The 144179-nt window shown below is 40.7% G+C and overlaps 2 protein-coding genes across 2 annotated transcripts in view; both read right to left on the reverse strand.

Moving 5' to 3' along the window:
* Nucleotides 1–35803: 35803 nt before the first annotated feature.
* On the reverse strand, nucleotides 35804–95243 carry LOC137500507 (uncharacterized). Its single transcript, XM_068227428.1, has 5 exons — nucleotides 95117–95243; nucleotides 80684–80823; nucleotides 44284–44491; nucleotides 37624–37851; nucleotides 35804–35847 (listed from the first exon to the last, which is right to left on the reverse strand). The coding sequence occupies exons 1-5, from the start codon at nucleotides 95241–95243 to the stop codon at nucleotides 35804–35806; spliced, it is 747 nt and encodes a 248-aa protein (XP_068083529.1).
* A 37992-nt stretch (nucleotides 95244–133235) lies between these two features.
* LOC136872114 (uncharacterized) overlaps nucleotides 133236–144179 on the reverse strand; it is a 23081-nt gene continuing 12137 nt past the window's right edge. Inside the window, exons 4-6 of the mRNA XM_068227430.1 lie at nucleotides 143511–143738; nucleotides 141251–141364; nucleotides 133236–133357 (exon numbers count right to left, since the gene is read on the reverse strand). Of these exons, the coding sequence (XP_068083531.1) occupies nucleotides 133236–133357; nucleotides 141251–141364; nucleotides 143511–143738 (464 nt within the window). The remainder of the gene's footprint in view (nucleotides 133358–141250; nucleotides 141365–143510; nucleotides 143739–144179) is intronic.

Here is a 144179-nt window from a genome sequence, read left to right on the forward strand (position 1 = left end):
CAGCTCCGCAGTCTATCATGATGTGGTAGATCCAGTGGTCCACAGGGATGGCCGCTCCGCTATGTCCCCGATAAATAAGGTCAGAGCTTTCCAATTCTGTTTCAAGCATGTCATTTAAATTTAGATAGGAATATGGGGGCCGTCAGTCAACAGATTTGTGGTATTAGGAAAATTTTCCTTGTAATTTAGAGCTAGGCCTCAAACTCGAACCCCGTACTTTAAGGTAGATGTTATTTGTAGAGTCCTTGTTAGCGAGTTCATATTTCATTTTGATTGCGTTAGTTTAACGTACGTGTTTTTGTAAGGGTCTGATCGAACTCATTTGGTCATAGGAGGTTAGTCTAACAGATAGGTACTTTTATTAGATCGCATTTAGGCATTTGTTTCTGCAGACATAGATGTGTATAGTTGTGTCCAAGACGTGACCAGTAATTCACCCAGATTCACTGATAGAGCGAGCGAGTCCGAATATTTAAGAGATTTGAGCCCATGAGAGGCAGAAGTAAAATTTGCAGTTGACATGAGAGAGCCCAACCATTGAGAGTTTTTTTGAGTATATTTTGGAAATGCCTAGTATGGCCATGTGATGATCGCTTAATGATTAGTGTTTTGTAGCACCAGGATTTAGCCCATGAGAGGTATAAGTAAGATTAGCGAGATTGCTGGAGATATTTTTACGAGGGCAGATAGCCCAGGGATATTTAAATGAGGGCCTTAGCAGCTAACTACGTGAGGTGTTCTTTTGAAAGGCAAGAATTTAGCCTGTCGCCCATTTGAGCTCATAAATTAGGGGGCTGCCGCAGGGAAAGTGGTGAGGGTGGAGGTCGTTGAGCTTGACGTCACAGGCTTGTGAGTTGGTTATTGTCGTCTGCAGTTTGTCAAGGGTGCCTGGGGGGATGAAACGACCTTCATGTATTGAAAGCAGAGAGAGAATCTTTTTATGTCCTATTTGTTTTACGTAAGATTTTAACACTGGTCCGTTTGATACTTACACACGTGTATATGTTGATTGGGTCCGTTTTGTTTTGTTTGCATTGGTATCTTTGACGCCTTACTCGTAATGGGGCTCGGGTTCGTGACCGAGTCAGGTCATTGTACATTTTGTGGTGATTTTTGTTTGCACCGGGGTTCGACGGCGTGAGGCATTGTAAAATTTTATGGGAATTACTGTTTATGAGTAGTTAAGCGGATATCCATCTTTCTAAACTTCGTTACTTACACTATTGTAACATGCTTGTTGCAGCTCACTTGTTTTCGTCAAGGCAGTGAACTGGTTGTCATCGGCTCAGCGTTATTTACCCTGTCATAATGAAAAGCTCTATCCTTTGTAAATAATTCAATTTTGTGTAATAAATCCCTATTTGTTAAACTTTGAATGCAGCGAGTTTTCTGTTAGATATTTTTATTTTATTTTAATTTAGCCGAATCTTACCTGATTTGTCACATATCCTCTTGTTTATCTTTTGTTGCCCCGTTATACCCATGTTATCCCTGAGAAGATTGCTGATTCGACTGAGTGAAGAGGATTGTGTTCAGGTAAGACTATGTGCACTAGCTCACGTTTGTGAGAGTTCTTTCACTACCGGACTCTGGGTTCGAGACCGGCTTTCGCCTGGCCGGAACTTCAGAGTCCAGTAGGGCACATAGTATAAATGGCGCAGGCCAACGTGGGGCTCGAGATTTCTGTAAATAAGGGCTACCCAGATAGTGTAAAGAGAGCGATATAGTATAAATGGCGCCAAGCAACGATGGGGCTCGATAACTTTGAAAAAAGGGCTAACCATAGCGCCATGGTATTAATGACGACGAGTAACGAATGGCCCGATATTTCAGTAAAAGGGACCATAGCGCCTTTGTCTACATTGTGAACTTGGTGTGGCTAACTGAGGACCCGATATTGCAGTAAGGAGGGTCATACAGCTTATTTTATTATGCCGTCAGGTGATGCTTGATATTTGTGTAAACGAGCTCACACAACCAAGTGGTATTTTACTGATTTTCCCCATAAAATAGGGCTATAGGTCGTAGCTTGTGTCTATGAAAGCAGGACCTGATATTTCGGTAAATAAAGGTCGTGCAAGGCTTGATTTCAGGCATATGTTATGACAGCTGCATTCAATTATGTGTTGTGCAGGTATACCAAGTTTGATCTCTGATCTGTACTGTTAGCTTCGTGATATATCAGGAGTATGTTGTTAAAAACTTGTGAGGTTGAATGACTGCCAGTTCAGAGAGGTATTTTGTGATGTTATGTCTTTGGTCTTACCATTCGTATATGGATATTGCTGTTGATAGTGTTTAACGAGGATGTGCTGATTTTGTGGTTTCAATTGAGGGATGGATGATATTCGTGCGGGGATTTGACCTGCAGGGTGTGGTGTTTTACAGGTGGATAATCGTATAGCTTTGATTTTTGCATGTTGTAGTTTTTGCTGTTTTTATGACATTTTGTTGGAGAATTTGGTGTTTGTTGTATATATTTTGTATCATAGTGCTGTACTGACGGTTACCCTATGTTTGAATGACATGATGTTAGATTGAGGTAGCCAATTGAGGCTTTGAAAGTTCGAGAGTTTAGCAGTAGGAACATTTTGATCAATTAGAAAGTATAGGAAATTTATCGTATTTGAAATTTAATCGAGGACATACGGAGCGGTTTTTCCGACGGACCTTATGACAAGTGAGTTGAATGTCGGTAGACATGGGTGAGGTGCTGAGGCACCTGAGCGATCAGCCAAAGGAGCTATTCAATGTACAGTGTGCCAAAAGCGAGGTACAGTTGGTGGCGCTTGGTGAACGTTTGAACGACCAAGTCAGTACAAATTTTAAAGAACAGGAAATTAGGAACTCGGAGCAGATAAAAGAACAGTTTGTGGCGCTTAAAGAGGAACTTAGGGAGGATATCGGTGAACGATTGAACGAACAAGTGACTAGGAACCGTGAGCTATTGGTTCAGAACGGTGAGCGTTTGAACGACCAAGTTAGTGCACAATTTAAAGAACAGGAAATTAGGAACTCGGAACAAGTAAAAGAACTTAAGGAACACTTGACCGAACAATTAGTACTCACAGAAACACGGGTAGCGACCCAAATCACTGAGCTAAGGGAACACACTAGCATTCGTTTGAAGCAATTGGCCTCTGAAAATGAAGCGACTAGGGAAACCATAGCAGAATTAGATACCAAAATAGAAAATGTACGGCTGTGCTGTGTTACCACGACCGAGAAGTTGAGTCAACAGGTTGAAGAATCGCACAGAACGGTAGAGAAGCAAATTCAGGAAGTAAAGAATAGTATCGAGGGAATAGAACAGCGCATGGAAGAAAAAGATAAGGAGACTCAGTCCGAACTAGGAACATTTAGAGAAAACCTGGTGGCCGTAGTAGTCCGCATGGATCATACTCAGGAAGAACTAGTCAGAATAGAAGAAAAACTAGAGGCTAGGACTCAAGAAGTGGTAGACAAATATGAAAGGACGACCGAGAAAAATAAGGCTAAAATTGCTGGACTAGAACTGGATTTACGACAGACTAGGAAGGAAGTCAGCGCAGAGGTCCAGGGTTTGAAGAAGTGCCGTGAGCAGGAACAACGGACAACTGAGAGACGTATACAAGGGTTAGAACATGAAATGGAGAATATGCGTGATAAGTTGGACCAATTAAAAATTGAGGAAGACAACGGAGTAAAGAAGCGGAAGCTGAGTAGGACTCATAGCCCGATGGAACGCCAGTATGGAGATGACAGCCTGAATGAAAGTCAGGAAGAGGGACATGAGATACTAGGAGAATCATTTAGGGCGAAGCCAAGGATAGGAAATTCAACCCTATTCAGTCAGGACAGTGTTTTCCCGGGTTACCATTGGATTAGGGCACCCGAGGAGAAACCGAAGAAATTTGAGGGGAATGGAGAGGTCACACCCCGTTCATTCCTGAAAGAGTTAGAGACCTACATGGACGAAGGCCAGATACCACCTGAGCGCAGACTACGCACGGCAGAAAAGTATCTTGGAGGGATTGCTGGAGCCTGGTTTAAGGCGTTTGGGCAATCATTTAAGAATTATGATGAGTTTAAACGGGCATTCCTGAATAAATTCTGGAATCAGGGACATCAGCTGGCGCTTAGAATGGAGCTCTACGCTCGGAGATATGCGAATAGTACTCCCACAAGACTAAGCGAGTTCTTTATTTCCCAATATTTACGTTTGCAAGAGCTAGATCATCAGCCCGAAGAGATGGAAATCGTCACAACCATTATCAGACAGCTGCCTGTAGAGGTACAGAGGGCTCTTATAGCGGCTAATGTTACGACGGCGGTGGCCGCGGAAGAAATGCTTAGGCTCTGGGATCAGACGTCTGCACTGCATCAGCCACGTGTACGGGCCATAGAGACTGTCCATAATGTGAACGTACAGGCGGAAGAACATATGGGAGAAAGAAGCCACAAGGAGTGTCAAAACTCCGGCACTCAAGCGCCTACCCGGAGGGAGCGAGATGAAGAAAATCCTAAACCCAGAGGAGATACGAACTGGCGACCTCGAAGATGGAGCACATGGCAGGAGGAACCGGACCGATGGAGAGGGCAAGAACGCCGAAGGAATTCATTCGAACAGCGGAGGAATGACCGGCCGTACTGGAGACGAGACGGTGAGCGTTACAACCCCAGAAGTAACAGCCAGCGGTGGAATGGGAACCGAGCGAGATATGACAGGCCTAGGGAGAGTTCACTGCGCCCGAGAAATGGTGAGAGACAAGAAGGCGCCTACCACTCAAGAGTAAGAGAATCGGGGGATATGTCAACACACGACACATGGCAGGAAGCAATACGAAATCACAGTGCTGCCAACTCTCCTGGAGCTACGAGCTTGGCTTACCAAGAGTTTCACAATGGAGCCAGGCAGAAGAGCCTCAACCCAAATGCACCCAGCTTTGCTGAGATCGAGAGGGAGGATAAAAAAACGAGAAATTTAGTGCCAGGAGATAGAATATTTCGCGAGGATGCCGGTTGGATGACTATAGCTATTCATAATTGGGTTATCACTCCTGATGATCTACTAGAGGATCCCAATAAAAGTAACTTGCCCCGACCGAAAGAATTACCTGTAATTTATACGAGAATTCACGATTTAAACGTACGCTGTCTGGCGGACACTGGAGCCACGGTCAGTGTCGTATCACAGGCCTTAGTTTCGGAAATTCAAAGCAGAGTTCGTATCCCGTCCATACCAATTTCAAAGGTCAAAATTAAGGGTATTATACCTGACAAAGTAACGTCCTGTAAGGAGCAGGTATTACTTGACATCCAGATTGGAGATTTACTGGTGTCCCATCCATGTATTGTGCTTCCTAAAATGGAATACAATCTTATATTAGGAGTCGATTTCTTAAGAGAATACGAAGCTGTTATTGACATGGGTACGAACTCTATCCTGTTAAAATTAAATGGTAACCAGGAACGAGTAGAGTTAAACCAGAACCAGGATTACCAACCCGGGGAACGTATTTGGACAATGGACATGCAGACGGAAGAACTTGATTCAGAAAGGTGGCTACAGGATCACGAAGAAATTATTCCGGAGTTCGAAATTATGGTATCCGAATTGGAAGAACAGCGAGAGAAAGAAAATTTTTTGGAACTGTTGCCGAGTAAAATCGAAGAAGCAAAGATTAGTCCGGAAGACAAGGGACGGCTGCAGGAGTTATTGATGAGGCATGAGACGGTCTTTGGTTCGAGGCCTGGAAAGATCCCGAATTACCAATACAAATTATGTGTAAATAACTGGGAGCCTTTCAAACAGCGACCATATCCAATTCCAGAGAAGATGTTACCCCAGGTCCGGGAGGTAATCGAAGACATGGAGAGGAACGGGATAATCGCCAAGTCCCCGAGTCCGTTTTTAAATCCGTTATGTGCAGTGCCCAAGGCGAATGGAACGGTGCGCGTGTGCCTTGACGCACGATCTTTGAACCAACGCCTAGTCCCCGAGTATGAGAGACCTCCAAACCTTAAGGATATTCTTAAGAAGTTCGGAAATATGGAATTTTTCAGTACGGTAGACATGACCTCAAGCTTTCACCATATCGTTTTGGATCCAAGTACAAATATGCTAACTGGATTTTTATTTGATAATCAAACGTATATTTTCCTACGTCTGCCCTTTGGCCTGGTCTCAAGTTGCGCCGCTTTGATAAGGGCACTGGAATCGAACCTCAGTCCCGAGGTAAAAGAGTTTACGATTCGGTATATCGACGATATTTTAATCTGCACTAAAACCCTAGAAGAACACATGGAAAAATTGAATTTACTCTTTCAGGACCTCGAGAGATGCAATTTCAAGGTTAATTTTGAAAAATCACACTTCTGTCAGCGCAGGGTATTGTTCCTGGGACATGTTGTCGACGGTCAAGGCATTCGGCCCAACCCAGCTAAAATTGCAGCGATACAAAATTTTCCTAGGCCGATCAAGATTAAACACGTTAGGCAGTTCTTGGGCCTAACGAACTTTTTCTCCGATCATTGTCCTGGTTACACGGATACAGTGGCGCCTCTTCAAGATATGTTGAAGACCAACAATAGATGGAAATGGGGAGAAGAGCAAGAAAAAGCTTTTGTAAACACTAAGGTACTTTTAGAAAATTCTGTAAAATTGGGGTACCCTAGCTTCGATAGGAAGTTCATCATACAGACGGACGCTTCAGCAGTAGGAGTCGGAGCAGTGCTTTACCAGGAAACACCCGAGAGGTAGCATAAAATATCATATTTGGCTTTCATGAGTAGAAAATTACGAGGACACGAGTTGAAATACACGACCACCGAGTTGGAGATGTTAGCCATAGTTACTGCCTTAGCTCACTGGAGAAAGTATGTGTACGGATTCCCAGTAGTGATTAGAACAGATCACAAAGCACTTACCTTCATTCTTAAGACGGACATGGCTAATGCACGGGTCAGTAGATGGGCACTTTACGTCCAGCAGTTTGACCTCACGGTAGAACATTGCCCAGGGAAACTGAACATACTAGCTGACGCGTTGAGCAGAAATCCTAATCCGGAGGAACTTACAATACACTTAACTATGTTAGACCAAGAGGATCAGAATATACTGGAGAGACTTCGGAATATTCATGAGGAACAGGAGAATTACCCAGAGACCGGACGGCTGATCCAGTACTTTCGGAAAGAACTCCAACCCGGGACTCCACAGTACGCTGAAGTGGAGCGCAAAGCGGCAAATTATCACTATTTTAACAACATTTTGCATAAATTTGTGGATGAGAATCATACGAAATTTAGAACTGTGGTACCTCCTCGATTACAGATTGACTTGGTGTGGATAGCTCATCACTCGACAGGACATTCAGGAATTGATAAAGTGGTAGCAATACTGCAGGAAACGTTCGTGCGGCCTAAAATGAGGTCGATGGTACAGAAAATCCTGCATAACTGTGACATCTGTCAGAGGGTGAAACCAAATCCGTACCTTCTGAAGCAACCGCCACGACCACTGATACCTACGGGACCACGTAAATTATATGAAATAGACTTCTTCGGTCCGTTACCCTCTGCTACTAGGGGCTTAAAGTACATCCTTGTCTGTATGGACGTCTTCAGTAAATTTGTTACATTATGCCCTATTCAAAAGGCGAATACTCGTTCGACGCTATCGCAGATCAAACGGAAGATAATACCCATTATGGGTAAGCCTGAGAGCATCTTAAGTGATCATGGGAGCCAATTCACTGCTGCAGGGTTTAAGCGTGAACTAGAAAGACTAGGGATCAAGCATGTCTTATCCAGCATCAGACATCCGCAAGCTAACCCGAGTGAACGTATCATGAGGGAGATATCCAAGTATTGTAGGATATACTGCCCGAGAGAACATTATAAGTGGAACACTGTAGTGCCCATTATTACAGAGTGTATTAACACAACTAGACACGAATCGACTGGTGCGATTCCAGCATGGATTCACAATAATGAGCTGCCTAAACGTCCTTGGGAAAATGTAATTCCGTGTCCTAGGGATCCTCAACTAGCTCGAGAGATATGTGTTAATAACGTTGCAGAACACTTAAAAGCACAGGCTGAGAAGCGGCTGCGAAGAACTAGGAACAAACGATTCCATAGACCCCTACAAGTGGGCGAGTTGGTATTAGTTAAGACACCCACTGTCTCTAACCCTACGGAGAGATACTACCATAAGTTCGCTGAGCTATACACTGGACCGTATAGAATAATTCATAGTTATGAAAATAACTCATACAAGGTACAAAGCTTGGACGCTACAGTGACCAAGGTCTTTAACTCATCAAACCTTAAGCCCTTTTTCCAACCAGGCCAATATCAATTAGACAATCAGGAAGAAGAAGAAGAAGAAGGAGGCGAAGAAGAGGAAGAAGAACTTGAGGACGAAGACACCGAAAATATTGCTAGAGAGGAGGTTGTCATTCCGGAAGAAGATGAACATGACGACGAAGAACAACCAGAAGGACCCAATGGTGAAGAAGAAGAAGAAGAAGTAAATATGATATCTCCAAGGAACCAGAAACAGCTATCTGAGCAGCGCGAAGAAACGGAGTGTCAAGACTGCGAGAGTAACCACAGGAGATTTCTAGCTCTGCTGGACGCCTATTACCAAGTTAGGAAGGATAGGGAGGCTATCATGTCTGTAACTGAAGATAGTCCCGTGCCATGAAGTTTTGAATATTGACAGCATATATGATTGCAATGAGAAGGTGATCTCGGCATTTAGGAAAATAAAATTATTGACAAAATTTTATTTTGTCGTTCACGGGGGGCTATGAACCATTCGGTTCATTGGGACAATTGTATTAATTTGAGTATTGGATATTGGAATCACACAAGGCCACCCACGAAGCCAATGTCTTACAGTATATATCATAAAGGGGTCCAGAAGAAGAGTTCTTATGTGAAGTGAGCGCGAGCGTCATTATGAGAAATCTCCAGAACTCATTAAAAGGAGTTATGTCCCAAGCCAAGCCTCTTGATGAAGATTGGGGACGCTTCCCAGATACCGGCTAAACTTATTATTGGAGGGAAGAAAGAATTAAATTAATATCTTTGGTTACGGAAGAGTTGCATTGGATTTGAGACAAGAATTGCAACCTGTATAATTTCTGCTTTATTTTGATATGCATTAGGGCTGCATTCATTAATGCATTCGCTAATTAGAGCTCATGATATAATTAATGCGGGAAAACTTCCCGGGCGCGCTAAGATTGCACGCAGTCAAGCGGCTTGATGACGCTATCCGGAATTATAAATTAAGGCCGCCGGGCAGATCAGGGTCATTCTTGGACCAAAAGGCTGCGTGAACGAGTCGTCATACTGCGTGTTGGTACTGAGAACAACGCTTTGTCTTCGAGCTACACCTACTACCCGTACTGCTATTTCTGCAAGGAAGTAAGTAATCAACTTGAATATTCAGCTGAATTTAAGATTTTACCTGTGAGAATATGCTATGGGGAGAAGAGGTACTGCTTATAAGAGACTAATGAACTAGTAGCTTCATATTTCTATGAGGTCAAGGTAAAACGGACGAAAGGCTAGAATTAATATTGGCTCAGGTTAGGAATTATGAAACTATATGCTGTCCGTGTGATAGGGTGAAAGAACAGTGACTGAGAGGAGTGAAGAAACTATTGTGTACCAGGTTAAAACTCTGAACGAGACTTGGTCAATGTGACGTGTGAGACACGTTAGTAGTGGAGACAGGCATCGAGTTGGGACAGTCTGTAATATATGAATTTATTTTCAGTTACCCCAGCATCAAGTCAGAACGAGTGTTTGACATCACCATTGCAAGGAAGCCACAACCAGGAGCTGAAGCCAACACGACAACGGGCATGGATCCAGGAACGTTGGGAGCACCTGATCAGCACAACATCGAAGGGGACACCTTCCAACTACAGAGGGAGCTGTACGAAGACGCCACACAAGCAAGAATGTCTCCAAGTGGTCAACAGTATCTGATGCCAGCTCCGCAGTCTATCATGATGTGGTAGATCCAGTGGTCCACAGGGATGGCCGCTCCGCTATGTCCCCGATAAATAAGGTCAGAGCTTTCCAATTCTGTTTCAAGCATGTCATTTAAATTTAGATAGGAATATGGGGGACGTCAGTCAACAGATTTGTGGTATTAGGAAAATTTTCCTTGTAATTTAGAGCTAGGCCTCAAACTCGAACCCCATACTTTAAGGTAGATGTTATTTGTAGAGTCCTTGTTAGCGAGTTCATATTTCATTTTGATTGCGTTATTTTAACGTACGTGTTTTTGTAAGGGTCTGATCGAACTCATTTGGTCATAGGAGGTTAGTCTAACAGATAGGTACTTTTATTAGATCGCATTTAGGCATTTGTTTCTGCAGACATAGATGTGTATAGTTGTGACCAAGACGTGACCAGTAATTCACCCAGATTCACTGATAGAGCGAGCGAGTCCGAATATTTAAGAGATTTGAGCCCATGAGAGGCAGAAGTAAAATTTGCAGTTGACATGAGAGAGCCAAACCATTGAGAGTTTTTTTTAGCATATTTTGGAAATGCCTAGTATGGCCATGTGATGATCGCTTAATGATTAGTGTTTTGTAGCACCAGGATTTAGCCCATGAGAGGTATAAGTAAGATTAGCGAGATTGCTGGAGATATTTTTACGAGGGCAGATAGCCCAGGGATATTTAAATGAGGGCTTTAGCAGCTGACTACGTGAGGTGTTCTTTTGAAAGGCAAGAATTTAGCCTGTCGCCCATTTGAGCTCATAAATTAGGGGGCTGCAGCGAGTGAAGTGGTGAGAGTGGAGGTCATTGAGCTTGACGTCACAGGCTAGTGAGTTGGTTATTGTCGTCTGCAGTTTGTCAAGGGTGCCTGGGGGGATGAAACGACCTTCATGTTTTGAAAGCAGAGAGAGAATCTTTTTATGTCCTATTTGTTTTACGTAAGATTTTAACACTGGCCCGTTTGATACTTACACACGTGTATATGTTGATTGGGTCCGTTTTGTTTTGTTTGCATTGGTATCTTTGACGCCTTAATCGTCATGGGACTAGGGTTCGTGACCGAGTCAGGTCATTGTACATTTTGTGGTGATTTTTGTTTGCACCGGGGTTCGACGGCGCGAGGCATTGTAAATTTTGTGGGAATAACTGTTTATGGGTGTAAGCAGATATCCATCTTTCTAAACTTCGTTACTTACACGATTGTAACATGCTTGTTGCAGCACAACAGTTTTCGTGATGGCAGTGAACTGGTTATCATCGACTCAGCGTTATTTTACCCTGTCATAATGAAAAGCTCTATCCTTTGTAAATAATTCAATTTTGTGTAATAAATCCCTATTTGTTAAACTTTGAATGCAGCGAGTTTTCTGTTAGATATTTTTATTTTATTTTAATTTAGCCGAATCTTACCTGATTTGTCACATATCCTCTTGTTTATCTTTTGTTGCCCCGTTATACCCATGTTATCCCTGAGAAGATTGCTGATTCGACTGAGTGAAGAGGATTGTGTTCAGGTAAGACTATGTGCACTAGCTCACGTTTGTGAGAGTTCTTTCACTACCGGACTCTGGGTTCGAGACCGGCTTTCGCCTGGCCGGAACTTCAGAGTCCAGTAGGGCACAATATTATTACCATTTTACTTCAACGAGAAAGATAATTTGTCAACGGTACAGATATAATACACACTTACATGTTACACAGAGCACAGAGTTAAGAAGTTGCAGCACAAACGCCTTCTGGGTTAAACATGTAAGCAACGAGCAGGTTTTACAATTGGAACGCAGTAAAAGAAACGCAAAATCAGAAAGATATTCTTGGGTCATAAACTTTGAGGCGAGGCATACAAGGTTCTGCGATGGGGAAAGTGGTTAAGATGACTATCTCCCTTTAGCAGTATTAAAACTGGACTGGTATAAAGAGTACATTTACTATTTTAACAGCTCTGCTCAAGCTTATTCATATAATGTCATTCCACGTCATTTCTCCACTGAAAGCTCGAAAAATACCACATAGTCGAGCATGTCGTCTCCTTTCTCCCAATTCTTCCCAGACCAAAGTTCGCAACATTTCTGTAACACTACTCCTTTGTCGGAAACCACCCAGAACAAATCGCGCTGCTTTCCTTTGGAACTTTTCCAATTATCGTATTAAGTGGACCTGGTGTGGGTCTCATACACTGGAACCACACTCTAGTTTCGGTCTTACCGGAGACTTATACGCCCTCTTCTCTACATCCTTACTACAACCTTTAAATACTCTCATAACCATGTGAAGAGATCTATAAACTTTCGTAACTACCTCGTTAATATGATTACTGCAATGAAGATCATCATTACGCTATATTATCGTATAGGGGCTTACAGTATTCCCTATGAGGTACCATCACCCCATCAACAGTGTAGTTAAAACTGAGTGAACTTTCCTTCTTGATGAAATTTACAACTAGGCTTTTTAATCCCTGGTAAAACCAGGAAAGAACAAGGAGTAATTCCCAGTTTTACGGGAATGAAAGATAGAGGATCAGGAGTCAACAACAACATTTATTATAATCTTTCAGAAAAAAACAACAATAAATTATTTGAATAATTTGATCCATGATTAAATACGAAATTCAAGTGACGTACACCTAGCCTTGAGCCGAACTGACCACCGGCCGTGCACATGATAGTGATTATAAATTGAAACTGAGAAAATACAGAATTATCTGAATATTGCATTAAATGTGAAAGGCTGGCGCAAGCCAAACCAGTATTGAAACTTTACATAGTAGTAAATGAATATTCATAAACATCAAATGACGAAGCTAAATAGAAAAAAAACATGGGTTGCTTTAATAATAGATTGAAAAGGACACGAAATTTAATAACGAACTTGAGGCAGACTTGCAACATTAAATTCTCCACCGGGGAGATAAAATTAAAAATAATGAAAACATTGAGCTGTCGGATTAATAGTCCAACACTGCAGTGTAAAATACAAATCCTTTTAGGCAAACCAGCTCAGTAGAAAATGTCATCTTCTAGATCACACATGCCGACAAACGTAGATTAAAAGTGTCCATAAAAGTAAAGCAGAATGCTAACTCCAGGCTGGCATCAGTGAATTTTAATAAAATAGAATTGCTGAACAGTCCAGCTTATGCGAAGTAGAAGGTACTCGGTTTGACATGGTTTTGTTTATACAGGAGGGAAAGCCCGTGTCAATGACCCCAGCAGGGCGAAGTGATTACATGTCATGAGAAATACCGCTTCCAAACACGCGGCGAGGCTTGCAGGCAGTGTTCGCATGACCTGTAACATGAGTGCACGCCAAGGGGAACTTGTTATAAATCAACGAAAAATAACTAAACGTAACATAATTAAAGGTAAGCGCAACATCATACTTAAATTCAAACAAGTAGAAAAGTACCGAAAATAGTGAGAATCGCCAATAAATCATACGTTCATGGGCGCATGAACCAACCATCACAGCATTGTGTAAGTCCCCCTGCGGTCGTTCATGATCCTGCAACCCTTTCACTGCTCTATACAGTACTGGCATAACATCAGCACAAATACACCTAGCCTTATGTGTGACTAGCAAGATACCCGTGCTTCGCTACGGTATTATACTGAAATTTATAATTGAATGCTTATTGTTTTAGATATATATAATCCGCCGAAATTCGCGATCTGACTCATTCTCTGCGAGAATCCACCAAAATTTCCGATCTATTATTTTACGGCACGTTTCCTCCCATATTTAAATCTTCCTTTCCAGCAATCGATTTCGTACTTCCCGGGTTAGGCTCAGGTATTCCTCCAGGTCAGTTGGGTCCGTAAATCTTTGCCATCTTTTCCTATAATATTTTTAATACGGATATAATCCTTCAGGAGATCCGGCGTGCTGTCATACTGGGTGCCTTGGCGGCACTGAACCCGCGACCGGACTGCATTCTTAGTCATTACCCGTCCAGGAGCCGTTTCCATCGCGGTCCGCAATTTGACGACGGTCCGGAATATTATTATTATTATTATTATTATTATTATTATTATTATTATTACTATTATGTGTTGCTGGAATGGCTGATGACAGGGAAAACCGGAGTATCCGGAGAAAAACCTGTCCCGCCTCCGTTTTGTCCAGCACGAATGCCACATGGAATGACCGGGATTTGAACCACGGAACCCAGCTGTGAGAGACCGGCGCGCTGCCGCCTGAGCAACGGAGGATACTTATAAGTACATTAATAACAGTAAAATCAATTGGTCTCACCTCCTTCTACACCCCACCGCCGTTAAGTTTATTTACAGCCACCCCCCCCCCGAAAAAGAATTAAAAGGATGCTTGTTTCTTTATGTTTAAGGGAGATTCCAAACACCAATGTTCACGTCTATTACCTTCAGTTTTGAGATATAAGTATCCACATAAAAATAATTTACTTTCTTCACTTCATTTCACAATAATCTCTCCTCCCCCTAAATGAATTTTCCCGCAAAAAATACTTGTTTCTTTAATAGTAAAGGATCTTCTAAATACCAATTATCACGACTCTAACTTCTTCAGTTTTTGATTTATGTGTCCTCATGAAAGGAATTCAACTCCTTTACACTCCCGCCCTCCAAGATGGTTTCCCCACCAAAACGCCTTTTTCTTTGTTTTTAAAGGAGATCCAAATACGAATTTTCACGTCTGTAACAACTTTAGTATTAGATGTATGTATTTTCATACAATTAAGTCAACTAATGTTTCAATTCTTTCACCCCCCCCCCCCTTCATTGGATTTTCCGAGAATACGTGTTTCTTTACTTTTAAAGCAGATTGCAAATATCAAATTTCACGTCTGTAACATCTTCGTTTTTGAGATATCAGTAGCCTAATTAAAAGAATTCATCACCATTTTCAGTCACTTTTATCCCCCCCCCGCCCTCCACCCAAGTGGTATTTCCGAAAACTAAAAATACACTTTTCTTTATGTTTAATAGAGATAAAAAAAATAGCATTTTTCACTTCTGTAACATGTTAAGTTTTTTAAGATATACTGTAAAAATTCTCATTTTAAAATTTCAACCCTTTTGAGTTCCCCTTAAGTGGAGTTTCCAAAAACAAATCACCTATCTTTCTTTACATTTACAGGAGAATCCAAACACCCACTTTTTACGTCTGTAACATTTTACGTTTCCGAGATATTCTGTAGATATAGTCTTTCAAAAAAATCACCCCAATTTGTCACTCCTGTTTAACCGCCATTAATTGGATTTTCCAAAAACTAAAAAATACGTGTTTCTTCTGACCTCTACTGTAGGCCTCCGGTAGCGTAGATTGTCATTCTGTGTACGGGAGGGGATAAACACATGGTCCTGCAGAATCCAGTATTTTAGACATGGTTGGTGGAGAAGAATTTGATGCGACACGGAGATAGGCTGGTTTAGAAATGTTAAGAATATTACGTAAAAAAGAAAGATTATGAAATGTGCAGCGACCTTGCCAGCGAAGTCACCCGAGCCGCGTGTATGACGGTCTGACAATTTGGGGATTGTAGTTAGGATGTAAAGGAGAGGGCACATAAGTCCCTGGGAAGAAACCAACTAGAGTATGGTTCCAATGAGTGGAACCCTACGAGAACTGGAAAAATCCAAAGAAAGGCGCCTTGATCTTTTCCGTGATATTTCCGACAACAGAGTAGCGTTACGAAAACATTGATAAGTTTGGGCGCGGAAGACATGGGAGAAAGGAGACGATCTGGATGGATGGATGGATGGATGGATGGATGGATGGATGGATGGATGGATGGATGGATGGATGGATGGATGGATGGATGGATGGACGGTCGTGCTATTTTACCGGAATGTTTATTATGATTCAATACTGATTGTTAATGTGAAATTTGCAAAGTTAGCTGAATTATTGTAATGAATGAAAAGGATTCTAAAAATTTCAAAAACCATTCAATTAAATATTAAAAGAAGAACATGGACTATTGGCACACTACAGCACTGTCACGGAATATTTTCTAGCATGCTTATATCGAAGAATGTCGAATATTTTCTTTGTTATTTCACAGACTGAACAAAGGCTTGATGGACTGGTTTCTAAAAACTGCAAGGATCATTTGCAGAGGATATAAAGTGTCTTCTTTATTCACCGTAATAAGTGCGGAAAGACTAATATTGTATCTTGGTGGTAAAATATTTTTTTTTATTGAATACATATTCCTCAGTACACGTTTTCTGAAAATTCTTATATCATCAGATCATTGTGCAGTTACAGCATTTGTTCGCAGATTACATCCTTTCTTGCATCACATGCTTCGTTGGACGTACCTCTACGGAATGATGAATTCAGTATCACACAATTGTCTTGATCGTTTGGATACTCTGGTATCCAACCGAAGAAGTCCGTTGAGTTCATCTTCTGACCTGTAAGTGGAAGTATAAATTGTTACCGTACTGTAAAGTAGCGGTGAAATTTTTCATAATTACTGTGCATGAAAAGATGGTGAGTTCTGTATAGCTGTAGCGATAAAGTGATTAAAACATCACGGCATGGCGGTAGGAAAAGAAAAAAGAAACTACAGGAACTCATTCACTGTTTGATTTATAATATATGAATTCTGTTTCTAACACTAAGGCTGGAAAATGACATGGAAATTTTCACTATCTGTGGAAGCCATTTAGTTGTCTCATCGAATGACTGTGAAAGGAATTTACGAATGTGAATTTTTCATTCATTCTGATTCCGGAAGTCCACCAATGGAGACCATAAGGAGACGAGGGGACCCCGCTGAATCTGGAAAATATTCCACTTACATGAGCCACATTTTCTATTTTAGTTCCTTAATCTAACATGACTAAGGAACTGCTGCTCTCTACAGAATGAAATTGTGTAATCCTAGGTATGTTTTCTAATTCCAACATAGCATTCCTCTTTCTTCAGTCGATATATTCCTCATACTGCGAATAGAATTCAATGAATTATGGAGATGAGTAAAGTCGTGTTACCGAGGTAATACGCTAACTGTCAAAAAGAGATAATGTAGTAACAATAGTTGGAGGAAAGAAGACAGAATAAGCAACAAACATTTGATGAACATTCTTCTTGCTGACTGTTTAGAGCCAAGAGAGGTGAATTCTAAGGAAAGACTATGAAACACCATTGTGGAGGGTAAGACACATGCAGGACAAGGATGCTATAGAATTTAATGTCCTGGGACTCAGAGGTGCAGAAGAATAGAAATAAGTAGCCTTGGATTAAGAAAGGAAATTTACGGGAAGCGCTTGGGTAATCAGAGAGAGATCTTCGGATAAAACTAGCTTCTTTAAATGAAATACGTAGTAGAGACATTAAGTTCGTGGACTGGTGTGGAGAGTTTAAAAACCAGGATGTTGTCGTGACAGTCCTTCTCTAGTCCCTGAAAGGGGCAGTTGCATGCATAAAGTATAAATAGAACTACAGTCTCTGTTGTGAAGGGTAGTCGAAAGTCAGCGGCGGAACTTAAAAATGTAGTTTGAGCTACGGATACATTTTAAGTTCTGCTAAAATATTAGGCAAAACCGCTAGGAAAACGTTTGAGATGATCAAGTTGAAATCACCCAGATCACCACGATAGGAAAAAGACGGGAAAAGACTGGTTAAAGGAGTATGTGATTCTCGAACTGTTAGCGCCAGACCAAGGACTTATCGACTGCAGTAAGTACACACGTGTATACTGTGTTGCCTAACTGTATGTGTCAATCCAACAAGTTATTGAGTGTGAACCGTGCTGCCTACACAGTAGGAGCCAGTACACGAACTTATTGACTGTAGTATTATATTATCACACTGGGAATTCCTTCGATTATTTCTAGAGTTAGGGGATATTTAACAAAATTCACTATTTTGTCCGACTAAATTATGGTCACTGACAACGAAAATGTCTTAAGGTGTTGCTAACATTTGTAGAGAATGACTTGAAAATCCTTTCAAAGTAATGTTCTCGACTCTGAAGGATGCTATTCACAGTATAGCATTGTACTTTTCTCGTATTGATATTTTTTTGCTAGTGGCTTTACGTTGCACCGGCACAGATAGGTCTTACGGCGACAATGGGATAGGAAAAGCGTAGGAGTTGGAAGGAAACGGCCGTGGCCTTAATTAAGGTACAGCCCCAACATTTTCCTGGTGTGAAAATGGGAAACCACGGAAAACCATCTTCAGGGCTGGCGACAGTGGGATTCGAACCCACTATCTCCCGGTTGCAAGCTCACAGCCGCGCGCCCCTAACCGCACGGCCAACTCGCCCGGTCGTATTGCCTACAACCCATCCTCCCACTTGATACTATCTTCCTTCTCTTTCACCGAGAGTCGATATTTGAAAGTTAAGACTATGCTAAGCACAATTACTTATCTTCCTTCGCACCTCCCGGTAAAGGTCAGCTCTACAGTGTGGGGCATGGTGACCAGTGGTTCATTACAGTCTATGAATTTGTGATACAAACTCCAACACGCCGGAAAGGAAATCAGGGTCGTATATTAAATAATTGACTAACTAATAAATACATGAGTAAGTGAATAAATAAATAAATCTACAAATAAATAAATTGCTATTGTCAGAGAATATCGAATGCAAGTTCTCAATTTGGATGAGATAGCAGTGAAAACCGGCCTGCAGATATCGTTTGAAAAGACCAATTTCATGACCAACATTAATAATAGAATTTAATGCAGCCAATGGCGAAGAAATAAATACAATATCGTACATTAATAATAATAAATAATAATAATCGTATGGCCTCAGCAACCGTTTGCAGACATTTCGATTTGACGCCATCTGACTGTCTGCTCGTCAATTTCGACGTTCCGGTTTACTCTGTCTGCCATCTAGCGGACCTAGAGTAAACCGGATCTCTCTTGGGCGTCTATGGCTGAGATTTAATTAATTTTGTCGGGTAAATACCAAATGTATCACCAGAGATCTTTTACATGCCGACATCGTACGGCATGGAGTGTCGAATGGACTTTTTTCCGCCCTTCAAAAATCCGACTACCTCTGCCGGGTTTGAACCCGCTATCTTGGGATCCGGAGGCCGACACTCTACCACGGACCCACAGAGGCAGCTATATCGTACATTGCTCCTTCGCTACAAAATGAGGTCAACGACGTTGTTCTTTCCGTACACTCTCGAAGATGGTACCGATCGCAATGTTTCTTGCACAATTTGCAAGTGCAGTCATTAGTAGGGTCGTGATGTCTTGTCTTGTCGCATATTTTGTGATGGAATCCATGCACGGCGAATCGCGTCATGATATGTCGCAGGACGTAATTTCGACGTTGCCAATCTTGAGTCACCATAGCATCCGTGATGTAAAACGTGCTCCATATTTCTTTCTTCTTGTCCTGTTTTTCTTTTAAGGCACTCTGATACACAGGTGTAGAATTTAATAATATCCATTCTCGAAGATCCTCTATAAAGAACCTTTCTCTCACCAGCTCATATGGGCCGATGACCTCGATGTTAGGCCCCTTTAAACAACAAGCACCAGCTCATATACCAACCGTGAGGGGGTAAATTTAGATACGCTGAGTACTCTTTTTAGATACATTGCCTTGATCTTTTCCAATTCCAGAAGACTGCTCTTAGAAAGATGGTCCCATATTAGATGTAATCCGTAACTCACAATATGCGAGATCTTCACTCTGAATAGCTTTATCGTTGTATCCACTGAGAGGTTCCTTATGTCTGAAATGTCGTGCATTGCTATTATAGCAGTTGCGACCTTGTCCTTGATGTGAAGTGTGTATGTGGTTCCTGTAGTCTGTAGCGTCATTCCGAAGTATTTAAAGGATGCGACCGTCGTTAATCTTTCGTTCCTATAATAAATTGTGTCATGTGATGGAATTCTTCCCCTTCTTCTGAATGTCATAACATTCATAACTACTGTCTTATTCGGATTCAGCTGTAGGTCGTTTCTGCCGACCCATTCCACTAATCTATTGAAGGCTGCTTGCAGATCTGCATGAGATAATGACGCAATCGCCATGTCATCCGCGTAAACATATATTTTTACATTACTGGAATTTACTGTTGTTAATGCGTCCATGGTCGCTATGTTAAACAGGATCGGACTCAGTGGGTCCCCCTGAAGCACTCCAGTCGTTTGCTCTATTGGAATAGATTTTGTCAGATTGTCATCAATCTGTACGTAGTTTTCTGCGAGTATGTTTCGTATCAGAACTAAGAGAGATGTATCACTTTCCAAGACATGCTCCAGACTTTCCAACAGTAACATTCTATTGATTGAGTCAAAGTCCTTTGAAAAGTCTATGAAAGCTACATGTAATTTTCCTTTTGGGTTTCTCGTCGTTTCCTGTATGTCATCTTGTAGACACTTAACTGCTTGTAGAGTAGATCTTCCCTTGTGAAAACCAAATTGCTCCTCGGGTATTTTACAGTCCACGAGGTCAGTCAATCTATTTGTGATGAGCTTTGTCAGTATCTTGACCAGAATGCATTCTAAAGCGATACCCCGATAAGCATCGGGGTCTCCAGTATTTCCTTTCTCCTTGCAAAACATTTTTAGAGTGGCGTACCTCCATCTGTCAGGGATGGTTCCTCGTACGGGGCACTGATTCATGATGGCTGTCCAAACCGCGTTGAGCACTGTTAAGGTTTGTTTAAGATGTTCATTGAAAATGTTATCCGGACCACAAGCCTTTCCATCTTTATTCTGCAGAATGGCCGCTTCTACTTCGTCCTCTGTGAACAGCTGGATATTTAAATCTGTTTTATTAGTATTTCTCCTAATCGGTCGGGAGTCCCTTGCTTGCAGTACCTTGCCAAAATGTGATGTCCTTGTTTCCATTGCCATGTGCCTAGGAAATTTCGGTTGCAGAGCCTTATGTGGGTATTCTTCTGCCTTTTCTACCAATTGGATTTCCATTTGACGCTGATACGCTTCCTTAACTATCTTCTTGTAAAATCTCCTTAATGTCGAATAATTTTGTATGTTTGTGTCAGTTTTTGAACGAGTCACTGAATCAATGGCATTTCTTCTTGCCTCATAGCAAGTAGCATTAAACCATGGTTTAGCTCTGTGTTTATGTGATATTGCTAATTCCTTTGAATTTTCTAACAAGTTTTCCATTCTACGTATTACTTCGTTCAAATCTCCACGTTATATCATGTTTAGTAGATCCGGTGCTTTTGCTACTTCCTCTACTAGACGGTCACTATTAATCGTTCTGGGATTTTTCTCTCGTTTTGGGTGGAAGTCTACATTGTTTCTTACGTCCGTGATAAAAGTCGTCTCGACTGGTAAGTGTTTTCTGATAATTACATCTTGAAGTACTATATGTTTCATGAAGTGAAGTCCCTTCATGTTTAAAAAGACAAGATATATTGTACTGCTCCTATTATGTGAGAAGTATGTGTGTTTGTCTGGATCACTGAGAAGGGATAAACCCTCTGCTTCCAGAAAATCTAGTATGAGTTTTGTCTTTGTGGACTCACGATCTATCCTGCAGTTCATATCACCGGCTAGTATGAGAGACTCGTTCTTATTTATATTAAGGAAGGCGGTGCTTCACTCCTCTATAATAGTCCTGTCGTGGGTGTCTGGTGGAAAGTAGACCCCCATTATGGTGCACTGTGCAGTTTTTACAACCAATACATTGTCTGTTTTATAAGTCAGTTCAAACGGTGATATACTCGGGCACATGTGTTGGCGACGCAAGGATGTTTGGGGCGCCCAAAGGGAGGAATATCGTGCCTTATAAACCCAAGTATGACCAACATTAAAGAAGCTCCAAAATACTTAATGACAACAAAGGACAATAAGATAAATAAAGTTGTTAAATTCAAGTCCCTTGCTGAGATACTTCAGCCTAACGGGCTCGATAAAAAAGGAAACTGTAAGAGAGCCATAAAAGCCGAAAAGCACATACAACAAGAGAGCGATTTTTTATTTTTATTTTTATTTATTTATTTGGGAAACCAAAACAGCGAGAAGCCGAATTATAAAGTTCCGCAATGAAAAACATATTTACAATATAGTAGCACAAGGCAAACATTAAAAAATAAGTGGAAGAACAATGACGAAAAAACATCTAACAATAAAAATAGAGGAAAAAATTAAAAAGTAACAAAATAATTGTAGAGACACAACAAATAACAACAAAACATAAAGGCTAAAGAAACTATAAGAAAAATTGAAGATTGAATGTAAAACGAAGAGAAGAACTTATAGCTAGGCACAGTAAGATAAATACAGATATAACACTTTAGTAATGGTATAGTACAGTAAAAAATAAATATTATATTATGTACACAAGAGAGGACAGCAATGAGAAGAGAAAAAAGGAATATGAAGAAAATGAACTAGGTTAAGTTAAGGAAGAATCGATTAAAGGAGGCATACGAAGAGAAAACGTCCAAGTTCCTGTCAGAAGATAAAGAGTTAAGGAGGGTTGGTATGCGGATAAATAAACTTCTTTGAACGAGAGAGAGGCGGGAATACGGAATATGAAGGGGCGTATTAATCCTGGTTTTGCGAGTTGGAACATATATGGAAAAGAAGGATGCAGGTTCAGGAGAACGAAATAAACCGTTAACAGCTTTATATAGGTCGGCTACTTTCCTGCGACTAGATAACGGGTGAAGGTTTAACTTGTCAGTAGTATAATTGGACAGTTCGGCCGCCTCCTCCCGCGGGAAATTTGAATTCTGGCGGGAAATTTGAATTTTGGCGGGAGATTTGAATTTTGGCGCGAGATTTGAATTTGTAAACAAAGCCACGTGCTTTTTGACAGCTGTCATCGACAACAACGCATCGCTAACCTCACTGCTGCCATCTTGACGGGCCTAAACCTCAGTAGTGCCAACTTAACCAAACTAGCGTGAGGTAAACAAAGCCACGTGTTTTTTGACAGCCACGTGCTTTTTGACAGACAACAACGCATCGCTAACCTCAGTACTACCATCTTGACGGGCCTAAACCTTAGTGGTACCAACTTAACCTAACTAGCGCGTGGTAAACAAAGCCACGTGCTTTTTGACAGCCACGTGCTTTTTTGACAGCTGTCATCCGCCATCTTTAATCCAGAGAGAACAGTGCTGCCCTCTATGTGGTGGCGGCAAATTCCACGCGCTGCACGTGGATTTGTTTATCTCACGCTAGTGAGGTTAAGTTGGTAGCACTAAGGTTTAGGCCCGCCAAGATGGCAGCACTGCCGATGACAGGTGACGAATTTTACATCTACTACGATAAAGAGGGCAGCACAGTGCTCTGTGGTTTAAAGATGGCGGATGACAGCTGTCACTACTGAGGTTTAGGCCCGTCAAGATGGCAGCAGTGAGGTTAGCGATGCGTTGTTGTCGATGACAGCTGTCAAAAAGCACGTGGCTTTGTTTACAAATTCAAATCTCGCGCCAAAATTCAAATTTCCCGCCAAAAATTCAAATTTCCCGCCAGAATTCAAATTTCCCGCGGGAGGAGGCGGCCGAACTGTCTAATTATACTACTCTTGTCTAGTATCTGATTACTGCTCAAGTTTCGACAATCAGATACTCTGGCTCTAACAATGGCACAGAAGAATGACTGCTCGCGGTCAATATGATACAGATTAGTGGGTGAAGAGGTAAACCAAATGGGAGACGCGAATTCAATAATCGGTAGGATGCAAGATACATAGTAGGCTCGGAGGGCGTGGATATCGGTGATGTCAGAAAATCTATACAACAAACCGAGAAGTGACATTGCTCGTGCGGTTATCTTTTGTATATGGGCGACAAATAACAATTTACTGTCAAACATCACTCCTAAGTCATTTTGTTCTGTTAGAGTTGGGAACGGGTTACCGAGGAGGGAGTATTTACTGAGAATAGGGGATTTACGAAGCGTGATCGAAATAGAGGAACACTTGGCAGGATTAGGCTTAAGACGCCATGTGGAGCACCATTCAGAGAGTGAATTAAGCCCACTCGGTAAGGAGTTTACGTCTGATAAAGAATCGATTTTTTTGAATATTTTACAATCATCTGCAAATAGTAGAATTCCACAAGAAACGGAGGATACAGAATTAATGAGATCGTCAATAAATAAGACAAAAAGAAGCGGACCTAGGACACTGCCCTGCGGGACGCCAGAATGTACCATAACAAGAGTCGAACTGAACCCATCAAGAACCACACGCTGAGTTCTGGTATTGAGGAAGCTCTGCAGGAGAGTTAGCAAGCGACCATGGATATTAAAACGTTCTGAGAGTTTATAGGAAAGAAGTGCGTGGTCTACGGTATCAAAAGCCTTAGCAATATCAATGTAGCACACGTCCAGTTGAGAACCGGCGTTAAGAGCAGACGTTGCACGATGGAGAAGAACAGCCAGATTAGTTAGGCAGGAGCTACCAGGAAGAAAACCATGCTGCTGGAACGATATATAAGGCAGTGTGAAAGAAAGAAGGCGCTGGTGGATAATCTTTTCACAGATGAGTGACAGAGTGGGTAATATAGAAATCGGACGATAGTTTCTGACATCAGACCTCTTTCCACTTTTAAAAACCGGCGTGATGTTAGCGATTTTCCAGTCGTCAGGAAAGTAGCCGGCTAAGAAGCAACGGTTAAATATAACAGCAATAGGATGGGCAAGAGTCGTAGCGGTATTCTTAAGGAAGACAGGACTGAGACCATCCGGACCAGTAGGTTTATTTTCTGGGAGGGAGGAAAGTAACGAATAGACTTCTGACTCAGAGGTGGAAAGATTACTGAGACCATGAGAAGGAACAGAATCAATAGACGGAAAATCTGGGAACTGATCAGGTGCAACAAAATTAGACGTAAAATAATCGTTGAAAAATTCCGGTCTATTACTACCACTGGCTAAATTATCACCCCAAGTCTCTGTGTCTGGCACACGCTTTGTATTTTTCCTGCTGTTTATCAGAGACCAGAATCTTTTACTATTACTTCTCACTTCTAGGCAGGCAGGTTTTATGTAGTCCTGGTAATCCCGTTTTAGAAGCTGTTTATGGTGTTTGCGAAGGTCAGAAAAAGTTTTATAGCTGGCTTCAGAAGGTGACCTTTTCCAGTCTTTCCAGGTCTTCGTTTTATTAATTTCTGCAATTTTGGTGTCACTTTTCTTCCAAGTTCCGAGTTCTCGAAATATTCTAAGTTCTGATAAGTCAGTATCCAATGTCGAACACTCGTTCTTGCACACGTTTAAATTTTACTTAGTTCGGAGAAGTCACCGAAAACATTAGAGTTCGACTTAGGACACGCTGGAATTTTCGAAGTCCGTAGCACTGCAGAACTTGCAACTTGTCGAGGCTCTTATATACTCGAAGCGAAGCTGGCTCTCTGCTTCTCGGGAAAATATCTCGCATTGAAACTGAGAAATTAATTGGAAATATCTTCTCGGGAAAATATCTCGCATTGAAACTGAGAAATTAATTGGAAATATCTTCTGTCATGTTTATTCTTGAATTTATTTGCGAAATGAAGGTGCTAGCACATGAAGTCAGCGTGCAAAGCGAATGTTCTAGACTCAGCTGCAAGCTATGTGAGTGTGAGAGAGAGCGCTACGTCGCAGCAAGCCGGATGACGTAATCTCCACGTGCTGCCACTCACCAGTCTAGAAAGTGCTGGAACATTTTACATATCTACTAAACCCTTTTAGCTACGACATAGTGGAGCATACCATCGTGAAGCCCTATTTTAAAAGTAAACTGGCCAAAGTTTCAAGAAAATCGACCTACAGATTTCCAAGATATTAAGATGTAAAGGAAACATATTTTCTTCCCGAGAAGCAGAGAGCCAGCTTCGCTTCGAGTATATAAGAGCCTCGACAAGTTGCAATCTACAACTTGACTATGACGGGTTGTACGGTCACCGCGTGCAGGTGTCGAACCTGAAACTCTGTCGCGTTACACGAAGTTAGTCGTCGAACTTATAAAGTTTCTGCAGTACTGCGGACTTAGAAAATCCGGCGTGTATTAAGTTGTACTCTATTATTCTCGGTAACTTGTAAAATTTCGGCAGTGGTAGGGACTTGGAAAATATCCGGCATGTAATATTTACGATAATTTATAAAATTTCTGCAGTGCTACGGACTTCGAAAATTCCAGCGTGTCCTAAGTCGAACTCTAATGTTTTCGGTGACTTCTCCGAACTAAGTAAAATTTCAACGTGTGCAAGAACGAGTGTTCGACATTGGATAGTGACTTATCAGAACTTAGAATATTTCGAGAACTCGGAACTTAGTAATTGTCGTAGCCGAGTGGGGACAATTCTCCCAAATATTACTTATATTTGAACAGTGATACCAAATAACTTATTAAACCATAAGGACTTTTCATGGCATTTCCATAAAATATTAACCAAAGTGAAGTAAAATAACACTTAATATCCCCTTAATATTTGTGTTAGTAATAACTAAAACAGTTAAATACATCTTGCGTGTGTAGGGCTGGACTGAACTTACACTCGACATTCCGATAAGCTTTGAACTTATGCTTTCATTTCGAACCTAGTACAACATGTTTTGAATACCAGAAACATTATTCTCTTTTGTAAATAGTCTGAATTATATGACCAGTGTTTTCAAAAACTCGTATTACTTAAGAAGTGTGACTGCTTAAAAGCTGTGGAAACTTCGAAATGTGATGTGTGTTTCAAAATCATAGATGTTTCAGACTGTGCTTTAATTCATTCAAAAGCCATAATTATATCTAAGTGTGATTGTTGCTTTGAAGTTACGTAATAGACTGTGATTCAAAGTGCAATTCTGAGTACTGTTTACCAGTGACTTGCTAGTTTTCACTTAACCACATAGTGCTATTTTTTAACACTCACAATCAATCGTCAATTGAAATTTCTCGTGTGCATTCACTATTAAGTGTCACCAGAAATCTTGACCGAGTGTTTAATCCTCATATTAACTTAACACCTGACTCGACGTGGGATATGGTACGTGGTACAGCGAGGGAAATGAAACGTGGTACAACGTGGGATGTGGTACGTGGTACAACGTGGTGCTGACAACATCAATGGAGTTCCAGATGTTGTTCGTAGAACCGCATTCACCAGTTCCAGCGTCATAAACATTTAGGTGATATGAGTGCATTTAGCATTAGATTTTCAAACTATTAAAGGCAGTGATTATTTGAAACCATTCACAGCACTAGACATTTGTGAACTTCCTGAACAAGCACTTTATTATTTTCACGTCATTCTTTTCAAGTGCTACTGTAACTACAAGTGTTACAAGTGCCGATTTACTTTCAAGTGACAATTAATTTCAAGTTATAATTAATTTAATGTGATAAATTAAACAGACTTTAGGTGCTTTAAAGTAATTTCATCTTAAAGTCATTCAAATAATATTGTGAAGTGAATAACTTAGAAAAGACTGCAGACATTACCAGTGGACGATTTAAAAAGACTGTAGGCCTTACATGAGAATAATCTATAAAGACTACAAGTGTTTATTCCAGATGATTTTAGAGACACATGAAACGATATTTAGTTCACGAATTTCATGAAGAAAATTTCATTTTTCAAATTCAATTTCTTGCAAGAATTTTCAGAATTCAAATTTTGATTGAAGTATTCAAGAAAAAACATGACAGAAGATATTTCCAATTAATTTCTCAGTTTCAATGCGAGATTGTAAGTAAGTTAATGCGCCCACTCATTTTAATTAATTTTAATTTTGCAAAATAACATCTATTATTTCGCTCTGCGAACTACTTTCTCTGTACCGGCTCCTAAGAATCGATCACTACCTGAGACCTTTCTCATGCTCCTTATCCCAACAACTTTTCCTGGTACATTACTTAGAAAACTTTAACTCCACGGTAACATGAACCGGACTTATAAATTTTCAGTGTTGTCAATTCGCGAGTGATAAAACTTTTCAACGTGAACTTGAACAGTGTAATTTAACTTGGATTCATTTCCAAATGACTAATCATTTCTTTTAACCAAGTTATGTATTTCTGGGACTTGTATTATTTTCTACCCAATGTTTACGTTTCAAAGTGATTGAAATATTTCGCTAAACGACTTAGTGCTTACATTTCAAATTGATCATAATATTTCTTCGAATGATAGACTTCGAAGAGTGCATTAAAATCTAAGTTTTCATCGAGTGATTGAAATATTCTGACAAAGTATAACATTTTAGTTGAGATTAGGATTTCTCGAGTGATAGACGATTGAGATAGTACTTTGAATGCTTCACTGAACTTGTATTTTAGCGAAGTGGAGATTATTTCTCACATACTTCCAAGACATCCCGTAGGTTCCTAGCTACGAACAGTATATATGAACTTGCTGTAAACAGTATTTAATTTTCGTGCAGTCGAACCAAGGACAGCCTATAAACAGACTTAACTCCATTTGTGTTACGATATAATTTGTGATTAACTAAAGTGAACGAGACTAATTTCACTGGATGAATGTTTTCGTTTTTGAAGTGATCACCTTCAAAATTGTAAGAATTTCAGTAAACTTATCAACAGTCACCGAGTGACAAAACTTTATTTTACCAAGTATCGCGTTATTTGTGTTACTTCCTAAGTCGATTCCAGTGACATTCGACAGTGCAAAATTATACAACTATACAATTTTCTGAGTGGATATTCTGTGTTACGAATTCGATTTGATTTGACATTGGACTCAGTATACTAATATTTCCAGAAGCAATGTGTAGTTGCGTGTTCAATTGTAGTGATGCTCTACTGTATTCAACTTCTTTCAAGTGCTTAATTTCAGAACGCGAGTCAGATTTTATTAACATTACTGAAATGGTTCACGTTTGTGGGTTACTGTAGTTACGTCCTAGTTCGTGAACAATGGGCAACGGCTGAGTGGCCTAGTAAGTGGTCTTGAGAGTCGGGATACGAGTTGCTATGGAATGGGAGTGGGCATCTCGGACTTATTCTGAGTCATGGCCCTCCTTGTGCTCAGGCGGCTAGGACTATACAATTCACCAGTGGTCCATAACCCGTTAGAGGAGAAATCCTCACTTGGACTATGTGCAAGTAGGCCAGCATCCTGCTTCATGAATTTAACGAGCTCAGAACATTTTAAGCAAGCCTCGGACCTATGGGAGTAATGGAGTCCCACTCCCATTTGACAGGCGAGGAACTCCTTGGAAACAACTTGGCGAACAAAATGGAATTCGATGGGGAGCTATCAATATTAATGAGGCTTATGGAAGAAAGAAAGTAGAACTGGCTGAGTCAGCAAAGAGGATGCATCTCGATGTGCTGGGAGTAAGTGATATTCGGGTAAGGGGAGATAACGAGGAAGAGACAGGAGATTATAAAATGTACTTGACGGGCATTAGAAAGGGAAGGGCAGAGTCTGGGGTAGGGGTCTATATCAGGAATACCATTGCACGCAACATAGTTTCTGTTAGGCACGTAAATGAGCGAATGATGTGGGTAGATTTGTCAGTTGGATGAATTAAGACTAGAATTGTCTCCGTGTATTCACCATGTGAGGGTGCAGATTAGGATGAAGCTGACTAGTTTTATGACGCATTGAGTGACATCGTGGTCAGGGTCAACAGCAAGGATAGAATAGTGCTAATGGCCGATTTCAATGCGAGAGTTGGGAAGAGAACTGAAGGATACGAAAGGGTGATTGGTAAATGTGGGGAAGATATGAAAGCTAATGGGAATGGAAAGCGTTTGCTGGACTTCTGTGCTAGTATGGGTTTAGCTGTTACGAATACATTCTTCAAGCATAAGGCTATTCACCGCTACACATGGGAGGCTAGGCGTACCAGATCCATAATAGACTATATCTTAACAGACTTTGAATTCAAGAAAACTGTTAGGAATGTACGAGTTTTCCGCGGATTTTTCGATGATACAGACCACTATCTCATCTGTAGTGCACTAAGTATCTCTAGGCCTAGGGTAGAGAAAGTGAAATCTGTCTGAAAAGGAATAAGGATAGAAAATTTCCAGGACGAAGAAATTAGACAGAAGTACATGGAAATGATTAGTGAGAAGTTTCAAACAGTAGACAGTAAGCAGGTTCAAAATATAGAAAGTGAATGGGTGGCATACAGGGATGCTGTAGTAGAAACAGCAAGGGAATGCTTAGGAACAACAGTGTGTAAAGATAGGAAAAGGCGAACATCTTGGTGGAATGATGAAGTGAGAGCAGCTTGTAAACGTAAAAAGAAGGCTTATCAGAAACGGCTACAAACAAGGGCCGAGGCAGACAGGGATTTGTACATGGATGAAAGAAACAGAGCGAAACAAATAGTTGTTGAGTCCAAAAAGAAGTCATGGGAAGATTTTGCTAACAACCTGGAAAGGCTAGGTCAAGCAGCAGGGAAACCTTTCTGGACAGTAATAAAGAATCTTAGGAAGGGAGGGAAGATGGAAATGAACAGTGTTTTGAGTAATTCAGGTGAACTCATAATAGATCCCAGGGAATCACTGGAGAGGTGGATGGAATATTTTGAACATCCTCTCAATGTGAAAGGAAATCATCCTGCTGGTGTTGCGAACAGCCAAGCTCATGGGAAGGAGGAAAATGATGTTGTTGAAATTATGCTTGAGGAAGTGGAAAGGATAGTAAATAAACTCCATTTTCATAAGGCAGCAGGAGTAGATGAAATTAGACCTGAAATGATGAAGTATAGTGGGAAGGCAGGGATGAAATGGCTTCATAGAGTAGTAAAATTAGCTTGGAGTGTTGGTGAGGTACCTTCAGATTGGACAAAAGCAGTAATTGCACCTATCTATAAACAAGGGTACAGGAAGGATTGCAACAACTATCGAGGTATCTCATTGATTAGTCTACCTGGCAAAGTATTCACTGGCATCTTGGAAGGGAGGGTGCGATCAGTCGTTGAGAGGAAGTTGGATGAAAACCAGTGTGGTTTCAGACTACATAGAGGCTGTCAGGATCAGATTTTCAGTATGCGCCAGGTAATTGAAAAATGCTACGAGAGGAATAGGCAGTTGTGTTTATGTTTCGTAGATCTAGAGAAAGCATATGACAGGGTACCGGGGGAAAAGATGTTCGCCATACTGGGGGACTATGGAATTAAAGGTAGATTATTAAAATCAATCAAAGGCATTTATGTTGACAATCGGGCTTCAGTGAGAATTGATGGTAGAATGAGTTCTTGGTTCAGGGTACTTACAGGTGTTAGACAAGGCTGTAATCTTTCACCTTTGCTGTTCGTAGTCTACATGGATCATCTGCTGAAAGGTATAAAATGGCAGGGAGGGATTCAGTTAGGTGGAAATGTAGTAAGCAGTCTGGCCTATAATGACGACTTGGTCTTAATGGCAGACTGTGCCGAAAGCCTGCAGTCTAATATCTTCGAACTTGAAAATAGGTGCAATGAGTATGGTATGAAAATTAGCCTCTCGAAGTCTAAATTGATGTCAGTGGGTAAGAAATTCAACAGAATTGAATGTCCGATTGATGATACAAAGCTAGAACAGGTTGATAATTTCAAGTATTTAGGTTGTGTGTTCTCCCAGGATGGTAATCTAGTAAGTGAGATTGAATCAATGTGTCGTAAGGCTAACGCAGTGAGCTCGCAGTTGTCATCAACAGTATTCTGTAAGAAGCTCCCAGACGAAACTACCTTTACATCGGTCTGTTTTCAGACCAACTTACCTTTACGGGAGCGAAAGCTGGGTGGACTCAGGGTATCTTATTCATACGTTAGAATTAACAGACATGAAAGTAGCAAGAATGATTGCTGGTACAAACAGGTGGGAACAATGGCAGGATGGTACTCGGAATGAGGAGATAAAGGCTAATTTAGGAATGAAGTCGCTGGATGAAGCTGTACGCATAAACCGGCTTCGGTGGTGGGGTCATATGCAGATTGTAAGGTAGGGACACAAGATATTTAATGGAATATATGTAAACCGACTTATATTTATGTTAGGAATGTGCGGATTTTTCGCAGATTTTTTAGGATAAAGACCACCCTGTGATCTGTAGTGAACTAAGTATCTCTAGGCCTAGGATGTAGGAAAATTCATCTGTCTGCGGATGAATAAGTATAGAAGATTTCCAAGATGAGGAATTAGACAGAAGTACATGGATGGGATTAGTGAACACCTTCAAGCGTTAGACAGGCATCATGTTCAGGATATAGAAGGAGAATCGGTGGCATACAATGATGCTGTAGTAGAAATATCAAGGGAATGCCTGGGAACAGCTGTGTATAAAGGTGCAACAGAGGTAAGAATTAGGTGGAATGATGAATGATGAGGGAAGCTTGTCAAGGTAGAAGTAAGGGTTATCAGAAATGGCTACAAACACCTATTAAGTTAATAGCATAAACTACAAATTTTTCCTCGTAATTACCCCTTACCCAATTCCTAGCACATCCGTATGCTAGGCTCAGCCAGTTCTACCTTCTTACTTCGATAAACCGCATTGATATTGATAGATCTCCATTAAATTCAATTTTCCTTGCTAATCTGTTTTCTAGGATTCCAATGTCTATCAAATGGAAGTGGTACTCCATCACACTCTTTAGTCAGAGGCTTGCTTAAAACGTTCCAAACGTGCTCAGCAAAACTTCTGTGAAATTGGATGCTACCCTCCTTACACATAGATCCAGAGGGGATCCCTTCTCTAAGTGATAAGGACCGGTAGTACGTTTTGCAGTCCATTCCACCTGAGCGCAATGTCTGTCTGTCCTGCCACGACTGAGAGTATGTCCGCTTATTCCATAGCAACTGGTATCCCGTCTCTTGGACCACCTACTAGGCCATTCAGACGTCGTTCCTGGTTAATGGCCAGCACGTGATTAGAATAATCCATGAACTGTATAAATTAAAAAATACACCATACAATCTCTATGCAAAAGCATATGATACTGTCAACCATCAAATATATGTACACAAGGTCTAAAATCCGACGAAAGATAATGGTTTAACTAGAATCACTGTTACGCTTCTACGGATCCGAAAATTTTTCCTCGACTTTCAGGGATAGCTTAGCCGTTCGAGGTTATAGAAAATGGTCTACCCCAAGGAAGTGTATTGGATCCGTTATTTTAATATTTACACGAATGATAATCCAGTATTTTTAAACACCAGAAGCTTCCTGTATGCTGATAACCTCCTAGCGGCCACGCAGAGTGTGAAACTGTTGAAACAAATCTGTTTAATGCCCTTGAATTCCTGTCAAGCTATTGCAAAGAAAACCAGTTAAAACCTAACCCTACAAAAACGCAGATGTGTGCTCTCCACCTGAAGCACAAGGAAGCTCATCGTGCACTCGAAATAATATGGTCTGGTATCAAATTACAGAACTGAAACTCTCCAAATATCTGGGCGTAACCCTTGAAAGAACTCTCACATTCAAGAAGGACTGCATGAATTGCAAACTCAAAGTGTCGGCAAGGAATAACCTACTTCGTGAATTGGCTGGTTCACAGTGAGGTATTCAACCGCAAACCCTCCGTATATCAGCAATGGCACTTTGTTATTCCGTCGGAGAAAACGCATCTCCTGTTTGGTATTCATTATCCCTGCCAGATAGGTGGATGTGACCCTCAATTAGACATGTAGCCTAGTGACTGGCTGCTTAAAGTCTACACCAGATGGCAAACTCTATTGTCTTGCAGGGATTGCTCCACCTTGGATTCGAGGGAAAGTAGCTGCAGGGACTATAGTGGATCAACAAATTACTCATCCCCTGCATGGCCATACACCTCCAGTCAAGAGAGTGAAGTCAAGAACGTCTAAAGAACTAACGGGATCATCTGTCACTGCAAGATTACAGCTTTGGAAAGCCAAGGACCCCGTCATGCCAGGACAGATGATAGTTGCAGAACGTTTGCCACATGCATGTCATGAGGACTGGTCTGTCTGGCAGTTCTTGAAGAGACTGAGGACGGGAGTGGGAATATCCGAAGTCAACCTAGCACTTCATGTTGCTAGGTTCTGATCGAGATTGGTGTGAAGTGCTTTGATATTTATCTGCGTTATAGTTTGTTATGTACAGTAGTTGAGTATGCATAAGTGAACTGTGTAAATGATATTTCTGACACAATAATAATAATAATAATAATAATAATAATAATAATAATAATAATAATAATAATAATAATAATAATAATATTTTAATTATATTGTATTATATTATATTGTATTATTATTATTATTATTATTATTATTATTATTATTATTATTATTATTATTATTACTATTGAAACCAGAATGCCTTTATGCCAACGAATGTCTAGCGCTGAGCTACAAGCCTGATAAATTTGAAATATTAGAAAGGAGAATTATAAGGATAATATTAGGTCCTCTAATAATTGCAGAGTTTGGAAATTAAGAAGTAACAATGAAATTTACCAGAACCTAAAAAAACATATCAGAAACAATAAGAAAAAGGAGATTGCTATTTCTTGGACACATTTACAGAATGGATGGCAATAGACTAACTACACGAATCTTCCAGTACCATTGGCAAAAGAAATCAACCACTACCTGGATTCAAAAAGTCAAGAAAGACCTGGAAAGGAACAACATACGAGGAGAAGAATTATTGAGAAGAATTTTTTTAGGAAGAAAGTCTTACAAATGAAAGAATTCCAAGGGAGGAAGGAAAAGAAAACAGGCATAAAGTGGACTGATGACAGGAAAAAGAAGCACAGTGAAACAATCAAAGAATACTGGAAGAAAAGGAAAGAACAACTAAGGAGGAAGAATTGAAATTGCAACGTGGTCCTTAGAAGGCCGGAACGCAATAATAATAATAATAATAATAATAATAATAATTGCCATTGATGCTTTCACGGCCCGTACTTATAGACATGATATAGGGTTTTGCGCTTATGCCGTGTCAAGAAAATAAGGTGAAATTCTAGTCACTAGTCTGTTTAAAAGGTCAGTGCTGAAGTCACCAAAGATTATAATGTCATCGTATGTTGAGATAATATTTGCTAATGCCTCTTCAATATCATCAATCTGTCTTATTTAAGGCGGCTTGTATACAATCCCCATTAATATCTTTTTATGGCAGTCTAATTCTACAAACATAAATTGAAGGGGTCGGGGCAAAAGAGTGCCAAGCAACATTTTTGGCAAAACTGAGCTGTCGGTGCCATCCGCTGACGATTATGATAAGCTATCAGTAAATACTGAAAACTTGCACAGAAACACATTCAGGTGGCACTGCATGTGACTTTCATCTTGTTGCCCCCAACAGTTCTTAGAAACACTCGGAGCAAAACAGTGTCAAGCAACCAGGAGACCCAGATTACCATGGATTGTAGGAGGAAGCTTGTGTTATCCAGTGATTCTGAAGAATATCTCAGTGATCCTGATATAAACCCTGACTATCTTCCTCACATAGCATGTGAAATTTCCTCTGAAAGTGGAAGTGAGGTAAGTGTTGCTTGGCATTATTTTGACCATAACAAAAGTTTCCGCCATTGTTGCTGGGGTTATGTAACTTATTAAGTCATTGGGTTATGTTTTAGGAACCGTTATAACACACTCTTGGATCTATAGCAAGTGGCTTTTCAGTTCAAAGTTTACTCTGGTTAGTTTAAGGCCTTTGTTGACCAACATTCGCAAATATCCATTGTGTGCCTTGGCATTATATTGTTCAAATTTTAAATCTGTTGTTGTTAGTCATCACTTTTCTCAAGAAAGGTTACATTGTACTTGCGACCAGAGGTTTATACGAGTTAACAGAAAAACTAGTGCATAATTTTGCTGCACTCTTGTTAAAGTAATTGTTATTAGTTACATAACAGAGGATACAACATGGGTATTTCTCGTACTAAGACTTGGTGTTTTGCACAGTTTAGGTTATCCTGGATCATTCAAGGTCACCGTTACATTCGCCTGAGAAATATCTGAATTCTAGGAAGAGAAGTAGACGTATTAAGAAGATGCAGATGAATAAGGAGAGGCGAAACGAAGGAAGAGAATATGTAGCGCGTAAGACCGGAAAAGTTGTTCCAGGAGCAAAAGTTGGAGAGCTGTGTCGCTGTCCCCTGGGATGTTTGAACTTAAAGAACAACAGATATTGTCAATATTTAATGGGTTTTGGGATCTCGCTGATTTTGATAAGAAAAATGCTTATTTATTTGGATGCATTGAAGCTATTCCTGTAAAATGGAGATACAGGTCACCTGAAGGAGAGCCAAGGTACGAAAATTGTGGACATACAATGTAGGAATTCATGACTGTGGTAAAGACTTAGGGTGCATGTTTTTGTGTGATGAGAGTATTGGAGGAAGAGGCAGCGACGAAATACGTAGTGCAATTTTGAAGTATCTGAAAACAAACGCCGTCGATGCTAAAAAGCTTGTGATTTTTTTCTGATAACTGCGGAGACCGGAATAAAAACTGGAATATAATGGCACTCTGGTCTTATTTAATTCATACTAAACGATTTAATGAGATCGAACACTGGTTTTTAACATCCAGCCACACATTCTTGCCATCCGATAGAGGCTTTGCCAAAATTGAGAAGTAGAAACGAAATCAACTGCATGTGTACGACCCATTCAAATGGAAACGTATCATTCAAGAATGTGGGAGAAAGAAGAAGTTCAGTGCAACAGGCATGAAACAAGACGACTTTTATGACCTGGCGACACAAAAATTTGGACTCCTGAACACCAGTAAAAAAAACATGTGTAAGTGGCATGGAATTTAAATTCACAGACGTAATTGGTTTCAAATTTGAAGCAAGTAATCCATGGTTTAACGAACTAAAAACAAGAGTGGATATGGATTATGAAGACTGTAACGTGCGAAAAAGAGGTAACACCACAACGTTGAGCTTGAAACAAAAGTAAACTACTGTGTGAAAAAAAAAACTGCATGATGTGTTGAAACTCCTGGACTATGTCCCACCTGTCCATCGCCAGTTTTATCTCAGCTTGATTCCTGATTCTGAAGGCACTAATGAAGTTGAAGAAGTGTAGGAAAGGAGCAGCTGATCATTTAGTTTTAATGTTATGCATGTGCAGTTATAAGTTCCTAAATTCCATATTTTGGAAAGGACATCATAGTGAAAAGATACAAATAGACCTTTTTCCGTGATGGATTTATGTTGATTTATTTAAATGTCTTTTCAGTTGCCAGTTCCACCCCGATTTCCACTGCTACCAATTTAAATATTATTGATGGAAATGTTATTTTAACTGAAGATTGGTAATAGTTTTCATTTCTGATTAAAATAGTTGAAATATCAGACATTGTTTCATTATCATAAAATAATATTCTAAGATAAGTGTCACTCCCATTGGGGCAATAAAGTGCCAAGCCACAGTATTCTGTGACATAGCATTAAAAGTATTGACTTTTGACCCTACAAATAGCAGCCCAAAAGAAATTATGCCTGCAAATCACATACAATGAATATTACTAAACCTTTCAAAGCTATACATTATTCCCGCAAATGGTACGATTTCACGATTTGAACAAACTTTCTAACTGCTCTCCCTTAAAATTAAGAAAATGTTGCTTGGCACTCTTTTTCCCCGACCCTTTCAATTCCTTGACACGGCATAAGCGCAAAAGCTTATATCATGTCAATAATAATAGTAGTAATAATATTAATCTCTTTGCAATGGCCCATTGACCAGATACTATCTTCTATACCCAATCGAGCGGTATCTGACTTACCTAAGACATTAATCCAAGGACCAGAGGAACTATCACGATGTACTCCAACCCATGGACAACACCAAGACCACCCGTAGACAGTGTCGATCTCTTCCTGAGACTCAACGAGCAACATACGCGTACCTTCCCTCCGGCAAGCCTCTACTCCATCTTTCCAGGTCATTTGGTATGGAAGTTTTTTGTAATATCCAAAGCCAGGAAAATGACGGTAGCCAGGTAGAGGAAGAACTGTTGATGAAAGGAGAGAATCAATGCGAGGTCATAAGGCAAATGAGTGATTTATAATTAAATACAACAGTGAGCCAACATATTTGTCTCTAATGTTCCCAGTTTCAAAGTAGCTGAGCTGCTTCTTCATAGAAAGTCGTACTATTCAATTATGTCGTAATCACTATGTATTCTTTTTAGATCTTCTTCCATCGCCTTACTGATCATATAAATAAATAATTTTCCTTCCTGTAGAATTTAGTGCCAAGTACAATTCCTGTAAGGTTTTTCTCATCCCTGCTGCAGACCTGTCCTTTCGTTGAGCGATACAAAAGTAGGGAAGCAAGAAGAAGGTCGTAGCGTATAAAACGTGTGCAATACTGTCATGTCGCGTACAGAATGTTCAGAAACAACGTAAACAGGGTATATGAGCCTTAGAGGGTTGGTCATACTGATTAGTAATTTTCAAAAATTACGTCGTTATCTCGAGCCGTTGCCACTTTGTCAGCTTCTGAAGTTAGCCAATCAGATCGCTTCACGGGCGACTTCAGATGGGCTTTGCGAGGCAGTGTTGCTAAATCTGTAAGTGGCTTATGACCGGCTTGAGAGCACCGATACATGAAATAAACTTCTCCAGGGGAGCAACTTGAACGAGGACCTCCCTGCTGACAGGCTCGGCGGCATTGGCTGAAACCCCCTGGTGTGTTAGTGTTTAATGCTCATTTCTCGGCATGACTAACAAGACCGACCAAGCCACGTGCAGATTTACGAACACTGCCGCGTGCATCCCATTTGAATTCGCCCGCTAAGCGATGTGATTGGTTAACTTCAATAGCTGATAAATTGAAAACGGTGCGAGATATCGACGTATTTTTTTCATATTAATGATCAGTATGACCAACGTTGTAACGCTCGCGTTATTTCCGACCATCATGTATTCACATACGTAAGGCAAGAGTGTGCGCGTCCGCAAATAAGAAAGGCTCCCTAAAACACTCAAGTAGACGGCAAGGTATTTACGTAATTCTGAAGATGGTCTACTTTGAGATGCGCAGTGAACACATGCGTGAAACGATTCACAAATAACAAAAGTAACTTTGTGTAGAAAATGGTGAACTACGTAAAACGTGGCAGAAAACCCTTTCGTGGCTAAATTAATTCCATTAATATTTTTAGCGAAATTTGACGCTAAACATCAATGAATTTAACCATATAATGGATCAGGACATTGTCTATACTTTTTCCATGAGTCATTTCTGAAAAAACTATTTGCGGGAAGAATACGTCCCGGTTGTCTCCCCTGTGCTATAATGCTGTGATCACATTAGCATTTCAAATTAATAATCATGATAAGGAGATGCTCAGAAATAAACAATAATAACACAGTAATATATATGCATGTATTCTTAAACATAAATCAATAGATTGTTTAAAAGGAAAGTGTAGGGAAACAACTTTACACACTGATAGTAACCAATTTTCTACCACAACCGTAATGTTTACAGTGCTGCATAATGATAATCTGAATGTTTTGGTTTATTAGGTAGTTTACTGCCCATGAAATTTAGTAAAACAAGGAACTGCACAAAGTGCTAATCGACATGCCGAACAGATAATCTTGGAGCGTTTCTCCTCATTTTTTATAATGCACTGCCTACATCTACACCAGCCTTTGCCTTGTGGTGGCATATGAATATCTACTTGTGGCAGACGAATGTCACCAGGTACTCCAATAACACCCCACTTTGGTGCCTTGAATGCCACTCCATCTCCCCGCTTTATTGAACTGTAGCCGTCAATTAGCTGTCGAGCTAATCCTTTCCTAAATGTCAGCTGATCAGTGACTCCACGTTAGTTGAGTCACCACAGTAGAAATGCATTGATTATAGCCATAGGAATCAAGAAATAAAATATTCGATGCCATCATTTGATAGATCGTCTCCCAATTGCATATCTTTCTCTAAACTGATCAATCGATGTACTCCGCCCTGTAACGGTTTGAATCCCATTACAAGCATTCATCTGTATTATTATTATTTTATTAGTATTATTGTTATTTTTATTATTATTGTTTCTGTATTATTATTATTTAATTATTATTTTATCTGTATTATAATTATTGTATCTGTATCATTATCATTGTAACTATTATTATTGTTTGATTCAATTCTGTAATCAGATTTCGCTATGTATTAATTAATTATCGTTTGTTTCATTGTAGTTAATTTATTGTGTATATATATGTGTGTTTGTATATTAGCATTAAAACCATGTAGGTAAGAGTTGCTGCCTAATACATGATATGGATATATTTTGTGAAACCTTTTGACATTGCAACATGTGGTGTAATACTGTTACAGTAACTGTCGAATCATCTCTCTTCCATTGTATGTTTTTAGCGATGAGATAATATTTAGGGAGTTCCTAATTTTGCCTGAGGCTATTTCATCACAGTCTCTAAAATTGGTAGCTGGATGGGAGTTACACCAAATATTCTTTTAGAAATGGCGTGTGTGTGACAACTTATGGCTATTTATAGAACGCTGTATCCTATAGCTACAGTACAGTTGAAGAGTTCAGTTGGTTGGGGGTGAATGGAGAGGCTAGCCATGAAGTCAATTGGAGTCAATTGGAAGGAGACGGATGGTGTACAGTGAGATAGTCAGTCGTATGGAGAGTGAGGCCACAGTTGGTCTGAAAAAGGTATAACAGTCACATGGATACTTAGTCGTCAGTGACCAAATGGATTAAATGTTCGGAGTGTGTTTTCGTGCATCTTTTCGGTCGAGTTCTTGTGTCACTTCGGAGACAGCCGAATACTGAGTCGTCGTAATGCAGACTAACAGTTGTCAGTGAATTACTTGTAAAGTTGATTGTGAAGTGTGAATATAATTTCAAGTCATGCTATATCTCGTTTGTGAAACTAAGATATAAACCGTGTGCAGTCGTGTTTCGTAGAGGATGTTCGGAAACAACGTGAACCGGCTATGTGAGCGTTAGTGGGTCCTGGGAGTCTGTCCACATTGTGAATTACTACCCAACTCACGCCATACGGTAGGCAGATCAATAATAGCTAACGCTTTGAGAGGAGAAGGTTGTAATTTCTATGATGAAGTATACGGTCTCCCCAACAGAGGAAGCTACCGACGCATTGACATTATTGCTTTTAAGCCATCCTGTTCTGAAGGTTTCATCATTGACCCAACACTTAGATTTGAGACCAACAAAACCAGCCAGAAGAGGTCGATGTGGAGAAAAAGAAGAATTTATGAAGAAACGGTGGACTTCCATAAGCAAAATATACTGTAAGCTCTCATCCATCTCTGTAATGGGCTTGATGTTAGGTGCTCGAGGAATCATACCTAAATGTTTTGTCAACTTCTGCAATACCTTTAGGCTGAATAGAGATTTTACCAACAACGTCGCCATTACTAATCTCTTCAAGAACCACGCTTGCGGACCTCAAATAAATGTTTGTTGTGCCTCACTCTTTTGCCTACACATAAGCTCATACGATCTCATTATCTACTGTACCTATATCCATTGTTGTTGTTAACGTACTCTTTGTCCTTGGGCATCCTGCACCTGTTGTGGGAAGATTGTATAATAAAATGAAATTTTTAAAAATTACGTCTATATCCAGAGCCGTTACCATTTTATCAGCCGCTGAATTTAGCCAATCAGATCGCTTCGCGGGGAACTTCTGATGGACTTTGAGAGGCAGTGATGCTAAATCTGTACGTTGCTCATGATTGGCTTGAGAGCGCCATGGAAGAAAAAACTTCTCCAGGGGAGGAACTTGAACAAGGACATCCCTGCTGACAGGTTCGGCCCACAGCAAGCAGACTACGGGGACATTCTCTGAAACCCACGGTGTGTTAGTGTTTGATGCTCATTTCTCGGCATGGCTCACATGCCGACCAAGCCACGTGCTGCGTCGTATAGCCCATTAGAATTAGCCCGCGAAGCGATTTGATTGGTTAATTCAGCAGCTAATAAATTGCAATCGGCGCGAGATATCGACGTATTTTTTTAATATTGCTGATCAGTTTGACCAACGCTGTAACGCTCACGTTTTTTTCGGCCATCCTGTATTCAGATACGTAAGGCAAGAGTGTACACGCCCGCAAATCAGAACGGCTCCCGGCGAGAAATTTGCGCAATTCTGGAGACATCCTACTTTTATATGCGCAGTGAACACATTCGTGAAACGTTTTTCCAAGAATAAATGTAATTTTGTGTAACAAATAGTGGATTATGTAAAAAAAAATAAAGAGTTATAACACAGTTACAACTGTAAGACAAAACTGCAAAGTTATTGCAAGATTCGAAAATGCACGTGCATTTGAGGACAACCATCACCGTCGCAGTGAAATCGCGTGAAGTACAAGGTGTTTATTTCAGGGGTCGCCTTCGTGGGCAAAAGAACTTTGCCATTGAACTCTCAAAGCCTGACTGAAGATCACTTCGCCGGATGAGTTGAAGTACCAACTGGTACAAGCCGTTATCAGGGTACAAGTGCATCTCCAAGAACATGAGGCAATGGTCCTGTCTAACTGGGATGGTGTAGTTCAGTCTGCCGATGGTAGCATCCTCGTGTGGAAACTGTTCATGTGGGATGAAATGTTGCCACTGGAACATATGTCCACATCCCTCATCGGTGAAAGATACACGAACAAGCTCTCAGAACATATCCAGCCATTAGTTCACCTTTTTATTTTTGCTATTAGCTTTACGCCGCACCGACACAGATAGGTCTTATGGTGACGATAGGACAGGAAAGGCCTAGGAATGGGAAGGAAGCGTCCGTGGCCTTAATTAAGGTACAGCCCCAGCATTTTCCTGGTGGGAAAATGGGAAACCACGGAAAACCATCTTCAGGACTGCCGACAGTGCGGTTCGAACCTACTATCTCCCGCATACTGGATACTGACCGCACTTACGCGACTGCAGCTATCGAGCTCGGTAGTTCACCTTCACCACACTGCAAGAGACCCCTCTGCCAACATTATTCACTCATTTATTGGACCAGAAATGTGGCTGTTTACTTCAATTGAAACGGCTTGGGAGTGATGCTGTTTGCGTTGAACCCAAATTCATCTAACCCCAGCCCTATTGAGCACACCTGAAATGCTGTTAAGAGGGATTTGCTTGCCCTGGAGAATGTTCCGATAAATCTCCATGCATTATGGGAAGCTGTGCAGCGGTCGTGTATCGGGACGGATTCCCAACCCTTCCATTGTCTTGTCATTCCCATGCCACCTCGTTCCTCCGCCATCGTCAGGTCCTACACGCTACCGTGCAGCTTTCTATAATTCAATTTCTCGTGAATGTATTCTACAATTTAAACATTAGCTTGCTCTACCTGACACAAAGTCAGTAGATGACTTGTACATAACTTCGAAAAAAATCAAGCGTACGATATCACAGAAATGCAAATCACTTCCTCAAAGGTCTGTTATGATATTTCATTGCACAAAATCGTAGTGTGATGTAATAAGAAGGAACATCCTTGGAAGAAGCAACTGCAATTGTCTATGGCGGGCTGTGAAAAAATATTATAGAGATACAAAATGTACGGCTGAATAATTTACGCATTTGCGATTTCGAATGTTAATATGTGAACAAATCAGTCACTGGCAGTTACGCGGAAAGATATAGTCTACGTGCTTCTGTGTTAAAACAACTCTGAATGGCGCAACAACAGCAGTTGACTTCGAATCGTTGATGCGTGCATCGCAGGAATAGGAGTTCGATAGAGCAGCGGCAAGCAATAACAGCCTCCGTAAAACAGTACTAGTGAGTACAAGGTTACGGTCGAGAAAGTAGCATTATAAGAGTTACCTACATAGGTACTCTGTAGCTTAAATCACCAGAAGAACAAAAGCCGTCTAGAACGCTAGTAAGAGTCATTACTATAAACGATGAAAAACTCATTTATGAGACACATTTAGAAATTGATTTATGATTTACAGGATGAAGCCTCCTCTAAATTTGTAGAGTTATATTATATTTCAGAAATATAACTATACGTATTATAGCTATACTTACCGCAGGCAGCAGCTGAATGAGACATCTGGACCAATGGTACCGCCTATTACCTACAGATATTTGGAAAAATGACACCACGTAACGACCTTAGAGATTTCTGGTCAAATGTCATCATATAACTCCTAGAGAGTTGTCTGGACCAATGACACTACCTAACTACCTTAGAGATTTCTGGTCAAATGTTATCATATAACTCCTATAGAGCTGTTTGTGCTAATAACACCACCTAACACTTAAAAATGTGTCCAGCCTAATGTAATGATATCACCCAATTCTTATAGAGATATCTGGACCAATGATATCTCCTAACCGCCATAGATTTCTATGGACCAATAACGCCAGCTGGCTACTGTAAACAATATTTGGGCCAATAATCGCATCCTACTGCTTTGGAGATACAACCTGTTGGTGCTACAGTAGAGCTGACAGACGTTTGCTCCTCAGGCTGCGTTGGTGGTACATTAGAGCTAACTGACGCTTGCTCCTCATGCTGTCCAGCACTACTCAGTGTCTTGAGGACGACAGCCCTGCTGTCACCGCACTTCTCGGACAGCAGTTCCACGGTCATGTAAACACCATCCTTGTCTGATACATCAGACAGCACATCAGCCTAGAACATGATAAAGTGAAACACGCCGTTATTTTTGCCACGTAGCATCACAATTAGTAATATCTACATATTAAAAGAGTTTACTAAATACAGCTTTCGCAAATCCATCTGTCCGTTCTACTGGACAGATTTGCACTATTCTTCTTTCATTCTCTCCGGAATCACCTGCCGGTGAATCATGAAATATTGTTAGGTTTCTGAGTTCAACCAACTTTGGGTAATCATAAAATCAAATAATTGATGATGATGATGATGATGCCTGTTGTTTAACGGGGCCTAATACCTCGGTCATCGGCCCCTAATGGTACGAAATAAGACGAAATATAATGACAAATTAAAAGTCCAATATCCTCCACTGACCAGAATTCAAAACGTGAGGACTAAGAATGAATGGATGGATATGAATTTAAAACAATCAGTGGATCCGACCCGCAGTTACTCACTTTCACAGAAATTTGCGTAAAACAATAGTATTACTGACCAAGGAACTGTTCCTAAAGCACAATACTGAATCGATGATGCTTGCAGTCTAAAGGGATCCAAAATCCAAGTCATCGGCCCCTCATAATGGTACTTGTCGCTAGGAAAGTAGAACCATGGTATTTGTCATGGTGCGGTACTAATCAAAAGTAGCGGAGGCTCGCGGTATTCCACACATTACGGTATTACTCACAGGTAGTGTAATTCGCACATGTAATACAGATATTGCGGCGCCATTTACAGGCAACGCAAACCTATGGTATTCATCACATAAGTCTACTAACCACAGGGACTCGTACTTTCCCGTGGTTCCACGGTCATGTAAACACCATCCTTGTGGGTGCTAATCATAGGCAAGCCAGAACCATGGTGTAGCTCACCCATGGTGTCGCTCATATAGTGGTACCAATCATAGGTACTGTAAAAGCCGACAGTGCACTCTAAGTGGAGGCTGATCGCACGGTACTCCTGCGTGCTACTAATCACAAACCTATTTGGTACCTAACAAAGTGGTACTATACGCAAGTAAAAGCGACCCATGGTGTTCCACGCGTGGTGGTACAAGTCAGATGTAGTTCTAATACAATCATCCCTTGGTCGCCCTTTTAGTCGCTTCTTACGGCAGGCATGGAACACCGTGGGTGTATTCTGCGTCTGCGTCCACCACCCACAGGGGGTAAAATCAAATCATTAAATGATCACTCCAATAACTGCTGGCCAAGGCTCCTAACCCACAATACATTCTGTACTTAGCAGGTTGCTAAGCGACTAACACTTTCATTATTATACTGATATACATATGTGATTTTCATCCTAAGTAATGTGACTGCATGCAGCCATGTTTGATTACTACCTGTCAAGCCAGACAATATACTCTTCCTCTGATCACAGAAGAATAATATTCGCTGCTACGTAGGGCGTACTATATTTTTACACTTTATCTTTTCTACTCAAATGAAGTACATTACACATCAGTTGTTAGGTTCACTTTCTCAACATAATCTCCTTGTAATTGTATGCACACCGGGCGAGTTGGCCGTGCGGTTAGGGGCGCGCGGATGTGAGCTTGCATCTGTGAGATAGTGGGTTTGAATCCCATTGTCGGCAGCCCTGAGGATGGTTTTCCGTGGTTTCCCATTTTCACACCAGGCAAATGCTGGGGCTGTACCTTAATTAAGGCCACGGCCGCTTCCTTCCAAATCCTAAGCCTTTCCTATCCCATCGTCGCCATAAGACCTATATGTGTCGGTATGACGTAAAGCCACTAGCAAAAAAACTGTATGCACTTTTGCCATCGAAGTGTCGGCCTCTCCAGACCTTCCTGAAACAATTCTTTCGGAGTGATGCGTACCCATGCCTTGAGAGATGTGTCCAGTTCTGCAAAATCCGCAAAACGGCGACCACGCAGAGGTTTCTTCATGTTCCCGAACAGGTGATAATCACTTGGTGCCACGTCGGGAGAGTACGGTGGGTGTGGCAGCACCGTGAATCCCATTTGATCAATTGCAGCGGTGATCTATCGGTTAATATGGGACGGGCATTGCCATGCTGCAGAAGCCATGTCTCATCACCAGTCACAAGCCTAGCTATGAAGTCAGCTGGATTTTGGTCATATCGTTGCACACGTCCACACGCCTCTGCTTCTTCGTCTAGCCTAGGAACCCACCCACGTGGATGACACCTTCTCCAACTGTAAGTGGCTGCAGAGTGTTTCGACTAATTCCCGTGGCTGCCTCCATTTCATCGGATGGCCTGTTCGATCCGTGCAATTTGGCTGGTGTTGACACTGACACATTCCTTCCAGCTGGTTCCCTTGTCCACCGATGTGCGCCCTTTTTCCCAGTTTTTCACCCAGTTGTAAACTGTTTTCCGTGACGGCGGATATTCTCCACAGACCGCCACCAAGCGCTGATGAATTTCTGCAGTGGCCACACTTTCTTTCCATAGGAACCAAGTCGTATAGCGCTATCCCTGACGGTTGCTTTCCATGTTGCCTGCTCCTGCGCTGACAGTGTTGTTATATAATGGCTATGACGAGTGCATTCGTTGGCCTCTCTGCGCGTGGTGCTACCAAGCGGTGGAACAAGACACCAGTTATACGTTACCACCTTCAAAAGTGAAATGTGAACCATACGCCGACGTACAAAAAATAAAGTGTAAATCTACATAGTTCGCCCCTCGTAGCTACTCTCTGATTCTCTAAACTTTCCCAGCTTGCAATATATTCAAAAGATGGCAGAGCGTTCTTAATAACTTACATGCTGATACGAGAAATAAACAGACCCCATCATGACCTCATGACATATTATCTGGGAACACATATTGAAGGATAACCTAGCCACACTACAAAGAGTGAAGGACGTGTATCTTAAAAAAGGAAACGTTCCTTCAAACTAACCTATGAGCTCACAAGACAACCCTTTTATATAGAAGAACTGCGATTAAAATATACCATTGCCTTCTACGACACAACAGCAAGCTTTACATCAAGAACTGCAGGATAAAAAAAAGCGAAGACATGGATAGATTTTTACCAAACAGACGACATGACGACGCCAGACTGGATTAATTCTAACTACGAACTGCCGCACACCACAACGCGCTTCTTGTTAAATGGTCATAAAAGCATTAAAAATGGCAGGGAAAGCAATGTGACTACGACAGGCAAATCAAAATCAATCCTGGGGAGCAGTACGGGTCTTCTAGTGCTAGGAAATGTTGTAACAAACTGTTCGGGGGGAAAGAGATTCCTCGTTCGTTTCGAAATTAATAAATCTGGTGACTGTAAAGGTGATTGCTTGCCTATCGGATAATGGAGGGTGATCTTTTGATAATTTTCATTTACATGTGTATCATCATATTCGGTTTCACTACCACTCATAACAAACATCTACCCAGTTCAATAATGAGAGTGATTTATTTCGTCCGCCTCTGTGGTGTAGTGGTTAGCGTGATTAGCTGCCACCCCCGGAGGCCCGGGTTCGATTCCCGGCTCTGCCACGAAATTTGAAAAGTGATACGAGGGCTGGAACGGGGTCTACTCAGCCTCGGGAGGTCAACTGAGTAGAGGTGGGTTCGATTCCCACCTCAGCCATCCTGGAAGTGGTTTTCCGTGGTTTCCCACTTCTCCTCCAGGCGAATGCCGGGATGGTACCTAACTTAAGGCCACGGCCGCTTCCTTCCCTCTTCCTTGCCTATCCCTTCCCATCTTCCCATCCCTCCACAAGGCCCCTGTTCCGCATAGCAGGTGAGGTCGCCTGGGCGAGGTACTGGTCATACTCCCCAGTTGTATCCCCCGACCAAGAGTCTGAAGCTCCAGGACACTGCCCTTGAGGCGGTAGAGGTGGGATCCCTCGCTAAGTCCGAGGGAAAAACCGAACCTGGAGGGTAAACAGATGATGATGATGATGATGATGATGATTTATTTCTGTATCTATTCCGTCATGGTCCCACAGTCCATATCTTTCAATTGACATCTGTCATTTCTGTATGAAACCTAGGCCTTTATTAATTCATAGCAATCTATGTAAATAAAGTTGTAGGGGGTTCGATGTCTGTAATTTCGCTTCTTTTGCAAATTTTTTAGATATTTATCCCTTTAGGTCAACTCAAGACCGAATAAGTGGTTTATATTTTTCGTGTCTGTTTGTTCCACCATCACGGCAAAACGGCTGAATAGATCTCGATCAAACGTCATATATAGAGCATACTGTTCCAGGAGAAGGTTTTGGTATGCAATAATTTATAAATATTTCAATAGAAGTGGGATTTATTGGAAAACCATTTTCTCTTATCCTATTGATATTCTGTGCAATCCGTGGATTGTATATGAAACACATCTTCATTATACGCAACTTTTGTTATGTTCATAATTTAGCTTACACTTCAAATGACGGAGAAAATTACTCTGCATTGAGTGACCGACAGACCGACAACGAACCTACAAGTTACCATGGCAACGTGTCTGACTGCTTGCCAGCAGGAAAGTTACGTATTGCCATTTTCGTCATCATTCCTGTAAACTTGTGGTTATTATTATTATTATTATTATTATTATTATTATTATTATTATTATTATTATTATTATTATTATTATTATTCCTTTTTGGCCTGGTTTCGTATATACAACAGTTTTTGAAATTTGATTCATAATTTATGTAGTTGGCTGAATAAAACTTTAGAAATATTGAAGTAATTGTCATTAAACGGAAATACTTTGTTCTCAAAGGAATAGTATCATAACAGGAAAACACTATTGTAGAAATAAATATCTGACTGTTGATACAGCTGGGCGCATGGATACAGAATAATTTACATGTTATTTCAAAAGTATTAAGCTACAAAGAATAATTCTTAATGAAACTTTAAAATGCATCCTTTAGATATTAAAATATGAATTACAATTCGGAGAAGCTGGAGATCCTAGAAAGGAGAATACTACGGAAAATCTTGGGCCCAATCCAGACTGAAACCAACTGGAGACTACGGACCAAAAATAAAGTCTACAAAAATATAGGGAAAACTTCAGAGGAGGTTATCACTTCTCAGACATTTGTACAGAATGGACAAATACAAACTAAGCAAAAATTATTCGACTACCTGTGGAACAAGAAGATAACGACGGCATGGATTAAGGAAGTTCGTAAAGATTTAGAGAATTCCAACATCCAGGAAGTTCAGATGTTATACAGGAAAACATTTCGGACCATGATTCAAAATTTGGAATGGTTTCGAGTCGAAAGAACTGCAAAGAGGGGAAGAGCCTAGACTGATAGAATAGAAGAAACAGCATAGCGCCTAGTACTGGAAGAAGAGGAAACTTCAGACAAAGAAGTGGTCATTCGCAAATAATAGTACATTATGCAACAAGCCTATAACGCCAATAACTCTTGAACAAACTATAAAACTCGTGTCTTAATTAACATGATAAGCGAGTTCTATGCGACTGTATATGCTCGACCATTATTATAACTCTATCTTTTAACTATTCATAAATTTCTGTCGAGATGTCGCTTGACACTTGAGTTCAGAGTGGATCAGAGACCTTGACAATGTCTCCTATCTGTGTCGGTGCGCCGTAAAGCAAATAGAAAAAAATTAAATGTAGGCTAACTTTACAGTCATCATCATCATCATCATCTGTTTACCCTCCTGGTTCGGTTTTTCCCTCGGACTTAGCGAGGGATCCCACCTCTACCGCCTCAAGGGCAGTGTCCTGGAGCTTCAGACTCTTGGTCGGGGGATACAACTGGGGAGTATGACCAGTACCTCGCCCAGGCGGCCTCACCTGCTATGCTGAACAGGGGCCTTATGGAGGGATGGGAAGATTGGAAGGGATAGGCAAGGAAGAGGGAAGGAAGCGGCCGTGGCCTTAAGTTAGGTACCATCCCGGCATTCGCCTGGAGGAGAAGTGGGAAACCACGGAAAACCACTTCGAGGATGGCTGAGGAGGGAATCGAACCCACCTCTACTCAGTTGACCTCCCGAGGCTGAGTGGACCCCGTTCCAGCCCTCGTACCACTTTTCAAATTTTGTGGCAGAGCCGGGAATCGAACCCGGGCCTCCGGGGGTGGCAGCTAATCACGCTAACCACTACACCACAGAGGCGGACTTAACTTTACAGTCACTACATATATTATTCAAGACAATGACTATACTATTTTATGCCACATGTATTATAATATAAATGTTATGATAGGCCTAGCTACCAACAAAGAATTTCTAACCTCTTCAATAATTGTGACTTGTAGGCCTAAACTACGTATAACTCTAAATTTTGAAGTCTTACATCAGGTAGTCAGACTCTGAATATAACAAATACTGATAGGCCTATATACATACAGCATAAGCAAAATAAATAACATCTTAAAATATTGACCTAGTCTATTCTTTATTGAAATAATAATAATATCACTCTCCTTCATCTATCAGCTGACTGAGTACTTGGCTAAAACATGGTGGCTGGACTGGCCTTGGCCACACTGTACATATAGAGTCACTGTAATTCCATTCCTGACCCGGTCGAGTGACTGGAAACAGGCTGTAAATATTCAAGGGTGATGTAAAATGGTGTGAGAATCCTTCATCAAGGTCAGGAATGTATCCTGTAGAAAGCCCATTGAGAAACCCAGCTCTACCCGAATACGAGCCATGCCGCCTCTAGCTCCGAGATGTAGATCGTACACCCTCCACTTTATTAAGGGATGTGATATTTCTCACTGTGTTATGGAAGACATGGCTCGTAGATTTTATCTCTGCATCAATCTCCTTTGCTTGCTGTAAGCTGGTCTCAAGCAGAACCCCTGGATCCTGGACGTACTGTAGGTACCTCACAGCTTCTAGTAGCTGCCGCTGTGGATCAGCGGTAGAGTGTCGGCCTCCGGATCCCAAGATAGCGGGTTCAAACCCGGCAGAGGCAGTCGGATTTTTGAAGGGCGGAAAAAAGTCCATTCGACACTCCATGTCGTACGATGTCGGCATGTAAAAGATCTCTGGTGACTCATTTGGTGTTTACCCGACAAAATTCATTAAATCTCAGCCATAGACGCCCAAGAGAGTTTCGGTCTGCCATCTAGTGGTGGCCTAGAGTAAAACGGAACGTCGAAATTGACGAGCAGACAGCCAGATGGCGTCAAATTGAAATGTCTGCACACGGTAGCTGAGGCCATACGATTACTATTATTATTATTTTACAGCTTCTAGTTTATCACTCCCCTGTTGGTGCCACATGGTGACACGCAGTGGACTTCCTAGATCGTAGCGAGGAGACCAAAGCTGCTCGAATACGATGATAGAGTTCACTACAGGTGCTGCATCCCAGTACACGAACATGCGGCTTTCATAGTGGCAGCGGTTGCTACCTAGAACTGTTATACTTCAACACGTCTTTGGAATGTTCGACCCACCGTTCGACCATTCTAGAGACGAAGGACATGTCCGTGTGCTCACGCAGTTATTAAGTTCTGGACGTTCAGCAAATACCACAAATGACTTTACATTTTATCTCGCGAATTTTGATGTCATTTAATAATTTGCTAGCAATTAAGGTGTGCTTGTTTATGTGTGTAGTGTGTCCAGGATCATGGGTTGCTTGTTGACACAGTGAATTAGTGTGCACGACGTGGTAGTGCTATATGGTGCTCCATCCAGATACTATCCAGGCCCAGTGTTGCTTTGTGGTTACAACGGCCACGCTACTTATTTATTGCTAAGGCTAAATAAGTAATTGCTGATATTATTTAATTACAGCATTGTTGGCAGCTGGTGGTACTTCACCTCGGCTGATGTGGTGCGACTAGCTTAACGGGGAATCAGAAGTTGTAAAAACGACTCCTATCTGTTTGTTTGTTTCTTTCTTTCTTTCCTTCTTAAACAGTTTACCCTCCAGGGTTGGTTTATCCCTCGGACTCAGCGCGGGATTCCACCTCTGACTTGGCGTTGGGAATACAACTGGGAGGAGGACCAGTACTTCGCCCAGCCTACCCCACTTGCTATGCTGAACAGGGGCCTTGCGGAGAGATGGGACGATTGCAAGGGATAGACAAAAGTGGGAAGGATGCGGCCGTGGCCTTAAGTTAGGTACCATCCCGGCATTTGCCTGCAGGAGAAGTGGGAAACCACTGAAAACCACTTCGAGGTGAGAATCGAACCCCTATACTCAGTTGACCTCCCGAGACTGAGCGGTCCCCGTTCCAGCCCTCGTAACACTTTTGAAATTTCGTGGCAAAGCCGGGAATCGAACCCGGCCCTCCGGTGTATCAGCTAATCACGTGAACATGTACACCGCAGAGGTTGACTTTATCTGTGTTGTGAGAGTAATAGTTTGGTGTGTGTTAATTAATTACAGGTTACTTGTGGCTATAAAAATTAAACCGAAAATATGTTTGAAGGAGAAGTAGGGGTGAAATGGGATTTTATCTGAATTTATATTAAGACCTAAAGGGTTATTTGATCCTGTTTGATGTGGTTGAAGTGTTAGGTCTTCATTATGATGGCTGTAGATTGTTTCATCAGGGTTGATGAGAATGTCCTTAATTAGGAATATGTATTTAGGGCGTCTGTTAATTTTATCTCGTTGGTCTGGTTCGTATTGTCCTACATTTTTAATGAGTGGGTTACAGTTACCGTATGTTGGGTATTGTTGTAGAAGTTTGTGGTGAGTGTTAGTGCGTAATCTAGAATGTAGGGTACTTGTGTGATGTCGTATAGTTCTACTGTGGGGATGGTGTAGTGTTTAACTGCTAGGTGAAGTGCGCAGTTTTGAATGACTTATACTGTATTTTGTATAATTATAGTGGAGTGGGTAATAAAGCCCATGAGTGTAGTGTAGGTTTATTATTTTACATTTTACATTTCGCTGAGATAGAGTGCTACGCTTATGTATGAGTGGGTATAGCATTAGAATATGCTGTCTAGATCGCTGTATTGTATAATCTGAGTGTTGCGTCTGGTGTAATTCCAGGATATTTGTGACTTGTGACCCGCTGGATAGGTTGGTTGTGTGGTGTTAGGTGTTGTTGAGGTTGTAGGTGTCTCCGAGTGAAGAGTACAGACTTCGTTTTGCGGGGTTTGACCTGGATTTTCCATTTGGTGAGCCAGGGTTCGAGCCTCTTTAAGTGTTACTGTACGTGTTGTGTTGCTAAGTCTGGGTTGCGGCTTTTGGCCATATTGGCCGTGTTGTCGGCGTAGATGGCCGTGAAGGTTTTGGTAGTGCAGGGAATGTCATTAATACATTGTAGAAACAGGATTGCGCCCACAATCTCCACCTAGACGGCTTTCTTCCCTCAAAACCACTCAGTTAAATATAAATCAACAACAACTGCATGCAGAGAAAATCCGTTTTAATTTTAGCCAGAGATTCTCATGAGCTTCATAATGAGCTGAATTCTTTACGGCTATGATCACCCAGTAATGAGAAAATGTTGTTTCACAAACTTTACAACGACTTTCTTCACAAATATCAGATTAAATAAAAGCTTGGTATACAAATCAACAATAAGTTGCTGTAAGCCTTATTAAATTTAGTAAAGATCATATCAATACTTTTAAAGTAGTGAATTTTCAAAGTGAGCGCTCCGTTGGAAATGGAAGAAAAGACCGGCAATTTTTTTTTTTCAACCTGCGTTAAAATTTTAATTGGATACGATAACAATTTCTACTTCACATAATTAAACGTAGAATGAAATAAGCTAAATGTTGGTATAGCTTGTTTCTATGAAGGACAAAGGATAAAGGATATCTATACTTTTTCCACGATAGTAAGCCACTAGCGGGATGACGTCACTGCTCCGTATGCTCGCTATCAGGAACACGCAGCGCTTCTGGAAGGTTCGCAGAGTAGCGCGCTGTGGGGCACGACAACATGACGACCAGTTCGGTTGTCCCCATCGTCAAAGGAAATATTCAAAGCCGATAATGTAATATGCCTCTCGTACTTGATTCAAGTGTACGTCTTTTGTGACTTGTCCAGCCCACTTGACCATTCTTAGCACGTGTAAAAGGTTCAGTGATACAAGAAATTCGTTACAGACACGTGAACAATTCATTTTGATCTGCTTGTATATACGGCGTGGACATCTACAAGTTTGGTGGTGTATGGTATGCAAATGAACTCCTCATGAAAGTACGTATATCTTCCTGTGTGTGTAGAACATGGCTCTATAAAGCACACTTAATTCAGCCTCCTTATTTCTTTGAAGAATAAACCACGTTGAGGCTGAACATACCTTCAAATTCCACTGCAGCAATTATTTCATAGCAGTCAACTTCCAAAATTACCTTCGATACTTTACGTAACATTCGATAGCAGGAAATCTGGCTGATTTCATGGCAGTCATCATCGGAAATTATGCTCAATACATAATTACTCATTTCTTGACTTGGTGATACATCATTTAATGATCTGAATAATAATAACACTTAATTTGGGGATATTAGGTCGCGAAATGTTAATAATCTGCTGACGCGTTTCGATCCTCCGACCAGGATCGTCTTCAGAGCAAAAACAAATAATGTACTATAAACTGTCACTCCATAGTAACCAGACTCACGATAGAGAGACCCTGTTAGAAATATAGTTCATTCCAAGGTCTCCAGAGTCAAGGAGAAAGATACTGGCGAATTAACTATGGAGGGCAGCCATAATCTACTCAGTATATAGCCGTCACCTCTGTTAAAATTATTCGGATGTTTAGCAATTTATATCGCCTCACTAGGTATAAAATGTTTCTCTTTATAAATGATAGAAGTTGCATCAAAAATGTTTTGATGGCCATTGTGTATGGCGTGTTCTGCCACAGCAGACTTCTCTGCCTGGCAAAGACGTAAGTGCCTACGGTGTTTTTTAACACTCGTTGCTACCTTCCTACACGTTTCTCCAACCCTTGTCCCGTTTCTCTACGGGCTCGGGTATGAGCTGAGATGAATCTTTCGTGGCGGGTTCTTATGGCCGGATGCCCTTCCTGACGTCAAGATCATCAGAGGACTTAATGAGATGAAATGAAGGACGTGATGGATGGTAGTTGGAAGGGAGAAGTGAAACCCGATGCCGGCACATAGCCTGCTCCTATCGAATAGCACCAAGGGGCCTGCTCAAGGTCTTACGTCCCCATCCGCCAGACAAATCACCAACAGGGTCATATGCCCTCGCTCCATATGAGCACTGCGGAGAGGTTTGGAATTTAATCTAGGATTTTGCCACACAATCTAGTGTTTAGAAATTATCTATCACCACCTCTCATACCCTGCGGCCTACATTATGATGGTGAAAATGTTTTCGAGCAACGGGACTCGAACCGGCTAACTTCGGTGTCAACGCCTTAAGGATCATGGCCACCTGGCGGGCTTTGCTACATGTTTGGCCAAAATAAACCGATCCTCAGGAGCAAGGAATCATATATATTCTAGCACACTTTAAACCAATAGGTTCTTTTCACAGCTCGCAAGCAATTGCTTGTGATGATATTAGGCTTTGGAATGTTCTTGATATTGTGCCTTCTGAGAATATTGCCAATCCTCTCCGTGACAGATTGTTCGTACGGCAAGAAGGCCAGACTCAAAGGACGAGAATCATGTGAAAATCTGTCTTTTGGCTTAGGATGTAGCAATTCGTCAATCTGCTTCCTTGAGTAGCAATTGCTCAGGTATAATATGGTTAGGAACTCAAGTTCACCGTTTACCTTATCCTTCTCACGTACTTCCCTTGCTCGGCTGATAAGAGTGTTGAGCACAGCACGCTTTTGGCAAGGATGGTGATGAGAGGACCCATGAAGATATCTATTGCTATGGGTGGATTTGCGGTAAACCGAATAACCTAAAGTTCCATCTGATTTCCTAGAAACCAAAACATCCAAGAACGGCAAGTATCCATTTAATGTTTAGATGTATGCAGTTCAAGTGATCCAAAAATATGGATAATTCGTGTTCACCGTGGGGCCAGATAACAAAAACATGTCATCGACATATTTCAACCAAATGGAAGGCTACCTTCCATAGTTAACTCGTCAATATATTCCTCCTTGACTCTGGAGTTCCTGGAATCTTATAAATAAAGTTGTAGGGGGTCCGCTGTCTGTAATTTCTTTTGTTTTGCCAAATTTTCAAATACCTATCCGTTTTAGGTCAACTCAAGACCGAATCGGTGGTTTTTACTTTTCGTGTCTGTTTGTTTGTTTGTCTGTTTGTCTGTTCCACCATCACGTCGAAACGGCTGGATAGATCTCAACCAAACTTCATATTTAGAGTATACTCATCCCGGGGAAGGTTTTGATATGCATATCATTTTAACATCTTTGAAAAGACGGGGGTTTTATATGAAAACCACAACGGTTTTCCTCCATTTTCTCTTATACTATTGATTTTCTGTAAACTCTGTGGACCGTATGTGAAAGGTCTCTTCATTATAAACAACTTTTGCTATGTTCATAATTTACCTTACTCTTCAAATGACGGAGAAATGTACTATTTTCTGCCGATACCATGCTCTGCATTGAGTGACCGACAGACCGACAACGAATACATGGGTTACCATGGCAACGTCTCTGCTTGCCAGCAGGAAAGTAACGTATTGCCATTTTCCTCATCATTCCTTTAAATTCGTGGTTGTTCCTTGAATAGAAAGCAAGAGAGTCGTCAATCGGCCATTCTGCGGGATATTGGCGGAATATCATTGGAGGTTATAACCCCTCGAATAGCTTAAGTAATAACACAAATATTCATCTTCTTATCTGATTACCTAAGAATCCCTACGCCTAAATTTCTCTCCGATTACCGCTTTCTTATATCCACAACTCACACCGGCATAATTTATTGAGGAGCATTTGATTTTCCAATACATTCACTTGGTATTTACATATTTGTCGTCATCCGGATGTCCTCAGTTATAATCCATTTTCTATTAATTTCAACTTACTAAACTGTATTATTTTCTTCCTTAATTAACACGTATGTATGCGAGTGCTAATCCCGAATGCTGGACACTCTTTACTTTGAGGAAAATATTCTAAGCTATGCAAATGTATAAATTTTGGCCCAGAAAAATTCCGAAATATGGATGCAATTTTAACGACGGTTCAGACTTTCGTTTCGGGGTAATTGGTGGCTAATCAGTAAGTCGTATCACAAGTCAGAAAGCAAACGGCGTTTCATTTTGGAGAGATCTACAACTTTTATCCTATGACTTTTCGTCGTATTTCTATCCCTAATACGTTAAATACAGATGTATTTCTCGATTTCAAGTTGATTTTGTACTTTTACACATATATGTTATCATTTGGCACACTTGTAGGAAAGGTAGAATCATGACATTCGGCACGCACATTGACATGACCATTGGCCGTGTTATAGCCAAGTTTTATGATTCTAGCTGTCACATGAGTATCAAAAATATAAAGTAGTATGTGAAAACTGTACAAAATTTCACCCCATTCAATGACCCCAACTCAATCTAACCCATAAATATAGGAGATGCGAGAAGATGTCATAGGACCAACCATGTAGAGCACTGAAAGGGGCGTCTGATGGTGAAGTCCGTTTTTAGATATGTCGTACAGTTTCAAAGCAGTAACTATCGAAATAAAGGTGTGCACTTCTAGAGTGTGTCTGTACATTGACGATTTCGGCGAAATTTCCGTACAGTTATCCGTTTCAGGTGTAATAATGACCATCTCCATATATTCAGTTTTGGTATCTGTTTGTATGTTTGTCTGTTTGTCTATAACTTGGAAACTACTGGATATATTTCCACCATACTTGATATTTAGAATCTACCTGTCCTTTGGTAGGTTTTAGGGCAAATATTGTTTCTAAATCCCTGAATTGACTGGGGGATTATACGAAACCGAAACCGTGATTTTGCATTCCCACAAAATATACACAACCAAACTTAATGTAAATTTACCTGCCTTAATGGAAATTAACTTCTAAGCCTTTTTTCCTCATGTGCATCATTTCAATACGAGGATTAATAAGGGAGATATCATTAACGGACCGTTTTCCGGTACAAGTCCCATCGGACTTAACTCAAGAGCGGGTGCGTGTAAAGCGTATTTTTTACAACTTGAAAACTACTGAAGGTATTTGAGTCAAACTTTGCATTAACATCCGCCTGTCCAACGGTAGGTGTTAATCGTCAATAACATTTCATGTTCCCGGAATGGACTGGCGGTTTATAGGGAACCGAAATTGTGATTTTACTCTTACACAATATATACAGTACAAGACCAACCTGACTGGAAATTGACCAGACGTGATGGAATTCCATCTCTAAAACTTTTTTTTCATGTGCATTTTTTCGATAGGAGGATTAATAAGGGAGATGTTATAAACGGTCCGTTTTTCAGGTTAAGTCCAGCGGATATAGCCCAAAAGGTGTTGTACGTGGAGCAGGTTCCTTATCTATGTAAATAAAATCGTAACGACTGTGTGCCTGTACATTGACTATTTTGGCGAAATTTTCGTACAACTACACGTTTAAGGGGTAATAATGTCCATCTGCATATGTTTTGGTTTAGTTTCTTGAAAGTCCTCATTTTTACACTCCTCAGATTGCGGCATAATCTGTCGAAGAAGGATATTGAAATTTGGCAAAATTATACGTTTTAGCCTGTAACGGACGGAAAAGTTCCAAGATCTTAAACTGTTTCCCTTTTTATCCCGAAGAATATCGAAATATGGAGGCAATATTAATGATGGTGCAGACCTTCGGGAAGTATTATCACATAACGGATGGCACAATCCCCGTTCAATTTGGAGTGATCTACAACCTTGGTCTTACGACATTTTGTCGTATTTCTATCCCTTTTACGTTTGATTTTTCTCTATTTCTCGATGTTAAGTAAATTTGGACTTTTCACATACATAATTCATACCCTCCATCACTTATAGGAAAGATAGAATCATCAAACTCTACACGAAAATTGGTCCACCCAATAGCCATAAATGAGCCAAATGCTATGTATGTAGCTGTCACTTAATTATCCGAAAAGCAATGCAATGTGAGATAATCTTACACAAATTTTACCCTATTCCACGTTTCTAACTCAATCTGACCCATGAATAGATGAGATATCATAAGACCAGCAATCTAAGCCGCTAAATCCGGCGTCTTATGGTACAATCCTTTCTCGATATGATGTACCGTTTAGCAGCAGTTAATCTGTAAATGAAGGTCTGCAATATTGTAAACAAGCACATACTTTCGTATGTCGAACTATATATATTCAATGATGTCGATTTTGTAGCGATCGAGAAAGGGTGTGTCTGCTATTGTAATCAGTACTCCCCACACCGACTTTGACTGGCAGTAGGAATGGGGTCCTTCTCAATTTCTGTGTAACTGGCATTAATAAGGCAGGCCTACCATTGTAATGAATAATTCACTTCTCGATTTGACTTGCAGAAGGCAAGGGAGCATGCAGTTTTGTTCAAAACTCCCCTTACCCAGTACGTTCGCAACCTTGGTGGAGTGCAGTCGCTTTCGTGCTCGCTACGTGTGACTCATCCATAGCCTGGTATTCCCGTCGTACAGCTTTCAGTGTTCGTGTAGGATATTTATCGCTCTTGAACTGCAGCTAACATTATCAACTGGACTATGAATGATCCGCCCGATACGGGGCAGATCATTAATTCTGCCCTACAGACTTGTTATGCAGATCCAGCTACAACACCTTTACGAATAAATCCTCTTGATTTCCAATCAAGTCTTCAAGATCAACAGCAACCAGCCCTCCCAGTGGAGCAACATCACACTTTACGTACTCGACATCGTTAAGAGCAACGTCAGCACGGGCACCTTATCAACAGAACGAGGATCAAGTACAGGTACATATAGTCATAATAGTTCTAATATGAAGTGCAATTTAGACCCTAAAACTAAGCGTTTTCGTGCCGATCCCAACTTACATACGGAACAGTTAATAGACATGAATACTGAGAATGAAAATGCCTCTTCCGACACAACTAATGACACAAATGCATCAAACCACCTTTCTGTTAATACCCCATTAGTTGCCCCATCATCTTCTACTAGGGGTACACCGTCGTCATCCCGTCTCAGTCAAAATAATAGGTACAATAATACTGATAACGGACCGTTCCTTGTTGTTGTTGAAGGGACTAAGGATAATATAGGGAACTTACATCCGATGTCAATAGGACGATTGATCTTTAGTGAAAATATAATTCCCCGTCAACAAGTTCTGGACATTAAACCTTCTGGTAAGAATAGACTTCGTATCGAGACCTTATCCGGAATAGCAGCAAACAAGCTAGTTGAATCAAACTTTTTGAAGGAAAAACACCTTGATGTCTATATTCCCAGCAGTGTTGTGTACAGGCTCGGGATTATCAGAAATGTAGACACGACATTTAGTGAAGATGAAATTCTAAAGGAAATTCAGAGTGCTATTCCCATTTCCCAAGTGAAACGATTTACAAAGAAGCTTCCCAATGGAGACACGCGACCTATTCCAGTCTGCCTCATAACATTTCGTGCCCAACACCTACCTCAACATATTTATATCCTAGGAACACGGTGCAAAGTTCAACCTTACATCTTTCCAGTGATGCAATGTCACCGATGTTTAAGATATAACCATTCATTATCTCAATGTAGAGGACAGCAACGCTGCAGTAGGTGTGCGGGACCCCATGACGTAAGAACTTGTACTGACACTGCACAACCATCATGCATGTATTGCCACGGTCCACACTTAGCCACGGATAGGGAGTGTATCTCAAGAAGTAGCAATCAAAATGTACCATAACAGAAATTATTCTACTGCTGTACTGGCCCCGTCTTTCAATTGGCAAAGCAGGGAAGAATTCCCTCCTCTCTCACAATCAGCGGTCCCGTCTCCAACGGACTTTCAGCCACAGCTACCACGCACGGATATCCCGCCGGCTAACATGCAGCCTCGGTATCCAGAACAGGTTTCTCTGCAAGTAAACAACTTGACCAACACGTCGTTAACCTCACAGCACCATCAACAACAAATAATGCCTCCTCAAAGACAACAAACGCCGATGAGAGTGCATCCTCGCATACCACAGCAATTGCAACGGCCCCAGAGACTTCCTCCCCCATCTACACCGCAACCAAATTATCCATCGATACAACAACGTCAGTATATTCCCCCACATTTGCCTGTAACACCAATTTCCCACAACCCCTATCCCCCCCCAACCACATAACATCATGACAACCACCTCCAAAAATTATGAGCATTTGATCGGAAAGATATTTAACCTTATCATGCTCCTCCTTACTCAAGCTCAATCTACAACGCCCGATGCCTTTAACCCGGCTATAATACATAACATGATCGCAAGTATATTTACTTCAGGTAATGAATAAAATACTCCAATGGAACGCACGTTCCGTACTTGCGAATAAAGAGACCTTACGAAGAGTTTTATACACTGAAGATATTGATTTCGCCACCTTGAGTGTAACCTGGCTTAAGAACGATTCTAATCTAACCATTCCTGGCTATCTTGTCATCCGACAGGACCGAGAAGACGGATATGGAGGGGTAGCAATATTAATAAAGAATACAATTCCATACGTAGAAGCAGTTATCGATCACTCGCAGATTGCAAGTTTTCAGGCCGTTGCCGCAAGAGTTCACGTTAACAACCAAGATATTTCATTGGTCTCATTATACAGCCCACCACGAACAAAAATTCAACTTCAAGAATGGTATCGGCTTACGCAACAGATAGAGCCACCTTTTCTCTTTTGTGGTGATTATAACGCACATAGCACAGCATGGGGTTGCGAGATAAATGACACATATGGTGATGCTGTCTTACAAATAGTGGATGAGTTCAATTTATTTGTGTTAAACGATGGATCGGCTACCCTGTTACCAGTACCGGGACAACGTCTCTCCGCTGTCGACCTAACCATTTGTTCTTCTAATATCTCATATGATTTTCATTGGAAAATCTTGCCGTATCCAATGGGTTCTAATCATTATGCTATCATCATTTCGCCTGTTTTACCATTTCGTCCTACACCGATCAAACCTACTATTAAATGGAATGTTCAAAACGCTGACTGGGTCAAATACAGAAGGGTGATAGACGCAAATATACACTCTGTGTTACATCAAAAAACCACGCTTGATAAATACAACGCCTTCGTACACACCATTAATTTCGCTGCCGCCATATCCATTCCTGAACGAAAACAAACCAACATCTCCAAAAGATTCCCTGCTCCATGGTGGAATTCCGAATGCAGTCGACAGATAGCTAAGAGAAATCAGGCCCTCAGCAAGTTAAAGCGAGCAACTACAATGGAAAATTTTCTCAATTACAAGAATATAGATGCAGCAGTCAAACGCTTTCTGAAAAGGGTAAAGAAGAATAGCTGGCGATCTTATTGTGAAAAACTGACCTAGGATACACCCTTATCGCAAATATGGTCGATGGTTAACAAAATGAAGAACAAAACGCCAACCCCTAAAGCACTTAAATGTTGGGCAGAAGAGTTTTCAGATATTATTGCTCCACCTACGACCTCATTTCCTCCAAAACAACGTCCACCGTTCGAACTTTTCCGTACTACGCAAGATATTCTAACATCACCTTTCACGCTACATGAATTAGAACAAGTTTTAAAAACTACTGCTAACTCTGCATCTGGATATGACCATATACATTACTGCATGCTTTCTAACTTATCTCGCAATGCCAAGGAAATATTGCTCTTACTTTTCACATATATTTGGAATGAAACCAATTTTCCTGACGACTGGACGACGCAGATTATTGTCCCAATTTTAAAACAAGGTAAAGATCCTAACGAAGCTGCTTCTTACAGACCCATCGCTCTATCTTCATGCATAGCTAAAACTTTTGAACGGCTGTTGAAACTAAGACTGGAGTGGTGGTTAGAGTTTCATAATTTATTGCCTCGTTCTCAATATGGGTTCCGGAAAAGTCGTTCTACTTACGACCATCTTAGCATTCTGACTACGGACATTGAACATACATTTCTAAACCATGGTTACCTTACCGCCATATTTCTCGATATATCTGGGGCATATGACAGCGTTAGTATACAAGTACTTTCTGAAAAGCTACATGACCTTGGTCTTCCCGAAATATACGTGCGAGGTATATATAACTTATTTTTCCGGCGGACAATCTATAATCGAACCCAAGATAACACCCTGTATGGGCCCAGACTAGTAACAAAAGGACTCCCTCAGGGTGCTATACTGAGTCCTTTACTGTATGCCATCTACACTGCAGATCTCGATCACATGTTTAAACAAACAGTCAAAGTTCTTCAGTATGCAGACGACGTATGTATCTACGCATCATCGCAGTCTCTTTGGTTAACATGCTTATGGCTAGACGACGCTGCAAGGAAACTCCACGCCTGGACATTTCAAACAGGTCTTAATTTATCCCCAACAAAATCCTCTATTATTGTCTTCACTCGAAAGCAATTCTACTCAACATCACCATCTGTACATCTTGGGCCATACTCCTTCCCTTTACGAACTTCAGCCAAGCTACTAGGCTTATACCTCGATAGTAAACTTACATGGAGAACCCACGTCGAGTACCTGGCAACTAAAGTGGGCCGAACGTTAAACATAATCAGAGCATTATGTCGAGTATGGTGGGGAGCTGACCCATCTGTCCTATTACTATTATATAGATCGTTAATCCGATCTGTACTAGATTATGGCTGCATCTTTTTCGGTAACGCACCGCAGTATGTCCTTCGAAAACTAGATGTCCTGCAGTTCCGCGCACTCAGAATATGTCTCGGAGCCATGAACTCAAGTCCTACTAACGCACTACTGGTAGAGGCTAAAGAAATGCCCCTTCAGATAAGACGAGATCTGCTTGCCAACAACTTTCTTCTGCAACGCTCGTCCATAACTAGCCACCCTATAACATCTAAACTGCGCCGCCTCCTTCCACTGTGTGACAGAAGAACAAACAGAAGACTACGGATACCTCTATTGGTCAAAAGTATCAAGAAATTGCAGCACATCATACCCCTTACTCTTCAAGATACATCGCTTCCAGTATTTCGGCAGAGGTATGAACTTTCAGTATTTCAACCATCCACATTTCATCTTCCAGATTTTATAATCTGCAATACCAATATCAACGAAAAAGTAACAAATTTTATCAATGCATATTGGGGCAGTTATACTCAAATATACACAGATGGGTCTAAGACCAATGAAGGAGTCGGATATGCGTACTACTGCCCTGCACTCAACACTAGCAAAATGTTCTCCCTTCCCCACGAAGCTTCAATATTCACAGCTGAAATACTTGCCATTAAATCAGCCATCACGTACGGCGTCCAGCACTTCAGCAGTATATTAATTCTCACGGACTCCAAGAGTGCACTTCTAAAACTAGAACAACCATGCAGGAACACGCGTTCGAATAAATACATCATGGACATCCTAAGTTGCATATACCAAGCTAAGGAAAACGGAAAAGAAGTTCATCTTATGTGGATCAAAGGTCACACTGGAATTATACACAATGAAACCGTAGACCAACTGGCAAAGCAGAGCATTACAGAAGGCCAGTTCCAAGCACTACGCCTACCATACACGGACTTCCAAAGCCACATCAAGGAATAGGCTTACAAAGAATGGTCAAATTACTGGGCAACAACTCAACGCATCAAAGGCAAGCATTACGCCGCTATCCAGAGACACATCCCACAGAGACCATGGTTCAGTCTACTATCTCTAACTCGCCGCCATATGACATCAATTATCAGAATGCGACTTGGACATGCATCTTACCCCAGTCATCTGTTCAGACTCAAAGTCATAGACTCCCCAAATTGTCCCTCTGACCCCAATCAAGAAGCAGACCTCAACCATACAATTTTAGGATGCACTAGATACAAACCACAAGTGACCAATTTATATCAAACGCTTATACAACTGAAAGTTCCACTTCCCACTTCCGTTTCGTCGTTGTTCAGCAGCTATGACATCCGTATATATCAAGCAATAGCCAAATTTTTAAGTGAAGCCAATTTAACATTGTGATAAGTTTGTTCTGTAGTCTGTAGTTAAACTGTTCTCATCCAACCAAAGTTCCTGTACCGTGGCTTTCCATCACCAATTAGTCACAATGCCATTAACGGTCCCATGTTGTAAAGATGTTGCTCTTTGACTTTCCTGTTTTCTAAATGTACAGAGCTGGCAACATGGTCTTACGGACCAAATGCCAAAAACCAAATTTTAAAAAAACTCCCCTTACCCGATTGTGTTTAGATGTAGGCAAGCGTTCCCGCAGTTATAAACAGATGTACCCATCTAAAATGTGACTGGCATTAGGCATACTGGCCTGCTGTTTTGATGGAAACTCACCAAGTTGGTGTGACTGGCAGTAAGCTGGCTGGCAGTTGGAAAAGGGGCCTGTCATTATAATGATAACTGCACAACTCAATTTTCACTGGTTGTAGGGAAGTTTCCTGCCATTATAATAAAAACTCCTCAATTTGTAATATGCCTGGAAGTAGGAAAGGGGGGCTGCCATTGTAACGGAAACTCCCCAAATCGATTGTGACCGCGCAGTAGGCAATGGGGCCTGCAATAATAATGTAAACTTTCCAACTCGATTGTGAATGGCAATAGGCAAGTGAGCCTGTCGTTATCATCACAAATCCGTAACAAGCACTACATTGGAAACAACGTATGGGGACCTCTCCATGCTGTTTCTCGAATAACGCTAAGAGACATGCTATTTTTAAACAATCTTATTTACTGCATGCACAGTATTTACTTCAATATTCGTATACAATGCAGAGTACCGTAGCGAAGCACGGGTACATTTGCTAGTGAACTATATTTCTAATAGGGTCTCTCCATCTGGAGTCTCGTTACTATGGAGTAACAGTTGCCAGTACATAACTTGTTACTGCTCTGAAGACTATCCTGGTCGGAGGTTCGAAACGCGTCAGCAGATTATTAACATTACGTAACCTAATATCCCCAAATTAATTATTGTCATGACATTTAGCTGTCGTGGAAGTCTACATATTAATAATAATAATAATCTTATGGTCTCATCTACCATGTGCAAACAAATTACGTTAATGTCATCTAGCTGCTTGCTCGTCAATATCGACGATCCGTTTTAAGATCGATTCACACATCTCCATTTCCTTATACGTTCTTTCCGAAATGAATTTATGACGTCTGTTCCCACGGTTCAGTTCAGTGCAGTTACGTGAGTAGTCTAGTGTTCCATGATGAGTTTTACTGATGATCATCTGTCAATGATAGCTGTAATCTCGGATGCAGAGGAAGAAAGGAAGAAAGAGTGGGTTCATCCTATATGGAAACACAGAGATTTAGAATGAGAGTTTTCTACTCTCAGTAAGTTTTCATGGAGGACGGAATGAAATTTCACGGAAATTTTAGGATGAACAAAAATACATTCAGTGTGCTGTTGAGGGAGGTCGAACTTTCAGTAACAAGAGAGGGCACGTTTTGGAGACCTACAATTACACCGAAGGAAATGCTAAAATGTCAAATTCTCAGAAAGGCAATTTTTTACAACATTGTTAATTGCTATGATATTATTATACTATACAGGCCTACATGATTGTCTGTAATCTTACTAACTTCATTAAATTTGTATTAAATATCACATACAGTTTTTTTTTAATCTGATAAGTAATCAAATGAATTAGGCTATCAACCAATTGATGTGTTTACAGGCAATCGCCTTTAGGTATATAATTTGTTATTATGATGATTGTTATCAGAGTCTCCTTCATTTGATTTTCAACAAGAACTGATGATGACTCCAAGGGAGTCGGAACCGGTCTTTTATAAATTAATATATTTTACAATATGTTGAACGGTGGAACATCCCTCAAACTCTATCTTATGTTATAATTACTTACGTTCATCTTCCATTTTCTCTCCTATTCAGTCCCATGCACGCTTCTTCACGCCTCTCCATGTATTTCGTATCAGCTAAATGAAACAGAGTGTGCCTTCACTAATTCAGTCAGCAGTCCTTCCTTCATTTCGGGAAGTTCAGACTTGCGCAGACAACCACAGCATTCCAGGATATCTGAGAAGCGGGAAGGTGTGAAGGTAGAATCACGTCCGTGAAAACAAGAAAATATCGTTGTGACCAAATACGTTTTGCCGGCACGGATCACGGAGAAGCACTGAAGGTCACGGAAGTGTTGGAACTCATCGCTTCCTTTTACAAGGCGACGATGATTTATTTTCACGTCACGTCACGGAGATGTGTGAATCGACCTTTACTCTAGGCCTACTGGATGGAAGAATAAACCGAATATCTATTGAGCGTCCATGGCTGAGTTCCAATTAATTTTGTAGGATGAACACCAAATGTGTCACCAGAGAAAGACCTTTTAACATGCCGCCATCGTACGTCAAGGAGTGCCGAATGGACTGTTTCTGCCCTTCAAAAATCAGGCTACCTCTGCCAGGTACTAACCTGCTATCTAGCGATTGCCCTCGTGAAAGACCTACATAAAGTTGGAGATGAATAAAGCCTAGCTTTTACAAATAAAGACAAATCTCGTCAAAAATTTGATTCTGAGAATTACAGATCGTCATTGAGATTGTTGCCTGCATTGTTGCCAACCTCCGAAAATTAAAAGACCGTACACTAATTAAGTAATCGTAAAACCATACAGTACTAATATTCACTCAAATACGCTAGAATCCAATAGAATGAATGCAATAATAGCAAGTAGCAATAATATCTAATAGAAATACTTCACTCAAACGCATTACTAGAAGTAAGAAAATGCAACATAAACACTTTGGCCTTCCTTCACAAGTTGGATCAGGACGCAGCCACTTGCTACATTGTCTATACTCTCCCATTTACATTTTTGCGTGTCAAAGGACCTGTTTCATTTTTAGAATCAGAAGTTAACCGCATCTTTACTTAAGTAACATTCGAAAAAAAACCCAAAGGAAACAATATGTACTTAATTAATACATAGCAAGGCAACCAATAAGAAATTGAAACACTTCACTGTCACGCAAATGAATTTGTAAGTGCATCACAATATTATACATAAGTTTGACGAAATCACGTTATCTATCAAATATACAACTAGAGGCCACATGTTTGATGTTACGCCACACTTCACGCTGGTTAAGAAACAGTTGACGGAGTTCGGTGTGGGCTCATTTACGTGTGTCCTTGTGAACAAATACAGGACTACGACATTCACAGCCGATAAAGTTTGAAGTAGGGTAATCCCGGCCAGAAAAAATCCCACGTTTCAGACTATTCAGATCACCTCAAAGGTGAATCACAACATTCAAAGGTTGGGAATCCCGTGGAAAAATGGAGGCTACGTCATGTATGTCTAGGAAATGAGATGTGTTCAAACAAAAAAAGATATGTATACAAAATCTGATTATTTCTAATTTAAAAATGTTGCTGAACCGTAATAGTGCGTATGGTTTAACATTCGAGACAGTACACCGTACATAAAGGGTTAAAAACCGTTAGTGAACGGTTCAAACTGTAGGGTTGACAACGCTGGTTGCCTGGCTCCATGGCTGTATGATTAGATTTCTGTCCAAAATCTTTGACAGTTGCTTCTACAATGTTATGCTGTAATTCTGCAAGTAAAATTCTTATTTCATTTCACTTTCTCAGTATCGTAATTACAACACATTCCTGCTGAAGTTTGTGGAGGGCATTTCGGTTTGCGTTAGGCTGATAAACAATTCTTCAGCGTAATTAAAATTTCATTTTCTCAGTAACGTAATTAGAGCGTCTTCCAGCTGATGTTTGTTGAGGGCATTTCGGTTTGCGTTAGGCTTTTAAACAATTCCTCGGGGTAATTAAATTGAGGATATACATGGTTGTTTACAATACCGTCCACCGAACCTCGTAGTAAAACTTAAGGGGAAATGGAATCACCTGTCTTCACAAAGTTATGCCTAATACAGGGAACATTTTCTTATAAACCACTGCGGCCACAAATCTAAATGTTTGACATTGCATACAATTGCATGCAAACATCTGTACAGCAACAATAATTTTTTGTGAGTGCTATTCCTGAGTGGGATATTAATTTTCTGTGGGTATGAATTTTTCAACATATTTTATGAATATTTTCCACTCTAAAACTCTCATTGTGGTAGATTTTGGAATAAACCCGTTTCAGTACATCTGTAGTACCGTAATGAACAGGTTCTGAAATGTTGAGAAGAACAGAGTCAGTATAATTTGAGATGTAATTCCTTGAATATGAAAATTTTAACTTACGGAAAACTGAGCTCAGAGTTAAAACATCCCTGTTGCACAACCTCCACTTCCTTCGTCATCTTCAAAGGCATCTCTTGGCACTTATCCTATCTTGGCTTGCTCTTCTGGATAAAATCTTCACTGTACTGTCGGCATTTCTGAGTCGGAGCTTATCTGAATCCAGCATAGCATCAACTGTCTGAGAACCAGGATGCAACCCTAATTCTTCAGGACCTGACACTTGGTAATATTCCCTTCGTTGTATGCTGCCACTGTCCTGAAAATTGATTTCCTTTAACTTCTGCCAATTCATACGCCTTTTAAAAACGTCACCACTAAATCGACAGAGTACTAAACTACTGATACTGCCATAACATAAAATTCGAAACAGCCACAAGGGATAATCCAACAAAATCCAAGGAAAAAGATATATATATATATATAAACAGAATAACATCACATGCACGGTACCAACTATTGAAATCAACAATCATTTACCACATATTAACATCCCATTGACAAGGTGCAGCTTTGAAGTCACGAATGAAGTGAGACAGCTATGGAGTCAGCATTGACGCCACGCTCCCGTGTCAGATAAATGGAAAAATAAAATAGTTACCATTACTGTACAGTCATGTTCAAGGTGTCATTTTAAAGAGTCCGGTGTAAAGAAAAATTTAAGACAGAAAACAAAATTTGAACTTTTTCACCCAAAATCCGATTTCATTTCCCCTTAAAGTGTCGTATATACATTGTTGATTTTAGTTAGTTCAGAAAGAGAGAGAAAATCCACTTAGGATAGCTGCCCTAATTCTAGGGAAACCACAACGGTTCAGTCTACTGATTAATCCGCAAGGACAATAAGAATACACTTTTAATTAATTTTCATTGGAATTTTTAAAAATGTGGCAATATTTATTAATTTTCGGAAAGCTACTCCCTTCCCCTCACCCCACGGAGGAATTATATTTATTCAAATAACTTTTAAGTTATACACATAATTTTGTACTATTTGGAATGAATCTCTCAAAATCGTAGTTGATATTTCATGCAGAGCAAGTAAAAACCTTTTGAAATATTCACAGAGTTGTGATTGTTCCGCGCACATAAAACAACATACCAATAACTTCCCAGTTATGAATTCTTTACTTGTGTCCCAAGTCACGAAATCAGGGCTCAGAGTGCCTTAACTTTTCAATAACTTTGAGCATACAAACCGCCCAAGCGTGGCACCAACATCAAGCTCTGAGCGATCGGCTGATGTATGCCAAAACAAGGCGGTCTTCTTTGAGCACAGCATCACGGAGTGTTTTTAAATCCCCATTTAAGTGTGCTCCTTATGATTAACCGATTTAAAACTGATGTACTTCACTTATCACATTTACGAAAATATAGAAGATGGTGATAAATGCAAAAAAAATGAAATGGCGTATGACTTTTAGTGCCGGGAGTGTCCAAGGACAAGTTCGGCTCGCCAGATGCAAGTCTTTTGATTTGACACCCGTAGGTGACCTGCGCGTCGTAATGAGGATGAAATGATGTTGAAGACGACACATACACCCAGCCCCCGGACGAGCGGAATTAACCAATTATGGTTAAAATTCCCGACCCTGCCGGGAATCGAACCCGGGACCCCTGTGGCCAAAGGCCAGCTCGCTAACCATTTAGCCAGGGAGCCGGACGGTGATAAATGCAATTCCCTTGGAATATATCATTTCCTTCTTGTACGAAAAGTGTTAAATATCATTATATGTGTGATATTTCGATGTGTTTACATATCAGTTAAACGACGCGGGGGAGTGAATAGACAACGTAGTTAACCTATTTTAATTACTTGTCTTCCAGTTTCATAAGTTGAAATTCCTCCATAATATTTGTGTAAAGTAGTTCTTTTTAATAATGCAGATATTTATCTGATTAAGTCTTATAAATCGAGAAACGTGGCCAATAATTACGCAGCCGTTCCCATTAAAACCTAGAATAATTATCGTCAAAGAAAATTTGAAGGTACTAATATACTACTTAATGCAGCTGATAACCTCGATGTTCTGTCCTTAAGAACTGCTATCACCACCACTATCACACGTACTCACAGACCTTCACATCTAGCTTGTAGATATACCGTACAGGTATACAGGTTGATAATTATTGTTTTACAGGGCCTAACCTGTAGGTTATCAGCCACTATCAGATGTGAATAAGCACACACACACACCACAAGCTGTTTAACATTTCTAAATGCTCAGGCTACTGTATATCAAACTACCGGTACAAGTGAGTTAAGGAAGCCTAATGAGATGCACCATTCACAGAACTATCATTAAAACTGTAACAATTTACAATATGATGAAAGACAGGAAGTATTATCGGCACACTTTATCTTGGTGAATTTGTGTACGGGGGTGAGGAGTAAGGAGGGAACTGTCCCGGTTACGGTAGTGCAGCCAGCTGAATGAAAATGAAACCTGAATCGAATCGAGAATATGATCGATCGATATGAAGTTTCTAAACCGTTATTATCTTAAGCCAATAACTGTGTCACATACACATTATATAACATTTCTCGATGCGAATCTTGTTCCTAGCATGAATTCTATAGTTTGGCTTTGCTGTGTAAACAACAGTACTAGTACGTTAAGTGTACGCCAGATGTCGCTCAACGATGCTTAAGCGATTCATAGTTTGTGTTTCAAAGGTTGCCAGTACGAATCTCGAAGATTGCCGAGGTCGACCGATTCAGCACTAGGGTATAAATGCACCAAGATAAAGTGTGCCGATAAAATAATGTAGGCTACAACCCACCAAAACAGCCAGTCAATAAATGTACCATACAATACGGAAACAAATATTTACATGTAAGTCATACACCATTCTTCTCCAGGAGCGTTGTTAAACCGTGAGAACTGTACTTCTTGAAAATATTGTCCAGGAGTTCTTTAACATGCCAGTAAATCTACCGACACGAGACTGACGTATTCGAGCACCTTCAAATACTACCGAACAAAGCCAGGATCGAACCTGCCAAGTTGGGGTCAGAAGGCCAGCACTCTACCGTTGAAGCTACTCAGCCCGGTCCTTTACATTAAATAAATGATGTTGTTGTTAATTGATTTGAGGGGCTTGGGACATATTGGCCATCATCCAGGTATACTTATGTGTTTCTTGAGTTTGTCTGATAACCTAGCGTGTATAACTAGCTTTCAGGTTCTAGGATTTGGGTCGGTGCCCCAGGAATTCCAATTGGGTACCATCTCGGCAATTTCCTCTAAAGGGTGTGGGAAAACCCGGGAAAACCACTCTCAGGATGGCCACTGTCAGGATCAGGATTCCAACCCTCTATTTCCAAGCATCCGGTTCAGCCGCACAGTCATGGTGCGCGACTTTACGGCTATGCTGTGGAGTCCAGATATATTTCGAAAATGTTCAAAGTAAGATAAGTCCACTATGTGAGTCCTGGAAGGGATTTCTGTCTTTGGTCTAAGTAGTATAAGTCAGAACTAAATTATATGTACAATATTTCATTTCGCCCTAATGGTACGCCGGCACCGTGGTGTAGGAATAGCGTGCCTGCCTCTTACACGGTGGCCCCGGGTTCGATTCCAGGCCAGGTCAGGGATTTTTACCTGGATATGAGGGCTGGTTCAAGGTCCATTCTGACTACGTGGTTAGAATTGAGGAGCTATCTGATGGTGAGATAGCGGCCCCGGTCTAGAAAGCCAAGAATAACGACCGAGAGGATTCGTTGTGCTGACCACCCAGCACCTAGTAATCTGCAAGCCTGCGGGCTGGGCAGCGGTCGCTTGGTAGGCCCTTCAGGGCTGTAGTGCCATGAGGTTAGTTAGTTAGTTCCCTAAAGGTACAAGTAAACGTGTTAATATCCATATAGGGGACAAGAGTACAAGACTTATATGCTTACTCGCTTTCTCTGGCTGCCCAGATACGGTATGCAATAATGTCACTGTCTTTTCAGTTACAGATTTTATTCCTTACCTGTGAAAAGGTATTTTACTCCCCTTTTTAAATCTCTGACTGCAATAAGCAGTGCAAGATATGACCATTTTTGCTATATTCCGGCAAACTAATGTCCTTCCCTTATCACATTTACGAAAATACCTGCTTTTTTATGTTTGCAATACATTACAAATATACAGAAAAAGTCTCGTATATCGACAATGATTACTTGAAATTTCGCGCTTACGCCGACAGCCGGAGCATATCAAGACCGACTCCAATCCTCAGACCATAATATCACAAAAACATGGCGGCCGAAGTAGCCGGATTGCCGGATTGCTCGGATTGGCTAACGCAGAGGTATCACGTAAAATGGAGGTAATTTAACATGATAAATGTAACATCATAGGAAAAATAACTTTTTTACGTATGAAAACGCTTCGCCAACAAGCACGCACCATATATAATCGACTAGAATCACATAGGCTATATTCTACTAGAAAAGAGAACAACAAGTTGATAATTTAGAAATTTCATTTAGTCAAATAACGTTTTCTCTTAAATTTCACTTCGCTCGATGGAGGAAAATGCATAATAAAACTGTTAAAATTACGGTATATTTATAACATCATTCTGAATGTTTCAAAATAAATTAATGTGTGAATTTCCTCAATTTATTCGTTCTCGTAAGAATTATGAAACATAATTTGTTACCTTACTTTTGAAGTGGTGGACAATTTCTTATGTCTAGCACCCAATGAAAGGGAAGTACACCCTAAATAATAATGTTATTGGCTTTACGTCCCACTAACTACATTTTTACGGTTTTGGAGACGCGGAAGTGCCGGAATTTATTCCTGCAGTAGTTCTTTTACGCTGCAGTAAATCTACCGACACGAGGCTGACGTATTTGAGCACCTTCAAATACCACCAGACTGAGCCAGGAACGAACCTGCCAACTTGGGATCAGAAGGCTAGCGCCTTAACCGTCTGAGCCACTCAGCCCAAGTACACCCGAAATGAGTATGTTAACCTAGTAAACGGCCCTGGTAATGCTAACAAAATATTGACATATGGCATAGCAGCATTTCACACAATGATAGTAACCTTAGTAATGAAATATTCAGACACTTAAAGATATAATAGGTTTCTATCCATTAAGGAACATGAGTGCAAAATCTCTATTCACTCTAAACATTGATATTTAACCATATGGACGAGTTTCAGTTCGGTGTAATCTGCTTGATAATGGGTAAATCGCAAGGTGTTGGTAGTATTAAACCCTGCGTTACAAACCCAGCTAATCCCTCCAAGTCACTATTTCTTCTGTGTAACAGTATGCAGATTGCTCCACCTGTCACACTTAAAAGTGTTGTTATATTCTTATATTCCAAGATCTAATCAAACATTTCAGCAGGCAAGCACAAATTATTGTGAAATACACTTGCATCTAAATCACTCGACACTTTAAAGCGCATAGATACTGACGGAATATCATTACACCAATTACATTCTATCTACATCATACTTTTTGAGGAACATGAAGAGGTTCACCGTTTGGAATTAGAGAAGTCTACCCTAACCTCAGACATATTCTCAAAATTATGTATGCACACTACAGTTTTGTCATCGACTTCAAAATAATCACCATGTAACTTATATTCCAAACCCATGTCTCCCTTAATGTTTTATTCCGTAGAGAAATTAATAATAGTTGTATGAGAGGCATTGTCATAGTTAGACTTAAACCGGGTTCACAAATTGATCAAAACAAACGCATTTTCACATACTGTGTATTATTACAGATCCTAAGTGTCCATTTACACATATAAATATACTCGCACATTTATATTTTACAAATAAACTAACATCTATCGTCAAATTTAATGAAATTACACCGACTACATACGATAACAACAAACTAAAACAAACCCTCATTTCCAACATGTCCGGCTACTCGATTCGCCATCTTTGAACGATCGAGAATAGCATTAAGGTCTGAAGATTGGAGTCGGTCTTCAGCATATTCAGCATAAATACCCAAAGTAAACTGATATTTGTCCTGGCGCCGTGTTCTGCCGGCAGCGCCCTGTCTGTTTGTATAATCGAAGTTCTGTAACAACCTCCTTGGACTGCATTTCATCTCACTCATGATGCCTTTGTTAGATTTCCTATCAATGACTACAGTGTCCGCTAGTTTATTCAGTTGACCTACAAGTTACTTCATAAACTTCAAACTGGTTTGTATTTCCGAAACAGTCAGCTATGGTATCCTTCTTAGTCTGTGGCAGGAAACTTCCTTCCTTTGAAGCGCTGCGTGCTGACAGTAGTAACGTCAGTGTCACCGTACAATATTGTTCAAATATGTGTGGTACTTCTGAATAGAATTTCGAAGGCGTCATAATTGTCATTCCAGCGTTGTCCTCTCCTACTTTTAAATTGACGATGATTTTTTTCTCTAAGAATTCATAGTGCATTTCCTAGGTAATTTTCACCACTCTGAATTTGTTTATGCCAACTCCTACAACAGTCAGACACCATGAACCGCTAGTTATTATCGAGAGAATGTAAATCCGCACCTAGTACGATTAATTTGCAACAGAATTTATCGATATGTTGCTCAGACCATTCAGACGTCAGACCTTCACTAAACAATGCATTCACATGCATTACTGGAGTCTCATCCTTCATAACTTATATTGTATTCAAGAGGGTGGTTTCTTCAGATATGTTTGGCTTTACGCTGCAGGTATGAGTGACAATAACAATCAATGCAGGATAAATATTTCTTTCTACAAGTAAAAGTGTGCAAGCTATTCCGGCAGACGATTGGTGTAGCTAGAAAACCTGTTTCCTCTGATAATACGTAGCAGTGTCTAGTGAAATGTTTTACCTGTCCCTGGTGGTAAATATGTAAAAAAGTAACCACTACTAAGTTAATGCACGTTCCTAGTTTCCATTTAGCACATCAAGAACTACATCAGCAGCTAGTTTTTCTTCAACATCTTGCGATTTCACTATGTCAAGGAATGCTTTTCTCGATAGCACACCTACAGATTTCCATCTGGTAACATAAGTTTCTTCATATCTGACCCTGAGACTTAAGGAGTTAACTGCTTCTACAGTACAACTACACATTGTGTATAACATTCTTCAGAATATAAGCGCAAAACTCCAAATATTGCAGCTCTTATTCTGTTGGTTCCAAGATTAGGGACAGTTATCAGGTTTTCCGAAACACATATGATTGCAAAGAAAATTTACAAGTAACTTGCCATTTACGTAGAATTTGCTTCGAATAAAATACTAGATTAAATTTAACCTCCTCGAACAAGTCCACGTTTCACTAAGGACTTGCACAAAACTTAACTCAAGGTCTTTCTTCTCAGAATTTCGAGCCCGTTCTCCGTCGCTTAAACCAATTATATTTCCCCATAGAGCATAATAAATTGTAGCATTCTCAAGATTAGTTTTCCTCCACGTTGAAACTCAGATTAAGTTCAAAATGAGCAGTTAGTGACATGCCATTGCCTACTGTTCCTGACATTTTTTAGGAAAATGCACAGGTGGTATGAATACTGTATCCGATTTTTCTGACATGGTGAATTCACTGAAACTTCTCATTGCTTTCAGGGCAATTTATTCTCCATCTTCAAACTTCCTTAATGCTATGTGAACGCTGATTACACAATACAGACAATCACTCACACATTTTGTTATAATCTCAAACAACCTTGGGTTGATATCCTTATCACGTAATGCTATATGTAAATGCTCGTTGATAACATATATTGGGCATATTTTTGAACCTGTATCCAATGGAAGTATAAAACGAGCATGCGGATTTCAGTTATGTAAGTTATATACAACCATCACTCTACGGAAAGTGGATAACAGGATTAGAAAGGTAAGCATATTTTAAATGAATTCGGACACTGGAGATGACGTAGAAAGTTGTAAATGCAGCCGATTACTTGTGTGACTGGTTCGATATACAATAAATCCTTCATTGTGGCTGGGTCAAGACTTTGAAATTCACACCCAGCTCTAAGTCAATAAAAAGAATTCAAGACTGCGTGTAGAGATTACCTGATTGTTCCGTGTGATTTGTGACGAATGATAGTTTGTGTGATTGTAGTAGGTAGGCTGGTAACATTGGCATTTCCTGTAGTGTAAACGTACGTAATATTTAGCTTTTAACTCATGTACATAGATCAGTATTTATGGCCACACTTGTATTTCCATTACTTTATTATGTATTGGGTTTTGTTTATGCATTGCTTATATTTTATTTCTATGTTACTTTTTATCATTATGGCTTTTCTCTTTCTTTTTTTTTACCTTTATGCTCCGGATTTCTATTTATCGTACTTGTTGAGCTTTCCCTCTTTATTATGTGTTCTCCAAATTTGTTATTCTGCTTAGTTGTTTTATAACAGAGTGTTATTTCTTTCATATATGTATTATCTTGTACTTTACGTGGTTAAGTGAAAGGAGGAATAGAGTTCCATTAAACGAGCGGACATTGTAGTCATTGATATTAAATCTAACAAAGGCATCATTTTCGATCCAGCATTCAGATTTGAGCGGGATGAAATGCAGTCCAAGGACGTTGTTACAGGACTTCGTTTTTACGGGACAACAGTTCATAATAGGCCTACGGGACGCAAAATTTTCACCTCAAATACGGGATGTCTTGTAAAATATGGGACAGGTGGCAACCCTAGTATACACTTCAAGACCTCGTTCAAGCGACCGAAGAAGGATTTGCTGTCGTTGCTGGTTGGATGGACATAGTGTGACCGCACGAAATATACTGTACATCTGTTAAATGCCGTGTATTTTGGGTGATTGTAATGTGTATGTTTATGTATATTTATATTGTATCAACGCTCTGACACGCAACAATAATAATAAAAATGACAATAGGGACTATAGGATTAAGGGTAGATTATTAAAATCAATCAAATGAATTTATGTTGATAATAGGGCTGCAATGAGAATTGACAGCATAATTTCTCAGTTTTTTTTTTCTTTTGCTATTTGCTTTACGCCGCACCGGCACAGATAGGTTTTATGGCGACTATGCGAGAGGAAAGGCCTAGGAATGGGAAGGAAGTGGCCGTGGCCTTAATTAAGGCACAGCCTCAGCATTTGCCTGGTGTGAAAATGGGAAACCACGGAAAACAATCTTCAGGGCTGCCGACAGTGGGATTCGAACCCACTACCTCCCGGATGCGAGCTCACAGCTGCGCGCTCCTAACCGCACGGCCAAGGTACTTACAGGGGTTAGATAAGGCTGTACCTTTTCACCTTCACTGTTCATATTTTACATGGATCATCTGCTGAAAGGTATAAAGTGGCACGGAGGGATTCGGTTAGGTGAAAATATAGTAAGCAGTCTGGCCTACGCTGACGACATGGTCTTAATGGCAGATTGTGCCGAAAGCAGGCAGCCTAGTGTTTGATGCTACGAGTATGGTATGAAAATTAGCCTTTCTAAGACGCAGTAGGTTAAAAAAAACCAAGATAATTGAATGTCAGATCGGGAATACAAAACTGGAACTGGTAAATAATGTCAATTATTTAGGAAGTATGTTCTCTCAGGCTGGTAGTATGGTAAGTGAGATTGAATCAAGATGCAGTAAAGCTAATGGAGTGAGCTCGCAGTTGTGAACAACAGTATTCTGTAAAAAGGAAGTCAGCTCCCGGACCAAACTATCATTACCTTGATCTGTTTACAGGCCAGCTTTGTTTTATGGGAGTGAAAGCTGGGTGGACTCAGGATATCTTATTCATAAGCTAGAAGCAGAAGTAGCAGACACAAAAGTAGCGGGAATGATTGCTGGTACTAACAGGTGGGAACAAAGGCAGGAGGGTACCCGGAATCAGGAAATAAAGGCTAAGTTAGAAATGAACTGGATGCATGAAGCTGTACGCATAAACCGGCTTCATTGGTGTGGACATGTGAGTCGAAATGAGGACGATAGTTTACCTAGGAAAATAATGGACTCTGTTATGGAGGGTAAGAGGGTTAGAGGGAGACCAAGACGACGTTGGTTAGACTCGTTTTCCAATTATTTAAAGATAAGAGATATAAAACTGAACGAGGACAAAGAGAGGATTTTGGCGGCGATCAGTAAATTCACAGAGGCTTGCAGACTGAATGCTGAATGGCATAGCAGTCTATAATGAATATGTATGTATGTATGTATGTATGTAGGTATGCATGTATGTGCGTGTAATAATAATAATGAACAAATAGCCTTTATCTGAGGATGTGATTCTTTTATAGCATGTGAATGTGATGAAATGGGCTTTGATTGACTCACGCACGTGCATTAGGTACCCCAAATCCCGTCCTGGCGCCTAATTTCGTCCCCCTAGGGATTTCCAGTTTGCACGCTAGTACCTAATGTTTAGCCACGCCCACACGTGTAACCTCATCCCGGTGTTTTATTGTGAGAGTGAGTTGTGTGCACCGCGTTCAGTTTCCATATACAAGGAGGATTCATTTTTCATGCTAAGCTGAGTTAGTGCAGCATTCGAATTAAGAGCCTGTTATTCCAAGAGTGAGCTCTGATATGTGTACGATATACAGTACTGGACTGCATTTCAGTCGTGTTGTGTAGTTCCTGGCGTGTAATCGCTACAGTGAGGTGGCTGGCGTGAGTTACTGTAGCAGCCTTCAAGTAATTCATTATAGGGAACGTATTTGGTAAGACAGAAAGGAAAAATATATTAAAATTAATTGTAATTTTCATAAATTTGGTGAGGGACGAAATTACGAACACATTTTTGGTAGTTTGGTTTTTATAGTGTTTATGTTTTTCTCAAATATTGACTACTTTACGTTGTAACGTTTAATTGTAATTTTCCCCTAAGTGGAGAATATATTCGATACTATACATACCAATTTCTAGCCTTATCCATAATATTCCTGAATTTCTACAAGTCCCAACCTGCTAAGGGGACGAAATATGGGTCCCGTATACTCACCGCTACAAGCCGATGACCCGACTCATTCCTCCAACTGGACACCGAGAATTTCAAAATTGTGGACCGGTCACACTGCGCGGAGACGGTCCATGACTCTATAATCATCGCCAGTAAAACTAGAGAGAGCAGCATGGTGTTGCCTGAAAAAAAAATCAATATTGTTTTAATTAATATTGGTCAGGATGGAACTGAAATCCCTTCAATACGGCGGAAAAGAAGTCAGTGATACAGGTAACAATGATAAATCTCTGAAAAATCGTTCAGAACTTCTACATCAATTCCCACGATCGTCCTCGTTCAGCTGCATATCGTGAGGTACTTGACATGTGACCACGATGTTGCCAATAGTTAACGCAAACCACCTGACTAAGCTGCCTCAGTGGTAGTGTCCAATTGATGATCCCCTATAAGGCAGTCAATATTCGAAGGACGGTCAAATATCTTAACACCATATGTTATTGTTATGGGTATATTAAAGATATCTGGAGAAGAACGAAGTGTCACGTGACATAAGTAAATTAGCTTCATTCCACTATAAATCCACTTTCGTTGCTAGATAGCATCACAATCAGAATGTCGAAATCGATAGCAATGCCAGCCAGATGGCACCACTTGAAAAGGTATGCGTCTCGGTAGCTGAGTCTATACGATTGTTTCTTTGTACCACCTTGCAGAATAATCAACAAATTTTTAAACTGAATCCGTCAATGTGTTTGAAGTTCCACTGAATTGTTAATAACGAGGAAATTCTGAGCACTGGGAAGGACCTAACACAATCTTTCATCTCTACAATGTAACTTAATCTGCGCTTACCTGGTCAGTAGCTACTGCCTCAGTCCAGGTATTAGAGAACTGTACGTAACGCCGATACTTGTGGTAATTTTGTGTACGAAATAGAGTATAACTGACTATCAAGATGCCCGTTCTTGCTACAGGTTTTATTTTATTTTTCACAACTTGCTTTACGTCGCACTGACACAGATAGTTCTTATAGCGACGATGGGACAGGAAAGGCCTTGGGGTAGGAAGGAAGCGGCCGTGGCCTTAATTAAGGTACAGTCCCAGCATACTGTATGCCTGGTGTGAAAATGGGAAAGAATGGTGTTACTTTCCAGACTGTCTGACTAAATTTACAAACATATATATTATATACAAAACTGCCTTTATATTGCAAAATCTGAATATCTGCATTTAAAATGGAAATTATGAAAATTAATATTCATTAAATAAAATACACACTCGTCGAACCTTGTACTCACACTTACTTGTTACCTGCTTACTTACACATACGTTATTTGAAGGGCGCCAGCTGTCACTCAGTACCGCAATAATAGAATGAGACTCTTGACTATCTCTAGGGTGTGGGGTAATAAGCTTACTTTTGACAACATACCATATAAGTTCTGGGAAAAGGAGATTGGCGTTCGGTTTCCCCATTAATTTTGAGGTTAAGATATTTTACTTTCAATGAAATGAAACTATGAATTCGTTTGATAGAACAATATATATTCTTTAAATAATATATCAAAAAATAGTGAGTCTTGTTGCGATAAAACAGATGAAAATATGAAATTATGACATTGCAACTGAAAGAAACTAGGCATGAATTTGAATTCTTCTTGACCGGACATTTAACAATTTATACGAAATATTTCCCTCACTGATTCACTTGACTGTACCTTCAACACTTTTTGTGTAATTACGACGTATTCCTTTGATCTGGTGTTTACGGTAGATGTGTCATGCCTAACTTGGTGATTCATCCTTGTGACTGCTTCTTCTCCATATCATCTGACTTCTTTGTAAGTCAATATGGTATTACCTCTTGGCAGGTCCAGGGTTGCCCTCTCTGACTCCATGGTAAGCCCTTGCGTCCGTGTCTTCAACTGAGTGAGTGACCAACCTTGTCCTCACTCTCTCAATGACCAATAATTAATGGCTCACTGAGTCTTCTCCATCTCTCGTTCACACTTGTTGACTGACCGACTGAGGCCTCTTGATCTAGTAGACTTCTTCACTGTACTGCATCCGTATAACTAATGACTGACGCTACAATATGCACCCACCTTATATAGACGTTGGTTGACACAGCTACGTAATCTCCAGAAATAACAATGACATACTCCCACAACGCGGCAAATATTACATACAGTGGTGAAATAGCCCGCAGGCGGCTAACTCCGTGAGCGCATATCTAAATAAATACAATGCCGTAGCCATGGCGCGGCGATGACTTGGCAGAATCGCCACTAATATTGCACAATGCCCCAACGTCACATCCAATCTCTGATATATACAACAATTCTCACTGTACAGGTATTGAGGGTTATTCTACACATACGTATATATGCATACATCTAAGTACAATCTTGCAAGCAACAGGCAATTGCAAAATCGAATTGAATAAAACGGATAATTACAATAATAGTAACAATATCACAGATAACATCATAATAATAATACTGACATAATAATAGTAATAATGATAATAATAATAATAATAATAATAATAATAATAATAATAATAATAATAATAATAATAATAATAATAATAAAATACAGATAAAATAATAAAAATACAGATATCATCTTGTAACGGGATTTGAACCGTTACAATGGAAAACCACTTTCAGGGCTGCCGTCAGTGGGGTTCGAACACACTATCTCCCGGATGCAAAAGCTACGGTTTTGAAATTAAAGTTATCTTTAAAAGTCTCCAGTTTTGGAGAGTTCAACGTTGGGTGAACCTGTAAAACTCACCCTCAGTTTGTATGTTAAACGATTTCAGAAACATGAATATATTTGTCATCAGGCCCCACCCCCGATCAAATCCCCTTAGGGGTGTATTAAGACTACTCCTTATTCAAAATATAAGACATAGATGATCAACAATCAGGTAAAATATCAACCCCTTCAAAGGGTTTCAGAGAAATTATTCTCGTCACGGAGCTTCACCAACGACTTGCCCCTCCAGTCAAAATCAATTAGGGATGTACTACTTCAAGACCTCTTCTTACTTAAAATCTAAGAGTGAGGAGCACCACTCATATGAAATGCAGGCGCGGTTCTGCCTTTAGGTCACATGGTCACGTGCCCCTCGACCGATTAAAACTATTATAAAATCAGAACAACATTGTGCACGATTAGTGTCACGACCATCTTCAGTGAGTTCAAGAGGCTATGATTCACCATGGTTGTTCTTGTTCTAGCAGCCCTGGACTAAACTAGGTAACATAGTAAAGGTCTAATCCTGGATTGGACCGACTCGTTCTTATACCTGAACATCATCCCCTCATTCTGCGAGTTGTGAGGGGTGAAGGAGGTTATGGCAAATTCCATTGACCCGGTCACAGTATTTCTTCGACGAGACACTTCAGCGCTAGTTCGTATTTTGAACTTACTTCTCCTACAGCCTACTAGATAGCACCCAGCTACTTTCTTGTCGACACATGTATTATTAACGCGCGCAAAAGTAGTGTTTATAGCAAACCTGTGCTTACCTTGTACGTCCGTTAGATTAATCGTGTCCATCGGTGTCGATGTTCATTGCAAAATGTGTGAAGATTAGTGTGATGTATCTGAGTGTATTCCTGTGCGAGCATAAGTGTTTTTAAAATGAATCAAGTGAGCTACTTAACTATACGTAAGGAAGTTACCTGAAGAACAAGATATGGCACTCCACAGACTTGATATATAAAAGGAAAGTCTCCCCCCGAAGATTGACGGAAGGAAACTACGTGAAATTATGAGAAATCGATCCTTTCAGTCGTGGTGTCAGCTACCACATAAAGGAAAAGGAGTAGTGTTATATTCAGACTGCCCGAAAGCAAACTCCTGGATGACTCATAAATCACCTCTGTCCTCCTCTGAATACATGAATGCAGTGAAGATGACATGCAACCTCACCGCAGTCAGGTAGGTCATTCAACACAACCCGTTGCCGCCAAAATGGCTGCAACGAGACAGAAACCCTTGGACATGTGTTGGGATTCTGCCGGAGCACTGAACTAATGCGCAACCACCGCCACCACCGTGTAAGATCGTCGATTGCTCAAGGCTTGAGTCAGCGTGGATGGGAGGTGCACGAGGAGGTTCACCGCATCTCTACCGATGACTCTAATCGGAGGGCGGACATCGTAGCCATCAACAGAGAGGTGGTCTTAGATACCACCATTCGCTTTGAAAGGGACCTGGATCAGGCTCGGGATGTGGACCTAGAAAAGCAAGCTATTTATATTCCATGCTTGCCTTACCTGTCATCTAAGTATAAAATACCTATCGATCGGTGGATTGTCAGAGGCCTGCTATTCGGAGCAAGAGGCGCGCTCCCTAGTCAGACATCGAACTTCCTACAAAACTTGAAAGTTCCATTCTGTGAGTTAGAAAAAATAGTAATACAGATACTGAGGGACTCCGCAAATCATTCATTTCCATCTGTACCTGAGAACGTGATTGACATTTCTCCCCCACTAACCCCGGGAAAAAAGAAGATAACAGCTTCAACGATTAAATCTTCATTTCTGGATATTTTTAAACTCCATTCGAATTGAAACTGTATTACGGATCCAAATGGTCAATTTTTTCTTTTAAAGATTAAAGAAAAAATTAAGTGATAAAGGTAAATAAGCCTTTCATGCTAAATATATTAATTTATCATATCGAAATCGTGGAAGTGTTCCTCGGACTCAAATAAATATAAAGGCTAAAAAAGTCAACTTAAAAAAAAGTAAATTGATAAAACATCTCCTCCCAAAAAAATTATACAAAACAACATTCTTATAAATAAAATACTAGTATATTCAGCTAAAAAAAATAATGCAAATCCACCACTTCTATATTCAACATTAAATCCCGAAACCAACTCCGATTCCCCTTCTGCAAAATCAAAAGGAGTTCGATTAGTTTCCGCCAAACATGATGAAAATCACGCTAACATAAGAGGAAAGGTTAAAAATATAAACCACACATAGCCTTGAAGACTCATAAATCTTATTAAACAATAATTATCTACTAAAAAAATAAATCTTAACAGAATCAATGCCAATCTCACCTCATAAGAAATTGTTTGAGCAACAGCCCGCAACCCTCCTAATAATGCATAATTAGAGTTAGAGGATCACCCCGCAATCATCACAGTGTATACCCCTAAACTCGTACATACTAAAAAAAATCCCCAAATTAAAAGTAAATAAAGTTGTTAAAAAAGGATAAATTATTAAAGTCATTAAAGCCAAAAACAATCTAAAAACAGGAGAAAAATAATATATTAAATAATTTGATGCTACAGGGTATGTCCCCTCTTTAGAAAATAACTTAATTGCATCAGCAAAAGGCTGTGGCAACCCAATAAATCCTACCTTATTAGGTCCCTTACGAATTTGAATATAACCTAAAACCTTTCGCTCCAATAAAGTAAGGAAAGCCACCCCAATCAATACACAAATGATCAACATAATGACCCCTAACATTCTTATTAAAATCTCTATTAACAATACTACCGGTAATACTCTTACATTTTTGAATTCTAAATTCAATACACTTCTCTGCCAAAGTAGTATTTAATATTTATCACCTGTACTAAAAATTATTTTGAATATTTGGTCCTTTCGTACTAAAATATTCACTTATTATAAAGATAGAAACCGACCTGGCTTACGCCGGTCTGAACTCAGATCATGTAAGGATTTAAAAGTCGAACAGACTTATTAATTAAACTTCTACACCTAATCATATTCCTTAATCCAACATCGAGGTCGCAATCTTTCTTGTCGATATGAACTCTCAAAAAAATTTACGCTGTTATCCCTAAGGTAACTTTATCTTATAATCGCTATTAACGGATCAAATATTCATAAATCAATGTTTATAAAACAAAGAGTTACATATATCTTTGTGTCACCCCAACAAAATACGGTAAAATGTATATTAACAATACCGCCAAACAAAATATACACAATTCCATATAAAGATCTATAGGGTCTTCTCGTCTTTTATATTCATTTAAGCCTTTTGACTCAAAAGTTAAATTCTATTCATTACACGGAGACAGTTAATGTTTCGTCAAACCATTCATTCCAGCCTTCAATTAAAAGACTAATGATTATGCTACCTTTGCACGGTCAAAATACCGCGGCCCTTTAATTCCACTATCAGGGGGCAGGCCCGACCTTAAATTCATCTCAAAAGGACATGTTTTTGATAAACAGGCGAACATTAAATTTTGCCTAGTTCCTTCATATAAATTTACATATACCAAATATCTTACACTTTTATATACTAATTTTATCATTATTACATTTACATTTATATTACATAAATCACTTCAATATTCAACCTAATATTATTATAAAATCATATTACATCAAAATAACTTATAACATTATTCAACTGATGGCTAATTTAAAGCCTACACTTCTTTACATCTTCTACAATAATTATAGGATCTATTCTAAAGCTTATCCCTTAAAATATTATATTCAATTAACAGTTAATATATTAATATAAAAACTACTATTAAATACTGAATTAAATTCATTTCTTGAAGAACCAGTTATTCCTGATAATAATATTACACTAACCAACATAACAAATTAGCTCTTTTTAATTCGGGAAAAATAAATCTCTATTCCAATTTTAATAAACCCTGATACACAAGGTACAATACCAATTTACTTTTCCAAAAATTTATTTTCAACTTTTTCAATTTCCCTTCACAGTACTACTCCACTATAAATTCATAAATTTGTTCTATTCCTATACTAAAACCTATATAATTAATGTTATTTCAATTAAATTAAATTTTCCTATTCATCTAATTTTAAATTGATACTTTCAAAATAATTCGAATCGCACGAACATCCTCTCAGTGTAAATGAAATGCTTCACTTTAAGCTTTATTTTGCATTCTAGATACACTTTCCAGTACATCTACTATGTTACGACTTATCTCACCTTATAATGAGAGCGACGGGCGATGTGTACATGTTTTAGAGCTAAAATCATATTATCATAATATAACAATATTACTTTCAAATCCACCTTCAAATGCACTACTTTTCAATGCAAGATCCATTTAAATTTTTCTATTGTAATCCATCTCTTACTTGATCATAAGCTGCACCTTGACCTGACATTCACTCTAATAAGAGTTATAGAAAATTACCACTCTTAAAAAATAATCTTACGACGGCGGTATACAAACTGATAACAAAATCAAGTCGATTATAACGTGTATTATCGATTACAGGACAGATTCCTCTGAAAAGACTAAAACACCGCCAAATTCTTTGAGTTTCAAGAACATAACTATTACTACTCAAGTAATGACATTTACAATTGGAATAATAGGGTATCTAATCCTAGTTTATAATCCAATTTTCAAAGCTTCGTATACTAATTCTAAACCCTAAATAAATTCAAAATTCTACCTTAAAAATTTACATTCAAGTCTATCAAAACATTACTAACTCCTACACTAATAATGTTCACTTTAACCCTACGTATAACCGCGGCGGCTGGCACGACTTTAGCCGGCTACATATTATATTGCTAATTCCAAGTCACCTTGATAAATAATATTAAATACTGCAAATCACTTTACTATTTAAGTTCATAATCCATAATCACAAAAATTCACATGTAAAACATATAAAAAGTAAACAATTAAGCAAGAATAAAACTTTATAAATCCATTATTAAACAATGGATCAAATAATCATAATACTAATTATATCATAACATTACATTAATATTAATATACAATATAATGAACCCGTTTTGAGTATTTCCTGGCGTTGAATTTTCATCGCATTTTTCGCCCCTATACAATGAAAATATTCACTTATCCATAAAATAACACATGGGGCACATTCACCTAATACTAACTATTTTACTTTATAAAAATTTTATAAACATCATGAGGCCAGACGTCGACACGTAATAAATATTTAATTAGAATAATAATCATGGTATATATTTTTTGTGTATATTTCTTGAAATATATACTTAAATAGGTATATTAATATAAATGTATATCTGAAATAAATACTTTAATTTATTACCAAAAACTAAATAGATAATGAATATAGGCTTTTATTTATACCAATATCAATATCTATATTATATAAACATTTATTAATATATAAATAAATATAGAATATATATGTAGATATATACCCCCTACAATGCTAGAAATATCTATAAGATCCTCTTTTTTCTCTCTCAAGTATATTTGTTATTAACATTATCGGGGGGTTGTATATCAATAAGTTATTATTAATTAATGTACCTTTTCTATATGTAATTAATATTATATAAATTTATATATATATATATATAACTATTGTAACTGACCAAATTTTCTTACTAAAAATTATTAACTATTCTAAAAACAATCTTAAATAAGGCCTTTATTTAAAAAATTTTAAATTTCAGATAATTTCAAAATTGTTACTAATATTTATCAACTAAATCTATTTTAATTACTTTTTCACTAACCTCAAAATTTCCAAAAATTCTTGATTACCAAAAATACAAAAAATGCGCACTTTTCAAAAAAATATTTTCAAAATAGGATTGTCCTCCTTTTTAATTAATTATTTTAATACTAACAATCCACCTTGCACCAACTCTTATTATCCATACGTTAAAGTTTTAGTAATGAAGTGCCTGATAAAAAGGATTACTGTGATAGAGTAAATCATGTAATTATTTACCTTCATTATATCTAAGAGATTTAAACTATTACCTAAAGTATCAAAAATCTTCGTGCTTCATACACCTAGATATACTTATAAACATTAACAAAAAGGTAAGCTAAATATAAGCTAATGGGTTCATACCCCGTAAATAGGATTGTCCTCCATTTTAATCTTCACTACTCCTGCTAAAACTTTATTTACTACAACTTTAATTTTAGGTACATTCATTGCCACTACATCAACTTCGTGATTAGGGGTTTGAATAGGATTAGAAATTAACCTCCTATCTTTTATTCCCTTGATAACTGATACAAAAATCCTTATATCAACAGAAGCTTCCCTAAAATACTTCTTAGTGCAAGCCTTAGCATCCGCTGCTCTACTTTTCTCCATTATCTTAATATTTGTATTCTCTAATAACCCCTTTTACATAAATACCGAGGTCTTTTCAACATATGTTCAGCATTGCTACTAAAAATGGGAGCCGCCCCCTTCCATTTTTGGTTTCCAGCAACAATAGAAGGTTTAAGATGAAAAAAATGTTTTATTCTAATAACCTGACAAAAAATTGCCCCTCTAATATTATTAGCATATATTATTGAAATAAACATTTTCATTAGAATAATCATTCTTACCTCAGTATTAATTGGGTCTTTAGGAGGCTTAAATCAAAGTTCTCTACGAAAGCTAATAGCTTATTCTTCTATTAATCATATTGGTTGAATAATTGCCGCTATAGTAGTCGGAGAAAACCTATGGGAATTATATTTTATTATCTATACATTCCTCACCCTATCTATTATCTTAATGTTTAATGTACATCGTATTTACCATATCAATCAAAACTTCTTAACAATAACTAATAACCAAATTACAAAATCTTGTCTATTCCTCCTTCTACTTTCTCTTGGTGGTCTACCACCTTTCTTAGGATTTATACCTAAATGATTGGTTATTCAAACCTTGGTTGATCTAAATTATCAATTCATCGTCATCATTATAGTAATTATAACCTTAGTAACACTATTTTATTATCTTCGATTAACATTTCTTGCATTCCTATTTTCCTACACTGAGTTAAAATTGACCATTTTTTCTTTAATAAATCTCTCTCTCAAACAAATTCGCTTAATTACGAAAACAGATTATTAACTAAAGAAATGGGCCGACCAATACCAGAGCTTAGCATAAATCAAGTGTTCAAAGATAAAAATAGAACCTACAATCACAGTTTTATATGCAAGAAATAAAAAGGTAAGATTAATTTAATTGATTTGATTCCTAGTGTTCCTAATATGTTGAACGTGCCCCACCTATTTTTATCATCACGAGCCGCCACTGGTGAAATGTTTAACTTTGTAAGTTTAACTCTTTCATAGAAATGAATATATTTGACATGAGGTCTCACACTGCGCTCTCCCCCTCCCCACCACCCCCACTAACAACCAATATTCAAAATCCCTTTGGGACGTATTGTTTTAAAACCACTTGTTATTTTAAATGTAAGAATGAAGAGCGCCAATGACGTGAGATATTAACTTCGTAAGTCAAACGGTTTCAGAAAATGTAATATTTTGTTATCAGGACTCACCCAGGTCAGAACAATTCACGAGCGCATCGTTTTAAGACCAATTCTTACACACAATTGAAGACAGCGAGGAGGAAACATCATGTAAAATTTCAACTTTGTACATCATGCGGATTCAGAGAAATTATTATTTTTCTCATCAGGCCCAACATCCCGGTCAAAACCCGTTACTGTGCATTGTATTAAGAACGCATCTTACTTGAAATGCAAGACAAAAAGGAGGAATCATCATGTGAAATTTCAACCTCGTATATCAAACGATTTCAGAGATATAAATACTTTCGTTTTCGGCTCTTAACTCCCATTTAAATCTTAAGGGCTGAAAATGTTTCTAAAATTATCTTATTTCATTTCTAGTACATAAAGGAGGAATCGTTCAGTAAAATTTCAACTTTGTCCCGTGAACGGTTTCGGAGTAATGAATATTTGGGTTTTCAGGGTTTTATCCCCGTTTCACCCCCCTTAGATGTGGAATTTTTTGAAACCTTCCCTTAGTAGGTGCCCACATTGTAGTGGAAATGTATCCCCATATGATTTCAGATTACAGTACCCTGCAGGGTACAGACCTGCCAGATTTGTTCAAGGATATCAGATTCAATCACACTTGCCTTATTAAGGAAGATACCGTATTATTGTAGGGGAACAGAAATGCGACTAGCCCACACTGGAAGTTCCTATGCTTTATAAATTGCGATCGAGGAGATTCTTTCTAGCTAATGAAGACACAGTGGAAGCTCCCTACTTGTACAGTAAGTGTGGTCGCTTTACGGAGGAGTGTTCTGATAAAGGTGATCAGTAGGTGAAATGAAGAGGGCAATTTTATATATAACCAGCATTTGTATCTGTTCTTCGCACGTGAATTTGCAACGGATTACATGTTTCCTTCAGGAATGTATGAGAAGTAACATGGCTCTATTCACAGGTTTAATGCGATATGTTAAAATATTTCCCCACGAAAGCGCGTGGCAGTAACGCGAAATATGATTAAGCTCAACAAAGTCGAGGGAGAGAGAATGAGGACGATTTCTGAATTTATTGTACGGAACAGTCCTGGTTCGTAGTTGTGCGAAATTCTCCGTGGTTCTCAGGTTGCATATAGTATCTCTGACCACTGGCTTGGCGGTCTAACGTTGATGATACCTCCCTTGATATCTGCCCTACCGAAAAGAATAAAATGGCTCTAGAGTTTTTTTTTTCTCGTTGCCCACCTTGCACGAGATGTACCACGGGACTTGGACTAAAAATACCATTTTTCGTATTCATCTGCGTTTTTATCCGTCGTACGATAAATACGTGCATGACATAAAGGAACGTAAATGACCTCTCCTTAAACGTTTGTAATATACAGCCTTTCGATAAACCTAACGTTCACGAAAATATTCGAGAGTAATCTTCCTATAAATACCAAATCCATGTGATTACCACGACATCATATGCACCTGATAACACAATCCTGAGTGTGTATATTCCAAATATGTAGTTTGGTTGATATAAGTCCAGCAGTTTTCCACTTATAAGAATATACAAACAGATAGATAACCAGACGGGCAGACACCAAAGGGAAAAGTTCTACCTCATTTTCCTCGGTGTTCAGTTACATTAGGTGGGGCGAATTTTCAAGCCGAGCGAAGCATAATGCGTCGTTTGATTTTCTCCTGTTATGGATCATTCTGCGAGAGTGTCCGTCACTGGCAGTAGAGTATGAAGCCCGTGGAAAATAATAATGTTCTCCGTCGTTTAAAGAGTAAGCGAAATTTTTCTCATAACAACAATATTATTTTAAATTAAGGCGTTTCGCATATACTGTAGCCTATAGATTTACAACAGTGAAAGAGGAAATCGAAAACAAACTCTTCTGTTCTTCCTATAAACGCTCAGACTATTGAGTGGTTTTAAAATGATATGCATATTGAAACCTGCTCCTGGATGAATAGACACCAAATACCAAATTTGGTTGAGATATAATAAGTAGTGTAAGATAAAATTGAAAATAAATCTCTTGTCTTTCTATAAATCCTTAGTGTATTGAGTGGATTTTAAATTATATTCATATTTGATCCTGCTCCTGGATGAGTAGATCATAAATATGAAGTTTGATTGAGATACAATCAATAGTGTAAGAGAAAATTGAAAAAACCCTTGTGTTCTTCCTGTAAACCCAGTCTATTCAAGGATTTTTAAATGATACGTATATCGAAACCTGCCCCTGGATAATTAGACTCTATATATGAAGTTTTGTCGAGATCAGACAATTAGACAAACAGACACGAAAGCTAAACACTACTGATACGATCTTGAGTTGACCGAAAACGGATAAATATATAAAAATATGGCGAAATAAATGTCATTACAGACAGCGGACTCCCCACAACTGTATTCATAAGATTATAAATACAATAGCCTATATCAATGATTAGCGTAGAAGTACTAAGACACACGTTATAACCGCTAACACAAAAATCACTGGCAATAATTGCACAAACACAATTAATTAATGACATTTATTTTATAATAATTCCCTAAACATCTGTTGCTTGGAAAAAACAGTCCAGCCGAGTGAGCTGGCCGTGCTGTTAATGTTATGCATTTCAGCGTTTAGTCTGCAACCCTCTGTGATTTTACTAAGAATTTGGCCGCTTACAGTTCTATAACTTTTATCTTTAAATCATTACAAACTAAGTCTAACCATCGTCGTCTTGGTCTCCCTCTATTTCGCTTACCCCCCATTCTGCTAGGAAACCTATCCTCCTCCATTCGCCTCACATGAACCCACCACCGTAGTCGCTCCATGCGTACAGTCTCATCCATTGAGTTCCCTCCATACATTGTTCTCACCTGTTTGTACCAACGATTACACTTGCTACTCTCATGTCTCTCACTTCGAACTTATGCATACGATAATCTGAGTCCACCCAGTCTTCACTACCGTAATGCAAAGTTGGTCTGAAAGCAGACCGGTTTAAAGATAATTTCGTCGTGGAGCTGACTTCCTTCTAACAGAATACTCTTGATTGCAACTGCGAACTCATTGCATTAGATTCGCTGCACACTTCCTGGGAAGACACACACATCCTAAACTCTTAAAATTATCTACCTGTTCCAAGTACGTATTCCCAAACTTACATTCCGTTCTCTTAGGTTTCTTACCTACTGATATCACCTTAGTATTGGAAAAGTTAATTTTTATTTCCTACTTATTGCCATTAAAGCCAAGGAATTCAGTTATATCGAAATGTAGTAAGCATTTTCAGGAATGGACACCCAGGATAGGATGCGGCGTGGTTGCCCTTGCAGTTTTGGCTTACTACATTTCGATATAACTGAATTCCTCCTGGTCACTTTATATCTTTCAGTAGATAATCCATATAAACTATGAACAACAAAGGTGAACCAAGAAAACATTCTAGCATCAATTCTCGCCGTTGCCCATTTGTCAAGATAAATGGCTTTGGCTGGTTTTAATAACCTACCCTCAATCCCGCAGTCCGCTGTAAGGCGAACAACTTTTCTCTGGTACTTTGGCGTGTTTTCTAGATATACGGAACATAAAAATGGCAGCTTATTCCTCTAGTATCGTTCTTAAAATCACCTGTCACATATTGGCAATCTGATCTTGACAGCTCCTCTGTGGTCTGAAACCACACTGGTTTTCATTCAACATACTCTCAACTACTGATCGAATCCTCCCTTCCAAACTGCCAGCGAACAACTTATCAATGAAATACCTCCACAGTTGTTGCAGCCCTTTCTGTCCCCTTGCTTGCAGATATTGCGTTCGTCCTATCTGAAGGTACCTTACTAAAATTCCATGATAACCTTAATTTTCTATTAAGCTATTTCATCCCCGCCTCCCCAATACACTTCACCATTTTAGGTCTAATTTAATCTATTCCAGTTGCTTTACGACAATGGTGATTATTTACCATCGTCTCCAATTCTTCAAGCCTAATTTCACAGACTTTTTGTCCTCCTCCTGATGAGCTCGGGTTTTCGCGACATCGACAGAAACATTCACATTTACGTTGAGAAGATTTTCAAAATATTGCATTCCCCTGCCCAGTGATTTTCTGGGATCTATTATGAGTTCAACCGATTTACCAAAATGAAACCAGAAAAATATGCAGTCCAATCCAACACCTTACTCACCAGTAAATTCACGGAAGTTGAGAATGGAACATAACAAATATCTACTGTGCCTTATTTTATATAACGATGACGGGAAGTCTTTAGGATTCCCTGTGAGAAGCGAGAGAGCATTGGATGAGCGGGACATTTTATCGTGGCCATATGATAACGAGGTCAGAGTGTGTCCACATTGTGTCATCCTTGACACTGTAAGCGTCATCACCATGTAAATTGATATAAAATAAAATTGCAGCAAGGAGAGCGAAACATCCCCCGCACAGAACGTGTAATTAAAGTATTCCAATATCCGTAACACGGGCGCTAATTGAGGACACAATTAAGTGGAAAAAATGCCAGCACTCAGGTAAGGGCCCCGTGGTCGCCAATCCGCTTTTGCATGTCACCTCTTTGGACAGGCAGGAGATATCGTGGGTGTTGTTGTACCACCCCACCCACAGGGGGTAAAGATTATGAAAGCAAACTGGTTCGAAGTGGTTTACCACAATTGTTATACCACTTTTGTATAACAAGTTTTGCCCAATATTCACAAAATGCCTAAGTATTCTTCTTCTACTTTTATAATCTGCTTTACGTCGCACCTTCACACATAGGTCTTATGGAGACGATGGGATAGGAAAAGGATAGGAGTGGGAAGGAAGCGGCCATGGTCTTAATTAAGGAACAGCCCCAGCATTTGCCTGATGTGAAAATGGGAAACCACGGTAAACCATATTCAGAGCTGTGGACAGTGGGGTTCGAAGCAACTACCTCTGGAAATCAAGTTCATAGCTACGTGACTCAAGCTACTTTTCTTCTTCTTCTTCTTCTTTCGGTATTCTTCTTCTTCTTCTTATTATTATTATTATTCATCTTCTTCTTCTGCTTCTTTGATGACGAGGTTGATGAGGAATGTGATGAGTATTATTTTGAATTATTTTCTTGCCAAAAGCCAAATGAAGACTAGCCCTACAAATTGCGATCGTCAGTTTTCAAACAATGTTGACATAAACATTATGTAGATGTAGGTTTGTACCATTCTGTGGGGGCAATGTGCTGCATCCGCGCTATCCCCTGCCTCACCTAAGAGGGGATAAAAGGGACTCTCGATTTCGGAGCGTTGGTTGACGACCACGAGGCGCTTAGCTGTGTCTTGTCATTGCTTTCACTTACTTGTACTGGGCTTCTATGCCAACCAACGTCCCTTGGTCAACTCTTGTTCTTTTCTGCCCCCGACAGTTTTAGAGATTCGTGGCTTAGGGAGTCTTTCATTTCTACGAACTTCGTGGCCTTTGTATTTCTTTGACCGATACCTTCATTTTTCTAAGTGTTGGATTCCTTCCATTTTTTTAGTTCTGATTAGTGATAATAGCGGAAGGTTGTCCAGTTGTACTTCCTCTTAAAACAATGATCAGCAACACAACAACCACTGCCACCACTCTGTACTATTTAGCTGCATGGGTTATCCATAAACTAGTTAGAGTAGCTAAGAACATCACTCGAGTTGTATATGTGAAGAAATTATTGCGTGAATAGATAACAACAGTTGGCAAATATAATTTAATGCACTCAACTAACGAGGCATTCAATGTTTGTCAACATGCTGGGGTATTCTTTCAGAAACGTAGTGAACCATTCTGTTTATTGGGACAAATGTATTAATTTGAGTATTGGATATTGGAATCACACTAGGCCACCCACGAAGCCAATGTCTTACAGTATATGTCATAAAGGGGTCCAGAAGAGGCGTTCTTGTGTGAAGTGTGTGCGAGTGTCATTATGAGAAATCTCCAGAAACCCATTAAAAGGAGTTATGTCCCAAGCCAAGCCTCTTGATGAAGATTGGGGACGCTTCCCAGATCCCGGCTAAACTAATTATAGGAGGGAAGAAAGAATTAAATTAATATCTTTGGTTACGGAAGAGTTGCATTGGATTTGAGACAAGAATTGCAACCTGGATAATTTCTGCTTTATTTTGATATGCATTAGGGCTGCATTCATTAATGCATTCGCTAATTAGAGCTCATGATATATTTGATGTGGGAAGACTTCGCGGGCGCGCGAAGATTGCACGCAGTCAATCGGCTTGATGACGCGATCCGGGATTATAAAATAAGGCCACCGGGCATATCAGAGTCATTCTTGGACCAAAAGGCTGCTTGAACGAATCGTCATACTGCGTGTTGGTACTGAGAACAACGCTTTGTCTTCGAGCTACACCTACTACCCGTACTGCTATTTCTCCAAGGAAGTAAGTAATCAACTTGAATATTCAGATGAATTTAAGATTTTACCTGTGAGAATATGCTATGGGGAGATGAGGTACTGCTTATAAGAGACTAATGAACTAGTAGCTTCATATTTCTATGAGGTCAAGTTATTACGGACGAAAGGCTAGAATTAATATTGGCTCAGGTTAGGAATTCTGAAACTATTTGTTGTCCGTGTGATAGGGTGAAAGAACAGTGACTGAGAGGAGTGAAGAAACTATTGTGTACCAGGTTAAAACTCTGAACGAGACTTGGTCAATGTGACGTGTGAGACACGATAGTAGTGGAGACAGGCATCGAGTTTGGACAGTCTGTAATATATGAATTTATTTTCAGTTACCCCAGCATCAAGTCAGAACGAGTGTTTGACAGCATCATTGCAAAGAAGCCACAACCAGGAGCTGAAGCCAACACGACAACGGGCATCGATCCAGGAACATTGGGAGCACCTGATCAGCACGACATCGAAGGGGACACCTTCCAACTACAGAGGGAGCTGTACGAAGACGCCACACAAGCAAGAATGTCTCCAAGTGGTCAACAGTATCTGATGCCAGCTCCGCAGTCTATCATGATGTGGTAGATCCAGTGGTCCACAGGGATGGCTGCTCCGCTATGTCCCCGATAAATAAGGTCAGAGCTTTCCAATTCTGTTTCAAGCATGTCATTTAAATTTAGATAGGAATATGGGGGCCGTCAGTCAACAGATTTGTGGTATTAGGAAAATTTTCCTTGTAATTTAGAGCTAGGCCTCAAACTCGAACCCCGTACTTTAAGGTAGATGTTATTTGTAGAGTCCTTGTTAGCGAGTTCATATTTCATTTTGATTGCGTTATTTTAACGTACGTGTTTTTGTAAGGGTCTGATCGAACTCATTTGGTCATACGAGGTTAGTTTAACAGATAGGTACTTTTATTAGATCGCATTTAGGCATTTGTTTCTGCAGACGTAGATGTGTATAGTTGTGACCTAGACGTGATCAGTAATTCACCCAGATTCACTGATAGAGCGAGCGAGTCCGAATATTTAAGAGATTTGAGCCCATGAGAGGCAGAAGTAAAATTTGCAGTTGACATGAGAGAGCCCAACCATTGAGAGTTTATTGAATAGATTTTGGAAATGCCTAGTATGGCCATGTGACGATCGCTTAATGATTAGTGTTTTGTAGCACCAGGATTTAGCCCATGAGAGGCATAAGTAAGATTAGCGAGATTGCTGGAGATATCGAGACGAGGGCAGATAGCCCAGGTATATTTAAATGAGGGCTTTAGCAGCTGACTACGTGAGGTGTTCTTTTGAAAGGCAAGAATTTAGCCTGTCGCCCATTTGAGCTCATAAATTAGGGGGCTGCCGCAAGTGAAGTGGTGAGGGTGGAGGTCGTTGAGCTTGACGTCACAGGCTTGTGAGTTGGTTATTGACGTCTGCAGTTTGTCAAGGGTGCCTGGGGGGAAGAAACGACCTTCATGTTTTGAAAGCAGGGTGTGATCTTTTTTTATGTCCTATTTGTTTTACGTAAAATTTTAACACTGACCCGTTTTATACTGACACCCATGTATATGTTGATTGGGTCCTTTTATATGGTTTGCATAGGTATCTTGGACGCCTTACTCGTCATGGGACTAGGGTTCGTGACCGAGTCAGGTCATTGTAAAATTTGTGGTGATTTTTGTTTGCACCGGGGTTCGACGGCGCGAGGCATTGTATATTTTTATGGGAATCACTGTGTATGAGTAGGTAAGCAGATATCCATCTTTCTAAACTTCGTTACTTACACGATTGTAACATGCTTGTTGCAGTACCGCTGTTCGTGAAGGCAGTGAACTGGTTGTCATTGGCTCAGCGTCATTTTACCCTATCATATTGAAAAGCTCTTTCATTTGTAAATAATTCAATTTTGTGTAATAAATCCCTATTTGTTAAACTTTGAATGCAGCGATGTTTTCTGTTTGATATTTTATGTTATTTGATTTAGCGAATTCTTACCTGAGTAGGCACATGTCCTAGTGTTTTATCTTTATGTTGCCCCGTTATACCCATGTTATCCCTGAGAAGAGCGCTTTCCCGGCTGTATGAAGAGGACTGTGTTCAGGTAAGACTATGTGCACCAGCTCACGTCTGTGAGAGTTCGTTCACTACTGTACTCTGGGTTCGAGACCGGCCTTCGCCTGGACGGAACTTTAAAGTGCAGTAGGGCACATAGTATAAATGGCGCCCAAAGTGGGCCCTCGATATTGCTGTAATGAGGGCTACCCAGACAGTGTAAATAAAGCGCCATAGTATAAATGGCGCAGGCCAACGTGTGGCTCGTGATTTCTGTAAATAAGGGCTACCCGGACAGAGTAAACATAGCGGCATAGTATTAATGGCACTAGCCATCATGTTGGCCGAATTTTCGTAAAGGGCTAACCATAGCGCCACGGTATTAATGACGACGAGTAACGAATGGCCCGATATTTCAGTAAAAGGGACCATAGCGCCATTGTCTACATTGTGAACTTGGTGTGGCTAACTGAGGACCCGATATTGTAGTAAGGAGGGTCATACAGCTTGTTTTATTATGCCGGCAGGTGATGCTTGATATTTGTGTAAACGAGCTCACACAACCAAGTGGTATTTTACTGATTTTCCCCATAGAATAGGGCTATAGGTCATAGCTTGTGTCTATGAAAGCAGAACCTGATATTTCGGTAAAGAAAGGTCGTGCAAGGCTTGATTTCAGGCATATGTTATGACCGCTGCATTCAATTATGTGTTGTGCAGATATACCAAGTTTGGTCTTTGATCTGTACTGTTAGCTGTGTGATATATTTGGAGTATGTTGTTAAACTTGTGAGGTTGAATGACTGCCAGTTCAGAGAGGTATTTTGTGATGTTATGTCTTTGGTCTTACCATTAGTAGATGGATATTGCTGTTGATGGTGTTTAGCGAGGATGTGCTGATTTTGTGGTTTCCTTGAAGTGATGGATGATATTCGCGCGGGGATTTGACCTGCAAGGTGTTGTGTTTTACAGGTGTATAATCGGATAGCTTGGATTTGTGCATGTTGTAGTTTTGCTGTTTTTATGACATTTTGTTGGAGAATTTTATGTTTGTGTTGTATATATATTTTGTATCATAGTGTTGTACTGACGGTTACCCTATGTTTGAATGACATGATATTAGATTGAGGTAGCCAATTTAGGCTTTGAAAGTTCGAGAGTTTAGCAGTAGGAACATTTTGATAAATTAGAAAGTGTAGGAAATTTATAGTATTTGAAATTTAATCGAAGACATACGGAGCGGTTTTTCCCGCCGGACGTTATAACGAGTGAGTTGGATGTCGGTAGACATGGGAGAGGTGCTGAGGCACCTGAGCGAACAGCTTGTGGCGCTTAGAGAGGATGTAGGAATTATTAAAGGACAAACTGATAGGAATAGTGAGCTATTAAATGAACAGGGTGCCAAAAGCGAGGTACAGTTTGTGGCACTTGGTGAACGTTTGAACGAACAAGTGACTAGGAATCGTGAGCTATTGGTTCAGAACGGTGAGCGTTTGAACGACCAAGTCAGTGTTCAATTTAAAGAACAGGAAATTAGGAACTCGGAACAAGTAAAAGAACTTAAGGAACACTTGACCGAACAATTAGTACTCACAGAAACCCGGGTAGCGACCCAAATCACGGAGCTAAAGGAACACACTAGCATTCGTTTGGAGCAATTGGCCTCTGAAAATGAAGCGACTAGGGAAACCATAGCAGAATTAGATACCAAAATAGAGAATGTACGGCTATGCTGTGTTACCACGACCGAGAAGTTGAGTCAACAGGTTGGAGAATCGCACAGAACGGTAGAAAAGCAAATTCGGGAAGTAAAGAATAGTATCGAGGGAATAGAACAGCGCATGGAAGAAAAAGATAAGGAGACTCAGTCCGAACTGAGAACCGTTAAAGAAGACCTGGTAGCAGCAATAGATCGCATAGATTATACCCAAGAGAGGCTAGAAAAAGTAGAGCAGAAAGTAGAAGACAGTATGGAGGCGAGGACTCGAGAAGGTGTTGGGAGGAAAGAGCAAACCACGGAAGAGAATAAGGAAGGTAAAGTCGGCGATAAGGTGTCCGAGGATGAAATTATCGAAGAAGTTCAGCAGTCTGATTCACCGGTTGAACCGCCAGACATCGATGTGGCGCGAATGGAGCAATCAGATACAAACAGTCCAATGGTTCAGGAGGCAGAAGCAGAAAGGGAAGATACACCAGGAAACGAGAATATTACCGTAGCCTCAGAAGAAGGATTGAATGACACAGCAAGCACGGAGGTGGAGACAGACCAAAGCAAGGAAGCTGGGGAAGTGGCAACTTTGGTGTGGCTACAGAAGGGAGAAGAAATACAGCTAAAGAATCTCAGGGTGCAGAGATCTGGCAACATAGTCCTGTCAGGAAGGGCCGAGCTCAAGTGCTACGCGACGACGTCTGAGGGTAAAGACCTCATAAATTCTGCGATGGAAGAAGAGAGTCAGGAATGTGTAACAGTATCCAAGGTCGAGGCAGATGATATAAGAAGGAAAATAGCAAACAACGTTAATGGGATTTCTGTACAAATAGAAATGGGAGACCCGACCGGGGACGCACAGATTAATCAAAGGGAAACGGTTGGAAAGTATCTTCAAGTAATAGCAGCCGGAAATGAAGGAGACGATCAATGGTATAACCAGCATTCGAAGCAAAATAAAGTAAAGAGAACTAGGTCATACAAGAGACGCAAGAAGAACCAAAAATACCGATACCAGTTTGGGTGGTTCGCAAGACAAGTAAGAATACGCCGTAGGTGGAAGACGAGAATCGGCAGAAGAAAGAAGAAGCGGCGAAAAGAAGATATGAAAGAGGGACGAATGCTTAAACCAAGAAGCTACGTGGAACAGTTGAGGAGAAAACGTACTGTTGCGAAGAGGTGGCTTTCCGCGTGTCGTGAAATAAGGCGGAAGAAAATTGACTGGAAAACCGAGAGAAAGGAATATCTCTTAATCCACAAAATAAAGAGCGGAACAGAGAGAGGGAACCTCTCTAACTACAGAAGTAAACAATCACGTAGTGCCAGGAACCTCTGCAGGCTAGAAGGCAGCATGAATGAGACAGGGTGTGAAGAAAGTTGCGGAACGGCCGTGAGACAGGGAACTTCTGTAAGCTTGACAAATAGAAGAGCCATTTAGATGAACACCACTGTATATAAGTAGTATTGTAGGATATACTGCCCGAGAGAACATTATAAGTGGAACACTGTAGTGCCCATTATTACAGAGTGTATTAACACAACTAGACACGAATCGACCGGTATGATTCCAGCATGGATTCACAATAATGAGCTGCCTAAGCGTCCTTGGGAAAATGTAATTCCGTGCCCGAGGGACCCTCAACTAGCACGAGAGATATGTGTTAATAACGTTGCGGAACACTTAAAAGCACAGGCTGAGAAGCGGCTGCGAAGAACTAGGAATAAACGATTTCATAGACCCCTACAAGTGGGCGAGTTGGTGTTAGTTAAGACACCCACTGTCTCTAACCCTACGGAGAGATACTACCATAAGTTCGCTGAGCTATACACTGGGCCGTATAGAATAATTCATAGTTATGAAAATAACTCATACAAGGTACAAAGCTTGGACGCTACAGTGACTAAGGTCTTTAACTCATCAAATTTTAAGCCTTTTTTCCAACCCGGCCAATATCAATTAGACAATCAGGAAGAAGAAGAAGAAGAAGAAGAAGAAGGCGAAGAAGAGGAAGAAGAACTTGAGGAGGAAGATACCGAAAATATGGCCAGAGAGGAGGTTGTCATCCCGGAAGAAGATGAACATGACGGCGAAGAAGAACAACCAGAGGTAACCTATGGTGAAGACGAAGAAGAAGTAAATATGATTTCTCCAGGGAACCAGAAACAGCTATCTGAGCAGCGCGAAGAAACGGAGTGTCAAGACTGCGAGAGTAACCACCGGAGATTTCTAGCTCTGCTGGATGCCTATTACCAAGTTAGGAAGGATAGGGAGGCTATCATGTCTGTAGCTGAAGATAGTCCCGTGCCATGAAGTTTTGAATATTGACAGCATGTATGATTGCAATGAGGAGATGATCTCGGCATTTAGGAAAATAAAATTCTTGACAAAATTTTATTTTGTCGTTCACGGGGGGCTATGAACCATTCTGTTCATTGGGACAAATGTATTAATTTGAGTATTGGATATTGGAATCACACTAGACCACCCACGAAGCCAATGTCTTACAGTATATGTCATAAAGGGGTCCAGAAGAAGCGTTCTTGTGTGAAGTGTGTGCGAGTGTCATTATGAGAAATCTCCAGAAACCCATTAAAAGGAGTTATGTCCCAAGCCAAGCCTCTTGATGAAGATTGGGGACGCTTCCCAGATCCCGGCTAAACTTATTATAGGAGGGAAGAAAGAATTAAATTAATATCTTTGGTTACGGAAGAGTTGCATTGGATTTGAGACAAGAATTGCAACCTGGATAATTTCTGCTTTATTTTGATATGCATTAGGGCTGCATTCATTAATGCATTCGCTAATTAGAGCTCATGATATATTTGATGTGGGAAGACTTCGCGGGCGCGCGAAGATTGCACGCAGTCAATCGGCTTGATGACGCGATCCGGGATTATAAAATAAGGCCACCGGGCATATCAGAGTCATTCTTGGACCAAAAGGCTGCTTGAACGAATCGTCATACTGCGTGTTGGTACTGAGAACAACGCTTTGTCTTCGAGCTACACCTACTACCCGTACTGCTATTTCTGCAAGGAAGTAAGTAATCAACTTGAATATTCAGATGAATTTAAGATTTTACCTGTGAGAATATGCTATGGGGAGATGAAGTACTGCTTATAAGAGACTAATGAACTAGTAGCTTCATATTTCTATGAGGTCAAGTTATTACGGACGAAAGGCTAGAATTAATATTGGCTCAGGTTAGGAATTCTGAAACTATTTGTTGTCCGTGTGATAGGGTGAAAGAACAGTGACTGAGAGGAGTGAAGAAACTATTGTGTACCAGGTTAAAACTCTGAACGAGACTTGGTCAATGTGACGTGTGAGACACGATAGTAGTGGAGACAGGCATCGAGTTTGGACAGTCTGTAATATATGAATTTATTTTCAGTTACCCCAGCATCAAGTCAGAACGAGTGTTTGACAGCATCATTGCAAAGAAGCCACAACCAGGAGCTGAAGCCAACACGACAACGGGCATCGATCCAGGAACATTGGGAGCACCTGATCAGCACGACATCGAAGGGGACACCTTCCAACTACAGAGGGAGCTGTACGAAGACGCCACACAAGCAAGAATGTCTCCAAGTGGTCAACAGTATCTGATGCCAGCTCCGCAGTCTATCATGATGTGGTAGATCCAGTGGTCCACAGGGATGGCTGCTCCGCTATGTCCCCGATAAATAAGGTCAGAGCTTTCCAATTCTGTTTCAAGCATGTCATTTAAATTTAGATAGGAATATGGGGGCCGTCAGTCAACAGATTTGTGGTATTAGGAAAATTTTCCTTGTAATTTAGAGCTAGGCCTCAAACTCGAACCCCGTACTTTAAGGTAGATGTTATTTGTAGAGTCCTTGTTAGCGAGTTCATATTTCATTTTGATTGCGTTATTTTAACGTACGTGTTTTTGTAAGGGTCTGATCGAACTCATTTGGTCATACGAGGTTAGTCTAACAGATAGGTACTTTTATTAGATCGCATTTAGGCATTTGTTTCTGCAGACATAGATGTGTATAGTTGTGACCTAGACGTGACCAGTAATTCACCCAGATTCACTGATAGAGCGAGCGAGTCCGAATATTTAAGAGATTTGAGCCCATGAGAGGCAGAAGAAAAATTTGCAGTTGACATGAGAGAGCCCAACCATTGAGAGTTTATTGAATAGATTTTGGAAATGCCTAGTATGGCCATGTGACGATCGCTTAATGATTAGTGTTTTGTAGCACCAGGATTTAGCCCATGAGAGGCATAAGTAAGATTAGCGAGATTGCTGGAGATATTGAGACGAGGGCAGATAGCCCAGGTATATTTAAATGAGGGCTTTAGCAGCTGACTACGTGAGGTGTTCTTTTGAAAGGCAAGAATTTAGCCTGTCGCCCATTTGAGCTCATAAATTAGGGGGCTGCCGCAAGTGAAGTGGTGAGGGTGGAGGTCGTTGAGCTTGACGTCACAGGCTTGTGAGTTGGTTATTGTCGTCTGCAGTTTGTCAAGGGTGCCTGGGGGGAAGAAACGACCTTCATGTTTTGAAAGCAGGGTGTGATCTTTTTTTATGTCCTATTTGTTTTACGTAAAATTTTAACACTGACCCGTTTTATACTGACACCCATGTATATGTTGATTGGGTCCTTTTATATGGTTTGCATAGGTATCTTGGACGCCTTACTCGTCATGGGACTAGGGTTCGTGACCGAGTCAGGTCATTGTAAAATTTGTGGTGATTTTTGTTTGCACCGGGGTTCGACGGCGCGAGGCATTGTATATTTTTATGGGAATCACTGTGTATGAGTAGGTAAGCAGATATCCATCTTTCTAAACTTCGTTACTTACACGATTGTAACATGCTTGTTGCAGTACCGCTGTTCGTGAAGGCAGTGAACTGGTTGTCATCGGCTCAGCGTCATTTTACCCTATCATATTGAAAAGCTCTTTCATTTGTAAATAATTCAATTTTGTGTAATAAATCCCTATTTGTTAAACTTTGAATGCAGCGATGTTTTCTGTTTGATATTTTATGTTATTTGATTTAGCGAATTCTTACCTGAGTAGGCACATGTCCTAGTGTTTTATCTTTATGTTGCCCCGTTATACCCATGTTATCCCTGAGAAGAGCGCTTTCCCGGCTGTATGAAGAGGACTGTGTTCAGGTAAGACTATGTGCACCAGCTCACGTCTGTGAGAGTTCGTTCACTACTGTACTCTGGGTTCGAGACCGGCCTTCGCCTGGACGGAACTTTAAAGTGCAGTAGGGCACAGTAGTATGGGTAATTACTTCCTAAATAAAGGAAATGCTGAAGATAATTTACTATAACTCTGTTTAAGTATATTAAGTTCAGTATTTCATGTAATCATCATACAACAGAGGGAACGTGCAGACTTCTATGTTTCTGTCAATAATATTACGTATTTTACATATGATAATGATAAGAAACACAGTAAGACCAAGTTGTATGGAAGTAAAAAGATATACATGAGCCCTTCTGCTGATTCTTGTTTCTCAAAAAATGAAATTCAAGTTATGATAATTATCTTCCTATTCGCATAGCTGTGGGTGTATTCATGTCACGTGTTATACAGTTTGGCCTATATATGCAGTACATGAGTAATATAAGCAAATTAAATTCTACATGAAAAATCGTTAGTTTACATTTATTTCTATGTCTCGTACCTAGATCCTCCAAATTCGAATACACTTGCCTTTGGTTACGTTCACTTAAAGACTCAACATGGCGGCTCCATAAGTAACATTCATGTCTTGACCTCCCTAGACGGACCTTGTCTGCACACATAGGTCTTATGGAGACGATGGGACAGGAAAAGGATAGGAGTGGGAAGGAAGCGGCCGTGGCCTTAATTACGGAACAGCCCCAGTATTTGTCTGATGTGAAAATGAGAAACCACGGTAACCATATTCAGGGCTGCGGGAAGTGGGGTTCGAACCCACTACCTTCGGAAATCAAGTTGATAACTACGTGAATCAAAACGTGTCTGCACCAAGGTCTGTCTAGGAAGGTCAAGACACGAATGTTACTTATGGAGCCGCCATGTTGAGTCTTTAAGCGAGCGTAACCAAAGGCAAGTGTATTCGAATTTAGAGGATTTCGGTGCCGTACATTGAAATAAAAATAAAATACCAACTATTTTTCATAAAGATTTAAATTGAGCATCTACTGTTCATGTATATATAACTACTAGCTCTAGTACCCGGCGTTGTCCGGGTAGCTTTTGAATGTTTACCTTTAGTATTTGTATTACCAGTTAGTTAAGTGTGAGGTGGATGCTTATTGATTTATTTTGAAGATATTGATTTTACGACGTATTATGTAGTTTTAGACTTATTCAGATGTATCTGATTTCAAGTTTTAGATTATTTAATTTTCGAGTAAAACCTTGTCCTTGTTGTAGCTAGACTTGACTGGGAAGTATTTGATTCTTTCCAAAAAATAAAAGTAATAATTATATGTATTTACCAGTCGCACCGTACGTAATGATGTACACGATTTCGGCAGTCATTGAGACTGTCACAATCAGCCTAGTGACACCAAAAGCAGTGTATTCAACACTAATCTCGGTCATTTTATACTGTATACTTTTAAGCCGTTCTCAGCTCCTGTCTCAACTAATACTGAACGTGGACTTAAACGGTATCAAGAGCGTCACAGTTCGTATAATAGACACATAAACAATGGCTTTTGACATTAATATCTGATATTTTCCATCAAATTTGCACGTCAGTCCCTCTCATTCCCCGCCCCCAACGGAGGCTCTGATTCTTCATCTCCATAGTATTTTTCTAAGATGGTAAGTCATATGTGTACCAAGTTTCGTTGAGAGCAACTCTGGAACATACCCACATACAGCACATCCTTAATATCCGTTATATTTACATTTATTTTCACCCCCTCTCAAGTGATTGCGGCTGAAGTATGACTTCACCATCCAGAGTGTCACAGATCAACTCTGTGACCTCGTAAAGAACGTATTCGTTATTAATATCAGTAGAATTCGTTTATTTTTATATTTCACCATTTCCCGCAGGTGTGCTAGAGGTGTTTTACCCCGACAGTATTTTTTTCAGATAGCAAGTCATATGTGTACCAATTCTATATGAGGGCTATGGTTGATGAAAAATACATCCGTATTTTTGGTCATTTTGAACATTTTCCTTTCCAACCCTTCTAATATCCATGCCGATAGGGGATGAACAACGACAACCGGAGTGTGATTATTCATCTCAGCGACCTCGAAATGTATCGCTGTACCTTAATTAAGGCCAGGGCCGCTTCCTTCCAATTCCTAGGCCTTTCCTATCCCATCGTCGCCGTAAGAAATGTCTGTGTCGGTACGACGTAAAGCAAATTAGCAAAAAAATGGAAATGTATGGATTCGACACGATTTTCTATTATTTTTGTTACGGAGTTTTGTGGATTTGCAGAGGAGAAAGAAGGTGCTGGTTGAAATAGGTCTCAACTACTGAAGCATGAAAGATGAATTAAAATTTTAACAAGGTCATATTTTCAAAACTTAACAATAGTAGTATAGAATTTTGTCAGCGAATAACAACACGTTACATCAGGTACACTATTTACTGGGCTACGGCCCGAATTCATTAACTCTCGAGCTTTCAGCTCACAATCACAGATCTACAGGGCAGAAAACCCCTAAGTACAAGGAGCACTTGCTCCTAATTACTATGTTAAAGAAAAGAGCAGAACCGCTCTCAATATTACAAGCCTATCAAAGGCTACAACAACCTTCACTTCAGACTGCCCTCAAGGCACACCAAAAAACAGGGGTATTTAATACCCAACCTACAGGGCCTTTATATGAGGAAAACAAAATGTCGGGTCAATTAAATGGCCCAGAAAACCAAATGGACTGGAGGCGTAGCTTGCAGTCCTACATGAAATTGCCAAAAACCTAGGTGGCACTCGGCCAGTTATACAGGGGCTAATCCCATACTAGGGAGGTGACACGTATGAGAAAATTTTACCACATAAAAAAAGAGAAGAACAATTATGAAAACGTAGTCACCTCCTTTTTACAAAATGAAGGGGAGTTCGAGAGGGAGAAGCACTCTCTATCCCCGCTTTACAGATTTGTACTTTATAGATAGACAGAAAAGAATTTACATTTTAAAAGGTCGGTTACATATTAAAGGTTTCGAACCTTCCCTGAGAGTTAAACTGCTGAGCTAGCTAGAAATGAAGATGTTAACAGGCCATTACCTTGTAGAAGAACTGCTGCTTGAAGGAAGAGGCGCTTCCCGCCCCCTGCTACATATCCATACACAAAAAAAGATGTTACTGAAGTGGCCTCGACCCCAGAAAATCAGCAGTTTATATACCCTCGTGGAACATTCGAGACCTTTCATGAATAATAACACCCTCCCACAAGCATTTATTGGTCAGCCAAAGATTACATGTCAAAACTGAAGAAGAAAACTAGGATTGGTGGATAATTAATTTAGAAAATACATGATTGGTTACATTCAAAACGGGCGGAAAGAACTGATTTATATTGCCAATCCCCCAAAGCCACAGAACAAAATTTAGTTAAAATAAAACTTAGGAATACAATATGTCTTCAAGAAGGTTCATTCCATAGCACCAGAGTGCACAGGTATAGTTTTTATGTAGTAACATCTAGAAGAGAATGTCCACACTTCTTGCTACAGAGCAAACAAAAACACCTCGAAAATCACACAGAGCCATCTACGGAGAAACAGTAGAATTAATAAAGTTTTTCAAAGTTTGGGCTTTCTCCTGTAGAGTAGATTAAATTGGCGCAATATTTGAACTAGCGGCGTGGAGGTGTACCGCCCGGTACAATTTTTATATATCATTCCCCATCGTTCCCCCACCCCGAAGAAGGCTAAAATTGGATATTAAAAAAGGTTAGGTGGGGTGTCTCATGATACAAAAAATTCGGAGTGCCGCTATTCATCTCAGTGACCCCAAAAAATGTGGATTCGACATTATTTTCGACAATGTTTATGTATCACTACCCCCACGCCCCCACCCCAGGGGAGTTGAATTTGGACAAATAAAAAATACAGAGTCTGACTATTCATCTCAGCGACCCCGAAAAGGATGGATTCGACACTATTTTGGAATATTTTATATATCGCCCCCTCGCCCCGCTCCCCAATGGGTACATGGGGCGTCCTACCCCCAAGTGTTTTGTCAAAACAAATCCGGAGTGTAACCATTCACCTCAGCGACCCCGAAAAGTGTGGATTCGACGCTATTTTCGGTCATTTTGATATATCACTCCACCCACGCCCCCACCCCAAAGGGGGCTGAACATGTACTTTAAAAACTCCGCGGTGACACTATTAATCTTGGCGACCCCAAAAAGTATGGATTCGACACTATTTTCGATAATCTTATATGACCGCCCCCCTCGCCCCCACCCCAAAGGGTGCTGAACTTGGACTTTAAAATCTTCCAGAGTGTCACTATTCATCTCAGCGACCACAAAAAGTATGGATTCGACACTTTTTCAAATATTTCGAATGTCACCACTCGCCCACCCCCTCGACTGAATGGATACGTGGTGGTGTCTCACCCCCACGCGGTTTATCAAAAGAAATCCGGAGTGTCACTATTCATTTCATGCGACCCCGAAAACGATGGATTCGAACCCATTTTCGGTTATTTAATTTAACACCCCCCTCGGGGGCCTCCACCCTAAAGGGGGCAGAACTTCGACTTTAAAAAATTCCGGAATATCACTATTCACCTCAGTGACCGTAAAAAGTATGGATTCGACACTATTTTCGAATATTTTAGATGTTACTCCCTTTGCCCCCCCTCTATGGGTGCATGGGGTTACTTACCCCACGCGGTTTGTCAAAAGAAATCCGGAGTGTCGCTATTCATCTCAGTGACCCCGAAAAGGATGGATTCGACACTATTTCCTATTACTTTGATATATCACTCCCTCCTCGCCCCACACACAAAAGGGGGCTGAATTTGGACTTGGCATTCCGGAGTATCTCTATTCATCTCAGCGAATCCGAAAACGATGGATTCGACACTATTTTCGTATATTTTTATGTGACACCCCTCGCCCCCCACCTATGGGTACATGGGGTGTCAGCCCCACGCGGTTTGTCAAAAGAAATCCGGAGTGTCACTATTCATTTCAGCGACCCCGAAAAAGATGGATTCGACACTATTTCCTAATACTTTGATATATCACTCCCTCCTCGCCCCCCACCCAAAAGGCGGCTGAATTTGGACTTGGAAAAATTCCGAAGTATCACTATTCATCTCAGCGAATCCGAAAACGATGGATTCGACACTATTTTCATATAATTTGATATGTGACCCCCCTAGCCCCCAACCCCTAAGGGTACATAGGGTGACTCCCCAAGCGGTTTGGACTTAAAAAATATTCCGGAGTGCCAGTATTCTTTTCAGCGACCACGAAAAGTATGGGTTCGACACTATTGTCGAATATTTTATGTCACACCCCTCGCCCCCCACGCCCCTGTTGGGTACGTGAGGTGTCCCACACCACGCGGTTTGTCAAAGGAAATCCGGCGTGTACTATTCATCTCAGCGACCCCGAAAAGGATGGATTCGACAATATTTTCGATTATTTTGATATCTCACTCCCCTTTTCCCCCCCACCCCAAAGGGGGCTGAATTTGGCCTTTAAAAATTTCGGAGGGTCAGTATTCATCTCAGTGACCCCAAAAAGTATGGATTTGACACTATTTTCGAATATTTTCAAATGTCACCCCCTCACCCCCCCCCGGCCTTAAGGGTACTTCGGTGACTTAACCCAACGCGGGTTGTCAAAAATATCCGGAGTGTCACTATTCATCTCAGCGACCCCGAAAAGGATGGATTCGACATTATTTTCTATTATATTGATATATCACTCCCCCCTCGCCCCGCAAGCAAGAGGGGGCTAATTTGGACTTGGAAAAATTCCGGTGTATCACTATCCATCTCAGCGAATCCGAAAACGATATATTCGAAACTATTTTCGTATATTTTATATGTGACCCCCTCGCCCCCCACCCCTAAGGGTAGTGTCCTTGGGGTGTCTTATGTTGGTTGGTTGGTGATTATTGTTTTAAAAGGAAGTACAACTAGGCAACCATCCATTTATAACACTAATCAGAGGGAAAAATGGAAGGGATCCGACACTTCGAAAAATGAAGATATCGGCCAAAGGAAGACAAGAGCCACGAAGGGCGTGAAAATGAATGACTCCTTAGTCCTCGCAAACCTAATGGCGTCGGGGTCGGAAAAGAACAAGAGTTGACCAAGAGTGGTCCGATAGGATAGATGAAATTGAGGAGCCTGGCACAAGTAAGTGGAAGCAATGCCAGGACTCAGCTAAGGGCCCCGTGGTCACCAACCCACGCTACAAAGTTCAGAGCCCCTGAGGCCCCTTTTAGTCGCCTCTTACGACAGGCAGGATATACCGTGGGTGTTATTCTACCGCCCCCACCCACAGGGGGTTTGGGGTGTCTTACCCCCACGCGGTTTGTCTCCTGATTCTAAGTCGTAGGTGTACCATGTTCGGTGTAAATCGCTCCAGTGGTTTAGGAGGAGATGTAATACACACACATACATACACACATATATACAATGACATTTATATATATACTAGCATATGTACCCGTGCTTCGCTACGGTATTCTACATTGTACACGGATATCGAAGTAAATTACTGTACAAGAAGAGAATAAGAATTTTTAAATTGCATTTCTCTTGGCGTTAATCCGAGAAAAAGCATAGGGAGATCCACAGACGTTGTTTCAGATGTAAAGTGCGAGTTGCGGTGTTGTGATGATAACGGCAGGTCCACTTGTCTACCGCAATTCACTATGCGTAACGTCGGTCACATTTTTATGGGTATTTTTTTAATAATCCGGGGCATCCTTGCAAAGGGCACCTGTATCTAATGATAAAGAGAATCAGGTAAAAGAATTTTGAAAAAATGCACGCTCCCTTGCCTACCTCTAGTAAAATCGAGAAGGGAATTATTCATTACAATGGTACACAGGCGTTGAAGGAGGACCCCTTTCCTATTGCTAGTTAAAGTCGGTGTGGGGAGTACTGATTACAACAGCAGACCCTGCTGAGGGTCACTATTGATTTGTAAAGTATTAATTACAATGTAAGACACACCCCTTTCTAGATCGCTACAAATCGACTTAAATGAATAAATGTAGATCGATATACGGAAGTATATGCATGTTCACATACATTTACAGAATAACTGCTGCTAAACGGTGCATCATATCGAAAAACGGATTGTACGAAAAGACGCCTCTGGCATCATTTAGCGATCTAAATGGCTGGTCGTATGATATCTCCTCGTATCTCATCTGTTTAAAGGTAAAATTGTTTTAGAAACTTTAAATAGGGTGAAATTTGTGTAAGGTTTTCACACAGTGAATTACTTTTCAGATACTTATGCGACAGCTTCAAACATAGAATTCGGCTCACATATGGGTACTGGGTGGGCCAATATTCGTGTAGAATTTGATGATCCCATCTTTCCTATAAGTGAATCAAACCATCAACTCTACGTGTACAAAGTGCAAAATTTACGTAAATCCAGAAATAGAGCCAAATTAATCGTATATGGGATAGAGATACGACAAAAATTCGTAGGACCAAGGTTGTAGATCACTTCGTTTTGTGATACGACTTACCATTTAGCCACCAAATACCTCGAAAGGAAAGTCTGCACCGTCATTAAAATTGCCTCCATATTTCGATATTTTTCGAGGGTAACAAATCAAATTTTAAACGTCTCGTAAATTTTCCATCGGTTACAGGCAAAAAGGGATATTTTTGCCAAATTTCTATTTTCTAACTCCTCTGGTAGATTGTGCTGCCATCTTATTATGGGGGAGGGTGTTAAAAATTAGGACTTTCGGGAAACTTTTAAGCCCATGAAACCTAGTTTTCAATAAATATCACCACCGACTATGTTCTTATGCAGATTTGAAACTCCCAGCGTGTCCCCCTCAGTGAATTTTGAGACTTTTAGATTTTTCTAGGGATCCTGAAGTCATCAGCTTGTCTGGTGCTAAGTTTTAAGATTCTAAGGTGCCTAGAATGGTCTCATTTACTCACGTCTGTTTTCATTTTCATACCAAAACTGACTACAATTTATTATGTGGTGGTGGTGGTGATTATTGTTTTAAGAGGAAGAACATCTAAGTAACCATCCTCTATATAACACTAATCAGAGGGAAAAATAGAAGGGATCCGACAGTTCGAAAAATGAAGATATCGGTCAAAGAAAGACAAGGGCCACGAAGGGCGTGAAAATGAAAGACTCCCTAGCGCTCGAAAACCTAATAGCGTCGGGGTCGGAAAAGAACAAGAGTTGACCAAGGGAGGTCGGATAGGATGGATGAAAGTGAGGAGCCTGGCACAAGTAAGTGGAAGCAATGCCAGGACTCAGCTAAGTGCCCCGTGGTCGCCAACCCACGCTCCAAAGTTCACAGCCCCCGGGGCCCCGTTTAGTCGCCTCTTACGACAGGCAGGGGATACCGTGTGTGTTATTCTACCGCCCCCACCCACAGGGGGGTACAATTTATTAATATGGATTATATTTCACCCGCTTCCCTAGTGGTTCTAGGGGCGTATTAGTCCCACAGTATGCTTTCCAGGTAGTAAGCCATACTTGAAATTCATACCGGAACATACACACGTCCATTATCTCGGTCATTTTTGATAATTTATTTTTTCACCTTTTCTCACCCCCTGTGTCAAAGAAGGCTGAAGATGGCCTTTAAAATCCGGAATGTTACTATTTATCTCAGCAACCCGGAAAACTATGGATTCGGCAGTATATTCGATTTTTATTATATCTCACTCACCGCTCCCCCTCCCCAAAGCGGGCTAAACTTTGAGTTTTAAAATCGTGAGTGTTACTATTCATCTCAGCGACCCCGAAAACTATGTATTCGACACCATTTTCGATTATTTTTATACCTCAATCCCCCCTCGCCCTCCACCAAAAAGGGGGATGAACTTGGACTTATAAAATATCCGGAGTCTCACTATTCATTTCAGCGACCCGACAACTATGGATTCAACACTATTTTTGATTATTTTTATATATCACTCTCCCATTGCCCCCCACCACGAAGGGGGCTGAAATTTTAAAATTCCGGGGTGTCACTATTCATCTCAGCGACCCCTAAAAGAATGGATTCGACACTACTTTCGATGATTTCTATATCTCAGACCCTTCGCCCCCCCCCTCCTGGCCACTAAGGATTCCTGGGGTGTCCTACCGCCATGTGGTTTGTCTACTGATACTAAAATTTCGAAATGTACAATTCACCTCGGCGAAATCGAAAACTACGTATTCTACACTATTTTCGATTAATTTTATATATCAATCCCCCCTCGCCCCCGATCCCAAAGGGGGATACACTTGGACTTATCAAATAACCGGAGTCTCACTATTCACCTCAGCGTCCCCGACAACCATGGATTCGACACTATTTTCGATTATTTTTATATATCATTCCCCTATCTCCCCCACCACGATGGGGGCTGAAATTGGACTTTAAAAAATTCCGGAGATTCACTAGTCATTTCAGCGACCCCCAAAAATGTGGATTCGAGAGTACATTCGATGATTTGTATATTTCAGCCCCTCGTCCTCGCTCCTAATGTTTCCTGGTGTGTATTACCCCCACGTGGTTTATCTCCTGATACTAAAATTCCGGAGTGTCACTATTCATCTCAGCGACCCCGAAGTATACGTATTCGACAGTATTTTCTATTATTTCTATATATAACTCCCCCATCGCCCCTAACGAAGAGGGCTGAACTTGGACATTAAAAAATTCCGGAGTGTTGCTATTCATTTCAGGGAGCCCGAAAAGTATTGATTCGACACTACCTTCGATGATATATATGTCTCACCCCCTCGCACCCCCGCCCCTAAGCGTTCCTGGGGTGTCCTTACATCCACGTGCTTTGTCTCCTGATACTAAAAATCCGAAGCGTACCATTCACCTCGGCGACCCCGAAAACTATGTATTCCAAACTATTTTCGATTAATTTTATATATCAAACCCCCCTCGCCCCCACCCCGAAGGGGGATAAACTTAGACTTATAAAATATCCGGAGTCTCACTATTCATCTCAGCGACCCCGACAACTATGGATTCGACACTCTTTTCGATTACTTTTATATATCACTCTCCCATCGCCCCCTACCACGAAGAGGGCTGAACTTTGATTTGAAAAAATTACGGAGTGTGACTATTCATCTCAGCGACCACGAAAAGTATGGATTCAACACTACTTTTGATGATTTTTGTATCTGAGCCCCATTGCCCCCCTGGCCATAAGGTTTCTTGGGGTGTATTACCCCCACGTGGTTTGTCTTCTGATACTAAAAATCCGGAGTGTCATTATTCATCTCAGCGACCACGAAAACTGTGGATTCGACACTATAATCCATTATTTTTATATATTACTCCCCCATCGTCCCCCACCCCGAAAGGGGTTGAACTTGGACATTTGAAAATTCCGGAGTGTCACTATTTGTTTCAGCGAGCCCAAAAAGTATGTGTTCGACACTACTTTCGATGATTTTTATATCACACCCCCATCGACCCCCCCCCCCGCCCCTATAGTTTCCTGGGCTGTCTTACCCCCACGTGTTTGTCTCCTGATACTAAAAATCCGGACTGTACAGTTCACCTCAGCGACCCCGAAAACTATATATTCGACACCATTTTCGTTTAATTTTATATATCACTCCCCCCTTGCCTCCACCCGAAAGGGGACTGAACATGGACTTTTAAAATAATCCCGACTGTCACTATTCATCCCAGCGACCACGAAAAGTATGGATTTGACACTTTTTCAAATATTTTATGTCACCCCCTCGACCCCCCTCCCGCCTCAATGGGTACGTGGTGGTGTATTACCCCCACGCGGTTTGTCAAAAGAAATCCGGAGTGTCAATATTCATCTCAGCGACCCCGTAAAGGATGGATTCGAACCCATTTTCGGTTATTTAATTTAACACCCCCCTCGGGGGCCTCCACCCTAAAGGGGGCAGAACTTCGAGTTAAAAAATTTCCGCAATATCACTATTCATCTCAATAACCGTAAAAAGTATGGATTCGACACTATTTTCGAATATTTTATATGTAACCACCCTTGCGCCCCCCCCCCCCGCCCCCATGGGTGCATGTGGTGACCTTCCCATGGCGGTTTGTCAAAAGAAATCCGGAATGTCGTTATTCATCTCAGCGACACCGAAAACGATGGATTCGACACTATTTTCGTGTATTCTGACATGTGAACCCCCCTCTCAACCCCCGCCCCTAAGGGTACATGGGGTGTCTTACCCCACGCGGTTTGGACTTAAAAATATTCCGGAGTGTCAGTATTAATTTCAGCGACCACGAAAAGTATGGATTCGACAGTAATGTCGAATATTTTATGTCACTCCCCCTCGCCCCCCACGCCCCTATGGGTACGTGCGTTGTCCTACCCCACGCAGTTTGTCAAAAGAAATACGGAGTGATACTATTCATCTCAGCGACCCCGAAAGGGATGGATTCGACACTATTTTCGTATATTCTGACATGTGAACCCCCCTTTCAACCCCCGCCCCTAAGGGTACATGGGGTGTCTTACCCCACGCGGTTTGGACTTTAAAATATTCCGGAGTGTCAGTATTAATTTCAGCGACCACGAAAAGTATGGATTCGACAGTAATGTCGAATATTTTATGTCACTCCTCCTCGCCCCCCACGCCCCTATGGGTACGTGCGTTGTCCTACTCCACGCAGTTTGTCAAAAGAAATACGGAGTGATACTATTCATCTCAGCGACCCCGAAAGGGATGGATTCGACACTATTTTCGATTATTTTGATATCTCACTCCCCTTCGCCACCACCCCAAAGTGGACTGAATTTGGTCTTTAAAAAATTCCGGAGTGCCAGTATTCATCTCAGCGACGCCGAAAAGTATGGATTTGACACTATTTTCGAATATTTTTTAATGTTACCCCCCTAGGCCCCCGCCCCTAAGGGTACTTCGGGTGTCTTACCCCAACGCGGTTTGTCAAAAAAATCCGGAGTGTCACTATTCATCTCAACGACCCCGAAAAGGATGGATTGGACATTATTTTCTATTATTTTGATATATCACTCCCCCTCGCCCCCCAAACAAAAGGGGGCTGAATTTGGACTTGAAAAATTCCGGAGTATCACTATCCATCTCAGCGAAACCGAAAACGATGGATTCGACACTAATTTTGTATATTTTTATATGTGACATACTCACCCCCTCGCCCACCGTCCCGATTGGTACATTGGGTCTCTTACCCCCACGCGGTTTGTCAAAAGAAATTCAGAATTTCACTATTCATCTCAGCGAATCCGAAAGCGATGGATTCGACACTATTTTCGTATACTTTTATATGTGACCCCCTCAGCCCCCGCCCCTATGGGTACATGGGGTGTCTTACCCCGACGCGGTTCGTTAAAAGAAATCCGGAGTGCCACTATTCATCTCAGCGACCCCAAAAACGACGGATTCGACACTATTTCCTATTAATTTGATATATCACTCCCCTCTCGCCCAAACCCAACAGGCGGCTGATTTGGACTTGGAAAAATTCCGGAGTATCACAGTTCATCTCCACGAATCCGAAAACGATGGATTTGACACTATTTTCGTATATTTTGATATGTGACCCCCTCGCCCCCCGGCCCTAAGGGTCTTATTAAACGCGGTTTGAAATTAGAAATAGTCCGGGGTGTCAGTATTCATCTCAGCGACCACGAATAGTAAGGATTCGACACTATTGTCGAATATTTTATGTCACCCCCATCTCCCCCCACGCCCCTATGGGTACGTGGGGTGTCCTACCACACGCGGTTTGTCAAAAGAAGTCCGGAGTGTTACTATTCATCTTAGCGACCCCGAAAAGGATAGATTCGACACTATATTCGATTATTTTGATATCTCACTCCCTAAAGGGGGCTGAATTTGATCTTTAAAAATTCCAGAGTGTCAATATACATCTCAGCGACCCCAAAAAGTATTTATTGGACACTATTTTCGAATATTTTTAAATGTCACCCCCGTCGGCCCCCCCGTCCCTAAGGGCACTTCGGGTATCTTACCCCAACGCGGTTTGTCTAAAAAATCCGGAGTGTCACTATTCATCTCAGCGACCCCGAAAAGGATGGATTCGACACTATTTTCGATTGTATTGGCATATCACTCCCCCTCGCCCTCCGCCCAAAAGGGGGCTGAATTTGGACTTTGAAAAATTCCGGAATGTCACTATTCATCCCAGCGACCCCGAAATGTATGGATTCGACACCATTTTCGAATATTTTAAAATGTGACCCCTCTCGCCCCTTCCTAAGGGTACTTGGGGTGTCTTACCCCCCACGCGGTTTGTCTCCTGATACTAAGGCGTAAGTGTACCAAGTTTGGAGTAAATCGCTCCTTTGGTTTAGGAGGAGATGTAATGCATACATACAAACAAACATATAACGACATGTATATACTAACTGTAGTACCCGGCGTTGTCCGGGTAGCTTTTGAATGTTTACCTTAGATTTGTATTACTAGTTAGTTATGTGTGAATTGATTTTTATATCATTCCTTTGAAATGTTGATTGATATTTTTAGATCTATTATGTAGTTTTAGTGTTATTTAGACGTGTTTTATTTCAAGTTTTAGATTATTTAATTATTTAGTAAAACTTTGTCCTCGTGGAAGCTCGAATTGGCTGGGAAGTATTTGATCCTTTCAAAAAGAAATTAGTGATAACTATATGCATTTACCCGTCGCGCTACAGATATCACGTACACGATTTCAACTGTTATTGCGACTGTCACCAATCAGCCTTGCGACCCCAAGAGCCGTGGATCCAAAACTAATCTCTGTCATTTTAGACTATTTACTTTCAAACCCCTCTCAATCCCCCGTCTTAATGGAGGCTGAACGTGGACCTAAACGGTATCCAGAGCATCAAAATTCGTATCAGCGACACATAAACAACGTATTCGACGTAAATATAGGTTATTTTCCATTATATTTTCATGTCATCCCCTCCCATTTCCCACCCCCAGCGGGGACTTAACAAAAGTCCGGAAAATCACTATTCATCTCAGCGACCATGAAAAGTATGGATTCGACACTACTTTGGAATATTTGGTATGTCAGGTGGTGGTGGTGATTATTGTTTTAAGAGGAAGTAAAGTTAGGCAACCATCCTCTCTATATAACACTAATCAGAGAGGAAGAATGGAAGGGATCCGATACTTCGAAAAATGAAGATGTCGGCCAAAGAAAGACAAGCGCCGCGAAGGGCGTGAAAATGAAAGACTCCCTAAAACCTAATAGCATCGGGGTCGGAAAAGAACAAGAGTTGACCAAGAGAGGTCGGATAGGGTAGGTAAAAGTGAGGAGCCTGGCACAAGTAAGTGGAAGCAATGCCAGGACTCAGCTGAGGGCCCCGTTGTCGCCAACCCACGCTCCAAGGTTCAGAGCCCCTGAGGCCCCTTTAAGTCGCCTCTTACGACAGGCAGGGGGTACCGTGGGTGTTATTCTACCGCCCCCACCCACAGGGGGATATGATATGTCACCCCCTCCTCGCCCCTAAGGATACTTGGGACGTCTTATCCCCATGCGGTTCGTCTCCTGATACAAAGTCTTATGTGTACCAAGTTTGGTGTAAATCACTCCAGTGATTTAGGAGGAAATGTAATACAAACGTGCATACCCACATACTGTACAATGACATTTATATATATATATAGACTAGCGAATGTACCCGTGCTTCGCTACGGTATTCTACATTGTATTCGAATATCGAAGTAAATAGTGTACATGCAGTAAATAAGATTGTTTTAAAATTGCACGTCTTTTAGCGTTATCCAAGAAACAGCATGGGGAGGTCCCCGTACGTTGTTTCCAATGTAAAGTGTTTGTTACGGATTTGTGATATAACGGCAGGCTCACTTGCCTACTGGCATTCACAATCGAGTTGGGAAGTTTACATTATAATTGCAGGCCCCATTGCCTACTACGCGGACAGAATCGATTTGGGGAGTTTTCGTTAAAATGGCAGCCCCTTTCCTACTTCCAGACAGATTACAGTTGAGGAGTTTCTATTATAATGGCAGGCAATTACCCTACTATCACTCGAAATTGAGTTGTGCAGTTATCATTATAATGCCAGGCCCATTTTCCTACTGCCAGCCAGCTTACTGCCAGTCACACCAAGTTGGTGAGTTTCCATCAAAATAGCAGGCCACTATGCCTAATGCCAGTCACATTTTAGATGAGGACATTTCTTTATAATGGCGGGCACCCATGCCTACTGCCAAATACAATCGGGTAGGGGAGTTTTAAACAAAACTGCATGCTCACTTGCCTTCTGCATGTAAAAATCGAGAAGGGAAATATTCATTACAATTGTAGGCTTTCCTTACTAATGAGAGTTACACAGGAGTTGGAGAAGGAACCATTTCCTACTGCCAGTCAAAGTCGGTGTGGGGAGTAATGATTACAATAGCAGACCCACCCTTTCTCGATCGCTAAAAATCGGCATCAGTGAATATATATAGATCGACATACGAAAGTATATGCGTGTTTACAATATTGAAGACCTTCATTTACAGATTAACTGCTACTAAACGTACGTCATATCGACAAAGGATTATACCATAAGACACGCCGGATTTAGTGGCCTAAATGGCTGGTCCTATGATATGTCATCTATTCTTGGGTCAGATTGAGTTAGAAATGTGGAACAGGGTAAAGGTTTTGTAAGATTATCTCACATTACATTACTTTTCGGATACATACATAGCATTTGGCTCACATATGGCTACTGGGTGGGCCAATTTTCGTGAAGAGTTTAATGATTCTGTATTTCATATAAGTAATTGAAAGTATGAATTATGGATGTGAAAATTCCAAATTGACTTAACATCGATTAATACAGAAAAATCAAACGTAAAAGGGATACAGATACGGCAAAAAGTCATAAGACCAAGGTTGTAGATCATTCCAAATTGAACGGAGATTGTGCAATCCGTTATGTGATAGGAATTTCCGAAGGTGTGCACCATCATTAAAATTATCTGCATATTTCGATATTCTTCGGGGATAAAAAGTGAAAAATTTAATGATCTAGGATGTTTTCCGTTCGTTACAGGCTAAAACGTATAATTTTGTCTAATTTCAATTATCTTCTTTTTCTTCTGGCAGATTATGCCGCAATCTGGATTTTGGGCGAGGCGGGTAAAAATTAGGACTTTCAGAAAACTAAACCAAAAAAATATGCAGATGGTCATTATTACCCCTTAAACGGAAAGCTGTACGAAAATTTCGCAAAAATAGTCAGTGTAGAGGCACACAGTCGTTACGGTTTGATTTATATAGATAAGGAATCTGCTCCATGTAAAACACCTTTTGGGCTATGTCCGCTGGACTTAACCTGCAAAAGTGACCATTCATGATATCTCCCTTATTAATCCTCCTGACGAAAGAATGCACATGAAGAAAAGAAAAGGTTTAGAGGTGGAATACCATCACGTTTGGTCGTTTTCCAGTCAGGTTGGTCTTGTTCTGTATATATATTGTGGAAGAGTAAAATCACCATTTCGGTTCCCTATAAACCGCCAGTCCATTCCGGAACATGAAATGTTATTTACGTTTAAAACCTACCTTTGGACAGGTGGATGCTAAATATAAATTTTGGTTCGAATGTCTTCAGTAGTTTTCAAGTTGTAAGGAATACGCTTAACACGCACCCGCTCGTGAGTCAAGTCCGATGGGACTTGTACCGGAAAACGGTCCGTTAATGATATCTCCCTTATTAATCCTCGTATCGAAATGATGCACATGAGAAAAAAGGTTTAGAAATTAATATCTACCAAGGTAGGTAGATTTCCATTAAGTTTGGTTGTGTATATTTTGTGGAAGTGCAAAATCACTGTTTCGGTTTCGTATAAACCCCCAGTCAGTTAAGGGATTTAGAAACAATATTTGCCCTAAAACCTATCAAGGACAGGTGTATTCTAAATATGAGTCTTGGTGGAAATACATTCAGTAGTTTGTAGCACTCGCGTACATACGGCGTAATTAAGGAAGAAAATAATACAGTTAAGAAAGTTGAAAGTAATAAAAAATTGATTATAACTGAGGACAGCCGGATAACGACAAATATGTAAATGCCAAGTGAATGTATTGGAAAATCAAATGCCCCTCAATAAATTATGCTAGTGTGAGTTATGGATATAATAAAGCGGTAACAGAGGAGAAATTTAGGTCCAGTGATTCTTAGGTAAACAAATAATAAGAAGATGACTAATGGTGTTATTACTTAATCTATTCGAGGGCGGTTATAACATCCAACGATATTCCGCCAATATCCCGCAGATAGGCCGATTGACGCCTCTCTTGCCTTCTACCCAAGGAACAACCACGAATTTAAAAACATGATGAGGAAAATGACAATACGTTACTTCCCTGCTGGCATGCAGTCAGAGACGTTGCCATGGTAACCTGTAGGTTCGTTGACGGTCTGTCGATCACTCAATGCAGAGCATGATACCAGCGGAAAATTGTAAATTTCTCCATCACGTGAAGAGTAAGGTAAATTATGAACATAACGAAAGTTGTTTATAATGAAGAGACGTTTCACGTACGGTAAACGAAGTTTACAGAAAATCAATAGTATAAGAGAAAATGGAGGAAAACCATTCTGGTTTTCCTATAAACCCCCGTCTATTCAAAGATTTTAAAATGATATGCATTTCGAAACCTTCATCAGGATGAGTATACTCTGAATATGAAGTTTGGTTGAGATCTATCCAGCCGTTTCGAAGTGATGGTGGAAACACCATTCTGGTTTTCCTATAAACCCCCGGTCTATTCAAATGTTTTAAAATAATATGCATATCGAAACCTTCCCCGGGATTAGAATACTCTATGTATGAAGTTTGGTTGAGATCTATCCAGCTGTTTCGACGTGATGGTGGAAAAACCATTCAGGTTTTCCTATAAACCCCCCGTCTATTCAAAGATTTTAAAATGATATGCATATCGAAACCTTCTCCGGGATGAGTATACTCTAAATATGAAGTTTGGTTGTGATCTATCCAGCCGTTTCGACGTGATGGTGGAAAAACCATTCTGGTTTTCCTATAAACCCCCCCGTGTATTCAAAGATTTTAAAATGATATGCATATAGAAACCTTCCCCGGGATAAGTATACTCTAAATATGAAGTTTGGTTGAGATCTATCCAGCCGATTCGACGTGATGGTGGAACAGACAAACAGACAAACAAACAGACACGAAACGTAAAAACCACCGATTCGGTCTTGAGTTGACCTAAAACGGAGAAATATCTGAAAAATTGGCAAAACAAAAAAAATTACAGACAGCGGACCCCCTACAATTTTATTTATATAGATACCCCCATGCCCCGCACCCCATAGGTGACTGAACTTATAATTCAAAAATTCCGGTATTCTACACTGTACACGGATTTCTATGTCAATTACTGTACACGGATAGAATAAGATTTTTAAAAATTATATGTCTCTTAGCGTTATCCGAGAAGCACACGGGGAGGTCCTCACACGTTTTCTCCAATGTAATGTGCGAGTTGCGGAGTTGTGATGATAATGACCTGCCACCTTTTTAACTGCAATTCGCAATCGCGTTGGGAGATTTTACTATAACGGCAGGCTTACTTGCCGACTGGCATTCACATTGAGTTGGGGAATTTTGATTACAATGGCAGGGCCCCTTGTCTACTAACAGTTGGGGAGATTTCATTATAATGACACACACTTTGCGTACTCTAATCCACAATAAGGTTTTCATTTCATTTCATTATAAAGGTAGCCCTTGCTTACTGCCAATCACAATCGAATTGAGGAGCTCTCATTATAATGGTAGACATATTTTCCTACTGTCAGTCACAATAGAGTTGGGGAGATATTATTCTAATGGCAGGCCCCATTATCACTGCAGATCACTGTCGATTTGGGGAGTTCTCATTATAGTGGCAGGACCCCTTGCCTACTGCCAGTCACAATCGAAGTAGAAAGTTTACATCATAATGACAGGCCGCCTTGCCTGCTGCCAGTTACAGTTCAGTTGGAGAGTTTTCATTATCATGGTAGGCCCCATGCCTACTGCCAGTCACTGTCGATTTGGGAAGTTTTCACTATCATGGCAAGTCCCATTGCCTACTGTCAGTCACAATCGAGGAAGGCAATTTTCATAATAATGACAGGCACACTCGCCTACTGAAAGTCACAATCGAGTCGGAGATTTTTATTCCAATGGCAGGCCCCCTTGCCTACTGCCATTCACAATCGTTTTGGAGAGTTTTCATTATGGTGGCAGGCCCCCTGGCCTACCGCCACTCACAATTGATTTGGGTAGTTTTAATTATATTAGTGGTAGGCCCCTTGCCTACTCTCACTCACAGTGGTGGTGATTATTGTTTTAAGAGGAAGTACAACTAGGCAACCATCCTCTATATAACACTAATCAGAGGGAAAAACGGAAGGGATCCGACACTTCGAAAAATGAAGATATCGGTCAAAAAAAAGACAAGGGCCGCGAAGGGCGGGAAAATGAAAAACTCCCTAGCCCTCGCAAACCTAATAGCGTCGGGGTCGGAAAAGAACAAGTGTTGACCAAGGGAGGTCGGATAGGATAGATGAAAGTGAGGAGCCTGGCACAAGTAAGTGGAAGCAATGCCAGGACTCAGCTAGGGGCCCCGTGGTCGCCAACCCACGCTCTAAAGTTCAGAGCCCCTGGGGCCCTCTCACTCACAGTTGAAGGGAGTTTACTTTATAATAACAGGCCTCCCTTGCCTACTCTCACTCACAGTTCAGTTGGGGAGTTTTCATTATGATGGTAGACCCCATGCCTACAGCCGGTCACTGTCAATTTGGGGAGTTTTCATTTCAGTGACAGGTCCCCTTGCCTACTGACTGTCACAATCGAGGTAGAAAGTTTACATTATAATGGCAGGCCACCTTGCCTACTACAAGTCATAGTCGAGTCTGAGAGTTTTTATTCAAATGACAGGACTCTTGCCTACTGCCGGTCTCAATCAAACTGGTGAGTTTGCATTATAGTGGTAAGCTCCGTTGCCTACTGCCATTCACAATCTTATTGGGGATTTTTCATTACGCTAGCAAGCTCACTTGTCTGCAGCCAGTCATAATTGATTTGGAGAGTTTTCGTTATAATGGCAGCCCCCATGCCTACTGCCGGTCACTGTCGATCTGGGGAGTTTTCATTATAGTGGAAGGCTCCCTAGCTTACTGCCAGTGGCAATCGAGGTAGAAAGTACGCATTATATTGGCAGCCCCCTTGTCTACTGGCAGTCACATTTGAGGAATGGAGTTTTCATTATAATTTCAGGCCCCTTGCCTAATCCCAGTTACAGTTCGGTCGGGGAGTTTTCATTATGATGGTAGGCCCCATGACTACTGCCACTCACTGTCGATCTGGGGAGTTTTCATTATAGTGGCAGGTCCCCTTGCCTACTGCCAGGCACAATCGAGTCGGAGTTTTTTATTCCAGTGGCAGTCCCCCTTGCCAACTGAAATTCATAATCGTTTTGGCGAGTTTTCATGATGGTGGCAGGCCGCAGACCTACCGAAAGACACCATCGATTTGGGGAGTTTTCATTACAATGGCAGGCCCCCTTGCCTACTGCCACTCACAGTTGAAGAAGGAGTTTTCATTGTAAAGGCATGCTTGCCTTGCCTATTGCCAGGCACAACTCAATTCAGGAGTTTTCATTATGATGGTAGGCCCCATGCCTAGTGCCAGTCACTGTTGATTTGAGAAATATTCTTCATAGTGGCAAGTCCCCTTGCCTACTGCCTGTCGCAATCGAGGTAGAAAGTTTTCATTATAATTGTAGAACCACTTGCCTACTGACAGTCACAATCGAGTTGGAGATTTTTATTCCAATTACAGGCCCCCTTGCCTACTGCCATTCACAATCGTTTTGGAGAGTTTTCATTATGGTGGCAGGCTTCCTGGGCTACCGCCAGTCACAATTGATTTGGGAAGTTTTCATTATAATGGCAGGCCCAATTGCCTACTGCACTCAGAGTTGAAGAAGGGAGTTTTCATTATGATGGTAGACCCCTGTGCCTACGGCCGGTCACTGTCATTTGGGAAGTTTTCATTACAGTGGCAGGTCCCCTTGCCTACTGCCACTCACAATCGAAGTAGAAAGTTTATATTATAATGGCAGGCCGCCTTGCCTACTGCCACTCACAATCGAAGTAGAAAATTTATATTATAATGGCAGGCCGCCTTGCCTACTGCCAGTCATAGTCGAGTCGGGGAGTTTTTAATCAAATGACAGGAACCATTACCTACTGCCGGTCTCAGTCAAATGGGTGAGTTTTCATTTTGGGGGTAGGCTTCGTTGTCGATGGCCATTCACAATCGTTTTGGGGAGTTTTCATTACGGTGGCAAGCTACCTTTCCCACTGCCAGTCACAATCTACTTGGAGATTTTTTATTATAATGGCAGCCCCATGCTTACTGCCGGTGAATGTCGATCTGGGGAGTTTTCATTATAGTGGCAGGGCCCTTGCTTACTACCAGTCACAATCGAGGTAGGAATTTATGTTATACTGGCAGCACCTTGCCTACTGTCAGGCACGTTTGAGGAAGGGAGTTTTCATTATAATGGCAGGCCCCTTGAATACTGCCAGTTACAGTTCAATTGGAGAGTTTTCATTATCATGGTAGGCTCCATGCCTACTGCCGGTCACTGTCAATTTGGGGAGTTTTCATTTTAGTGGCAGGTCCCTTTGCCTACTGCCAGTCACAATCGAGAAAGAAAGTTTTCATTATAATGGCAGGCCCACTTGCCTACTGACAGTCACAGTCGAGTCTGATATATTTTATTTCAATGGCAGATCCCCTTGCCTACTGCCATTCTCAATCGTTTTGGGGAGTTTTGATTAAGGTGGCAGGCCCCCTGGCCTACCGCCAGTCACAATTGATTTGGGGAGTTTTCATTATTATGGCAGACCCCCTTGCCTACTGCCACTCACAGTTCAGTTAGGGATTTTCCGTTTTGATGGTAGGATGCCATGCTTAGTGTCAGTCACTGTCGATTTGGGGAGTATTCTTTATAGTGGCAGCTCACTTTGCCTACTGCCAGTCACAATCGAGGTAGAAAGTGTTCATTATAATGGCAGGCCCATTTGCCTACTGACAGTCACAATCGAGTCGGAGACTTTTTATTCCAGTGACAGGCCCCCTTGCTTACTGCTAGTCCAATCAATTTGGGGAGTTTTCATTATAGTGTCAGGCTCCATTGGCTACTGCCATTGACAATCGTTTTAGGGAGTTTTCATTAAGGTGGCAGGCCCCCTGGCCTACCGCCAGTCACAATCGATTTGGGGAGATTTCATTATGATGGCAGGACCCCATGCCACCTGCCGGTGACTGTCGATTTGGGGAGTTTTCATTATAATGGCAGGCCCCCTTGCCTACTGCCAGTCAAACTGAGGTAGGGAGTTATCAATATAATGGCAGGACCCCTTACCTACTCCCAGTCAGAACCGAGTTGGGGGTTGATTCCAATGACAGGCCCCTTTGCTTACTGCCAGTCACAGTTGAATTTCGGAGGTTTCATTATACTGGCAGACCCCGATACCTACTGCCAGTGAAAATCGAGTTGCATTTCAACTGCAGTACAACTGAGTTCAAGGCTGCAATGACAGACTATTCCAATGCTTGTTTGTAAACAATATTTTTTGTCTTTCCTCCTGGTGCTAGAATAAAGAGGTGCTTGGGTGAGCCAACCCTGGAACATGCAACATAAAGCTGTCCGTGGGAAAAACAGGGGGATTCTAGGTTTACCCCACACCACTTGACTGATTGTCCTTGGGCCTTATTAATTGTGATGGCAAAAGCAAGTCTAACAGGAAATTGTAATCGCTTGAAACTGAATGATAAATCTGTTGGGATTAAAGGTATTCGAGGAATGAAAACGTCTTGGCATTTGTCTTTCCCTGTCAATATTGTAGCTTCTATGATGTTAGCTGACAGTCTATCCACACTGAGCCTGGTACCGTTGCAAAGTTTTGGTGGGTCTAAATTACGTAACAGCATAATGACAGAGCCGATTTTAAGCTTAAGTTGATGTGGTGGCAATCCAGGAGGGTTTAGCGAGGTCAAAAACTCAATGGGAATATTCACTACATCACCATTGTCCACTACTGTGTCTATAGATTTATACTCAGTGATGGAGCCTGGTATCATATCTTTAATCCGGTTGTTCATGTCATCAACAACATCGTTTCTGGCTGCATGAATGGCTCTTTCACATAACCATCCGAGTTTTTTGTAATTTTCGGCCTTGCGCGGATAAATTTTGTCGATCAGTTCCTCAACCGTTGCAACCTGAGTGCAAAAATTATCTGGAAAGATAATTTCTCCGTTTGATTTAGTTGGTAAAGTACCTTCACCGACTTGTTTAAATGTGTACGCAAAATGACGGGCAGTCTCATCTCCAAACTGCCAAACCCTCATGTTTGTTTTTAACGTGAATCTTTTAACAAAATTCCACAGAGGCGACGTTTTAAGGCAAGCATTGAGCTCGTCCGCCGGAGTCGATCTTGGTATGACTGGGAGTCACCAGCAACAATCAGCAGAGAACATCCCAGCAAGCGAGCAGGTCCCGGAGTGTCCTATCAAGGGCTTCTTATGAGCCATTGTGCATTCATCCCACACAATAATTTTGCACGTTTGTAGCACTATTGCCTGTCCACTTCTTTTGCTAATATTACAAACGGGATATTCATCCACATTTATTTTTAGAGGCAACTTTAGTGCCGAATGCGCAGTCCGTCCACCATCCATGAGAGTAGCCGCTATCCCAGAGGAAGCCATCGCAAGTGCTGTATTACTTTTCGATCGAATTTCGGCTAGTATCTAATAGATTGGAAAGGTTTTTCCTGTTCCTCCCGGAGCGTCTAGAAAAATTATACCCCCTTTTTCTCTGTTCACGCATTGCATGATATATTCATAAGCCTTCCTTTGATCATCCATCAACAATGGTTTATTAAATTCAACAAATTTTACCAACTCTGCTGTATTGTAATTCTTTTCACGAAGAAGGTCTGCATTATATGCGCTCTCAGGATTTCTTTCCGGAGCCTGAAACCCCAACTGTGACAGACTTTTGCTACAGATTGATAGACATTTTTCTTCTAGTATAATGAGAACTTCGTTAAATATTTCTGCAGAGAACTGTATGACATCATTGACGTTGTTTCGCCGAAATCTTACAAGGATGTCTTCACTCATACTTTCACGGAATTTATTCCATAAATTACTGGGATTGGATGGATTACATGTAGTAAGTATAACGGCAAATAAATTGCGTATTTGCTGAGGAGCTGATGTCAACGTTGCTTCGGACATTGTTTTGTCCCAGTGTTCGTCATCTTCCAGTAAACCAAGTTTCTGACAGGCTTCCCTGAAGGTGTTATACACATTACCATTTACAGTTTTAAGCATTTCGTAAGATGTGGGTCCTTTGATTGTATGAAGCAACATTCTTAGGAAAAAGCATTCGGCATTATTTGGATGAACAGAGTAAACACGTCCTATAACCTCACTCGCTACAACATCACTGCCCAAAACACTTTTTTTTCTTTTAGAAAAACTTTCCTTCCTGAATCCCAGGTATAATAGCGAGGAACTTCCGAATATAACAATGTCCTTGCAAATGGGTCATGTTCATATAACTGAAAGAAGGCTGTCAAGGTTGTCTTTGGCGGCTCAGCGGCAACTGCTTGTGCATTTTCTCTCGTGAAATAGACTCTTTGGCCGTTCTCTAAATGCACGCTAAAATGAACGACAGTAGGGTACCTCTCATGAATGGGAAAACTTAGTACTCGCCAAACTGCCTCGTTACTCCTAATGTATCGTCCCAACTGATAATGTGATACCTCATCATGCTCATTTCCCTTCGCTAAACCGAAAACAGCCATATCACTACCCTTGTTGATATATTTGCATATATACTTTATGGATTTGACTGAATTGCAGTATTCAACATTTATATGAGCTTGGAACATTTTAGAAAGTAGAGGGGAATATGGAACAACCCGCATGTTGTCGATCTCAATTTCCTCACCTCGAATAGTTAATTTTGCTGTGTATCCACCATCTTGTGGACTCCTTCTCCTATACTTCGGGTATCCATCATCTCCTGTTTGCGTCTCCTTAATCATTTGTCTAGGATATTTCTTGCTACACCTGCCGTCTTTCATGCAAGGTGCGTTCAGGTTAATGTTTCCACATGGCCCATGTATCATGTTTTTTTTTTCACTACATCGGAAAGAAATTGGTCCACTTCAGGATTTGGCAACTCTGCAGAAATAACATCGTCTATTTGGGTCGGATGAATTTTATCTTTCAGCCAGATTTAGTTATGAGAATGCGGAAGACCCCTTTTCTGCCATTCAATAGAATACATCCAACAGCTGGTTTCTCCATATACGTGGCTCTTGGTCAATACATTGATTAATTTTTGTTGTTTTTGTCGAAAAACCCTGGCTAATAAGTCATGACGATCAGTGGATGTCTGCCCATGACTTAATTCTTCCTTTATTTCTGGCCATGCTGGATTACATGTAAATGTACTGAATAGGTCAGGACGTCCGTGTGATCTGACGTAGGTCATAGCATCTTGTGCGTACTCATGCATTTGCCTGGGACTCCTTGTGAAAGTGGCAGGCAAAATCACCATTTTCCCAATATCGTCGACATTCCTCTCGCTGGCATCGGCGTCTCTTAAATGAATGTATTCTTCACTTCGAAGTTTATTTTGATTTAGTTTTATGTAAAGAAGACGCTCCGCTTCAATTTTAGCGTAAACATCGACAATAAACTGATGAAATAGCTGTCGAGCCATTAAAATGTGATTAGATGTGTTGTTTCGGATCATTATCCTGTATGCATAAAAGTTCATCATAGAAATTTTCTTGTTAATTGTCGACTCTGTATTCGGATTATATTGCATGATGTTAAAGTGATATCCGTCCGCACCCTGCCAAAATATAATAGGATACTGAAGAGCATCATAAGACAGGTGCGTCTCTGCAATGGGTTGTAGTGGGCCACCTCTTTTATGAATGACTATATCCCTTCAGTCACAGTCAATCGCTGCTATGATTATTGACACCTCATTTATTTGGGGACGGTTGAAGCGTCCCTCATGCTCCCCAACTGGTCTTTTATCGGCACGGATAACTAATTTGCACTCATCCGAAGGCATATCCTCTAAAGCTGTCTTAAATATTTTTATAAGCTGATTATGTGGTCGAAACATTCGTTGAAGATTCAATACAATACCACGTCTCACTCCTTTACATCGTTGATCAGCTTCCAGTTCTTCGTCTCCCATGAAATAAATTTGTAAAAACTTTGCGTTTTCACTTGGAAGTGGGAGAAGTGAGCCTGCTTTGTGGTATATTTGACCCTGCACCTTGAAAGTGGTTTCAAATCGACTTTGTTGAAGATGGCATGAGGTCCCGAATGAAGTCTTCTGAAAACATGAATTGTATCTCCTGATATTTTTAAGGAAATGTTTTGACTCTGAAGTAGTCCCAGACATGTAAGATAGTAATGGCTCTGGTGGCGTTTCAAGTGCTGGTAGATTGACTTTCCCGTTGCAGCAGCACATGCCCGGAGGTTCGCCTTTATATTTCTTGGCAAAACAGTACTTACATAATTGGTCCATTCCTCCAATTAACACACTGTTATGTTTGCTGTAGTCTTTCCTAGGATCGTAATGAAAACCTTCAAGAAATAAGCTGGAATGCCATTTAGCCACACGCGATGCGGTTGTTTTCTCCCGCATTTTGTGAAGGTGACGTTCACGTTGATCTTGGGATTCATTTGATCGCGATGTGTTAGCTCTCTCCCGCATTTCGTGAAGACGACGTTCACGTTGGTCTTGGGATTCGCTTGATCGCGATGTGCTAGCTCTCCCGCATTTCGTGAAGACGACGTTCACGTTGGTCTTGGGATTCGCTTAATCACGATGTGCTAGCTCTCCCGCATTTCGTGAAGACGACGTTCACGTTGGTCTAGAGATTCAGCCGCTCGCAAAGTTGTGGCACGTTCCCGCATAGCCCGAAGCCGTTTTTGTTGTTGAACATCTGTTTCGTCTGCTCGCAGAATCTTTGCTTTCTTTACACTGGGTTGAATTTGGCCGATTGACTTACGTTTCCTTTTAGGCATTGTTAGATCAGTACGGTATAGTTGATATACTTCTCAAGGATATGTGTGTCCAAACTATCTCTAAACACTATGATCTAAAATCACTCACTATGAAGAAAATGTGTTGTATGGTTTCTATCTGAAATTATCCACTTTCAACTGAGGTTTATACTTCGTTTTTCGATCTTAACACGTGCTCCTGTGTACTTGAATGAGCTGCCATATGTGTTTAGACACGTTGATGAATGCTTATGTAGATGTGAGAGGACGATAAACATATTAATAAGAACAAATGCGGTACTAAAACCAGGCCTTGAATATCTTATTTTTAAGAAGAATCAACGGCAAATTCACGGCCGACTTGATGCATTGTTCTAGCCAGCTGGATTACAGCGTAGGTTTGGGCGGCCATGATAACTTAGACATAGTTCCATTGCGAACGGTAGATGGCAGATGCGTTACACGTTAGATCATCGCTCTCGATTGCACCACCGGCTGCTCGATACGCTTCGAGTGGCCGCTTCGGATACATATCGAACATGAAGTGGACTGCACAGTCATAGTAGAAGGCGATGTTTACACATAGTTCCATTGCGAACGGTAGATGGCAGACGCGTGACACGGTAGATCATCGCTCTGGACTGCACCACCGCCTGCTCGGTACGCATCGAATGGCTGCTTCGGATACATATCGAGCACGTACTGGACTCAACGAGCTAGAATAACGTAGAGGGGCTATATACCTGACATCAGCGCTCCCTGCTCGAAGCAAGTTGATAAGGGGCAGCCATGTTAACGGTTGTCAAAACAAAGCGAATTGGCGCGAGAGCATATGTTGAGGTGACAGGGAGATCGTGCATGCCAATTTAATTCCCTAAGTTTTAAGAAGTGAAAACATAGATTCTTGCTTTCAAGAATGCCAGCCGTAAGCTCAGCGTATGGTTGTACTAATCGGAGTAATAAAACCAAGGATATATCGTACTTTAAGTAAGTATTACTGAATTATAGCCGACATTCCTTTTTGTAATTTCTGTTTGTAATTAAATCCATTTTATTGTTTACTTAGCGAAAGTACGGATAGCCACGGTAATTATTTGTCGAATTTTGTTTCAGATTTCGTTTAAAGAACAAGGAATTAACCGAACAATGCGTTGTGAGGGCGAAAAGAGATAAATGGTATCCCACTCAATTCAGTTGCTTATGCTCTGTACATTTCCAGCCCTATTTAATTTTCATTCACATTTACAAATAAAGGAAATGGAGCGCCCACCACCAAGAAAACGTAACCACAAAAACTCACTTGAATTTCGTTCAAACGCACACCAAGTATGATAAATACAGCATTTTACTGCTATTTTTGAAATGTATACAGACTTTATTGTAGATGTCTGTTGCCTTGGTTTTTAAAACTATGCCACACTTCATAATGGACAACTTTCAAGGTTATCTTTCAGCTAGTAATCCCAGTATGATATGGTAATGGGAGAAACATGATATCCCCCCTATATTATAAAAAATAATTACACTAAACGATTATTGTGGTAAAGTATTCGTGGGCCGCCTCTGTGGTGCACTGGTTAGCGTGAGCAGCTGCCACCCCTGGAAGCCCGGGTTCGATTCCCAGCTCCGCCACGAAATTTGAAAAGGGGCACCAGGGCTGGAATGGGATTCTATCAGCATGGGGAGGTCAACTGAGTAGAAGTGGGTTCGACTCCCACCTCAGCCATCCTCGAAGTGATTTTCCGTGGTTTCCCACTTCTCCTCCAGGCAAATGCCGGGATGGTACCTAACTTAAGGCCACGGCCGCTTCCTTCTCGCCCCCACAAGGCCCCTGTTCAGCATAGCAGGTGCAGCCCTCCCTCACAGTTGTATCCCCCGACCCAATGTCTCACGCTCCAGAACACTGTCCTTGAGGTGGTAGAGGTGGGATCCGTCGCTGAGTCCGTGGGAAAAACCAACACGGGAGGGTAAACAGATTAAGAAAGGAACACAGTACTCATGAGGATGCAATAATTTTAAAAATATGAACAGAATGAGGTTGTAACCTATTGTAGGTCCCTATGATTTTAAGGTTTCCTGTCATAAATATTTATGTCCATCGTTTTTATTCTAATTTACGCTTAACCACAACAGCCAAGCAGGGTAACGCTCTTGTTCCGATTTCGAGGCCTATTCGTATGTCACTGTGCAATGATTTCGAACTACCCTACAATCAACTGATCGTGATGTTGGCCTCGTGCCGCAATATGATGAAGTGGCGGTATTCACTTTCATGCTTCAAGCTTTCGGCAACGGTCTTTAATTCTCCCCCAGCGATTCTAAAATGCTTATTTTCTACACTTTTCGTCATTTAAAGGCCATGCCCCCTTGCTTGTGTGACCACAGGAAACATGGCGGACGTTCGTTCTATTAGGTTCACCCAGGCAGCGCTTCCGCCTCTCTATGTTATTCTAGCTCGTTGAGTGGACTGCACAGTCATAGTAGAGGGCGATGTTTACACATAGTTCCATTGCGAACGGTAGATGGCAGACGCGTGACATGGTAGATCATCGCTCTGGACTGCGCCACCGCCTGCTCGGTACGCATCGAATGGCTGCTTCGGATGGATATCGAAGCTGGCAATGGACTGCGCAGTCATAGTAGAGGGCGATATTTACATACAGTTCCATTGAAAGCGGTAGATGGCAGACGAACCTGCACAGCTACGAATTTATACATGAGCGGCCACACCAAGAACGATGAATGAAAGGTAAGTTGTGCGTATTTATATTGCAGCGGTGGATAGTTAGACGTGCTAAAGTACATGTTAATGTGAGCAGCGGGCCCGAAACGTGGTTTGCGAGGAGATGTGGGATAAACATGATATACGTAACTCTATGTATTTAGGTGTCGTGCTATAGATATGATGTACCCGATTCCAACTGTTACCGGGACTCTTAGCACCAAGGCCGCACACCGCTGGCTGCGCAGTAGCGAGTGATTGGGGAAGAGCTGTCCATGCACCTACCGCCATGTTGAGGGTACTTCTCAGCACACCGAGATCGTAATACGGAATTTTGCAATAACGTACATTGCTCACGCATGAAAACACGAAGCAGAAGGTTCTTACACAATTTTTAGTACCTAGTACAGTTGCTAGGAAAATATGTATGCGTATTCAGAATAGTTGTTTAGTTCTTAAGGAGTATCACCAATGAATAGGCAAAATGCCAGGAATAAGAAACGTAGGCTAGACATTCAAAACACGTTTTCTGAATCCACCAAACTATAGCCTGCTTAATTCAGTTCAAAGGGCCCCGGATCGAAGATTTTAATATTGTCTGGTTACTTTCTGTAGGTCACGGGATGGGTGTTTGTACATGCATCATTAAACATCTTAACGTACACAACAGAACACAAAACACTACAAACCACTACAGAAACACCACATAGGGTCGACTTCACGAAAGGCATCCGCGCGTAAGTGTCGGCTAATTCCATACAAAGTTCCGACCCTACGTAATTGGGGAAAGGTACGAATGAAGAAGAATAAGAAAAATTGTACCGCCAGACTTTCTCACTTTAAAAATTGACGATTAATGTAACTGCTATAGAAGATATAACGTCTTATTCGGTGAAAATATTTAGCAATATACGTATAATTAATTCATCACGTTTAATACTACAACAGATCCTTTCAGTAAGCGACACGATTCAATAGTAAAACATGCACGTAATGTTAAACATTACCACATACTATCCATGCTTCCGAAGGTAAAGCGCCCACGACACGGGCTTGCGTGAAGGTGTTCAATATGGAGCATAATATCAGCGCGGTCATTGAGTCCAAATAAGGAATATTGGAGTATTAGGGCCCATTCAGTGAAGGAACCCCAAAAACTGTGGATTCAAAAGTTATCTAGGTCATTTTGGACATTTTGTCTTTTCTTCCTTCTAACCTCCCCCATGCCGATGGAGGTTGAACTTAGTCTTGTGGGGCATCCAGAGTGTCACAGTCCATCTCAGCGACCTGGAAAAGTATGGATTCACCACTATTGTCGAATATTTTATATATCATCCCCCTCGCACCCTACCCCACGCTGTCTGTCAAAAGAAATCCGGAGTGTCACTATTCATCTCAGCGACCCCGAAAAGGATGGATTCGAAACTATTTTCGATTATTTTTATATCTCACTCCCCTTCGCCCCCCACCCCAAATGGGGCTAAATTTGGACTTTAAAAAATCTCGGAGTGTCAGTATTCATCTCAGCGACCCCGAAAAGTATGGTCGGCACTATTTTTTCCAATTTTTTATATGTCACCCCATCGCCCCCCCCCCTCCTAAGCGTACTTCGGGTGTCTTACCCAAACGCGGTTTGTCAAGAAAAATCCGGAGTGACACTATTCATCTCAGCCACCCCGGAAAGGATGGATTCGACAATATTTTCTATTATTTTGATCTATCACTCCCCCCCTTGCTCCCACCCAGAAGGGGGCTGAATTTGGACGTTAAAAATTCTGAGGTATCACTATTGATCTCAGCGACCTCGAAAAGTATGGATTCGACACCATTTTCGAATATTTTTTAATGTCACTCCCACTCGCCCCCCACCCGCCCCTAAGGCTACTCGGGTGTCTTACCCCCACGCGGTTTGTCAAAAAAATCCGGAGTGTCACTATTCATCTCTGTGACCCCGAAAAGGATGGATTCGACATTATTTTGATATATCATTCCCCCTTGCCCCCCACCCAAAAGGGGGCTGAATTTGGACTTTAAACATTTCCGGAGTGTCAGTATTCATCAGCGACCCCGAAAAATATGGATTCGACAACATTTTCGAATATTTTTAAATTCGCCCCGCCACGCCCCCCTCTCTAAGGGTACTTGTGGTGTCTTACCCCCACGCGGTTTGTTAAAAAATCCAGAGTGTCACTATTCATCTCAGCGACCCGAAAAGGATGGATTCGACACTATTTTCGATTATTTTGATATTTCACTCCCCTTAGCCCCCCACCCCAAAGGGGGCTGAATTTAGACTTTAAAAAATTCCGGAGGGGGATGAATTTGGACTTTAAAAAATTCCGGAGTGTCAGTATTCATCTCAGTGACCCCGAAAAGTATGGATTCGACACCATTTTCGAATATTTTTTAATGTCACTCCCACTCGCTCCCCGCCCCTAAGGGTACTTCGGGTGTCTTACCCCCACGCGGTTTGTCAAAAAAATCTGGAGTGTCACTATTCATCTCTGTGACCCCGAAAAGGATGGATTCGACATTATTTTATATTATTTTGATATATCACTCCCCCCTTGCCCCCCACCAAAAAGGGGGTTGAATTTGGACGTTAAAAAATTCCGGAGTGTCACTATTCATCTCAGCGACCCCGAAAAGTATGGATTCGGCACCATTTTCGAATATTTTTAAATGTCGTCCTCCACGCCCCCCCCCCCAGCCCTTTAGGGTACTTGGGGTTTCTTAACCCCACGCGGTTTGTTACCTGATACTAAGTCGTAAGTATACCAAGTTTGGTTGAAATCGCTGCAGTGGTTTAGGAGGAGATGTAATGCATACACACACACATACAATGACATTTATATATAGATAGATAGATAGATAGATAGATAGATAGATAGATAGATAGATATAGATAGATAGATAAATGTATAACACTCAAATGATATAAATACATTCACAGCTATTTGAATAGGAAGATAATTAACAGAGCCTGATTTTTTTTTTTTTTTTTTATAGAAACAAGAATCAACAGAAAAGGTCATGTCCTACACTTTTACTCCCTTACAACTTTGTTTTACTGTGTTTCTTATTAATATCATCTGTCAAATACGTAATCTTGTTGACAGAAACATAGAAATCTGTACAGTATCTGTGTCATATTATGATTACCGGTACATGAAATACTGAACTTGAAGTACTGTATTAAAGTACTAAAAGACAGTTTTAATAAATTACCTTCAGCGTTTTCTTTATTAAGAAAGTAACTACCGATACTGCGTTTCTAAAAGGTTACCCCGGTATGTTGACAAACACTGAATGCCTTTTGAGTTGAGTGCATTAAATTATGTATGGTAACTGTTGTTATCCATTCTTGTGGTATTTCTTTGGGTTCTAAGGCAAAAATACTCTGCACATGTGCAACAAGAGTGATGTTCTTAGCTACTCTTAACTAGTTTATTGATAACCCATGCAGCTATATAGTACAAAGTGGTGGTGGTGATTATTGTTTTAAGAGGAAGTACAACTGGGCAACCATCCTCTATAAACACTAATCAGAAGAAAACAAACGGAAGGGATCCAACACTTCGAAAAATGAAGATATCGGCAAAAGAAAGATGAAGGCCACAAAGTGCGTGGAAATGATAAACTTCCTAGGCCTCGAATGCGCTAATGCCGTCGCGGTCGGAAAAGAACAAGTGTTGACCAGGGGAGGTCGGATGGGCTAGAATCGGTGAGAGCCTAACCCAAGTAAGTGAAAGCAGTGTAAAGACTCAGCTAAAGGCCTCGTAATCACAACCCAAATTGATTTCCCCCTGTGGGCGCGGGCAATAGAATAACACCCACGGTATCCCCTGCCTGTCATAAGATGTGAATGAAAGGGGCGTCAGGAGATGTACTCGGACTTCAGAGCTTTCCAAACCGAGGAAATTTTACAACTGAAGGAGAAAGAATAAAGAAAATATAGGCTATTGAGAAATGTGAGATGTAGAAAATCTTGGGATAGTGTCGATTTTATGAAAAAAAAATAAAAAATGGTCGTGTTGTGTTTATGAATCGGAAGGATATTATTGAATGATTGTTAACTGGGTGAGCCGTAATGAACTAGCTGAACGGAAAGTGAAAGTATATTTCGCGGCCAAGTGAGCCGCGAGATAATGTTACGGCAGGTTATACAGGACAATGAAAGATACGCCGCCGGGCCATTCAATGATTTAGCGTCCGGTTTAAGTAAGGCAATTCCGTCCCACATGCAGCTATTTCAAGTTCGCTCTAATAATTATTTCGCGAACATCATTAGCTGTTCCCATCACTGTCGGCGAGAAATAAGGAATTTGGAAACGTCATCTAAACTTACAGCCACGTTTCTTTAGTAGAGGTTTCAGGTCGCAGATCTTGGAAGATTATCTACAAGAACGTGGGTTCGAACACTGATCCGTGTTTCGTTCTTGTCTCTGATTTCAGATTCCTGTGCCGTGTTACTGATGTTTATTTTTCTTGCCATGCTATTTGTGATCATTTCTATGTGCTGCGTTTGTTTATGTGTTGAGCCTAATGCGTTGAGATGACGCGTTTTAACGACGTGACTTGGGTCAGATATGTATATATATAAGTTATTCTTGTATGTGAGGGACAAACTTTAAAATTGTGCGGCGTACTACTTTTCATTAGATCATTAATATGTATTTCAAACGATCAGGACGACTGAATTTCTTTGACGGGTATTAATCCTACAACCATCTGGAGAGTTTTAATATCGAACTCGTACTTCAGGTGAGCGATAAACTCATAGTTTAATGGGGCATGATACCCCAATATCTCTTCTCCATTTGTACAGTGCTGTGATTTTTCAGTCATGGTTTCATTTGCCTTAATTAACAAATGATTCTTAACCTGTTTTCACATTCAAATAGATAAGGATGAACCTTCTCCCTGTACTTTTAAACATAAGAGGTTGTTATGTATTTGCTCGACATCTGCACAACCCAGGCATATGAAGGTCAGGGAAGTGAGCAGTAATGTAAAAAAATCCTTTATTGAAAATCGTGTAATCAGTACAAGTTTTCTGAGAGCAGTTCGGTGTGCAGTTAAAAAATTTGTTCACAGACTACCGACAGAATTATTTTACATTCAAGGTTTTTTGTCCCATAATTGGGTGCATCATCCAGTAACATACAATTACCCTCTCCTTTAGGATAGCCTGGGAGCCAGCCAAAGAAGTCCGTCGTGTTCATCTGCTGACCTGTGAATGGAAGTATAACAAATTAGCGCACAAGGTATAAGGACTGGGGGTTGTATACTGCTATAGAATAAATAAGTGATTAGAAGGCCATCGTATACCGAAAATCAAATAAAACGAGAAGTTCAGAAAATGTTGTCGTCAGCTACTGTGCACATTTTCTTTCTTCAGCTCCAAAGTTGGGAAACTGAATGGGAATTGTCACAATCATTGGCAGCACTTCGGTTGTCCCCTAAAATGATTGCGGAAGGTTTTAAAGTGCGCTGACAATCAATCTTTATTCTTACTCTCTGGCAATGACCGTACACCACTTAAAAATATCTGTGAACATCTTGACTGGTTCAATGATCTTTGAACTATCTCGATATTTATTTAATTCCCCCTGCCCCTTACTTAAATATGATATTATTACTATTTTCTTCCGAAGACAAGATACATTACAAACATTCCATGTTATTCCTACTAATCTATCCCTGTCTCTCCAACGTATTTCACAAGTTTGGGTCCTGTTGCTTTACGACTCTTCAGTCTATTTACCTCCATTTGTATTTTTAATGCTATCGTTGTTCTCCTCAACAGACACTCGGCTGTTCCTGACTTAAATTGGAAGAGTTCCGTTTAATTTGGCAACTTCAGAAAATTTTTCCTCACCTCCAGTGATTCCTGGGACCTACTGAGTTCACCTGACTTGCAGAATATGTTATTTGTTTTCCTTTTCCTACCCTTTCTAAGAACCTTTAATTCTATCCTGAAATGTTTCCCTGATGAATTACTAAACATTTCCAAGTAATTAACTAAATCATTCCACAATTTAATCTTGGACACTAAATTATTTCTACGTTTATGAGCTATTGTGGCTTCACAGTCACTACAAGCTCTTTTTACCCATCCGCACAGCCAGATGGCTCGAGATTCCCTTGTTGTTCAATTGCATGCCATTTGTTCTTTATTCTATGCCCTTATTGTGTTAAGTGCACTTTTTGGATCGTTGCGATGTATTTCTGTGTCGACCTGGAGGTTCTCGACGCTCGTGCTTCTGCAGACATATTTCACTTTCCCTAGACCCAGGCCTTGTGATACTTAGTTTACTGATAAAAACACACTGGCTTGTACCATCGATTAATACCCGAAATACCACACAATTGCAACAGATTCTCGGAGTTCAAATTCGGGTATGATTTAGTTCATGGATCTGGAGCCTATACGCTAATCCCACCTAATCCCATATTAGCACAGAAGTCCAATAAACGGTTACCATTACTACTAGTTCCACATCTTCTCCAACTGTACCCAGCACCGTAAAATGTCCTTCAATTCTATTTTCAAATGTCGACTTCAACCTGTCTGACCCCGACATGGCGAATATTAACTCAGAAAATTCACGTATTATTCCCGTCAACTGTGAATCTACAAATACTATTTGCGCATTTTCGTATTTAATTGAAACAACTTCGCGTTCTAAGGTATTCGTAATCAGAGGGCTTATCCCTCGCCCTGTATCTCATTTTCTGACACCTGTTCATTACATGCAGTAGTATAAACTGCTCTCTTCCGCGTCATCGCCGTACACACGAATATCATTAAACCCTAGCCCATCAATATGCATCCTCACTGTTGACTCACCCAGCCCTACGCTCTTTTTTTCAATGATCTCCATTAATAGTTATAGCTCCACATGGAATTGCGTTTCGTTTGTTGTTTCCGTGGAGTCCGTTGTATATCACAAAGAAGTGGTATTTCGTCAGTCCCATAGGTCCGAGGTTTGCTTAAAAAGGTTCTGAGCACGAGCGGTAACAAATTGCGAAGTTGGATGCTACCCCACGTAGACATATCTCCGGTGAGTAACTCCACACTAAAGGTAGGGGACGGCCAGTGGTTTGAACATTCCTAGTTGCTTCACCACAAGAAGGACAGCGACTCATAATATGTCCGAAGCTCCCAATCTGATTTCAAGCAACTGTATCCCAGCTCCCAGGACCGCTTACTTGCCACACAGCCATTACCCATGGTTCATTACTAGCACGTGACTGCAGTATCCCACGATATGTACTACGTTAATTTCAAAGAAATATTCAAGAGAAAATCTGTATACCATGATCCATTCACCAGATATTGTTGTCTACACCCAGTCGAGCAGAGTCTGACTTACCTAAGATATTAATCCAAGGTCCAGAAGAATTTTCACGATTTACTCCAACCCATGGACAACAGCCATTCCACCCGTAGACAGCGTCAAGCTCTTCCTGAGTTTCCACGAGCAACATTCGTGTGCCTTCCTTCCGACAAGCCTCCACCCCATCTTTCCAGTTCATTGAGGTTGAAACCCTTTTGTAATATCCAAAACCAGGAATATGATGGTAGCCAGGTAGTGGCGAAACTGTTGATGCAAAGAGAGAGTGAATGAGAGGTCATTAATAATAATATATTTATAATTAAACAAAGTAATGAAACAATATATTATTTTTAATGTCTTAGAAGTAAATGAACTCCTCCTCCTTTAAAGAACGTCGTACCACTAGTTACCCCGTAGTCACCGTGTATCACTCAGATTTCTTATTATCATGTAATAAGGTGAAATTTTAACGTTGCCATTTTATAAATGAAAGGCTGAATAAAATAACCACTTTACCACTCCTCTGTCTAAAATACAAATGAATCTGATATTTTGAAGGCAAAATCGTAGGTACGGTGGAATCAAAAATTTAAATTTCCACCCGCATGAATATGTTTAAAAATAACTTTAATTCTAGTCAATAACTTAAAGGTAACAAACATATACGGAAAATATTTAGAAAATGATTTTCATGAAAAGGCACTG

The sequence above is a fragment of the Anabrus simplex genome, chromosome 4 (genome assembly GCF_040414725.1).
Source record: "Anabrus simplex isolate iqAnaSimp1 chromosome 4, ASM4041472v1, whole genome shotgun sequence".
In the NCBI taxonomy this organism is placed as follows: domain Eukaryota; kingdom Metazoa; phylum Arthropoda; class Insecta; order Orthoptera; family Tettigoniidae; genus Anabrus; species Anabrus simplex.

Coding starts and splice junctions, on each gene's coding strand:
- LOC137500507 (XM_068227428.1), bottom strand. CDS start 95,243: ATGTCCCGCTCATCCAATGCTCTCTCGCTTCTCACAGGGAATCCTAAA. Junction 44,492..80,683: donor CGGGTCATCGGCTTGTAGCG/GTGAGTATACGG, acceptor ATCATGTTCTAG/GCTGATGTGCTGTCTGATGT. Junction 35,848..37,623: donor TCCTTGGATTAATGTCTTAG/GTAAGTCAGATA, acceptor TTCTCTTCCTAG/AATTCAGATATTTCTCAGGC.